At 41.7% G+C, this 140,191-nt stretch overlaps 22 protein-coding genes across 22 annotated transcripts; 11 read left to right on the top strand and 11 right to left on the bottom strand.

The window, feature by feature from the left end:
* Positions 1-59,249: 59,249 nt before the first annotated feature.
* Positions 59,250-59,668, top strand: K441DRAFT_660196 (uncharacterized protein; the record flags this gene model as incomplete). Its single annotated transcript, XM_067648666.1, has 1 exon — positions 59,250-59,668. A coding segment is annotated over exon 1 (158 nt), but the record flags the coding sequence as incomplete, so codon positions are not given.
* Positions 59,669-59,731: 63 nt separating this feature from the next.
* K441DRAFT_660194 (uncharacterized protein) lies at positions 59,732-59,970 on the bottom strand (the record flags this gene model as incomplete). The annotated part of the gene is made up of 2 exons (XM_067648665.1): positions 59,732-59,810; positions 59,840-59,970. Coding segments are annotated over 2 exons (210 nt in total), but the record flags the coding sequence as incomplete, so codon positions are not given.
* Positions 59,971-65,623: 5,653 nt separating this feature from the next.
* On the top strand, positions 65,624-68,331 carry K441DRAFT_696546 (uncharacterized protein). Its single transcript, XM_067652896.1, has 3 exons — positions 65,624-65,985; positions 66,036-67,648; positions 67,700-68,331. Exons 1-3 carry the CDS (start codon positions 65,703-65,705, stop codon positions 68,147-68,149), a joined length of 2,346 nt encoding a protein of 781 aa, XP_067503850.1. The 5' UTR covers positions 65,624-65,702; the 3' UTR covers positions 68,150-68,331.
* A 2,650-nt stretch (positions 68,332-70,981) lies between these two features.
* K441DRAFT_636716 (uncharacterized protein) lies at positions 70,982-73,581 on the top strand. Its single transcript, XM_067646486.1, has 2 exons — positions 70,982-71,518; positions 71,571-73,581. Exons 1-2 carry the CDS (start codon positions 71,255-71,257, stop codon positions 73,191-73,193), a joined length of 1,887 nt encoding a protein of 628 aa, XP_067503849.1. The 5' UTR covers positions 70,982-71,254; the 3' UTR covers positions 73,194-73,581.
* Positions 73,582-73,752: 171 nt separating this feature from the next.
* On the top strand, positions 73,753-75,388 carry K441DRAFT_660187 (translation factor). The gene has a single exon (XM_067648664.1). It carries the CDS (start codon positions 73,862-73,864, stop codon positions 75,269-75,271), a length of 1,410 nt encoding a protein of 469 aa, XP_067503848.1. The 5' UTR covers positions 73,753-73,861; the 3' UTR covers positions 75,272-75,388.
* Positions 75,389-75,474: 86 nt separating this feature from the next.
* Positions 75,475-77,030, bottom strand: K441DRAFT_636712 (uncharacterized protein). The gene is made up of 2 exons (XM_067646485.1): positions 76,965-77,030; positions 75,475-76,849 (listed from the first exon to the last, which is right to left on the bottom strand). Exon 2 carries the CDS (start codon positions 76,685-76,687, stop codon positions 75,713-75,715), a length of 975 nt encoding a protein of 324 aa, XP_067503847.1. The 5' UTR covers positions 76,688-76,849; positions 76,965-77,030; the 3' UTR covers positions 75,475-75,712.
* A 977-nt stretch (positions 77,031-78,007) lies between these two features.
* K441DRAFT_720867 (uncharacterized protein) lies at positions 78,008-79,552 on the top strand (the record flags this gene model as incomplete). Its single annotated transcript, XM_067654049.1, has 3 exons — positions 78,008-78,109; positions 78,155-78,596; positions 78,660-79,552. The coding sequence occupies 3 exons, from the start codon at positions 78,008-78,010 to the stop codon at positions 79,061-79,063; spliced, it is 948 nt and encodes a 315-aa protein (XP_067503846.1). The 3' UTR covers positions 79,064-79,552.
* Positions 79,046-80,896, bottom strand: K441DRAFT_611430 (uncharacterized protein). The gene is made up of 7 exons (XM_067645572.1): positions 80,678-80,896; positions 80,510-80,628; positions 80,388-80,459; positions 80,164-80,334; positions 79,997-80,115; positions 79,729-79,945; positions 79,046-79,673 (listed from the first exon to the last, which is right to left on the bottom strand). The coding sequence occupies exons 1-7, from the start codon at positions 80,859-80,861 to the stop codon at positions 79,413-79,415; spliced, it is 1,143 nt and encodes a 380-aa protein (XP_067503845.1). The 5' UTR covers positions 80,862-80,896; the 3' UTR covers positions 79,046-79,412.
* Positions 80,897-81,025: 129 nt separating this feature from the next.
* Positions 81,026-84,062, top strand: K441DRAFT_660182 (iron-sulfur clusters transporter-like protein atm1). Its single transcript, XM_067648663.1, has 9 exons — positions 81,026-81,573; positions 81,626-81,685; positions 81,745-81,859; positions 81,916-82,184; positions 82,235-82,411; positions 82,463-83,255; positions 83,306-83,379; positions 83,435-83,651; positions 83,727-84,062. Exons 1-9 carry the CDS (start codon positions 81,208-81,210, stop codon positions 83,789-83,791), a joined length of 2,136 nt encoding a protein of 711 aa, XP_067503844.1. The 5' UTR covers positions 81,026-81,207; the 3' UTR covers positions 83,792-84,062.
* Positions 84,063-89,290: 5,228 nt separating this feature from the next.
* On the bottom strand, positions 89,291-89,914 carry K441DRAFT_561102 (uncharacterized protein; the record flags this gene model as incomplete). Its single annotated transcript, XM_067643522.1, has 1 exon — positions 89,291-89,914. One exon carries the CDS (start codon positions 89,912-89,914, stop codon positions 89,291-89,293), a length of 624 nt encoding a protein of 207 aa, XP_067503843.1.
* A 341-nt stretch (positions 89,915-90,255) lies between these two features.
* On the top strand, positions 90,256-90,753 carry K441DRAFT_660180 (ubiquinol-cytochrome C reductase; the record flags this gene model as incomplete). Its single annotated transcript, XM_067648662.1, has 5 exons — positions 90,256-90,335; positions 90,395-90,414; positions 90,470-90,535; positions 90,597-90,645; positions 90,697-90,753. Exons 1-5 carry the CDS (start codon positions 90,327-90,329, stop codon positions 90,748-90,750), a joined length of 198 nt encoding a protein of 65 aa, XP_067503842.1. The 5' UTR covers positions 90,256-90,326.
* A 516-nt stretch (positions 90,754-91,269) lies between these two features.
* K441DRAFT_636696 (uncharacterized protein) lies at positions 91,270-98,281 on the top strand. The gene is made up of 2 exons (XM_067646484.1): positions 91,270-97,622; positions 97,692-98,281. Exons 1-2 carry the CDS (start codon positions 91,408-91,410, stop codon positions 97,957-97,959), a joined length of 6,483 nt encoding a protein of 2,160 aa, XP_067503841.1. The 5' UTR covers positions 91,270-91,407; the 3' UTR covers positions 97,960-98,281.
* On the bottom strand, positions 98,279-100,041 carry K441DRAFT_611417 (WD40 repeat-like protein). Its single transcript, XM_067645571.1, has 3 exons — positions 99,620-100,041; positions 99,403-99,566; positions 98,279-99,350 (listed from the first exon to the last, which is right to left on the bottom strand). Exons 1-3 carry the CDS (start codon positions 100,020-100,022, stop codon positions 98,685-98,687), a joined length of 1,233 nt encoding a protein of 410 aa, XP_067503840.1. The 5' UTR covers positions 100,023-100,041; the 3' UTR covers positions 98,279-98,684.
* A 162-nt stretch (positions 100,042-100,203) lies between these two features.
* Positions 100,204-104,019, top strand: K441DRAFT_687266 (uncharacterized protein; the record flags this gene model as incomplete). Its single annotated transcript, XM_067652079.1, has 4 exons — positions 100,204-100,635; positions 100,692-101,658; positions 102,031-103,643; positions 103,762-104,019. The coding sequence occupies 4 exons, from the start codon at positions 100,204-100,206 to the stop codon at positions 104,017-104,019; spliced, it is 3,270 nt and encodes a 1,089-aa protein (XP_067503839.1).
* A 304-nt stretch (positions 104,020-104,323) lies between these two features.
* On the bottom strand, positions 104,324-107,304 carry K441DRAFT_660175 (uncharacterized protein). The gene is made up of 8 exons (XM_067648661.1): positions 106,997-107,304; positions 106,755-106,937; positions 106,606-106,685; positions 106,519-106,553; positions 105,936-106,450; positions 105,631-105,875; positions 105,309-105,569; positions 104,324-105,255 (listed from the first exon to the last, which is right to left on the bottom strand). The coding sequence occupies exons 1-8, from the start codon at positions 107,103-107,105 to the stop codon at positions 104,362-104,364; spliced, it is 2,322 nt and encodes a 773-aa protein (XP_067503838.1). The 5' UTR covers positions 107,106-107,304; the 3' UTR covers positions 104,324-104,361.
* A 979-nt stretch (positions 107,305-108,283) lies between these two features.
* Positions 108,284-115,159, bottom strand: K441DRAFT_561414 (PP2C-domain-containing protein; the record flags this gene model as incomplete). The annotated part of the gene is made up of 4 exons (XM_067643533.1): positions 108,284-108,451; positions 108,508-113,805; positions 114,032-114,719; positions 115,005-115,159. 4 exons carry the CDS (start codon positions 115,157-115,159, stop codon positions 108,284-108,286), a joined length of 6,309 nt encoding a protein of 2,102 aa, XP_067503837.1.
* An 864-nt stretch (positions 115,160-116,023) lies between these two features.
* K441DRAFT_660172 (NAF1-domain-containing protein) lies at positions 116,024-118,714 on the bottom strand. Its single transcript, XM_067648660.1, has one exon. The coding sequence runs from the start codon at positions 118,657-118,659 to the stop codon at positions 116,392-116,394; it is 2,268 nt and encodes a 755-aa protein (XP_067503836.1). The 5' UTR covers positions 118,660-118,714; the 3' UTR covers positions 116,024-116,391.
* A 60-nt stretch (positions 118,715-118,774) lies between these two features.
* On the top strand, positions 118,775-122,989 carry K441DRAFT_696534 (glycosyltransferase family 22 protein; the record flags this gene model as incomplete). Its single annotated transcript, XM_067652895.1, has 7 exons — positions 118,775-118,947; positions 119,001-119,685; positions 119,736-120,530; positions 120,585-120,831; positions 121,409-121,549; positions 121,638-122,427; positions 122,481-122,989. 7 exons carry the CDS (start codon positions 118,775-118,777, stop codon positions 122,734-122,736), a joined length of 3,087 nt encoding a protein of 1,028 aa, XP_067503835.1. The 3' UTR covers positions 122,737-122,989.
* Positions 122,990-125,737: 2,748 nt separating this feature from the next.
* On the top strand, positions 125,738-131,065 carry K441DRAFT_561849 (ras GEF; the record flags this gene model as incomplete). Its single annotated transcript, XM_067643547.1, has 3 exons — positions 125,738-126,036; positions 126,147-130,756; positions 130,812-131,065. 3 exons carry the CDS (start codon positions 125,738-125,740, stop codon positions 131,063-131,065), a joined length of 5,163 nt encoding a protein of 1,720 aa, XP_067503834.1.
* A 3,367-nt stretch (positions 131,066-134,432) lies between these two features.
* On the bottom strand, positions 134,433-135,593 carry K441DRAFT_117195 (ras-domain-containing protein). Its single transcript, XM_067639991.1, has 2 exons — positions 135,278-135,593; positions 134,433-135,226 (listed from the first exon to the last, which is right to left on the bottom strand). Exons 1-2 carry the CDS (start codon positions 135,353-135,355, stop codon positions 134,552-134,554), a joined length of 753 nt encoding a protein of 250 aa, XP_067503833.1. The 5' UTR covers positions 135,356-135,593; the 3' UTR covers positions 134,433-134,551.
* A 3,046-nt stretch (positions 135,594-138,639) lies between these two features.
* On the bottom strand, positions 138,640-139,187 carry K441DRAFT_687254 (acetyl-CoA synthetase-like protein; the record flags this gene model as incomplete). The annotated part of the gene is made up of 2 exons (XM_067652077.1): positions 138,640-139,085; positions 139,136-139,187. The coding sequence occupies 2 exons, from the start codon at positions 139,185-139,187 to the stop codon at positions 138,640-138,642; spliced, it is 498 nt and encodes a 165-aa protein (XP_067503832.1).
* K441DRAFT_660165 (uncharacterized protein) lies at positions 138,697-139,856 on the bottom strand. Its single transcript, XM_067648659.1, has one exon. It carries the CDS (start codon positions 139,538-139,540, stop codon positions 139,175-139,177), a length of 366 nt encoding a protein of 121 aa, XP_067503831.1. The 5' UTR covers positions 139,541-139,856; the 3' UTR covers positions 138,697-139,174.
* Positions 139,857-140,191: the final 335 nt, after the last annotated feature.

Below are 140,191 nucleotides of genomic sequence, written 5' to 3'. Positions count from 1 at the left end.
TTTGTTAATATAGCTATGGCTATAGTATACTACTGGAATTCCTTACTAATAAAGTTCCTGCTAGCGTTATGGGTAATATACTTAGGGGGTCCAATATATATGTTAATCTAGCAGGTCCGTAAAATATCCTAAATGTGTTTTATGGATATATTTTACAACTAATAGGTGGCTTAATAGCGGGTTGCCTCGTCAATTATATATAATACTAGGCTGCCGTTAATATATATAATATCTACGTATACTAAGTGGTTGAAATTAAGGTCTTTATAAAGAGTAAACTTAAATCGGCCTAGGGAATGTCTGTATTTCTAGCAAAAGGAGTAGTATTTAGTTAGGTGGTTAATTGCCTTCCTATTAACGTCGTTATGTCTAGAACGTTTAAGGACTCTATACAGCTTTTCGGCTAATAGGTAGCCAAAACGGCAGTGTAGGCGGTGGATTTCCGTACTGGTGAGGTAGCACGGGTTATAGTTAAAAGATTCCTAAATATAGGTCTATAAAGTCTCTCCCTATATAAGGAACGGGTGTCTAAATCGTCGTATAATTGGTAGGGTAATATTTTTACTTCTTAGGGCAGTTGCGGGGCCAATTAGGGTATCCATAACATTATTATAGTAAACCTATAGTCTGTCTATATCCGTAAGGCAGAGTAAGAAAGGGGTGTCCGCTTTTACTATATGGAAGTTAACTAGGCTAATTAGAGTCTTAACTTTAACTAATTTAATTAATGCGGTTAAGCTAATACCGAATTGGATGTTTACGGCCCCAGTTTGTATAGTATTAATATCCGTATTGTTATTTACGGTGGTCTTATATATAAGGTATTGTCCATAACCTATAGTAAACTTCTTAAAGGCACCTGTATTAATTATAACGCCGTAGAATTCTTTAGGGGTATAGCGTTCTGTAGTAATATATACAAATAGGTCCTACTTATAATCTATAACGTCCGTAACAGGGGTGCTTACGGAATAGTTTTTAGGCGCAATTAAGTGTATAAAGGAACGGTCGGCTAATACGGTCGTAATATTAAAGGCTTAGCTATCCGTAAAAGGTCTAAAAGTAGTTAGGAATATCTCTAAGGTCTCTTATTCCTAAGTGTCTAAGTTAAAGTTAATTATAAGGACTTCTATTAACTTATTAGGGGGCTCTTCTACTTCCTCTCCTTCGTATTCTAAAATAAACTGGCTAATATGGCTATTAAGTCTCTTCCTAGACTTATTACGTTCTTCCTAGGTATACCTTATAGACTAATATCCTTTCTTACCGCATACGAAGCACTTCTGGCTAGTTTGTCTGCGGGGGTATATTTTCATACAGGAGTTATTATAGGAGTTGCGGGTAGGGCCTAGTCGATACAGGTACTGCCAGCGGTAATAGCAGTCCGTAAAGTAGACGTCTAAGTCTGTTTATAAATATTAAATATCCGTAATAAAGGCTTAAGTGCTGCCTAGTGGGTTTAAGACTTTATACATTATAATAGAGGAGCGTAGATTATTAATAAGGCCAGCTAAGGTATCTGCAGGCTTATAGTAGGCGTACTTATAGGGCTCTACTTCCTGGCAGGCCGTAATAAGTTTATTATATAGAAAGTCGTCTATTTAAAGCTTAGCGTTAAGGCCGTGCTATAGGTGCCGGAGGTCTTTAATAAGAATTTGCAGGCACTCTATAGTCGATTTTTCAGTATTCTTGTCGATTACGGTCCGTAGCTTGGTCGCATTCCATTAGGTAAGAATATTACGCTTATATTCCGGTCCTTTAAAGTAGTTATAGGTAGCTTTATATAGCTTATTAAAGGGAACACCAAGGGGGTTACTTTTAAGGTTAGTATAGTAGTGGTTAAGTGCTAGGCCGCGCAGCATAGTAGAGTAGGCTTGGCTAAATTCCTATTTAGGAATATTAGCCTTCTAGCAGAGGTCCGTAAAGATAGTCAGTTTAAAGTTAAAGTTGTCGTTTTTACCGCTATACTTAGATTCGTTAGTATAGAGCTTGGCTAGGTTAGCTAGTTCCTTACTATAGGTCTTTACTTAGGTGCGTTACAGATCTATAACTTACGGATCTATGGCTTGCGGATATATAGCTTATAGATATATGGTTTGCGGATATATAGCTTGCGGATCTATGACTTAGGCAGGTTATAAATCTGTAGCTTTATTAACGGAAGGGTTTTAGTCCGTATTTTAGTTTATGGGGGTATTACGGTCCGTAACTTAGGTACTAGATATACTTTAGCCCGTAAAATTAATTCCAAAATCGCTTAGATTTATAGGACGAATTTGGTTAAGTAGGTTAGGTATAAGGCTAGCAATGCTATTAAGTTTAGGAGAAGTAGAGAGATTATTTATAGCTTTAACCTAGTCTAGGATTTTCTCTTTAGTCCATTCCGTTTAGTCCTCCTCCTATATTGTGTTATATAAGGACCGTACAACAGTAACTTATTTATCCTTTTTAACTTATACACCTTAGTGATGTAAAAGGGTTCATAGGTTACGAATAGCAGTAGGGTTATAAGCCTTAAGAATAGCTTCCGTAAAGTCCACAAAGTCTTCCTTATATTGCTCCTATAGGTCATTATTTAGAAGCTTATAGTGTCCATATTTAAAGATTTTAAAATTAATATAGTCGTTGACGTCGTCTGTAGACGTAAGGTCGACTCCTTAGCTCCACTTCTTTTAACCTTCACTAATTTGCTTGCTTATATCTATATAAGCTATAGCGGGTCGTAGTAGCTTATAGCGGGTCCGTAATAGTTCGAGGGGTCTTATAGTGGTCCGTAAAGGCGATTAACGGGTCCGTAATAGGTTGTAAAAGGGTAGGGGGTTTCCGTAAGGTCTAAAGAGGTTTAAGGTTTAAGGGGGTTAAGGATAGGGGGTTCCGTAAAGGTCTGTATTCGCGTTTATAACTTCTAGTAAACTATATTAAGACTTAAATAAGTATACAGAGTTGGTAATAGTCCGTAATCCCCAACTTCCGACCTTCTAGTAGGTCGTACTAGAAGTCTAAACAGGTGGTCGCTATTGTATATATCGCTTAGGGGGAGGTATCAAGTAATTACTAATCTGTGCGCGCTCACTAATCAGTATTCGTACTAATTTAATAGCACGAGTGAGTTAGATCCAGGGGCACGAAATACGTATAGTATCGTATACTCTTTTGGATAATAGTAACTGTCGATTATATAAAGCAGACTACGTAGTCTATATACTAATGCGCCTCCCCCCTAATTAGTTAGTGCTTTAGAAGTGCACCAGACGCGTAAGCAGGTGGTTAATACACCGAACGCGTAAGCACGCGGTTAGTACGACAGGTGCTGTAATTATACATTTATAATTACTATTCTCCCTTAAAATTTTATAATAACTTAAATGGAAACTCCACGGATACCTTATAGAAAGCCGCTGCGTAAAGGCAAGAAGGTCCCTCTAATAGCGAGAGATTACGATAATATAACCCTCTAGGTAAGACGGCTAAATAAGCCCTAATACCTAGATGCTCTAGGAGCTTAAAGACTCTCGCATACCTATAATTACCGGCAACGCTAAGGAAAATATAGACACCCTCTATAACGGTTATAATACTACTAGAAAGTAGCTAAAACCCCTTTAGCCCTACCTAGGCTAATTAGAAGATTAAGCGCTAAAGGTAACTTTAAGATTTTCCCCTAAGCTAGAAATGCTAGAGGAATATACTAATGTGTTTAACTATAGAACTAACCAGAACCCTCCCGGAAGACCACCGGCCTATAATTAGCATAGTAGTAGTATATAGACTGCTTACGAGCTAAGTAGGCCTACCCCTTTAGGTAATTTAAGCTAATTACTAACTTAAGACCTGAGCCTTATTGGGAAGCCTATACTAGCTACTAGTACTAATACTACCTCTATAGTAGGAGCCTCCCTAGGCCTAAGTTTAGAAGGTTAAGAGCCCTATACTAATCTCCTTTAAGATAGATATTAGGAAGCTGTTATAAGGCTCTTAGAAGCTATATAGGAGGAAGCCACTAATAAATATATTAGAACCCTCTAAGGGCAAATCTAGATTTAGTAGGGTCTAATCTAAGCTAGGTAAATTCTTTTATAACCTAGTTAAGGCTAAGGGCTTTTTAGGAGCTACCTAGTATCTACCTAAGGAGGTATAGAAGATTTAGAGAGTTATTTATACTATAAATAGAAAAAGGATATAGACTAACTGGCTAAGGCCTTTAGTAGTTTAGAACTCCGCTATAGACCTAATGCCCAGTAATTAGACGATTAGGTTTATAAAGTAGACAACTTCTTTAAGATACTAATAATATAAGATAATACTAAAGAGCGTATATGCTGGATTATTAGTAAGATTAAAGACTAATTACTAAACTAGATTATATTTAATTAGCTTAATAAAGAGTAAATTACTATATAGCTATAGCTATAAACCTTTCTAAAGAAATAGACTTAAGATCTGTATATTATATAATATAATAATATAGAGCTATTCTAGAATAGGACATAGCTAGACCGCTATAACTTCCGCCAGTTTATAAACTTTATAAAAATTTATACTTAGTAGATAGATCTAGAGCCCTTTAAAAATAAAGACGGCAGCATTTATAAAAAGGAGAAGATTGGGTTTATCTAGGCTAGAATTAAGTTAGTAATTTGTAATAAAATAAAGCGCGTAAAAGCCCTATTACGGATTATTATATATACGGATTTTAAACGAGTAGTTCTAAACGCTAAAGATATAGTAAGGAACTAGACCTCTTTTAGTAGGAAGCTAAGGGGTTACTAAAAGCGTAGGCACTTTAGTAGTAATATAGGGCAGACCCAACCTTTAAAAAAGCCGTTCTTAAAGAGAACTTTAAAAGGGTTAAAGTTAGAAACCTTAAATAATAGGAAAGACTTCTAGGGCTAACCTAATACCTATCTAACACCTTTATAGGAACACTCTAAAAAGTTAAAAGAAAACTCTAAAGGTAGATTCTATTGGAAAAATAAATAGGGTAATAACTATACTAATAATCTAAATAAAAAAAAGCCTTAGTCGCGGACCTTTTTTAGCTGCAACTAGGGCAAAATATAGAAGGAAAGACTCTCCGTATTACTGTTAAGCTAAAAATAACACTCCCTATGGGTAAGGTATAACAGTTTTAAGCACTATATAATAGCGGCGCCGAAATTAATCTTATATAATATAATTTGGTAAAAGAGTATAAACTTATCCTATTATAAAGGTGGTAAAAACCTATTATAGGCTTCCTAGATAAGTATTAGATTAACCTATATAGTGCCTATAAGCTTATAGTGTTAGTGGCTAATATATATAACCGTACTAAGGAGGTTAGCCCGCAACCCTTTTAGGCAGCTAACTTTATAGGTTATAACCTTATCTTTAGATACCCTTAGCTTATAGAAGTAGATTTTAAAATACGCTTTAAGATAGGAGCCTTTAAATAGTAGAATAATAAAGATTTAGAAGGGTGTATATTACTAATAAGCCTAAAGGACATCCTAGAGAATATAGCCCTAGGCGAAATAGTGTACGCTTTATACCCAAAGGAGTATTAAATCTAACCCCTATTTAATAGTAAGATGGGTATAAAGCTTAGTATAGGTAATAACCCCTTTATAATAGAGACTTTATAGGGAACTGCTAGATAGGTCGCGGAGATATTATAGGAAGGCGGCGATCTTAAGGATCTTATAAGATACTTTAACCGTTATAGGTTACTCTAGCTTAAGTAATATATAGAGAGTATACTATAGCACCTTAAACGCTGCGTTAAGGAGTTCTCTACCCTCTACTAGCTACTATATAAAATAGTTTAACGTATAGTGGCAACTATATACAAGTAACCATTATAGCGTATAACGCTGCCCGTAAGCATTTTAAGGGAGCTCTAGGACCTACCTAATAATAATATAGAGAATAAACGCGACCCTAATTTATTAAATATTCTAGTAGGCTTAAGGGACTTACTAAGGATATTTTTAGGTAGGAGAGCTAAAGTCCTATCGCAAAACTCGGAGTATAATTATATAATTAATCTGGAAGAAGGCAAATAACTACTAAATCTTCCTATTTATAATCTTTCGCGTAAAGAGCTTAAGATTCTACAGGAGTACCTTAATGGCTTACTAGAAAAGGGATAGATCTAGCCTAATAAGTTGCCGTTAGGCGAATTAATCCTCTTTATTTTAAAACTAGATAGAACTATAAGGCTATATATAGACTATTACAGTCTTAATAAGATTATAATTAAAAACCGTTACCTACTATTACTAGTTAATAAAATACTGGATTAACTATTTAGGGTAAAGATCTTTATAAAGTTAGATTTATAAGACGCCTATTATAGGCTCCGTATTAAAGAAGGGGATAAGTAAAAGACCGCTTTTAAGACCTAATACGGCCACTTTAAGTATCTAGTAATGCCTTTTAGGCTAGCTAATGCGCCTATAATATTCTAATTATATATTTATAGAGCCTTAGGGGGACTAGTTAACCGTATATACGTTATCTATTTAAATAATATCTTAATTTACTTAAAAAATAAGGATTAACATGAGCAATATATCCGTAAGGTGCTGGAACGTTTAAATAATTAGGGCCTCTACGCTAAGGCGTTAAAGTATATCTTTAACACTAAGTAGGTCGAGTTTTTAGGTTATATTATAACGCCTATAGGTGTAGTTATGGACCTAGTACGGGTATAGATAATTTAGGAGTAGCCGGAGCTAGAGAGCTACTAGGATGTTTAAGTATTCCTAAGCTTTGCCAATTTCTATAAGCGCTTTATTTATAACTACTTAGACATTACTTAATACCTATTTAACTATATTACGGAAGCTTTTTAAGACCTAACCTAAGAAGCAAAAAGCTTAAAGGCGGCAAGAAAGAAAACTAAAAAGGGACTAACTAAATAGCATAAGCTATAGTTATAGCCTAGAAAGGTTTAAGAGGCCTTTTAGAAACTTTACGTAAAGTTTATAGAAGCTTTATTACTACGGTATTTTGACCTAGATTAGCTATTAATAATAATCACTAATATATTAAATTTTACCTTTACTAGTATCCTACTATAACCTAATAGGCATCTAGACGCTACCCAGCTCCATTAAAGACTGGTAGCATTTTATAATAAAAAATTCTAGGGACCTAAAGTTAGGTATTATACCCACGATAAGGAACTACTGGCTATAGTTAACTGCTTTAAATAGTGGCGACACTACCTTAAGTACGCGAGCTATACTACTTATATACTCTTAGATTACCATAATCTATGCTACTTTATAATTATAAAGGAGCTTATACCTTAATAAGCTAAATAGGTAGAGAAGCTTACGCGGTTTAATTTTAAGATTAAATATAAGCTAGGGGAAAATAACCCTATTAATAGACCGTTACGACGGCCAGACTATACTAAAGGCTTTAAAACGGGAGAAGGAAAATAGATAATAGATATTTTACTCCCTATATTATAGAATAAGCTTTAGGTATAGAATGCTTAAGCACCTATAGCTCTATACACCAAGTCTTAGGCGGTGTAAGCCTTATTAGTTTCTACTAACGTTTTAGCTAGTACCCGATCTATTGCTAATAAGGGTCCAAATATACCTAGATAGGACGTCCCTAATATATTCTCGGAACCTAGTAATATACTATCCCTAATTACTAAGCTATTTCCTTAAACTAATAGCGAAGCCATAGAGCAATTAGAACTTAGAGCTCTGTAATAACTAAAGGACTTTAACCTTATAGCGGCCTTCCTAACGTACGCGTATTAAAGAGTTATAAAATCCATAGTACTATTTAGTCTTATACTTAGAGTAGTATAGAATAAAATAGCTTTTACCTGGGAACCATCTAAAGGGTTAACAGATTTTATCCGTAAGGTGTAATGGAGGGACGCTTCCTATGCCATTTTTAATGCGGAAGTAGACCGGAAACGTAATGGAAAGGAAGCTACTAAGCGCTATTATTAGGAACTGGACCTAATAGGCCTACTGCGTAGAGGTAGTAAGGTTTGGGTGCTATAAGAAGCAAATCTACAACAGAAGATTCTTATAAAGAATTACAATAATCCCCTAGGCGGCCACTATGGTTAAGCAAAAATAGTAGAATTACTTTAACGCAAATACTATTGGCTAAGGCTTAATTAGAAAGCAAAGGAGTACATTAGCTATTATAAAAAGTGTTAAGTATATAAGATCCGCAGGCACAAGCCATAGGGTCTACTTAAATTAGTTCCCCCCGCTAGTAAGCTATAGTAATATTACGCCATAGACTTTATTACGGATCTCCCGCTATCTAAAGATAGCTAAGGACGAACATATAATTCGGTCCTTATACTTATTAATAGGTTTTTAAAGTACATTTAATACCTTTTTATTAATAAGACGATTAACGTATAAGAGCTCGCTAACCTAATTAAGGAGAAATGCTTTCTTAAAGTAGATTAGCCGCACTCTATTATTACTGATAGGGGCAGCGTCTTTATAAGTTAGTACTGGTCGGATCTATGCTTCCATTTAAAGATAGACCACTATTATAGTACTGCTTTCTACCCGTAGATGGATTGGTAAACGGAACGCCAGAACTAGGAACTGGAGTCTTACCTACAGATATATTTAAACTACTAGCAAGATAACTAGTGCGAGCTACTTCCGTACGCGGAGTACGCTTACAATTTAAAGTAATACGTATTGTATAAGTATGCACTAATCTAGATTGCCTATGGCGTCTAACTATTTAGGTTTAATAGTATACCCAATAATTACTGGCTAAGGCTATATAATTAGTTATGGGATCCTACCGGGAAGTTTAAGGATATCCACTAGAGAGTATAAGGATACCTTTAGGAATAGGAGGAGTAATAGAAGTATGCGAAGCAGAGTTTGCAAGATGCCTAAGAGTAGTAGAGACTTTAGTATAACCGTAAGCACTAGGATAAGCATTTCGGAGTAGGCGATAAGGTTCTATTACGTTTAACGAATATTAAGACCCGTTAACTATTAAAGAAGCTTAATATAAGATACCTAGGTCCCTTCTAAGTTAAGGAACGAATTAGTAAGCTAGCCTATCGTCTCCAGCTACCCCTATCTATGGCCTATATATATTTAGTGTTTTATATAAACCTACTAAAGCTATAGCATAGACTACTACTAGAAAAGAACTTCTGTCTAGGCCCAATTAAATACCCTAAGGTGGTAGGCAAGCGGTATAAGGTTAAAGCTATACTACGCCATAAGTCTGTTAAGAATAAGCTTTAATTTAAAGTTAAATGGCTAGGCTAGCTAGCTAAGAACTCTATATAGGAACCAGAGGATTACTTTAATTATTATAAAGATATTCTAAAAGAATATTGGGACTAAGGTCTATAATCTNNAAATNGCANAAAGCGCTNTAATACTATAGTNTTATNNCAACCTATAAAGAAAGCTTATAGTAGGCCGTAAAAGGCCCTAAAGAGTAAATAGGTTAAATTAGATATAATACGGATAAGCTCCGGAAACCATAGGGATAGGGCTACGGCCCAAGGCAGGACGGGTCCTTAGCCTTTTTACGTATATAGCATAGAGTTAATAGGGCATTTTGCTAGAATTGCATTCCTATTTATAAATCTATATTAGGAACATAGTTCCTAGGGCTTTTAAGCCCTTTTTAAAAGCTTTATAAGGCCTTTCTAAGCACCTAATTAAGGTCCTTAATTGCTACTATATATAAGAATAAATCCTAAAAGTCTAAACTATAAATGCTTAATCTAAAAAGCCACTACGCCTTATTATTATTAGGAGTAGGATTAGTATCCATTAGGCTACTAAGTGATGGCTAACAAGAATGGGATTTAAATGCCTTAGTAGGTATATAAGTAGGTATGAAAACAGGGGTAGGATAATGAGGTGTAGCTAAAGTAGAGACTCTTAAATGCTTAACACTAATATTAGGTCCAAACCAATACTAACAAAGCTCTTACGGCGTAAGCTTATAGTTAATAAAGATACGCTTAAGCCTAGAATAAACAGAGACGTTAGCTAGCTAATATAGTCTAGAACTACCAAGACCTTACTACGGTAACTATTAGTTACCTATCCGCTAAGTACCCAAAGGGTAACCTACCTAATACCGCATTATATTATGCTCTTTTAAAACTTAACGCGTATACACGAACTCCTTTTTATAGTAAACAGCGACCTTCTTCTTATCACCCCCATTTCTTACCCTATCCTTAGTATACTAACCTTACTCTCGTATTAAGCGTTACTAGCTAGCTTGCTAAGAATTATAGGCAGTATAGATGGCCGTAGCATAGTCTTAAATTCGACTAAGTTATTTCGTATTAGCGCTAGAGAGAGCCTGGGCGATGTAGTAGTTAAGGATATTAAAGGAACGTCGCTACTTAGGCCCAGGCTATTAAAGCTTAAAGTTAGCAATAGAAATCTATTAAGGATAGAAAAGCTTACCTTAACGCAACTACCGCTCTTAGTATATATGCATTAATTATAAGGACTAAAGGTATTAGATCTAATATAGTGCGTCTTATTATAAGCCTCTAGAATCCTATTATTAGATTTCTAGTCTTTTAAAGATATACAGGCAAAATTATTTAGGTAGGACCAGTACCAGTTGTAGGTTAGTGGGGGTTAGGGTTTTATATGCAAAGGTAAGGCTAAGATACACTGTGGAATTTGCTTAGAAAAGCAGTTAGTAAGAGAATAAAGAGGCATATTAAATTAATAATGAAAAAGAAGAAAATCTTAATAATATATTAAAGATACGTCTAAATTAGACGAAGGTTAATGATGGAAAGTAAGGTGTTAAGGAAAAGGATTAAGCTTAATAAGCAAAGTGTCTTTATACTTTACCGTCTAATACCCTTCTGGCGAATAGCCGCAACCTTGCCAATATAACTCCGTTATAATAGCGTTATTTAAAAGGAAGGAAACACGCGTATAAATTATTTAACTATTACTTCCTTATAAAAACTAACTACGCGGCTAGGGGAAGGCAATTAAGATATTAAATTAAAGATGTATATAGGTTAAATTAGACCTAAAATAATACTATAGTATTAAATAATAACGTTATAGACGTTCTTAACAATCGTATAATAGCTATAATTACTATCGCAAAATGTTCCTGTTTGCTAGGTAATAGAGCTACGCTAAATATATAGTATAGGACCACCAGATTTAAAAGTATATGCACTAAATCTTAAGAGATAAGTCTCTTTAACTAACTAATTAATACCTTAACCGCATCTAATAGCCTAAGGGCAAATGCGGGAGTAATGCATTAGTGACGTAGAGGATTATAAGAAAAGGATTATAAGAAAGAATTATAGACTATATTTTAGCAGTTAAAGATAATAGTAAGCCAAGGCTTTATACGTTAAATCCTATACTAAAAGGTTTTACGGAACTATACTAGAACACTAAATTGCCTATAATACTTATAATTAATTATAGACTGGTATAAAGGCTTAGAAGCAGAGTTGTATAAAAATCCCTATGTTAGCCTAGGTAGTTACCAGCATACTTTTAGTAGGCTTCCAATAGGTTTCCTAGCAATCCTTACATCTTTTCTCTAGTTATATTTTTTCCTTATTAAGGTTTTTTAGGAGTTTAAAGCAGGGGTTAGATAGATAGATAATATATAGCGGTATACTAACACCTCTTTAATATCTCTCCAAACCTCTTCTAGGACGAGCCCTTATAATCTCCCTACCGCAAGGTAATGGCGATTAGGGGCTAACCGTAAGAAGGGGGGGGGGTAATGTAAGGGATATTATTGCGGATACCTTAGGTTGCCCTTAGGATAACCCCTAGATACTCCTTAGATAGTTACCGGTTATGTGCTAGAGGCACGTGCCCGTAGTATATAGTCTCCACAATCCCAGAGGCCTTACCTCCTTAAGGATTCGTCTCTTTTACTAATCTATCCTGTTCCAATCGTGTCCTTATAGCCCCCTGTCTACAAGATCCCCTTATAATAACGTTAATAATAATATAGAAGTTAAAGTTATAGTTATCTTTAAGGGTAAACTTAAATCGGCTAGGGGACTTCTNGTTTATTTAGTAGTAATAGTAGTACTTTATAAGATNCTTAATTNCCTTAACCTTAACTTTATAGCCTGCTTACTAAAGAACCCTAAGCAATTAATAAACGGATAGGTAGCTAAAATAACGGTATAGTTAGCGTAATTCTAACTTAGTTAAGCGGCTTTAAGCAATACTCTTTTTTAGTTAATAAAGGAGCAACTAGGGGTAACCCTACTTGCGCATAATAGGCACCTAATTATCTCCCTAAATAAGTATATTCTTAAGGTTATTAAGCCTAATGCCTAATTTATTTATATCTTTAATGTAGAATAGAAATAAAGTGTTTGTAGGAATAATATAGAAGGTAATATACCCTAAGGGGGTTTAGACCCTAATTATACTAAGAGAGGGTATAGTACCCTTGCTAAAATAAATTGTATATTAGCCTACTATTAAATAGTTAATCTAAATAGAGCTATTAAGCTGTTAAAGGGCTTAAACTTAAGGTTCTCCTATTATAGATACTCTTGTAGCTCTAGTATCTGGCATAATACTATAAAAGATATTTACTAAGTATTTATTATTAAAGGAGAACGCAAAGCTCTCCTTTAGCTTATTAAAGATATCTAACTTTATAATAGAATAGAGCGTAGATTAGTTATTAAGAATAGCAACAGTTTATATACCATCTACCTTACTATACTTAGTAAAGTATTAGTTAGGAGAGTAGTTCTTAATTTCTATATTTATAAGGAGCTGTTTAGTCTTATTAACCTTACCCTTAAGATCTTTTACGCCTTTATATTAAACCAGAAAGCTTTAGAAGTAGGTCATAGTAACTTTATAATTTTTAATATTTCTTATACTTTAACGGAACTTATTATACGCCTCCTTTTATTTATTAAGGGAGTGTCTAGTTAACTAGCAATTTGGCTTCTTATAAATATAGCACTTCTTTTAGCAATTACTTTAAAATAAACCTCTATAAGGACCTCTATAATTACCTTATAGTTAATATTAATTATACCCTTTTCCGTATTCCCTACTACGGCCGCTATATATTTAATTAGTCTAGTTATAATTATATTAGTTAGGAACGCTTAGTTAGATAAGGCTTTTAGTATAGAACTATTAAGATTCTTATATTTGCATTATAGTACCTATAATAGAGCGTAGCTTAGTATATACTCCTTTAAACGTATCTATAGGTTTATATAGCGCTAAATTGCACTTAGGAACGCTATAGTAGGCTAAGATAACCTAGTCCCTTAGGCTATTCTTATTTTAGTAAGTTTTAGTAAGGCTATATTAGATTTTCTAAAGTTTATTAAAGAGTAGTTAAAGGCACTTTAAATAAGTCTTTATTAAGTTAAAAGCGATAACTCTTTAGAATATAGTCTTCCGCTATTTAGATATATAAAGCTAGCAATTTTTATTAGTCTTAAAGTGGGCTCTAGTAAGCTAAAGCATTATATTAAAGCTATAGTTTCTACCCGCAATATAGTTATAATAAAATGTCACCGCCTATCCCTTTAATATAACTAAGAAAGCATAATAAAACTAGTAGTATTAGATTCTAACCTTGCTATAGCAGTTATAAAAGACCTATAGTTTTATTCTAAACATATTATACAGTTCTCCTTTAAACTTCTTCTCCTTGTCTAAATATACCTTTATTAAATTCGTAACTTCTTATAGTAGAGGTTTACCGGTTAGCTAGGGTAGAGGAGCTAGAGGTAGTAGAGGTAGAGGAAAAGTACCTCTAGGTAGGAGAGCACCTTTAGGTAGGATAGTAGCGTTCTAGGGGTTTTGTTTTAAATTAAAGTTACCTTTTAAAGAATATAGGTTAGTTCTAGGTTTCCGTAGTTAACGTATAATCTTAGCTTTCGTCTATACTAGTTCTTCTATACTAATAATAACGGCCTAAATATTGCTAGTAATTAGGTTACCGTTCTTAGTAATATATACCCTATTCCTATAAAGGAAGTCGCGAAAATCCTAAACAATATTAACATTACTAAGTGCCTAGGTGTTAGCGGTCCATCCTATAAAATCTTCCCTAAAATATTCCCACAGCTATAAATTAGCGTAGTGTTTACTTTAGTAGAATATAATACAGTATAAGAGAAAGCTATTAACTTATTTTATAGTATAAGTTATTATATTAAAGGTAAATTTATCCTAATTTTTATTAATAAGTTTCGCGTATAAAGCTACCCCTAGTAGTAAGGAGTCTTCCTAGTTATTTAAGGTAGGTGTAGCCATGTTTTTAAAGGAAGAGAAGTATTATTAGTATAGGGATTATTGTTTAATACGCGTTTGTGATATATATTTATAATTATAGGGCTTAGAACTAGTTCTAGCCTTAAATTATAAAGACTTATAAAGTATATTGTTCTATATAATAGACGCAAGAATCTATAATCTTAGAAAGGCTTAGGACTAGTTCTAGCCTTTAAATTCTTAGATTTATAGAAGAGTTCTATTTAAAGTATAGGACTAGTTTTAACCTTAAAAGATAGCTTCCTTTAGCATAAGTAGCACTAGTATAGTAGCTTGTCTCTTCTTAGTAGAATACCTAGCTATTCTATAGTATAATAGTAAAGTTAACTACTAATTAGTATTGGTTTTATAAGGTAATATTACGTATCTACAAGTTGTAGATAGTATAATCATTGTTCGTTATATATATTTTCCCTACTTAAGGAAGGGCGAGGAGCTTAAGGCTCCTCGCCACACTAGTGCCGCGGCAATACGTGACGGCAACTTGCCTCGCGTAATAGTAACCTTGCCTATATTCCTAATATAACCTTAAGTACTTTATAACTATAAAGTAGCTAAACTAACGCTAAGTATATTAGAATGAGTTCCTCTCTAGTTTTAACTTTAAAATTATATATAGACTAGGAGTATAAGGTACTAAACCTAATAGCCTAATATACCGCTTATAAGACCTTCCTTAGTCTAAAAATAACCCTTATAATTAGTAGTAACTCTTTAATTAACGTCTAATACGGATCCTACTGGCCTACGCAGACTACTCCGTCATAGGGGGAAAACTTATAATTTATATAAAGAAAACCCTGCAGTTGGGGGAAGGAAAAACCCTATAAGCCACCTCAGTTGGATAAAAAAAACCCCGAATTGCTATATTTGCACATAGTGCGGCCCTATAGGCCTACAGCTACGTCCTCCTCCTTAGATATTTTAAACTCTTTAGGAACCACTACTTCCTTCTCTAGCTTATCCCAGCTAGGGTTTACTACGTCCCAGCTAGGCCTTGCCAATTAACTACTATACTTATTGTTTCCCATATCTTAGCTATCCCCTATATGCTATCTCTTGTCTAACTATTACTCTATACGCTATGCCTTCCCCCCCCTAGGGCCTATTAAAGGCGTAAGGGGGATTTATTTATAAACTACTATTATACCAAAAGGCGAGCGGGACGTGTGTATATATACTTGGGTATCTTTTATACCTAGGCCCTAGTTGCTAGGCCCTCGCCAAGGGTTACCACTCCTTAAGAGGAGACAGAAAAACCGTACGGTGTTGTCCAGGCTACTAGGTAATATTTAATAGTTAATGGTAAGTAACCGTATACTCTGCGGGCGATCGCCCTAGGGGTTAGGAGGGGCCGTATATTTGCTCATTTTTGTCTATTCGCGTTCGCTCGTACGTCAATATAAGAGGTCGTTAATGCTTTCTGTTAGGGGTTGGGGGATGCTATTAAATGCTGTATATCCATATTAGATTGTACAGGTGCCTTAATAGGAGGATAGTGTAGTAGCTGTTATCGTAAGGGGTACTAACGGTAGTGGTTTTCGAGATCTCACCATCCCATGTAAAAACTTTTCACTACCGCCCATAATACTCGCAACCACCTCTACCACGTCGTATCGCACGCTATGCGACGTCTCTGCGTTGGCTCTAAGTCTAAACTTTAAAGACTTAGGTTTGTAGCCGTCACCACATATAGGTGCAGAGTCCGTTTTCGACAACTAACCCCTATAATTAGTTCTAATAACAAATAATCCTAAAAGTATAAAATTTAGCCCTAGGTATACTACCTATAATAAAGCTAACTATACCTTAGCTTTATACTATAGAACTAAAGTTACCTCCTAAAATTAATAAGCTTATTACTATAGTATATAATACCTCTATTAACCTATTACTATATTAACTTATTACCGTAAAGACCACTAGTGCCTATATACTACCCACTAACCTCTAAAGCTTAGGCTAGATTAATATAGCAGCCTTAAAGTAAAAGAGAATAGTCTCTATTATAGAGGTCGCCTATTTATCCCTAACTTAGAAAATCTATAACGGCAACTAATTTAAATAGCCTATAACCTTCGATTAAGCGGCTACTTAGGCAGAAAAGGAACCTATAAGCTTCTTAGCTAATACTACTTCTAGCTAAAAAAAAAATAGTAGACTTAGTTAAATGCTTTATAGGCGCCTACTACAGTTATAAGCGCGCTAAAGCCTTTAATATAAAGTATTAAGGACTATTGCACCCTCTACTAGTACCTATATAATAATAGGCAGATATCGCTATAGATTTTATTATTAACCTACTACCCTATAAACAACACGGCCGTACCTATAAGACTACTAGGTAACTAGAAAACGCTAATACTAATATAAAAGCGTACCTATAATAGGTAGTCGCCTATAGTTACGATAACTAAGTAGATTACCTCTTATTAGGTAAATTTATAGCAAATAACTACGTCTTAACTACTATAGGACTTACCCCATTCGTAGCAAATAAGGGTTATTACCCCTAATCTAGTATAGAGCTACCAGAACCTATTAATAAGAAACTACTATATAAAAAACGCCTTAAGATGCTACTTGCTAACTAGTATATAAACTATATAAAAAATCTACTTAACTACTATAAGGGAGAAATGGCCTAGGCTTAAATAAAGTAGGCCTACTTTACTAACCGCTATAGAACACCACTACTAGAAATACGTATTGGTAACTAGGTATAGCTAAATATATATAATATCTCTATATAGAGGTATCACGAGGCGCGGAACAGTGGCTGCTAAACGTATATATTTAAGGAGTCTATACGCGATTAATCGTAAGGATTGAGGGCGTAAGAAGGTGATATACTACGCGTAGCTGACATAAGCTATACGCGAAGCGTACGCGAGGGCACGGGGTTCCGCTAGGGAGTCTCTTATAGAGGCTCCTGCGGCGGCGTTCTATAACACTACCCCCCCCCCTTTTATAGAGGCGGAGCTCTGGTGACGTTATAGTTACTATATATATATAGAAGGAACGCTTAAGGTATAGAGAAGGAAAAGAAATAACGCTAAAGGGGTTAGTAGTGTAGAGTTCTGCTAGCTCTAATCGTTAAATAGACTAATTAGGATTTTCTATCCCTGGAATAGAAAATTGCTATTAGCTTAGTAGAAGGCGGTAAGCTAAACTAATATCTTTATAGTCCGCAGCAATATTATATAATAAGGCTTGGCACCTAAGAATTCGACTAATTAGATAACTTTAACCAGCGGTTAAAGTTCCTAGATATCTTAACAATTTTTTAGTTATATAATGGCAATCTGCGGCAATCTGCGGCAATCTGACGGCAATTTGCCCTTATATAGTAGTATATAACGGTTAAACTCTATAAGGGCTCCTATAGAGGATTAGGCACGAAATCTCTACTTAGGCCCGGTTTTTACGGGTTTATATAGTAAAAGTTACTAATTAGGTCCTTTACATTTTTAAAGTCTTCTTATAGTTGCTATTCTGGCTAATTTATATCAAATCCTATATAGATAGCTCTGTAGTAGAGCCGCCGCCCTCTACCTTTACCAAAGTATTTAGAGTTAATAATTCGTTTAACGGTCTACTCCTTATGGTTTTCGTCCTTATTCTTATCTCGGATTAGTACTAGTAGGGGTTCAAGCTATATTTATCCCAGTAAGGGGTTAGGCTAGTAAAGGTGTAGTAGCTATAAGTAAAATATAGGCCATATCCTACGGGTGGCTAGGGTAGGCGGGAGCTCTAGCTTATATACGGCTCTCTTATTAATAACTCGTTTAATCTAATAGGGGCCGAGATTCTTATAATTAAGTGACTTTATAGGCCTCTGTGTAGAGATATTATATACATTTAGCTATACCTAGTTGCAAACACGTATCTCTGGTGGTGGCGTTCTATAATAGTTAGCAAAATAAACCTACTTTACTTAAGCCTAGGCCATTTCTCCCCTATAGTAGTTAAGTAGATTTTTTATACGGTCTACATACTAGTTGGTAAGTAGTATCTTAAGGCATTTTCTATATAGCAGTTTCTTATTCATAGATTCTAGTGGCTCTATGCCGGATTAAGGGTAATAACCCTTGTTCGCGAATAATGGAGTAAGTTCTGTAGTGGCTAAGACGTAGTTATTAGCTGTAAACTCGCCTAATGGGAGGTAATCTACCCAGTCGTTCTGGCCGTAGGCGATAACCTATCGTAAGTACGCCTTTATACTGGCGTTAGCGTTTTCTAGCTATCCTATAGTCTTATAGTAAAAGGATATAGATATCTTAACGGAGATACTAAGATATTAACAGATCCGTCTCTATAGGTTAGAGTTAAATTACATGCCCTAGTCGGACGTAATGGAGTTAGGTATCCTATATAGTCAGTAAACTTCGCAAAGGAAAGCGTCTGCGACGTTGTTTACAGCTATACCTTCAGTTAGGACGTAGTGATATTCCTTTATAAGTCGGTATATTATTATTAAGATATTCTTATAGGTATAACTATGCCGTTTATAGGGTAATAGGTTAGTAATAAAGTCTATAGCTATATCTGCCCACCACCGTATAGGGATTAGTAGCGGGTATAGTAGTCCTTAGTACTTAGTGCGAAAGGCCTTAGCGCGCTTATAGCCGTAGTAGGCGCTTATAAAGCGTTTAACTAAGTCTATTATCTTAGGCTAGAAGTAGTATTAGCTAAGAAGTTTATACGTTTTTTCTCTGCCTGGGTAACCGCTTAACTAGAGGTTATAGGCCATTTAAATTAGTTGCCGTTGTAGGTCTTCTAAATTAGGGACAAATAGATAGCCTCTATAGTAGAGTCTGTTCTCCTTTACTTCTAAGGCTGCTATATTAATTTAGCCTAAGTTTTGGAGGCTAGTAGGTAGCTTGCGGACACTAGCAGTTTTTATAGTAATAAGTTGGTATAATAACAGGTTAATAAAGATGTTATATGCAGCTGTAATAAGCTTATTAATTTTAGGGGGCGGCTTTAAGTCTATAGCGTAAAGCTAAGGTGCGGATAGTTCTATTATAGGTAGTATACTAGAGGCTAGGTTCCTTACTTTTAGAATTATCTACTATTAGAACTGATTATAGGGGTTATCCTCTAACTAAGGAAGATCTTACGAGCAGCATATTAGGCTATTAGGTTTTATGCCTTATACTCCTAGCCTATATATAATTTTAAAGTTAAAACTAAAGAGGAACTCGTTCTAACGTGCTTAGTGTTAGTTTATCTACTTTATGGTTATAAAGTACTTAAGGTTGCAATAATCTATAAGGACTTTAGTTAGCTAGTTAGGTTCTGCCAAGGAGAGTTCTAGTTAAAAAAATTTAAACGCTTATACAATTATAAGGAGTTCTTTATTATAGATCTTATAGTTATACTTTTATAGTATAAGCTTAGACGAGTANAATNCNACTAGGTANANNAAACCATNGTCACCTATTTAGGAGAGGATGCCTATATTAACGTGGTCTAAGGAGTTGGTTTTAAGATAGAGTTATCGTCCTAGTATAAAGTGAGCTAGGATAGGTGCTTTAGTAAAGGCATTTTTAAGGTCTTAAAACGCCTTCTTATAGTTAGGCGTTTAGGTAAAGCGTAAGTACGTTTTTCTTCCTTTTATAAAAAGGCCCTTTGTTTACATTATTGCTATAAGTAGTACTATTACGCTTAAGAAGTTGTATATAAATTTTTAATAAAAGTTAGCGAAATTAAGGAAGGCTTATACGTCCTTAATGCAGTTAGGGGCTTACTATTTGGTAATTATGCGTACCTTCTTGGGGTCTATATAGATACCCTTAGTAGTAACAATTAGTTTAAGGTATTTTACTTTTATAACTAAAAATTCGTACTTCTTTAAATTAATATAGAGTCCTGCTTCCCTAAGGCGCTATAGGACCTTTTAAACGTGCTTAGTATGCTTAAAAGGGTCGTTACTATAAATAAGTATATCGTCTAGGTACGCCGAGTAGAAGTCGTTAAGGTAGTCCTATAAGGCGTTATTAATATAGCTTTAGAAGGTGCCTGGGCCGTTATATACGCCAAAGGGCATAACGGTATATTTAAATTGGCTGAAGTATAATATAAATGCGGTTTTCTATTTATTACCTTCCTATATTTAGAGATAGTTAAAGGTGGCAATAATATTAAGCTTAGTATAGATTTTGGCTTAACTAAGCCGCTTAAGGGTCTTACGTATAAGCGGTACTAGGTATTAGTTTTTAATTGTAATAGCGTTAAGTCCTCTATAGTTAACGTAGAATTAGATACCTCCTCCTAGCTTTTTAGTAAGAAGGATAGGGGTGGCTATTAGTAATATACTAGGACGAATAAACCCTTTATTAAGGTGCTTGTTAATATACTTTTTTATAACTAGAAGTTTATCTTTTAATATTAGGTAGGGTCTTTTATAAGGTAGCATTTTTCCTTATTTAATATTAATAGTATAGTCGTTAAGTCGATATAGGGGGAGTATATTTACGCCCTTTTATAAGCATATATTGATAAAGTTATAGTACCTCTTAGGGAGGAGCTTATGGAGTTCCTTATTAATATGTCCCTTTTTAAGCTTTATAAACTTCTTAAAGTCTAAAATTAAGAGTTTATTAAGTTCTATGGGCGTATTGTCCTCTAGGAGGTCTACTAGATCTATCCTATTACTATAAAGGACGTAATCCTATTCTTTATTAAGTTTGTATAGCTATAAGCAAGAGGCCGCTATAACAACCTAGCTTTTCTTTCATGCTATATAATAGAAGGCTGCGGCACTAATGTAGTAACAGTTAATTATGGGTGGTGTAATTAGAGGTTCTTTGGGTTAATACCCTAGGAAGTAGGTAGAGGCGGCTAGGCTATGCCTTAGGTAGGTCTCTCTATAGTAGTTAGAGTTAAAGGTTACTTCTCTTTTCTTCTAGTTAATAATAGGGTTATACTATTTAAGTTAGTTTATTCTAAGGATAATAGGGTAATTAGTAAGTAGTATAATATAGGCCTAAAGCTCTTTTTAGTGTCCGTTTATATCTAGGTAAAGTTATACTATATAAGTAATTTTTTATGTAGTATAACTACTGTTAGCGAGTTATAGGGCGCGGGCTTTAGTAAGGGGTAAGGTTAGTAGGTTATGTTTATATACAAATTAGGTATTTATAAATTTATTAGTAGCTTTATAGTTAATTATAGAATAGTCTTTATATTATTTTTTAGCAGTTGTTCCTATTATAGGTAAAACTATCTATTTCCGTCCATTTATTCTTACTAAGTTATTTATTAAGCAGGCCAATATATAGATCCCTCTATTGTTAGGGTGTTCTAGCTCACGACTTAGGGCTAGGACTAAGTATTTCCCGCTACTTCTATTGCTGCTACTTCTTTATCTTATATAGTAATGGTACATAGCGAGGTATTTAGTGTTTAAGGTATAAAGTTAGGTGTTAGGCGGCGATTACCAAACCTGGCTATTAGGTAGTTTAGGTTCTCGCGATAATAGCCTTCTTAACGGCATTTATAGTAGCGCCCTAGTTTCTAAAGTAGCTTATACTCTCCATCTAGGAGTTTATATAGGAAGGTTAGTATAAAGAGGTTAATATTAGCTCTGGTAATAGTATTAGTAATAGGTGTTAGTAACCTAGTATATATAGGTATAATTAGCCCAGAGGGCTTTTATATAGGAGCCTTTAGGTAAGGGTTAGTAGTAGAGATCTAATTTAGCCGTTGTTTAATCTTCTATAGGGCTGCCACTATGCTATAAATGTTATTATAATTATAACTAGCGGTAGCGTAACTAAAACAATAGGTGACCTTTTTAAGGAGGTCTTCCTAGTCTTTAGCGTCGTTTTAGGAGAGGACTTTAGTATATTCCTAGAACTTAATATAGAACTTATTAAATAACTTAGTGAAACTTATTTTTAGGGCGCGTAGTTTAGCTTAACTAGTGGCCACTAGGTCATAGTTGCGATATATTAGGTTAAGATTATTAAGGACCTTATAGTAGGACTACTACTTCTAAGGGCTATTAGTCTCCTATTAGGCGAAGAGTCTATTAAATAGGGTACCCTTTATACGCCTAATAATATAACCAATCTTAGTATCCTCCCTAGGAAAAAGGCAGACGCTCTAGGTTAATTTCTTGCGGATTTATATCTTCTAGTGGCTGTATTCCTTACGGTCTCCCTAAAAGACTAGAGGGTTAGGGTATTGTATATTAAACCCCATAATTATAGCTTAAGTTCGGTCGCTATTATAGGGGTTATCCCTATTAGGTAAAGCTGCTTAACGCTAACTTTTGGCTAAGCGTTAGGTAGGTAAGGTTGCCAAAGGCGTAGAGATTTAGGTAGTGTAGTGTGTAGTAAGAAGATACTTAGCATTGTTACGGATATGCTCATTAAGCTAAGACTATAGGTATTTAATTATACCCTCCTTCTTAGTAACCTAGGCAATAAGTACAATCTTAGCTTTCTTTAATTATTAAATATCGCGCTTAGATATACGGAGGTTATCTTTAGTCTTTTAGCGTATATTATTAGTAAGTGCCTCATTAGCTTATAAGTCTTAGATAATATTATAATCTTAAGTAGTACGCAGTTTAGCTTATATAAGCTTTAGGTAGTAGTTTTATAAAAGGTAGTAGTATTTATTAGGTTCTTTTACTACTATTTATATAAATATCTTAGCGTTTTATATTTTAATCTTAATAGGTAGCTACCCTTTTAGTTACTTTTCCGTGGCTATATAATTAATAAAGGATAAGACGTCGCTAGTGTCTACCCTATTAAGGTTATTACTATAGCTAACTATACTAATAGGGGTATACCCATTCTGCTAGGCTAATTGACTCTTATTATCTTTAAGGTAGTGCTAGGTACTTAGAGGTATTTATAGTTATAACTCTTCTAAGCCGCTAGGCTTGCCTTTAGGGGTTAAGGCTAGGGTTAATAAATTAAATTCTCCTAGGATTAATTGGCGTTATAGGTTAGGTTAGGGTATTAGGTTGCTCTTTAGGCTTAATATAGTAGCTAGTAAGGAATCTCGTCTTACTATTATAGTGCGAAGGTTACTCGTAGACACGCTGCTTTTAGCAGCGCCTATAGTATTATAGAGACGTAGAATTGGTTATAGGCTAGGTGTTAATAGTAAAAAAGGTGTAATGTAATGTTATAAGGCGCGGAACAGTGGCTGCTAAACGTATATATTTAAGAAGTCTATAAGACGTTACGCGATCAATCGTAAGGATTAAGGGCGTAGGAAGGTGATAACGTAGTCGGTAAGTAAGTGGGCCATGTAAGCATCCGGGCCACCGCAAAACCCTACTAAAAAACCAAAAAATCGGTCTTTAATATCTTAACAACGGCTTAATAATAAATTTTATAATTTTATATTTATACTCTTATACTTACTTTAAGACCTCTATTAATGTTTTAAAGTAATTTAATAAGTGGTTTTTAAGATATAATAATTTAGCTTAGATTTAAGAGTTAAATCTTAATATATTAATAATGGCTTAAGTAATTACTCTAAAACTCTAATAGAGGTCTTAAAGTAAGTATAAGATTATAATTATATAATTATATAATTTATTATTAAGCCATTGTTAAGATATTAAAGACCGATTTTTTAGTTTTTTAGTGGGGTTTTGCGGTGGCCCGGATACTTACATGGCCTACTTGCTTACCGACTATCCGTGCCAAGGCTTTGGCTTATTTAGCCAAAGTAGACTCATCTACACTCGCCGCAGGCGAGTGCCTGCACTTAATACGATATTACTATTAATATGATATTTTTAATCAACTATCTAATTATTATCGCGTTATACAACAACAACAATGTCAGAATTGCAGATCTAGGTAGATGATTAGATTAATTAGGCTCTGGAGTCTATAAGAGACGTTAAAAAGCCTAATTATAAACAGCTGGCGTGTAAGAAAAATCTTCCTTATTAGCGGCTTCTTGCTTGCTTAAAAGGTCGTATAATATATTTTTAACGTCCTTCTGGCATATATAAGCTCTTAAAGGCTTAAGATAGCGCTCTTTACGATTATATAGCTCGTCTTAATAAGCTTGGAATTTGCGTACGGCTACTAATGATTATAGCGTGTGCAAATTACTTTCTTTAGCGCAGCCATGACGGTCTAGGACCTCCACCTTTAGCCAATCCATAATGGGCAAAGTAATGGCTTAAACGCAACCCCGAGCTTTATCTTCGCCGTTAGTAATCCCTTAATCTTAATCGCGCAATTGCACACGATAAAGAGGCTATCTTTAGGTAGTTTAATGGCTTAATTAAGATTATTGAGCTATATGGAATTACAACTACGGATATTTAGAACTTTAATGAAATAGGCTTCCGCATTGGGATTGGCAAAGATTAATAGGTGGTTACATTTAAACCTCGTTGACNCGTCTATCTACCTACACCAGATNACCGTACGACGCTAATAATGACTGAGTGTGTTAATGCAGAGGGTAGCGCGATTTCACCTATGGTTATCATTAAAGGTGCCGCATTGCTTAAGCTAAGAACCATGACTTTAATTGCGCAATTACGCCGATCTCGCCAGTAACGGTCTTGTACGATCTTAAAGTCATTAATGGGAGCTATCTATTTATATATAGCACGAAAGATGGTCTAAAATCGGCTTTAATCTGAAATAAAAGAGCTTTAACTAGAGTATAGTCGGATAAAAGGCATGCCAGTCGCTAAGAAGAAACGTTATTTTTAAGCTTATTAGCTAGTACATAATCAATTACAGCTTATTTAGGCGTCTATATACTCTATAGGTGCTCTATTATACAAAAATTAATATAATAACTGGCGTGGTTAAAGCGTCAATTAAGGTTAAATCTATGTCATGGGACGGGGCAGTGGCTATAAAACGTATATATTCGAGGAGTCTATAAGACGTTACGCGATTAATCGTAAGGGTCGAGGGCGTAAGGAGGTGATATACCTACGCGTAGCTGATATAAGCTGTACGCGAGGTATATGCGAAAGCACGGGGCTCTCCTATAGAGGCCCCTGCGGTGGGGTTCCGTAACACTACCCCCCCTCCTATAGAGGCGGAGCTTTAGTGACGCTATAGTTACTATATATATATAGAAGGGACACTTAGGGTATAGAAAAGAAGAAAGGGGGGTATTATTAAAGGCTTAAAATAATGTTATATAATAAGGCTTGGCATCTAAGAATCTAACCAATTAGATAACTTTAACCGCCAGTTAAAGTTCCTAGACATCTTAACGATATTCCGGTTATATAATTACACTTTACCGTAATCTAACGGCAATCTAACGGTAATTTGCCCCTATGTAGTAATATATAACGGTTTAACTCTATAAGGGCTCCTATAGAGGATTAGGTATAAAATCTCTACTTAGGCCCAGTTTCTATAGGTTCGCGTAGTAAAAGTCGCTAATTAGATCCTTTACATTTTTAAAGTCTTCCTATAGTTGCCATTCTGGCTAATCTATATCAAATCCTATGTATATAGCTCTGTAGTAGAGCCGTCATCCTCTACCTTTACTAAAGTATTTAGAGTCGATAATTCGTTTAACGGTCCACTCCTCGTAGTTCTTATCTTCGTTCTTATCTCAAATTAGTACTAGTAGAGGTTCAGGCTATATCTACCCCAGTAAGGGGTTAGGCTAGTAAAGGTATAGTAGCTATAGGTAAAATACAGGCCATATCCCGCAGGTGGCTAGGGTAGGTAGGAGCTCTAGCTTATATACGGCTCCCCTATTAATGACTTATTTAATTAGGTAGGGGCTAAGGTTCTTATAATCAAGTAACTTTATAGGCCTCTATATAGAGATATTACGTATATCTAGCTATACCCAGTCGCTAACACGCATCTTTAATAGTGGTGTTCTATAACGGTCGGCAAAGTAGGCCTACTTTACTTAAGCCCAGGCCATTTCTCCCTTACAGTAGTCAAGTAGATTTTTTATGCGGTTTATATACTAATCAGCAAGTAGCATCTTAAGGCGTTTTCTATATAGTAGTTTCTTATTAATAGGTTCTGGTGGTTTTATGCCAGATTAGGGATAATATCCCTTATTCGCGAAGAATGGGGTAAATCCTATAGTAGTTAAAACGTAGTTATTCGCTGCGAATTTACCTAGTAAAAGGTAATCCACCCAATTATCTTAATTATAGGCGACTACCTATCATAGGTACGCTTTTATACTAGCATTAGCGTTTTCCGGTTACCCAGTAGTTTCATAATAAAAGGATATAGATATCTTAACGGAAATACCAAGGCGTTAGCAGATTTATCTCTATATATTAGAGCCAAACTATATACCTTAGTCGGACGTAATTAAGTTAGGTAACCCATATAATTAGTAGATTTCGTGAAGAAAGGCGTTAGTAACGTCACTAACGGCTACGCCTTCGGTTGGGACGTAGTGGCGCTCTTTTATAAGTTAGCATATTATTATAAGGATGTTCTTATAGGTACGGCTATATCGCTTATAGAGTAGTAGGTTAACAACAAAATCTATAGCGATATCTGCCTATCGTCATATAGGTACTAGTAAAGGGTGCAGTAGTCCTTAGTACTTTATATTAAAGGCCTTAGCGCGCTTACAACTATAGTAGGCGCCTATAAAGCGTTTAACTAAGTCTATTATTTTAGGCTAGAAGTANTATCGGCTAANAAGCTTATANGTTCCTNNTNTNCCTANNTGGCNGCTTAATTNNAGGTCGTNGGCTATTTNGATTAGTTNCNGTTATANATTTTCTAAGTTAGGGATAAATAGACGGCCTCTATAATAGAGCCTATTCTCTTTTACTTCTAAGGCTACTATATTAATCTAGCCTAAGCTTTAGAGTTTAGTCAGTAGTATATAGGCGCTAGCAGTCTTTACGGCAATAAGTTAATGCAGTAATAGGTTAACAGAGGTATTATATACCATAGTAATAAGCTTATTAATTTCGGGAGGTAATTCTAGTTTTATGGTATAGAGCTAAGGTATAGTTAGCTCTATTATAGGTAGTATACCTAGGGCCAAATTCCGTACTTTTAGGATTGTCTATTATTGGAACTAGTTACGGGGGTCATCTTTAGACTAAGGAAGGTCTTATAAGCGGCGTGTTAGGCTATTAAGCTTAGTACCTTATACTCCTAGCCTATATGCGATTTTAAAGTTAAAACCAGAAAGGAACTTATTCTAACATGCTTAGCATTAGTTTAGCTATTTTATAGTTATAAAGTACTTAAGATTACAATAATCCGTAAGGACTTTAGTTAGCTAGTTAGGTTCTACTAAGGAGAGTTTTAATCGGAATTCCTTAAACACTTATATAATTACGAGAAGTTCCTTATTATAGATCTTATAGTTATATTCTTATAGTATAAGCTTAAATAAATAGAATGCGACTAAGTAGAGGAAACCGTCGTCGCCTATCTAAGAGAGGACGCCTGCGTTAACGTGGTCTAAGGAGTTAGTTTTAAGATAGAGTTGTCGTCCTAGTATAAAGTAAGCTAGGATAGGTGCTTTAGTAAAAGCATCTTTAAGGTCTTAGAACGCCTTTTTGTATTTAGGCATCTAAATAAAACGTAGATATATTTTTCTTCCTTTTATAGAAAGGCCCTTTATTCGCATTATTGCTATAAGTGGTGCTATAACACCCAAGAAGTTATATATAAATTTTTAATAGAAGTTAGCGAAACTAAGGAAAGCTTATACGTCTTTAATGCAGTTAGGGGTTTACTATTTAGTAATTATATATACCTTCTCGGGGTCTATACGGACACCCTTAGTAGTAACGATTAGTCTAAGGTATTTTACTTCTATAACTGAGAATTCACACTTCTTTAAATTAATATAAAGTCCTACGTCCCTAAGGCGCTGTAGGACCTTTTAAACGTACTCGGTATACTTAAAAGGGTCATCGCTATAAATAAGTATATCGTCTAGGTACGCAGAGCAGAAGTCGTTAAGGTAGTCCCGTAAGGCGTTATTAATATAGCTTTAAAAGCTGCCTAGGCCATTGCATATGCTAAAGGGTATAATGGTATATTTAAATTGGCCAAAGCATAATACGAATGCGGTTTTCCATTTATCACCTTCTCGTATTTAGAGGCGGTTAAAGGCGGCAATAATATTAAGCTTGGTATAGATTTTGGCTTAGCTAAGCCGCTTAAGAGTCTTACGTATAAGCAGTACGGGGTATCGGTTCTTAATTGTGATAGCGTTAAGTCCTTTATAGTTAACGTAGAATTAAATACCTCCTCCTAGCTTCTTAGTAAGGAGGATGGGGGCGGCTATTGGGGACATACTAGGGCGAATAAACCCTTTATTAAGGTATTTGTCGATATACTTTTTAACAACTAGAAGTTTGTTTTTTAATATTAAGTAGGGTCTCTTATAAAGTAGCGTTTTTCTTTATTTAATATTAATAGTATAGTTATTAGGTCGATATAGGGGGAGTATATCTACGCTCTTTTATAAGTATACGTTAATAAAGTTATAGTACCTCTTGGGGAGGAGCTTACGGAGTTTCTTGTTAGTAAGTCCTTTTTTAAGCTTTATAAACTTCTTAAAGTCTAAANGTNAAAGTCNNTANAGTTNTNNNGGGGNATNNTTTTCTANNAGGTNAACTATATNTATNCTATTACTATAGAGGACGTAGTCCTATTCTTTATTAAGCTTATATAGTTATAATTAGGAGGCTGCGGTAACGGTCTAGCCTTTCCTATGTGCTATATGGTAGAAGGCCACGGCACTTATATAATAGCAGTTAATCGTAGGTAGGGTAATAAGGGGTTTCTTAGGTTAGTATCCTAGGGAGTAAATAAAGGCGGCTAGGCCATATCCTAGGCAGGTCTCTCTACAGTATTTAGAATTAAAGGTTACTTCTCTCTTTTTCTAATTAATGGCGGGGTTATATTATTTAAGCCAGTTTATTCTAAGGATAATAGGGTAGTTAGTAAGTAGTATAACATAGGCCCAAAGTTCTTCCTGGTGCCTATTTATGTCTAGGTAGAGTTATGCTATATAGGTAATCTTCTATACGGTATAACTACCGTCGGCGAGTTATAGGGCGCGGGCTTTAGTAAGGGGTAAGGTAGGTAGGTTATAAGTACGCATAAATTAGGTATCTATAAATTTATTAGTAGCTCCGCAATTAATTATAAAACAGCTTTTATATTATTTTTTAGCAGTAGTTCCTATTACGGGTAAAACTATCTATTTCTATCTATTTATCTTTACTAAGTTATCTATTAAGTAGGCCAATATATAGATCCCCTTATTATTAGGGCGTCCTAACCTACGACTTAGGGCTAGGACTTAGCGTTTTCCGTTTCCGTATCTAACTCTACCGCTATTACTGCGTCTTTATCTTGTATGGTAGTGGTATATAGCGACATATTTAGTGTTCAAGGTACTAGGTTAAGTATTAGGCGGCAGCTGCTAAACCTAGCTATTAGGCAGTTTAGGTTATAGCTATAATAGCCTTCTTAACGACATTTATAGCAACGCTTTAGCTTCTAAAGTAGCTCACGTTCTTTGTCTAGTAGCTTCTGCGGGAAGGTTAGTATAAAAAGGTTAATATTAGAACCAGTAGTATTACTTAGGGTAGTAGGCGTTGGTAGTTTAGTAGGTCCGGAGGGCTTCTATAGGGAGGTTTTTGGGTAAGGGTTTGCAGTAGTAATCTAATTTAGTTATTGTTTAATCTTCCGTATAGCTACTACTATATTATAAACATTATTATAGTTATAGCTAGTGGCTGCGTAACTAAGGCAATAAGTGACTTTTTTAAGGAGATCTTTTTAGTCTTTAGTATTATCTTAGGTAAGGGCTCTAGTATATTTCTAGAATTTAACATAGAACTCATTAAATAATTTAGTAGGGCTTATCTTTAGGGCACGTAGTTTAGCTCAGTTAGTGGCTAGTAGGTTATAGTCGCGGTATATTAGGTTAAGATTGTTAAGGATTTTTTAGTGGGACTGCCACTTCTAGGGGCTATTAGTCTCCCATTAGGCGAAGAGTCTATTAAATAGTATACCCTTTATTCGCCCAATAATATAACCAATTTTAGTGTCTTCTATAGGAAAAAGGCAGGCGCTTTAAGTTAGTTTCTCGCGGATTTACATCTTCTAGTAGCTGTATTCTTTACGGTCTCCTTAGAAAACTAGGGGATTAGGGTAACATGTATTAGACCCTACAGTAACAGCTTAGGTTTGGTCGTTATAGCTTTTATTATCGCTTTAGTAGGGGTTTCTGTTAGGTAAGGCTACTCAGCGCTAACCCTCTATTAAGCGTTAAGTAGGTAAAGTTGCTAAAGGCGTAGAGACTTAAGTGGCGTTATATATAGTAGAGAGGTATCTAGCGTTATTATAAATATACTCATTAAGCTGAGATTATAGGTATTTAATTATACCTTCTCTTTTAGTAACTGTAGCAATAAGTATAATCTTAGCCTTCTTTAACTATTAGACGTCGCGTTTAGACATATAGAGGTCATCTTTAGTTTCTTAACACATATTATCGGCGAGCGCCTCGCGAGCTTATAGGTCTTAGATAATATCACAATCTTAAACAGTACGCATCTCGGCTTATATAAGCTTTAGGTAGTAGTTCTATAGAAGGCGGTAGTATTTATTAGGTTCTTATACTACCATTTTTATAAACATCTTAGCGTCTTATATTTCGATTTTAATAGGTAATAGCCCTTCCGCTTACTTATCCGTAGTTATATAGTTAATAAAAGATAAGACATTATTAGTATCCATCTCCTTAGGGGTTAAGGCTAGGGCTAATAAATCAAATTCTCCTGGGATTAATTGGCGTTATAGGTTAAGTATAGGTATTGGATTGTTCTTTAGGTTTAATATAGTAGCTAGTAAGGAATATTGTCTTACTATTATGGGTTCCTTAGAAGTATAAAGTAAGGTAACTTATAGGCACGCTGCTTTTGGCAGCGCCTATAGTATTATAGAGACGTAGAATTGGTTATAGGCTAGGTGTTAGTGGTAAAAAGGCGCAACGTAATGTTATGGGACAGGGCAGTGGCTACAAGACGTATGTATTCGAGGAGTCTATAAGACGTTACGCGATTGATCGTAAGGGTCAAGGGCGTAAGGAGGTGATACCTACGCGTAGCTGACATAAGCTGTACGCAAGGTGTATGTGAGAGCACGGGGCTCTCCTATGGAGGCCCCTGCGGTGGGGTTCCGTGATAATCTAGATAGTTGATCAAAAATATCGTATTGATGGTAATATCGTATTAAGTGTAGGCACTCGCCTGTGGTGAGTGTGGACAAGTCTACTTTGGCTGAATAAGCCAAAGCCTTGGCACGGATACGTTATACTACGCGTAGCTGACGTAAGCTGTACGCGAAGCGTACGCGAGGGCACGGGGTTCCGCTAGGGAGTCTCCTATGGAGGCTCCTGCGGCGGCGTCGTCAGGAAAAAATTTACCAGCATTTTCGCAGCATTTAGCAGCATTTAGCGGCCAAATGCGCAATCCGCGCACTGTAATGTGTAGCGTATAATATTAACTTAGGTGCGGTATACTACCGTATCTAATAGCGCGGTATAGTATACTGCCGTATCTAATAATATAATATAGTATACTGCCGTATCTAATAACGTAGTGTAGTATACTGCCGCATTTAGTAACGCGGTGTAAGTATACTGCTGTATTTAATAATGTGGTGTAGCATTCTGCCGCATCTAATAATACGGTATAGTATTCTGCCGCATTTAATAATATAGTATAGCATTCTGCTATATCTAATAACGCGGTATAGCATTTTGCTATATTTAATAATATAGTGTAGTATACTGCCGTATTTAGTAACGTAGTGTAAGTATACTGCCGTATTTAATAATATGGTATAATATACTACCGTATCTAATAACATAGTATAGCTAATTGCGCATTTATAGCTACCTAGGTAAGTAGTGCCTTTATTTTATTAAGCTCTCTCTATACTTAATATATAATTAACGTATAATACCCCCCTTACGTATTTTATATATCTTACTTACTTTAAGTAATAAATAAGCGTTACTCTTCCTACGCACTTAATAGTATTTACTTAGTCTACGCGGTTAGTAGTATTTACCTATTCTACGTAATTAGTATACTTTACTTAGTCTATACAGTTAGTACCCTTTACTTATTCTACGCAGTTAGTACCCTTTACTTATTTTACGCAGTTAGTATTTTCTACTTATTTTATACGCTTAGTATATACTATATAAAGAATATATTTTAACCTAATAGTAATATAGTATAACCTTAATACGCCTAATAACGCCCTTTAGTTAACCTACTATTTTAAGTTTAATATTTATATAAGTCCCGCCGCGATAGTAGCACTATACTATTAAACCCCTAATCGTCTTTATTCTCGCCGTTATTCTTACTATTATTTTCCCTATCTATCCTACTACCTTCTCTACTCTTATCCTCTTTATTACTATTATTTTCCCTATCTATTCCGCTACCTTCTTTACTCTTATTCTCTTTATTAATAAATTCTAGTATTACCAGTCTATCTCTACTCCGTAGGTAGGCCTTTATATCCTCTATTATAGTATTATCCGTAATATCTATAACCTTAGACTTGCTAGTAAAAGTATACTATAAGATATAGTAATTAATTCCTATTTCCTATTTATTATTACCTTAAATTTATTTAAGGCGCGCTTAAATAGCGTTAATGTTATAGTTATATAGTATTAAAATCGTCTTATTAGTATATTGCGAGAAGGAGACCTTATATATAGTTTTGGGGTTTATTCTTTATAATAAATACACTAAACTACCGTTGTCCTATTATATTATCTTTATTAACCCATATATAATAATTAAAATAGCGTAATATTATAATATAGGAAACGGCGGTAAAGTGCTATAGTATATAGTAAGTATCGCGATATAACGTTGCGATATAATTAATATAATATTATATGTTTATACTTATAGTATACGGTTATTAAGTAAACCCGTTATTATACTTAGGATCTAGTTCCTCTAAATCTTCTATAGTATCCTTAAATAGATTGCTAATTACCTACTAAGTTTATAGTATCTTATCTCTAATTATATTCCGTATTTTATTAACTTATTATAAAAGTAGCCTATATAGCCTTTTATTACGCTTAGGTTAGTAGCTCTTCTAAGTATTCTATAGTCGCTCCTAACTATCTATAATACGCTTTAGTAAGTATAGTAAGAGGCTTCCTATAGATTTACCTATAATTATAGCGTTGGCTTTAAACTTATAAATAACTTATATTCCGCTTCTATAGTTCTTAAAAGTATATTAAATTACTATATATATAAGCTATATTATATTAGCTATAATAGGTAAAAAGAAGTTAGTATTATTCTTATTAAGGGCGAGTGACCTTAGCCTAGTATTAAAGAACACGCGCTTAATATAACGTGTAATAATTAGCGCCCTAAATCTTATCTCCCTATCCTAGCCTTAGTTAGTTAGGTATAGTAAAAGGTAAAGTACTAACTAGGCCACTAAGCGTAAAGCGGTCATCCTTAAGTAGTTCTACTACTTCCTTTACTATGGCCTTAGTATCTAGTTTAAGGTAGTTATAGCTCCTGGTAATAGTATTGCGTACTATATTTATTATATAACACTAAAACACGCTAAGCTAGTTATATAGCTAGAAAATTAGTTAGTATAATACTATTAAATCTAAGGACCGCGAACCTTGCGTGCCGCCGGCCCCAATAGCATACTTAATACTCTATTTATTAGGTTTTTATAACGGTTTATAATAATAATCGCCTCTTTCCACGTCTACTTTATTAGTGTATTTAGACTACTTATATTTATTTCCGGCTAGAGAGAAAGATAAAACTCTTTAGGTATAGAGCCTATTATTACTTATATAATAAGACGTATCTAAGCAATACTATATATTATTATATTAACTAGGCTAAGTAGCTGCTTTATACGTTGTCTAAAGTCATCCTATAGCGGTTATTTATTTAAGTAATATATACGTTTCTTTTAAGTATAGGTTTTAGATATCTTATAGTCGCTTAGGGTTTATAGGCTTTCGTCTAATGAGAATAGGATTATCCGTTAGGATAACGTTATTAAAATTAATAATAATAGGTTATACTATAGCATATTAATAACAGCCTTACCTTTTAATAGAGATAGTTACGGTATAGAGCCTAATATTATCCCCTTTAAAATCTAGATTATCTTAAAAGCTACTACTTAACTTATAGCGTCTTTATTTACTTTTCTATGGGATAGGTAAAGGATAAGTATATTAGTTTAGTAGAATTATTTAGCTTTTATATATACCTTACTTCCTTAAGAGACGCTAGATAGTTTGGAATCTTATACCTAATATACTTTAAATAATAACTTATTTAACTTTTATAATATAAATTAGGCATTTCTCACTAAGTATATAAAAAGGAGTTTTAATAAACTTATAATAATAAGTTAGGAGGGCGGCCTAACTATTTATTAGGCTTTATAACGGGGTAATTAGATTGCCTTACTATAGCGTAAGGTTCTACTTTATATAATATTTTTTCTATACCGTATAGAAGCCTAGTTCCTCGCGATATTTATCTACTCTTAAGGTAGATAGTACGGTGTATAGGATATAAAGGGTAGCTAACGCGTAAAGGGTAATACGTAGTAGTGTTATATTCTAGTTTATTATAGTCGCGGTAATCTACCCCTTTATTACAATCTAGCGCCACTAATCGCAACTTACCGCTATTTCGGCTAAGTTATATTTATTTACCGCCTAGTATAAGCCTATTTCCTTATATATACATTAACCTATACCCTATTTATTCGCTCAAAATCTTTATTATATATAGTATTATATATATCCTAATTACTATAGTTATTTATAAAGAAATAGTCTATAACGTTAATGTCCGTTAGTATAAATAAGATAGGCCTTATAATATAGTTAATGTTATATATCTAAAGGGCATTTAGCGTACGTTTCGTCCTACTATTAGATAGCTTTATACTCTATACTCTAAGTATTTCGGTTCTTATGTTAATCTTACTACTATTATAAACTTAGAGGGTCTCTACTAACGTACTAGCGTATTTTAGGTATTTACCCTTACTATCTAATTGCCTAGTATCCTAAATTGTAAGTAGTAGATAAAGCCTCCCTACTTTATTACTATAGAGGCTGTTATTTACCTATTTATATTCTTATACCATTATAGTATTATAGTAGGGGGCTCTAGTATTAGTCTATAATAGGGTATATTGAGTAAATACCTTATTAAGCTTATTGGTATTAGTAGTATTTTTCCTAAAGTAAATATAGTATATAACGCTGTAATAGATACTTAAGGGCATCTTTAATACCTAATCGTTATCGGCCTCTAGTTAGTTAACGTCCTAGTCTATTTACCGGATTCCGTTAATTTGCTTATAGCATTCCCTTATAAAGGGGGCTAGTTTAGATATAAGGTCGGTAATCTCTATTTAGCGCTATACCTCCTTAACTATATACTAGATAGATATATTAATTCTTTAGTCTTAAAGTATCTAAGTTATATAGTTATTAAAGTTCTATATATATAAGCGATATGCGTATATATTAACTATAGGGCCTAGTTATATTATCTATATTACGCTTATTAGGTCTACTATATTAATTATATTAGTTAACGCTTATAGCTTAAGTTCGTTTTAAAGTATAGTATTAAAATATATAGTGTTATATTATAATATCTACTCTTTATAGTTGTTCCGTTTATTAGTCCTATAGTAGAATACCTTCTATAGCTTATATACTTACTCTAAATACTTTATATTTATACCTCCGATTACTCCTAGTCGCTAAATACTCTCTAAATAGTAGGTAATAGTATATAGCTTAGGAATATTAAAGTGTGGTAGTCCTACCTTACTTAATTAAAACGGAAGGAATATATCCTTTATCTTATCCATTCTATAAATAGCTACTACTAGGTACTAGATAGTTAATTCGTCGTATAATATATATTAAGATAGTATAGTAAAGTCTATAAACGCCCAGATAAATAGTATAGCGCCTTTATTCTATTTTAGTAAGGGTGCTATAGTGGGGACTAATTGTTATAATAGAGATTTATATATCTTTTCTGTTTATTAGCTAACATTTGCCTAGCTATCCTATACTATTATATTAGTAAATTATTCCACCTATATAAAGCGGGTAGTAATAAGTGTATTAATATTTAATATCTCCTAGCCATAACTATCTGTGTGCGGGATGTTGAGGCCCTAATATTTTCTAGCCTGTATTTCGCTTTATATAAGCCCCTTAATCTAGTGTATAAGATATTTATTAATGAGGCCTTTAAGCACCTAGTATAGGAAATTAGGCGCTATTATCTTGTAGATATTAGATAGATTATAGCCCTATATAAAGTTATGGAATGGCTAAATATAATCTAAGTCATCCTTCTTATTAGTATTATAACCTTCCTACTACATTTATATTTGGTTTTTTGTTAATTAGTATATACGGAACGGCTATAGTCGCTAGATAGCAGTCGTTAGATTATGCCGTTTATTCGTATATATATAATAAGTCGAATATTTATAGCTACTTTTAATACCTATAAGCGTGACCTGTTCTTTATAATCAGCTATAAATATAGCTAGAAGTGGAAAGTAGTATTAATCCTAGCCATCCGCGTATAGGAGACGTACTCCTTCTTTATTAGCTTTCTTTAACGCTATAGGTATTATTAGCATAACTATATTAGTAGTAGGGTTGTCGCTAAAGCATACGTTTAAGGATGGCCGTAAGGGTCTTATATTATACCGCTAGTTATATTATTTAGTTACTAGGTATATAAACTAGGAGGTATATAAGTAGTAATAGGGCTAGTTAATTTACGGATTATTAAATACGTAGTTTAATATTTCCAATTAAAATATAGAGCGGCTATGCTTTCTTGCCGCCGGCGTATTATATTAGTTAGGTCTTATTACTAGCTAATATAATCGGCACTATAGTTACGCTAAGCGGTAGCTGCTCTTACGTCTCCTACTATTAGTTTACCGTATTAAGCTTATTATATATTCTTATTCCTACTAATAAGTACTACCTTACTAGTGAGAAAGTTATATCTCCTTAAAAAGGGCCGTAACTAATAAGGAAGGATATAATCTTTAGAGCATTTTAGTAATATACCAGCAGCTATTAGTCCCCTACGGTTATAATTATTTTAATCCACTACGGTTAATTACTCTTAGATTATATCTGTTTCGAAAGTAGTTTTGCTTTAATATTATTAGCACTCTAGTAAGAAAAATAGTTAGTAAATACTCCCTAAAGCCTAATATTGTTAAACCACTTGTTAATAGCGCGGTTAGAAGTCCTATAGCTTACCCACTATAAGACCTATATATATTCTACCTTACTACTAAATAGATAAAACGGGGGAGGTGTCTTATTTAGTATACTACTAGTACGCTTAATACGCGGTATAATATCGCATACTGCCGTAGTATTATCCGCAGTTTACGGATTTCCTTAGTTTCGTCCTAAAGGCTTTCCTATAGCGCAGCTAGTAGCCTCTTTAAATGTTTTAGTCTAAAAGACGTCTATAAATGTTCTAGTTAAAGTTTACCGATTAGTCTTAACTATTGCCAGGTTATACACCCTATTAAATATTACGGAATTATTATTATAGTACACATTTACAGCCCTATTATTTAGCTTATTAATAATATTATTGCCTAGAGCTTATATAGGTAGCCACTTATTACCTTGCTCCGATTTAGCCTTATAATTAGTTATATAATACCCTTCTAAGGTTTAATAGCATAATAGTATATCGTCGTCTATATATTATATAAGTGGCCACTTATTATATTGCTCTAGCTTAGCCCTATAATAGGCTGTCTAATACTCCTTTAAGCTTTAATAGCGTAAGGGTATATTATCGTTTATCTCTTTAATATTAACGCCCTTATATCTACCCTTCTTCCGTTTCTGTTATTTTAGATAATATTATTTATAATAGGTTAGACCGCCTGTGCTTTTTACTTTAGTCCCGCACTTTCTATATTACCGCTAAATAGAGCTTGTTTATAAATTGCCGCATTAAGCTATAATTTGCTATAGTTTAATTAAAAGGAAGCTAAAAATAACATCTATATAGAACCGTATATTGAAAGTAGTGTTTATAGCTTATGCTATATTATAAGCTAGTTAAAATAAGAGGAGTATAGTAAGAGCACGGCGATGTCCGTGGACACTAACGCGCTAAATAGCGCAACCCGTTGCGTTTTACGCTAATTTACGCTAGATTGCGTTACGTTAGGCTAGGAAACTCTACTTATTACTAATATTGCGCCGCCTCTCTGTTATACTAAGCATAGGATTCTAAATACCACTATTCCCTACTTAGGATACTAGACTGTTTTTTATAATAGGACGCGATATATAATAGCGGTATGCCGTAAATGCGGCGTAGTATAACTCTGTAAGCGCTATGGACCTATAAAAAAACATACAGCTTATTACTGGCTTAGGTATTACTGCGGAGAGACTTAATACTATTAAGCGGACTTTTAAGTAGGTTATTATTAAGGACAGTATCCTATACGTTTTATTTTGCGGATAACTAAATAATTTGCTACGCGAGCAGGCGATCTAGAAAGTTATCCGTTAGGTAGTAGAATATAAGAAGGCACTAGCGCTATAGGTATATAAGGCTATATAGAATATACTAGCCCGTATATAGTTAAATATACATAAGAAGATAAAGGTACTAGGGCGGCCTGGTATTAACTATATAGTAGATGCGGAAAGGGGGCATATAGCTACCGTAAACTTATAGAGTTTATCCTAGCTTAACTATACGCAGAACTATAGCTATAATCTTAAACGACTTGTTATACTACTTTATAAGCGGAAACTAGATAGTATAAACTTAGTCCTAAGTATAGATATAGCCTTAAATCTAGTATTGCTGTCTAATGCGCCTTAAGACCTACGCACAGTTAAATATTAGCTACTAGTTAAGATATTTTTAGAGGCCGGGGTGGATTATAATAAAGAGTGGATATAGGCCGCCTATATAAAGACTATACCTATCTAAAACAATAGGGCCTTAAGAGCTGCTCTGTTAAGGGCAGTTTATTATAGGGTGGGCTAGGTTATATTTACGGCTATCCGCAAAGATAGTATACTGGTGTCCGTTATAATTATAATATATTACTAATATTTATCTAGCCCTATCTCTAGCGTAATATATTTCGCTAGGCGGGCTAGAAGGTATTAATTAATTATAGCCAACCTAACCTACGTAAAGATAGTGACTTTAGTTAAGTTTGCCTTATAGTAAGACCTCTTATTACACTAGGAAGCCCTAAGATTATTACCTATATATATTCTCTTAGGTTATCTAGACATAGTATAGCGAATTGCCTTTACTATAGGCTCTTCTATTAGGGGCAACTATATAGATATTATATTTATCCTGTGTTTTGCTAGCTAGTAGCTAGTATAGTGGGATAGGTATTATTCTAAGGGCCTATAGCATTAGCGACAAGTTTCTTAAAATATAGTAATGGTGTGCTAATATTAGGAATAGCATACCTAATATAAGCAAGAGAGGGCGTTAGGTTACGTTACCTTAGCGGCAGCTATAGTAAGAAAAGGATTAGATCCTATTTAAGGTTATTATAGTTTAGCGAAAATAAAGGCGGCCTATACTATACGGAGAGTAATTAATAATAGTTGCGGTTACTAGTGAGATATCTAGACTATAATCTAACTGGTTAAGTACTTAGGGAACGTTTAATTATAAGTTTAAATTAAAATGAGGGCTTTAGAATGGAGTTAATCTAGAGCTTTAATCTAATTTTAAGGCGACCGTTTAGTTAAATTCTAGTTTAACTTAACTTTAGCTATAAATTTTTAATGTTCTAAAAAACACGCTAAAAGTTACTAAAAAGTTGGCAACTTTACTATATACAGAATCTAAACTAAGGTCTTAGCGTTAGTTTAAATTAGGAGCTTAAAGCTCCTTATTTAAACTCTAGATTAAATCTAAAGGCTTTAAATTATACACGTCTATATAACCTATAGAGCTACAAACATATATTAAATTAGGAAGGAACGCGTTCTTTCTACTAGACTTTTAGTTTAGATTTAAAAGTAATAGATTATAACTAAACGACCCCTTAAAATCTGGATTATAAATTAGCATTAATTAACCGCTAGCCTAAAAGGGATAGAAACTAGGATTACTAGGCTTTATAAATTAGGCTGTCTTTACTATAATACGCTTGTCTATTTTAGAGATCTTATTTAGCTATAATATATAATATTGTAATATGCCGTATTTTACCCAGTACTATAGCAAAATTATAAATATTAAAGGCCTATAGCTACTACCGCTCTTAACTTCTATCTAGTGTCCCTATTTAAGGGTCTCGCTACTAGTAAAGTCTATAATATCTATTCTTACCACCCTCCTTATATTCCGACGCCACTAATATCCTCTCTATTATTATTATCCTCGTTATTATTACCGGCACCGCCCTAGCCGTTATTATTAGCGCCCTTTTTATTAGCCTCGTTCTACGCTTTAGTATAATTACTAGTACCGCTAATATTTACTATACCTACGAAGTTAGGGATAGTAATATTAAAGTTAACGTCTATACTATATAAAATGGGTATATAATTAGCTATACGCTAGCGGTAGATACGCTATATAGTTTCATTAACGTTAAACGGGGCGATAAGTTGCTAGAAGTGCTCTTTTTACTTAGGATTCTTAAGGTTAATAAATACCTTATTATCCTTATACTACTTCTTAATTTTATAATACGCGGTATTTATAAAGGTTTTATTACTAGTATAATAATTATAGACTACCTAAGGACTATTAACAATAATAAGGCCCGCTTATAGTCTAGTAATTATAAAAAGGTTCCTCGCTATATCCTAGACAAATTTTAGTAGACCGGCGACTATTATATTATATACTAATAACTCTACCTAGCCGCCTTAGATGCCGTTAATAGTAAAGACCTTAATCTTACTAACTACTGGCGCAAATTCCCGCCACTTACTGCTATCTTGCTAGGCGTAGCACTATTCTTTAAGCATATGCAGCGCTATAGAGTAGACGGTAAGTTAGGCTATATATAGAACGGTAAGGCTAACCTCTAATAGCTTAAATCTAAAGTCTATTAGCGCTATGGCTACCTAGAATATGCGTTAAGCGTAGACTAGGTTATACGTTAATTGGCTAAGCTTATTTACCTATATAGTACTATTAACGGCAAGGAAGGCAATAGGGTGGTTATAGCGCAGCATATCCTTAAAAAAGCTCGCCGCTAGCTTTAACTACTCTTAGTCCTTAACTATTAGACTTATCTAAAGCTAGCTATATAGCAGGACGGTATTTATAAGATATGTAATATCTTTAACAAATTAATGTTGTAGTAAGAACTATATTATATCCGCACTAGCCGCGAGGAGATATATATAGAGGGAGATAGATTTCTAATAGTAGAATAGATTATTGAAATCGGGACTAATGATTGGTTTTAGTTAGTATATATTACTAAGAAGAACCTAAGGCATAGAGCCACTAGCCTAGATTTATAGACCTCCCTAAATTAAATATGGTCTACTCTAGGCGAACCTAGCAAGACTACCCAGCTTAAACGCCTTCCCGGCCTTATTATAGAAAACTATATATATAGCGCTAATAGAATATATATAAGTCTATAAGACTATATCGGGTATTATAAGAATAATATTAGCCTTCTTAGCCAGGTTTATAATAACTATATTAGCCGCAAGTGTTAATCCCATCTTATTATCTTACGTTATGTTATTACTAAGCGCAAATTAGTATAAGTATTAGCGGAATTTGGCGTATTTAGTTATATTAGGGTCTGCGATAGGATATAGGTTTCTGTTACTATCCGGGACACCTATAAGGCGTAATAACTACTAACCTTTAGACAAATTTATAACCTATAACCGCTTATTAAAGCTAGTGGCATTACTAGCCTTAAACGTATGGTAGAGTAGGAATGCTACATTTAGTATAGACGCGTCCTCGTTAATTATAGCATAGTTATTTTATTCCTCAAAATACTTAGGATAAGTGTTAATGCCTACTACTGTTCGCTATATAATGGCATCCTATTTATAGACCTTAGTTTCCGTTAAGCGTATATAGCGGCAAAGGACGATAGGAAATTTGGCGGGATAGCCTTACGTAATTAGTACCTTATAGTTCTCTATAAGCGTATTATTAATTATTTTAGCTAATATATCTAGTTGGCGATTAAGCGGCGATAGGACCTAGATTCTAGTAGGATCCTACTAGGGCGACCTAAGTTAATACTAGTATTATACTAAGATAGTTAGGAAGGTTAATTTCCTAACACCACCAGGGCCTTATATTAGTAAAATACCGCCTATTATATATTTAAGCGTAGTATAGGCACCCATTTACTCTTCGTTAAGTAGTAGTAAGACGGCCTTAAGGGTATTATTAACTAAGTTCTTCCTATACTTAGCAATATTGTAGTTAAAGTAATTAATACGCGGGAGATCTGTAAAGTTATTATATAGCGCAATTTAGCGCTTAATATAGAAACTGTCGCCTCCTTACTATAGGTGGCGTAGAGTATTAATCTCTTAGGAGATTCCAACCTTAGGGATACGCTCGGTTACAAGACATTTAATACCCTATACTATAATTAGGGCCTTACTTAGGTTACTAACTATTATAAAGTTGTCGCTACTTAGGATATACTCCAGAGTAAATACAGGGTTTGGTATAAACTTATAACCCACCTATAGTTAAAAGATAAAAGTATAGTAGTTATAGCCGAAGCTAAAGGAAGTAGTATTAATAATAATTCCTTTCTAGCTGGCCTAGCTATTTACGTCTTTACTTAGGAATAAAATATTAATAATAAAGTCGGTATAAAGGGTAAAACTATTAACTATCTAGATAGTATCGTAGTAGACTTAGTCCGTGCTACCTAGAAAGGTAATAAGATAAATAATAGTAGGTACCTAGGGGTTCTGATTAACGGCCTTAAGGCTTATAACTACGGCATAGAACTAGACCGTAAAATACTTAAGAATGCTATTAAACTAATACCTCGCGGGGATTTTATATAATGGTTAGTCCTTTACTAAGAGCTATATACTAAGTTAGACATTTATATTATAGTTCTTCCACTACCGACCTAAAGGATTGTTAACGCTCTGCTGTTATAGGCTCGCGTTTAGGCTCGTAATATAACTATTAAGCTATTTAGTGCCTAGTATAAAGAAGTAGATAATGACCGTAGGACTATTTAACAGCGTATCCTAAGCTTTATAGATTTGCGGCGTAAATAGGCCAAAGTCCCTATTAATAAAGAAGTACTTACTAAGTAATGTGCGTGTACCTAGTATAAGTTTATTAGAGGCAATAACGAACCTAATATAGTAAAGTTGTAGGGTTATAGCATCTTGCGGGAGAATGCGAGTAAGATGCTTAAGTGTAGTTGGATATAATAGTTGTTAAGTAACTAGAAAAGTAGTATTAGCAGTATTAACCTTAACGTTACTAGTGATATTAGTATCTGTAAATTGGATAGACGCCGTCTTATATAAATAATAAGTAAGTATTTTACTAGTTTTGTAAGATACTTGGAATGTAATGCTATATACTATAATATACTCTTTAATAATTTGTATAATAAACTAAACTATAAGGTAGTTATTATTTGGAAGCTAGAGTATATCTAAAGGTTCGGCTATTATAGAATCGCTATCCTCTATATAGGTGTTTAGATTATCTATTAGGCTATCCGCCACCGGATAAAAGCTAGCTATATTAAGAGGTAGTAGCTATACTTAAAGCGGCAGTACCTAGTGTATCTACCTTGCCTAAAGCAGTTACGGCGTCTATTACCTAAATCGAAGTAGGTCTACTTATGCAATTATTAATATTATGCCCTATAACTCTATAGTTTTTATATACCTAACTATAAAAGATAGTTTAATAGTTTAGGGAGCTATAGTTTAGGTAAGTTCGCTTTTTCTTACCTAATAGCTAGGGATAGTCTTGCTTTTTATAGCCTATAGTACTATATTAGTTATCTAATATATACTAGAATTGGGTTAAATCTAAGACTTTAATTAGTTTAATTTGGTGCTAGTTACCTAATAAAGGGACGTGCTTTCTTACGTGCTACCCTATCAAACTTGCGACCTTGACCTTACGACCTTAACCTTATGACCTCGACCTTACGACCTTAAATCTTAAATCTACCCCTTACTACCCTCTACCTTCTACCCCAGTTACTACTCCCTACTACTACCTAAATGCCTCCTAATTATATATTTTGCACCACCTATAGGCAGTATCGTTCTTCTACTAACTTTATAATAAACCGTCTTAGAGCTCCGTATAAGACCTATAACTCTTATAGAGTTAATACTTTTTATTCTCTCTTTACTTACTACCCTTCTAATTTTATATATAGGAGAAAAGAAAGGGACGGTTTTAATAATGACCTTTAGCGGACCTTCCGCAGCCTATAAACCAAACTACAGCCGCTACTGCCTTCGCTGCTTTTGCCGCTACCTCCACTACCGCTTCTCCCTCTACTTCCCGCCTCCTTATACCACCCGTATTAATTTAGCTGCAACCGCCTATATTAATTTAGCTATAACCTACTACCGTCCGCCTTATCGCGGAGTAGCTAAATTATAGTCCTATTACTACCGTCCGCCCTATTACAGAGCAGCTAGATCTCGGCCCTATAAACGTTACCTATAACTTCTACGCCGCCCTACATTAGATTAATAAACGCGTTAGTATATTATAGCCTAGCAATCCACGCTTTAAAGCCTACTATAAGCACGGCGATATAAACCTCCCTCTATTTTAACCTCCGCTAAAATATCTACGTAATCTTTTAGAGTCCTATAGTTCTTCTACTAGGTAGTTTAGGGAGCGGCTCCGCGTATATAATATAGCATTGGCTTTTACATCCGTAAACTGTACCGTTACTAACTATAGTATAGCCCGTAGCGACCTAAATTGCTTTTAGATATATGGCGAGCTTTACTACCTATAGGGCCCACTAGAGCCTCCTACTAATGTTACTCCACAGTATACCCAGCTATACTTTTACAACCCTAGTTATACTACAGATACCTAGCTATAGGCCCGTCCTAATACCTAGCTAGATATAACTATTCTGTAGTGCTTTACTGCTATACTATCTAAGATACGGAACCCTTTTATCGCCCTCTATTAAACCACAAGGGAACGGCTTTAGGCTTAGCCCGTAACAACCCCATTACGGATTATCTTAAACCCGCAAATATAGCTTATCTTAGAGGCTAGTGCTAATTAGTGTTATAAGAACCTCCTAATAAGCAACAAGGTAGCCGTCATTATACCAGACAAGTATAGTAATGCCAGCTTCCACGACATTATGCTTACGGAGCGTTATACGCCTAATAAGCAGCCGCGATACTGCTATATTAACTTAACGCATACCATATATATACCGCTCTACTACGTACTACTCTTCCCCCGCAGTAATACTGGCTGGCACTAGGGTCTTTAGCTACGCGACTTTAATTAAGCCCGCTAGCGAGACCGTTTAACCTAGCGGGCCTACTTTCGGTTCTACCTATACGTCTATAGGCACTTTAAGTTGGTCCCTTTTACCTACTGCCGGCTATTTTAGTAGTATATTATAGATGCATAGGCACTATACGATTAGAATAAGCTTAACTAGATCCGCTCCCACTAACCTACCCTCTATATAGAGCTATATAACGGCGTTACGGACGCTCTTACCCGCGCCAATCTAGACCCTAAATTATTAGGCCGCCGCGTAGTCCTTCTATTAAGCTTCCTTAGCGGAGCTCGCTTTATTAGCCAGTGCTATTAGAATTTAATAGCTATTATCCGCAAATATGGCCGTCCTAGTATATTTATTATATTTACTACTAACCCTAGGTGGGATAAAATTACTTACGAGCTACTACCTAGCTAGACCGCTATAGATAGGCCCGATCTAGTTATACGCGTCTTCCATATAAAAGTTATCCACCTCCTATACAACCTAAAACGGAAGTAGATCTTTGGCCAGTACCGCGGCTCCGTTTAGACTATTAAGTACCAGAAACGGGGCCTGCCCCATCTATACCTACTACTCTTCCTATATCTATATAACCACAATAGGCTGCTAAACCTAGCTGTTATTAACTATTTTATATCCGCCAAGCTTTTGTAGCTAGAGGATAATCCTACTAGCCGTCTTACTAAGATTATAAAGTTAATAATAGTTTATGGCCCTTACGGCTCCTAGAATCCGCGAGCTCCCTATATAGTTACGCTAGGGCCAGGCCTTCCGCTAACCTACTTAAAGCAATACCCTAAGCCTTTTAACCCTACTACTGTTATATATAAGGACGGCTATCTAAAATACCGCCGTTGTAATAATCTGCGGTTATAGTCTGTCCGCTTACCGGGGGGGGCTATATTTAAAATAAATAACCGCTAGATTATTCCGTACTCCCTATATCTAACCATAAAGTATTATACGCATATAAATATTAAGATCTACACCTCTATATGGTCCGTTAAGTATATCTATAAGTATATATATAAGGGGAGCGACCGCACTACTTTACGGCTTATAAACGGTGATAAGGTAAGCTAGTATTTACAGGGCTATTATATTGGCCCCTCTAAGGCTATTTAGCAGCTATTTAAGTTTCCCGTTTATAAGGAGTTCCCCCCTATAATCTAGCTTATAGTACACCTTCTAGGCGAGCAGCCCGTATACTTTTAGCTAGACTAGTCTATATAGGAGATTTAGTAGCGCCTTAAGCTCTCCTGCTCTACCTTAATAGCCTTCTTTAAGTATAACGCGGAGCATAAGGATAGCCGTAACTGCCTATATTAAGACTTCCCTAAGCGGTACGTTTTTTATATAAAGTAGTGGGAATGGCGTCCTCGCCAGCAAAGTACCGTGATAGGCCGTATATATTACTACAGCCCTATTATAGGGGAGAGGTTCTACTTACGGCTGCTACTAACGTCCGTTCCTGGCCCTACCTCCTTTAAGGACCTCCGTACTATTACTAATATAGTATATCTAACCTTCTAGACTGCCTACGTAGCCCTAGGGCTACTAGAGGATAATTATAAGTAGATTAATTACTTTACAGAGGCCACCGTTTTTGCTATTAGCGCCTAGCTACGCTCCTTATTTATAACCGCTTTACTTTACGGCCCTATTGCGGAGCCAGTTGCCTTATAGGGCCGCTTTAAATAGTTAATCTATAATGACCTACCTTGCTTTCTAGCCCGCTAACCTAATGTTCCTCCTATAGTCGGCAAGGACAATAACGCCTATCTTAATTACGGCCTATACCTTATCTAATAGATACTTACGGATTACTAAAAGACGCTTATAAACTATGGCCTGCCCTAGTTCTAGCACTAGTAGGGTATTATTACGGAGAGAAGTAACCCGCTTCTTATAGCTAAGCTACTATAATACGACTTTATAGAGGAAGAACGCTAGTTTACTAAGCTACGCTAGTAGCTAAATATGGACCAAGTAGCGTGCTTTAATACTATTGTTGCCGCTATAGATACTAATCCGCAGACGGCCCACTTCTTCCTCTAGGGCCCTACAGGCACTAGTAAAATGTTTTTCTATTACTGCCTTTACTACTACTACCGCTTACGTAGTAAGATTGTTCTTTACGTAGCTTCTTCTAGTATTGCGGCCCTTCTACTGCCCAGTAGCTGTACTTCCCACTCCCGTTTTTAGATACCTATTAATCTATACAAAGAGTCTACTTATAATGTCTCTAAAAACTTAAATTTAGCTAAGCTTTTACGCCGTACCTCTTTACTTATCTAGGATAAGGTACTAATGTAGTACTACTACTGCTTTAAAGCCGTACACTATATGCTTATAGATGTCCGTTCTAATAACTCTACCTTTAGCAAACTCCCTACTATCTTAGGCGGCGACTTTGCTTAGATACTACCTATTATCCTATAGGGGAACCGCGCAGCTATTATAGGTGCTTGCCTACAGCGGTTATTCCTCTAGCCTACCTTCTATATCCTCTCCCTATAGTTAAATATACGTGTCCACTAGGGCGAGATAAACCAGTAGTTTGCCGCTTGGGTGTAAAGCTTATCCTATAATATATCCCTAGCTAGTAGGGTTAGTATTCTACCTAGTATAGCCCAGTTCTAGTCCTAGAAATCCTTCTACGGGTATATATACCCTCTATATCTACTTACGCGGGCACACTATAACCTAGATACCTTCCGCGATCGCGCTATCCTAACTATTCGTGTAACGGAACCTTGTAGCAGGAACTACGATAGGTTCTGTCAATGGGCTAGGTGTGTAGGAAATGCAAAGACAGTAGTCAACAACGTAATAACAACTGGTGGAGTGGTTGCCCAACAGATTAACTCCAATTGTATTCTGAGAATCACTACGAGGAAGGAACTATCTAGGTAGGGACTGAGGGTCCTTAAATACATAACCGTACTCCTAAGAAAGTCGTTGCTCTGTCTGCTCTGTCTGCTCTGTTCGCTCTGTCACATGATGATGATGATGATGATGAAGTTTATTCCGCCCGGAGGCACTAAGCCTAGAGGGCACTAGTACTATATTACATAACTTCGCTTCTTTTAGTCTTGCCATATTCTCGTACAAGCCCATACATATGCCTTATTTAGTACTCCCTAGTACTATTTATGCCTTATTCTATGAGATCTCGTGGGTAGTTAGTAGCAGGTACTCCTGGGGGGCCGTTCCTCCAAGTGTTTAGTGTCCTATCTTCGGCGACTAAAGCGAGATCTGCTGGTAGCACGCGCTCTGTCACAGATCTCTCAGATCACACAGATTATACAGATCACATCACGTGACTCTGCTTACCATTCCTCGTCACATGGTTCCACGGGTTCCATCCTGGACCGTGCCTGTATTAACCAACTAGCTTCTTCCAACTCTTCTCCAAGTAGTCGTAACATCGTACTTAAAGCGTCCGTAACAATTCGTAATAATACTATAGCTAAGATTAATAAGGCTATCCTTACGCGGCTCTATGGCTCTCTAAGCACCTTTTATTCTATAGACTCTATAGAGCAAAATAGAGAAGAAGATTATATAGAACTGCCGCCAGCAGAGCTCCTATAGACATTTAACCCTAATAGCCTACCTTTGTTAAAGCTTTCCCTAAAGGTAGGGGCGCCTATAATCCTTTTACGGAACCTCTACTCTAAGGAAGGGCTGTATAACGGCACCTATATAGTTATTACGCGCCTAGGCTAGCGCTGTATTAAAGCCCGGATACTTAGCGGTAGCTTTTATAGGTAGCTACGGCTAATCCCTTATATTAAGCTTACCTCTATAGAGGGAGAACTGCCGTTTATTATTAGTAGAAGGCAGTTTCTAATTCGGCTATACTTTGCTATGACCGTAAATAAGTCGCAAGGGCAGTCTTTTAACTTTATTAGGGTTAATTTACGTATACCAGTCTTTACGTATAAGCAGCTATATATTGCATTATTAAGAGTAACGGATATACGCAGGCTTTTACTATTACTGCCGTAGAACGGGGATGGTATAACTACTAATATTATATATCTAGAGGTATTACTAGCCGTTACGGGCTAAGACGTAGGGGGATAGTATGGCAGTAGTGGTGGCAGTAGGGCAGTAGCAGGGTAGTAGGGCAGTAGTAGGGCAGTAGGGCAGTAGTAGGGCAGTAGGGCAGTAGCAGGGCAGTAGGGCAGTAGTAGGGCAGTAGGGCAGTAGCAGGGCAGTAGGGCAGTAGTAGGGCAGTAGGGCAGTAGCAGGGCAGTAGGGCAGTAGTAGGGCAGTAGGGCAGTAGCAGGGCAGTAGGGCAGTAGTAGGGCAGTAGGGTAGTAGTAAGGCAGTAGGGCAGTAATAGGGTAGTAGGGTAGTAGTAGGGCAGTAGTAGGGTAGCAGTAGGGCAGACTAAGTTTAGAAAGCTAAAAGCCCGCCGCAGTATCTATCTAAAGGTTTTGCTTTCGTAATAAGGTATATTATTTTATTATATAATTACTTTTATAACTACCCTATAGGGCTAGTAAAACTTTTATAAATGCCCCGTAGGGCCTAGTAAACTCCCTACCTCCCCCTTTTACCCCCCCTCCCCTATTCCTTATCCTTATCCTCTAACAACTCCTCCTTAAGCACAGCCACTAAATGGTAGAGCAGCCCCGCAATTTACTTGCGCCGCCTAAGACGGGGGCAGACGCGGGTAGGTAGGCCCTCTTCCTCCTCCTTATTATTATTATTATTGTTATTATTATTATTATTAGCGGCGGCGGCGGCGGTAGTGGGAGGTGCGTAGGCATAGGAGTAGGAGTAGAAGTGGGAGCGGGCTGCGGCGGGGGAGGTGGAGGCGGTAGTAGACGCTATTATCTCTATTAGTTATACTTTTTATAGCTTATATTACTAACTTACGGACTTAGAAGGAGCAGCGCGCCCCTTTACTACTATAATAGCAGTTAGCACAGCTGCTGCGCAGCTGGCCGGCGACTAGCACATACTCCGTAAATAGGCCACTACTTTATACGTACGACGCACAAGCCTACGGGGCTACTGTACCCCAGCTTTACGCTAGGGCGACCTCCGTATTTGGGGCCCTAACCTTTAAGCGGACCCCCTAATAGACCCTAGGAGCTTCACCTAGGCCAGGAGCCCACCGCAGAGACACGCCCTAGACGCGCGGCAGGGGATATAGCGCCCGCATTATGGCCGTGTTGGCGGCGGCGGCTTTAGTAGCAGTAGCAAGCGCGGCAGGTAAGGGATTTTAAGGGGGGAGGGTAGCGGCGGGCTAATTAATGGCCGTAAACCCGGCCGGGGCAGGAGCAGCGGCGGCAGCGGGGAGGGGCCTAGCGGTAGTAGTAGCCGCAGCAGCTATTTACATGTCAGTATCTTCTTAAATTCTTAAATTCTTTTATAGTACTAATACTCACTAGCACGCTTATCTACTAGGACCGAAGTCCCGCGCGTAGGCACCCCAGCCTAAGATAGCGGCGGTAAGGACGAGAAGCGGCGGCCAGGCGTGGACATGGCGGTAGCAGCGGCGGTAGTAGTAACGGTAGTAGTGGTTGCGGCGGTAGCGGTGGCAGTAGCAGTAGGAGCAGGAGTAGAAGACGCAGTAGTAGCAGCAGCAGCAGTAGTGATGGTGGTGGTGGTGCTGTTGCTTAAGGAAGAAGACGACGACAACAATAACGACGTAAATAGCTATTGTTAATATACGTCACGTAATTAATTATGTAAACCTATATTACGCGATTATTATATAAAGGTAGTTTTACGTTACTATAAGGTAGCTATATAAATTCTATAGTAGTAAGGTAGTAGTGCGGTAGTAGTAAGGTAGTAGTAGGGTAGTAGCAGGGTAGTAGTAGGGCAGTAGTAGGCAGTAGAGGGCAGTAATAGGCAGTAGAGGGCAGTAATAGGCAGTAAAGGGCAGTTAAAGCTTTAATACTCTAATTTTTATTTTTTTTCCTACTTCTACTTTATATAAATATATATAAAAATATTAATAGTCTTTATAATAGTCCTTATAGTAGGGTCTTTAGTATATATAATTATCTTATATAATATTTTTAAAGGAAGAATTTAATTTTAAATATAAAGTACTCTTTATAATAATAAAAGTAGTACTATATAAAATTAGAATAAAAGTAAAAATAAAAGTTATAACTATGTTTAAAGTAGTAAAGTTAATAAATTAAAAGGGAATTAATATAGTAATAGTACTATACATATAAATAAAAATTAAAATTAAAATTAAAATAGTTATAATATAGTATTAATATTAATAAACTATTATAATAATTATAGTAATGTAAAAATAGTAGTAATAAATATAGCTATAAATTAGGAAATAAAGATATATTAGTAGTAATAAAAAAGAAGTTATTTTAGTATTTAAAAGGGGAGTAGTAAAGGTAGTAAGGGTAATAATAAAAATAGTAAAATAGAAAAAATAGCATAACGGTAGTAGTGGGTAGTAGTAGGCAGTATTAGGGCAGTAGTGGTGCAGTAAAGGGCAGTAGGGGGTAGTAAAGGGCAGTAATAGGCAGTAAAGGGCAGTAGCAGGGTAGCAGTAAGGCAGACTGAGTTTAGAAGGACAAAAGCCCGCCGCAGGCGCGAGAATTCCGTTAAATTTCCCCAAGGAACCAAATTGCTGGCTGTAAGTCAGCAATTTGGAAATTTTCCTTGGAAAATTTAACGGATTTCTCGTCTAACATATACTGGAATTGGGTTGAATCTGAGACTTTGATTGGTTCAATTTGGTGCTGGTTACCTGATTTTTCACGTGCTACCCCATTAAATCGCGACCTCGTGACCGACCCTTCTGCACCTGCGATGCACCCCCTAATATTGCCTAAATAAAATTTCTATTTAGGTAGATTTATAGAGCTTATAAAGCGCTTTAAAATGGTACCACTTTTATTTAAATATCCTAAGGTTAAGTAATATTATACTAATGTAAAGGTTTGGAGCTCTGGGGCGCACGGAGCTCTGCACGGAGCTCTGCAAAAGCTCTGCACGAAGCTCCGTAAAAACTCTGCACGATACTCCGTAAAAGCTCTGCACGAAGCTCTACGTAAAGCCTATGGAGCTTGAAAGCTCTACTAACATGCAGCACTAATACTAAGAAGTCTTATAACCGTCTCTACGAACGGCTCTACGACGGCTCTACGACGGCTCTACGATTTCCTATACAGTCACCCGTACAATCGTCCGTACGAACGGCTCTGCATTGTCTATCCGAACGGCTCTGCATCGTCTACGATCGGCTCTACGACGGCTCTATGACGGCTCTAGCAGCAGACCGAGCAGCAGACGAGCAGCAGATGGAGCAGTAGGCGAGCAGTAGACGAGCAGCAGACCGAGCAGCAGGCGAGCAGTAGACGAGTAGCAGACCAAGCAGTAGACCGAGCAGCAGACCGAGCAGCAGACCGAGCACTAGACCGAGCAGTAAACCGAGCAGTAGTCTAAGTAGTAGTACGAGTAGTAGACCGAGTAGCAGACGAGCAGCAGTAAGAGCAGTAGACGAGCAGCAGACGGAGCAGTAGTAGGAGTAGTAGTAGGTAGTAGATAGGCCAGTAAATAGTGGATAAAGTAGTATTAACCTATAAATTGGATTTTCTTACTACTATTATACTATCTATTAATCTAAATTATATTTATATACTTTATCTTAATTACCTCTTAACTTATAACTAATTACCCTCTTTCTTACTATTAAATATCTTATTACCAATTTTTATTACTTATTATTAACTAAATAATATCCTTATTATTAGCCTTTTTACTACCTATTTAATATATATAATAAGACTCTAGAGCCTTTTATAATAAGATAAAATAATAACTAAAATAGTATTAAAAGTAGTAGTAAAGGCTATATTAATATTAAAAATAAAGGTTAAAATAAAAGTAATAAAAGTAAAGCTATAGTAATAAAAATATTTATTAAACTATATATAAAAATAGTATTAAAGTATTAATAAGGGGTAAGCTATAATAGTAATCTAAATAAAAGTAAAAATAATATTTAAAAGAAAATTTCTATTTATTTAAATTGTTTTTAAAGGTTTTTTATATAGATAAAATAAATACAAAGTAGTAAATAATAAAGTAATAAAGAAATTTTAATTATAAAATAGATCGGTTTAATATAAAGGTTTATTATTTAAAAAGTATAAAAGTATATATATTAAATTCTACTCTTTTTAATATATAGTAATATAAAGTAAGATATATTTATAGTTATAAAAGTAATAAATAAAGGAATAATAAAGGAGTAACTAAATTAGAAATAATAAAGGTAAATTAAAAATTAAAAAACTATTAAAAGGGTAATATAATTAGTAGTATAAGTAGTATAATAATAGTAGTAATAGAAGTAGTAGTTTAAATAAAAGTAAAAGTAGTATTTAAAGTAATAATTATAGTAATAGCTAAAGTAGTAATAAAAGTAGAAATAGTAATAATATAGATAAAAAATAGGAATAAAGATAGAAATAGTAGTAAAAATAAAAAGAGTAATAGATGTTACAGCGACTTAGTTAATTAAGGCATGAGCGCCGTAAAGAACGTATTTAAGCCTATATAGTAGTTTATAGACTTAGATATTAAGATAAGGAGTAGAAGGTAGAAAAGGATATATCTATATACATATACTAAGGCTTATGTAAGCCCCCTAACTAGATCTGTTACGGAGCCGTAATAATAAAAGTAGTAATAATATAGTATTATAATTAATATAAAAGATAAAAATATTATAAAAATAGCAATAATAAATATAGAAATAGTAATAATAATAAAGATAAAAAATAGGAATAAAAGTAATAATAATAAATTAGTAGATAAAGTAATAGTAAAATAATAGTATATAAGTAGTAATAAAGATAGCTATAAATTAGAAAATAAAGATATATTAAAAGTAATAAAAAAGAAGATAAAATAGTAGTTAAAAGGGGAGTAGTAAAAGTAGTAAGAGTAGTAATAAAAATAGTAAAATAGTAAAATAGTAAAATAGTATTAGGGTAGTAATAGGTAGTAGTAGGCAGTAATAGGCAGTAGTAGGGCAGTAGCAGGGCAGTAGCAGGGCAGTAGTAGGGCAGACTGAGTTTAGAAGGCCAAAAGCCCGCCGCAGGCGCGAGAAATCCGTTAAATTTACCCAAGGAACCAAATTGCTGGCTGTAAGTCAGCAATTTGGAAATTTTCCTTGGAAAATTTAACGGATTTCTCGTATATTATACTAGGATAATTGCTCTTAAGATAATTAGCTTCCCTATAATTATTATATATAGGGTTAGAGTAGTTAGCTTTAAGATAACTAGCCTTACTATAGCCGTAATAAAGTTAAGAGGCTTTCTTAAGAGGATAATTGGCGCGTATATAGCTGGTAGATAAACAGAGATGGCATTTTAGAGCGTCGTTAGCTGAGAGGTATAGACTACTAAGCTTTAGAAGAAGAGGCTTATTAAGTATAGGGCCCTTACTATTACCTTATAAGATACTAGAGCCTATAGTTACTATAGTTAAGGCAATCTTAAAAACTATAACACCCTTAGTAAACTTTTTATAGTTATAGACGTAGTTAACATTACAAGTTATAAAATAATTAGTAGGTAGGTCCATTTTAGTAGCAGGCTATATTAAGCGGTAGTTTATATAAACGTATTAGTAAATANAGANNNTNNNTTATATAGCTAAGGCTAAANATAAGGCAGCTAACTTACTATATTATAAGGCTCTATAGCTTAAATAGATCTGCGGAGGTACTAGTTATAAAGGTAGATACTAATAAGGTAGGAGTAAGGGTAGGTAGTTAGTAAAGTTAGGTTAACTAATAAAGGTAAGAAAATAAGGCGCGCCCTAATAAAATTGTATAAGTAAGGCCTTAGCGGTAAAGTATATAGTTATATACTCTACAGGTTAAATATATATAAGGGTAAATCTATAGTAACGAGACTAACCTATAGAGGAAGATGTGGTATAGTGTAAGTTACGGGGACTATTCTACCTAGCCTATCTCTTAATATAGGCTAGGTAATGGTCTAGTACTATTAAGCTCTTATAGTTTATAATGCGAGTATATAGATATATAGAAGGGTAAGGGAAAAGAGAAGTAAGTAGTAAAGTAAAAGTACTTTACTATAGGTAGGCTAATTACGTTATAGGTAAACGGAAACTTAAACACTATAATCTATTAAAAATATTACTAATAAGCACAGTTTACTACTGCTAGAAAGTATAAGTCTTTTCCTCCCTTACTTAGTAAGAGAAAAGGTATTATTAACTAAATAATCTTTTATTAGAGTACTGGGTAGGAAGTGGGATATTATAAAACTATATATAGTTCTAAATAGATCTAAAATAAAGATATTAAATTTAAGAGACTCTAACGTAATAAATATTATAGTAAAATACTAACCTCTTATATAATACTAAATAGATAAATAGCGAGATAAGTTAATGTTGCTAAGCGGCTGGATACTAGTATATATAACATATCTACTATCCTAAAATGCCCTAAAATGCCCTAAAATGCTATAAAATGCTATTAATTATATAAACTTATAATATAAGATATAAAACCTCCTACTACCTTTTATGGTAGATATGCGTTTAAATAAGCACTAGATGTTTATATATAGACATAAATCCTACGCACTAGATAATTATTATTCCGGATAAACTTATCTAGTAGGCCCTTAAGTACTATATAGTGTAATAATAATACTAGTAATTATAAAGTGAGTATAATACGTTACTATTTACTAGAAGTACTACCTATTATATACTAAGCACTTTATAGTAATAGAGTCCGCATGTATAAATATAGGCTAGCCCTCTAACTTTAGTAGCGCGTATATCTACTAACTTTATATAATAATAAGAAATATAGTAATGCCTATAATAAGTATAATACGTCGCCGTCTATTAGAAATACTACCTATTATATAGCAAATACTTTACAGTAATAGAGCCCGCATATATAGATATAGGCCAGCCCTTTAACTTTAGCGGCGCGTATATATACTAACTCTATATAATAATAAGAAATATAGTAACGCCCACAACCTTCTATAGTCTACTATGCCGTAATAACTAGTTACCCCTTTATAGGCACTTAATAAATCGCTTATATTAAAAACTATAAAAGTTTAGTAGTACTAAACCGCTACCTAGCCTTAAATAGGCTAGGTAGGGTAGTCCCTATAAGTTATATAATTATACCCTTATTTAACTGCATAGTACTAAGTCTAGCCGTATTTACCCTAACTAGTAGTAGCAAACTATAGCTAATTTTACCTCTATGCGGGCACGTGCGGGCAATTATAAGATCTACCTCTTTACCTCTTTTTAATTAATTTTACTTACCCTACCTTTTATCTCTCCTATAACTAACCTCTAACTACGTCTAATACTAGAGCTATATTAGTATAGCGCTAGCTAGCTACTATATAAAGCCCTTCTATTTTAATAGTTACCTTCTACTTAATATATGCCGTAATATTATACGTACCTAACTAAATAAGCGACTTAATAATGACGTAACTATAAGTAAAGCTAGACGCGTGGTATAAGGCGAACCTAAAGCTAATTAAAGATATAAATATTGCCTAAGGCTTTAGAATAAGTATTAAAAACTATAATAGACTAAAAGAGAAGGTTAAAGATATTATAATTAAAGTTAAGCCTAAGTACGTAATATATTGCGGCAACTCTATAATAATAAAAAAAGGGTAGGTTAAGGAGTTTTATAAGTAACTTTTATAATTTACTAATACTTTACTGGATTAAAAACTATAGGTAATCCTAAAAATTATAGGAAGTGCTTATTTTAATTACGCGAAGAGGGTACTAAGTACCTTTAAGAGTGGGTATACTCTATATAAATATATATTACCTCTAAAGACTAAAGCATAAGATAAGATAACGCTACCTTAGCTACTGTATGTAATATAGCCTATAGACGTTACTATAACCCTACTATATAGTATCCCTTCGCCTTAGCTAGTAACCCTAGTGGTAAGTAATGTAATTAATATAGGAGATATTAAGATTAAAATCTAATCTATAGGCTTAACGGGTAGGTTAATAGTTAGGGTAGTTTAAATCTTATATTTAATAAGCGGAAACCTATATATAGCTCTAGGTAAGCTATAAGAGGAACTATAAGCCTATATAGAGCTTAATATTAACGGTCCGCCCAAAAAGAATATCTATATATTACCGTAGAGATATAAAAACCTTATAATACGGTTAGAGGGCATACTTATTATAGCTCTTAGTAAAATAGCGCGAAATGGCATAAAGGAGGCCATACTTATAGCATTACTCTTACCTCCTAGCTTAAACTCCTAAGTCGCTGCTACTAATAATATACCGCTAGCTATTAAATCTAAGGCGCCTAGATATAACGGATATAGTATAAAAGATAGCTAGTAAGTCCTAATGCCGTATAAGGCTAGCGGTAAGAGTAAACTAGGAGAAGGTAAGAAGTAGAGTTATTTAAAATTAGCAGTATATAGCTCTAATAAAGATAGTAAGGGCGAGCCTATTAGATATAAGAAATTAGATAATAGTAAGACTAAATTAGGTAGATATAATAAGTAGCCTTAACTAAGATTAGTAATAAGTNCCCTAGNNNAGNATAATNAAAGNAAGCTAGCCGTNCNTAGGAAGTTAAATAGTTATAAGGCTAACCTAAATAGAAGTAGAATTAGCAGTAGGCACCTTTACGGAAAATAGTAATAATAAGCCGGTTATACGCAGAAGGTAATTAGTAAAGGGAAGACGTAACCCATCTACCTATAAGCCTATATTAGCGAGTAATAGCAGTATTAGAGAAATTGCTATAGATAACGGTAAATCACTGTAATTTATTACCGAACCTAAAGGTATATACTAGCCTAATAATATAATAGACGACCCTACTACTGTATTACTAACTATTAATATCCCTTAAGATATTACCGTAGAGGATAGTAAATTGCCGCAACGTGCCGGTGGACATGATAATTAGTTCCTATATTATACTAACTTTAAGAACACGGAGAGTAGAGATAAAGACGAGGATTTAGTTAATAATAGTAACTAAGATAAGGATTTAGTTAATAATAACGACTAAGACGTAGACGTAGAGGAAGAACTTAACTAGTAAACTTTTTTAGCCTAGCTCTATAAGGCCGGGAAGGATAACCTAAATAGTATACTAGCGTACGTAACGGAGGCGGATCTTCTACTTACTCTAGAGTATTTCCTACTCGTCTTATTAAAAGCACTCTCTAAGACCGCCCTAATTAAACTCCCTAATTAGGGCCTCGCATTAGGCTTTAAATTTAGTAGTAGTAGTAGTTCTTTAATTAACGTCTGATACGGATCCTATCTTGGCCCACGCAGACTACTCCGTCACAGGGGGGAAAACTTATAATTTACATGAAGAAAACCCTATAGTTGGGGGAGGAAAAACCCTATAAGCAGCCTTAGTAGGATGAAAAACCCCGATTTGCCATGTTTGCACGTAGCAGCGGCCCTACGGGCCTACTGCACGTCCTCCTCCTTAGATGTTTTGAACTCCTTAGGAACCACTGCTTCCTTCTCTAGCTTATTAAAGCTAGGGTTTACTACGTCCCAGCTAGGCCTTGCTAATCGATTACTATGTTTTATTATCTCTTTGTGTCCCATATCTTGCCCATCCCCTATACGCTATCTCTTATATAGACCACTACTATATACGCCTTGCCTCCCCCCCCCTAGAGCCATCGAAGGCGTAAGGGGGATTCATCCGTTCTAACTACCGTAATACTGATAAGCGAGCGGGATATTGTGTTATTTAGGTATCTTTTGTGCCTAGGCCCCAGCTAGGCCCTCTTTAAGGGTTACCACTCCGTTGAAAGGAGACAGGGAAAACCGTGGGTCGTAATCTAAGCTGCTAGGTAGTATTTAGTAGTTAAAAACGGCGAGTGACCGTATGCTCCGCGGGCGACTGCCTTGGGGGTTAGGAGGGGCCGTATATTTGCTCGTTTGTTCGTTCGCTCGCACGCTCGTTCGTCCGTTAATGTGAGGTCGTTAATGCTTTCTATTGGGGGCTAGGGGATGCTTTTAAAAGCTGTTTATCTACGTTGGATTATATAGGTGCTTAGTAGGAGAACTAGTGGCTATATTATAAAGGGGTACCGTTAGTAGTGGTTTTCGAGATCTTACCATCCTATGTGAAAACCTTTCACTACGCCCCACGACGCACACAACCACCAGGTCCTACTTGCACGCGCTATGCAACGTCTCTGCGTTGGCTCTAGGTCTGAACTTCGAAGACCTAGGTTCGTAGCCGTCACCACGTATAGGTGCAGAATCCGTTTTCGACGGCCGGCTTTAAATTTAGCCTATACTAAGTAGTATATATAGCTTAGGTATTTAAGCAAGAGAGGATAATTAAAGGAGGTGGTATTTATGTAGACAAACCTAGCGCGGGCAAGACTATATAAATAATTACTTAATAGCTAATAAACTACTTTTATTATTAGAATGTAATAGAGGTTTAAGAGGCCTAAGCTACTAGGGATGTAACCTATTACCTACCTAAGATATATCCGCTGGATTTAAAATGCCTATAGGTAGTAAAGCAGCCAATTATATACTACTGTAAAGATAACTCTAAGAAGCTATACCCTATAGATCTATAGCGAGGCTACTTAGTTATCCTTACGCCAACCCTAGGCCTGCTAGGATTCCTAAAGGACGTGAGTATAATATTATAAGACGGCGCGATTATAAAGCGCCCTAACCCGCCCTAGATTATAATTCTCGCCCCTAGCTATAATAAAGTTAAGATATTTAGTAAACTAAAAAAGGATAAATAGCCGTAAATCTATAAGGCTCTTAAGTGGACTAATAAGGAATAATAGGAGAACGATAATGACATATATTTGGTTAGTAAGGCTCTCCTATTACACCTATAGAGTAAAGCTAGGTTTAAGAATAATTATAGCCCTACCCCTAATGTAACGGAACTATTAGTGCTAAGATACTTAACCCAATTCCTTCTAATTACTACGCAAAATTGTATTACTATATGACTAATACGCGGGTTTATTACTATATAAACCAATATATAGAAATACCTAAATAGCTGATCCCTTAGAACGTATTAGAAATTAAAGAGTGTAATATAGGTTAGGCGTATCCTTTAGGATAAATGCTACCTAAACGCGACTAGTAGAGTCTTAATATTGTTTATTAAGGATATAGTTAAGAAGTACTATATTATGTATAATCGTAGCCCTGCTATATAGGGTATATCTAGTATACCTAATAATAGAAACCTAATGTAACTAATGCGGTTTATTATAGTAGGATTAAAGAGGCTAGAGTAAAAAGAAGCTAATAAGCTAAAGGGAATAGAGTTTAAAGTACTGCTTAAGCTTAAAGAAGAAAACATCTAGCTAAAGAAGAAGGAATTTAACCGTTTTTATAAGGATGTAAAGACTAACCTAGCCAGAGCAATAGTAGATAGGAAATTCGGTAAACTAGCTATATTTTTCTATATAGTTATTCTAACGTTTTAAATATATAGAGGGGAGTTAATACTCTAGTTTAACTAGTAAAAGCTTATCCTAAAGAATAGCTGTCTTAAATTAGTTATATTATAGGCCAACCCTAATAATACCGAGGCGGCTATAATTATAGCTATAGAGGACTAAGTAAGAATAGAGTAGAGGCGCTAATATAAGGAACTTCTAGCTATATAGGAGGAAGATAGTAGCGATCTAAATACTAAACCTAAGATACTAAAACTTACCTAAGCTAAGTTATATACTAACGTGAAAACGGCAGTAAGTATAGCCCAGGTTGTCTAATACTAGGACTAGTATGCCCCTATTATAATTAAGTTTAATAAGTCTAATAAGTCTAATAATAAACGCCTAAAAACTTAGAGTTGTATACTTAAGGACCTAATTATTACTAAATAGACTACTAACCCGCTTAGTAAGGAGTTCACCAATATACTTAACTGCTATTTTTAACAGAATATAAAGTTCTTTTAAGCTAAAAAAATCTATAATTACGTTTATATCGAAAAACAAACAGATAGTTTAGCGTATAAGATTATTATTACTACTCGCTTACCTCTTATACTAGCTTATTAGTTTAATAGGCTATATAAAGAATACGGTAAAGATAAGGTACTCTACTATGCAGCTAGTATATCTAATATTAAGAAGGCTAAGGCTAGGTTAACCTTTAATACTAATAACTTTAAATAGATCCTACTTTATACCTTTGTATTAATTAGGCTGTCTATTAACCTACAGCGCGTAAATTATACTATTATAGTTAAGCCAAGCTATAAGCTCTCGGAGGTAAAGTAACTATTTACTTAAATAGATTAATAAGGACAGACTAAGCCTGTCTACTATAGTACTATTATAGCTAATTAGAAGTCGAGTATTAAGCAGAGGATATTAAAGTTAACTAAATTTATATTATTACTGTATAAGTCGGTATATAAGGAGAAGGCTAATTTGAGCTTAAAAGTAGGCTAAGGTAAAAAGGAAGATACTAAGACTATCTAATACTAGTAACGATTGTAAGAGTATAATATAACTATAGATAGTTCTAAATACTATATATAGCCGCTATATAGCGAAACCTATTATAATTATATAGTAGTGTATATATGGGCTAAGGGACATATCTTCTAGTAACTTATAGGTAGTAGCGTAGCGTATATAGTAAACTTAGTTAACTAAAATATTTCTAGTATTATTATTTCTAAGAGAGTATTAAGCTGTAACTTGCAGCACTTTTATTATTAAGGCGGCGTTTAGCCGCAAATTGCAGCATTATTATTAGCGGTATAGTATATAGCCGCAAAATGTAACTAAATACAGCTAAATGCCGAAATTACTTAATTAGCATAAACCTAATTTAAGATACTAGTAAATTTTTTATAATACCGCCCCGCCCTCTATGCTTACTAATATTAATAAAATATATATAAAATATTAAATATTAAATTTTTATTAATAATATTAAATTTATAAAAATTATACATTTTTATATGCTTAGTAATATTAATAAAGCGTATATAAAATATTAAATTTATAAAAATTATATATTTATATATGCTTAGTAATATTAATAAAGTGTATATAAAATATAAAAATTATAAAAATTATACTTTTATATATGCTTAGTAATCTTATAGTTAGCACTTAGTAGCTAAATGCTAACACTTAATTCTAAATGCGGCATTTGGCAGCTAAATACTAACACTTAATTTTAAATGCTAACACTTGATTCTGAATGCGGCATTTGGCAGCTAAATGCTAGGAAATGCTAGAAATGCTAGAAAATGCTAAAATGGCAGAAAAGTAAAATTAAATGCTGGTAAATTTTTTCCTAACGGTTCCGTAATAAGAGGCCTATAAAGTCACTTAATTATAAGAGCTTTAGCCCCTATTTAATTAAATAAGTTATTAATAGGGGAGCCGCATATAAGCTAAAACTCCTACTTACCCTAGCCACCCGTAGGATATAGCCTATATTTTACCTATAGCTACTATACCTTTATTAGCCTAAACCCCTATTAGTACTAATTTAAGACAAAAACAAAGATAAAAACTATAAGAAGTGGACCGTTAAACGAATTATTAACTTTAAATACTTTAGTAAAGGTAGAGGACGACGGCTTTACTACAGAGCTATATATATAGGATTCGCTATAAACTAGCTAGAATAGCAACTATAGAAAGACTTTAAAAATGTAAAGGATCTAATTAGTGACTTTTACTACGCAAACCTATAGAAACTAGGCCTAAGTAGAGATTTTATACCTAATCCTCTATAGGAGCCCTTATAGAGTTAAACCGTTATATATTACTACGTAAGGGTAAATTGCCATTAGATTATAGTAAAGTGCAATTATATAACTAGAATATTATTAAGATATCTAGGAACTTTAACTAGTAGTTAAAATTATTTAATTAGTTGGATTTTTAGATGCTAAGCCTTATTATATAATATTATTTTAAACCTTTATTAATACCCCCCTTTCTCTTTTTCTATATCTTAAGTGTCCCTTTTATATATATATAGTAACTATAGCGTCGCCAGAGCTCCGCCTCTATAAAAGGGGGGGTAATATTACGGAACCCTATAGTAAGGGCCTCTATAGGAGAGCCCTATACTTTTATATATACCTTATATATAGCTTATATTAGCTACGCGTAGGTATATTACCTCCTTACGCCCTTAACCCTTATAATCAATCGCGTAACGTTTTATAGACTCCTTAAATATATACGCTCTATAGCCACTACCCCTTATTCTATAACACTAATTAAGTTAAAATAAGGCTTATTATACTTTAAGTGTTAAAAGAATAGATATAAGTCTAGACTATCTATTTAAAGGAACTAGTTTAGGTAAATTCCCTATATAATAAGGTATTAGAGGTCTAGGTTAAGTATAAGTCCCTAAGATCTACTATATTGTTTAAATATTACCCTCCCCTTCTATAGTAGCCCCTACTTTTTAGACGCGTTTTTAAGGCCTATATTAGTAGTAGGTTAGTATAAAGGCCCTTATTACGCGCCTTCGACCTTATTATTACCTTAATAGTCTTATTTTCTAACCCTCCTATTCTTATACCCGCGCCAGCTCGTATAGGGCTTTTTATTATATATATTATAGCCTATTATAATTATAATTATATAATATAAAGCGCTCTTCTTTATCTTCTTTAATATTTACGTATTTAGTAGCTTTATTTACCTATACCGCGCTTACGCGTCTTACCCCTACCTCTTATAGATATAGGGTTATTTAAAATCTTCTAACTCTACAGTCTACTTTATAGTCGAAAAAAGCCCCCTTATTTTCCTTTTATAGTCTCTAGAGCAAATTTAAGGCCCAAATAGCGCGGCTATAGGATATTTATAAGGCCTAGCGCCTAAAAATACTATAAAGGTATATAAGCCGAAGTAGAAAGGGTGGAAAGACTAGTACGCGAAACTAGAAGGTAATATAGACGGCGTCTAAGTAATAGAGGATAAGCTTTATCTATTTTTAGAGCAGTAAGTTATTAATCGAGAATTACAAGTTATTAGCTATTAAAAACATAAGTTAAAACGGAAAGAGATATAGAAAGATAGTAAGCGGGTAAAGAAGAGGCAAAAGATAGAAGGGTAGCTAGAGGGGAAGGTAGTAGTAGCAGCAGCGGCAGCCATAGGGGAGGAAGGGGAGATATGGGATGAGGAGGCCTTAGACGCCCTGTTTAACGAGATAGTCCGATACTTAGTTATAAATAGCTACATCTCCGCTATTACCGAGCTTTACTGTCACGGAACGAGGGCAATGGCTGCTGAACGTATATATTAAGGAGTCTACAAGACGTAGGGAGGTAATATACTACGTGTAGCTGAGGTAGAAATCGGGTAATTGGACGAAATGGGCGGCAGATCACGCTCCCCTTATGGTTTCAGGATTAGATAAATGCATATCCGTTTTTGCATGACTTTGTTTACTTTGTATCCGAAATTTAAAGATTGTCCATCATCTCAATAGGCTGATATTAAGTGTTTTGTTCGGTGGGTTGGTGTGCAGGAGACCGTGCATCCGGTAGTGGTAATCGCTTACGTTATGACGTCAGACGTGTGTATCGTGGCTAATCACATGCTTGCATGAATTGGGCCTAGCATCTCTAAGCGTAGGCAGTGACTTCCTTTCACCGAATATACTAACACTATTACCTACCTAGGTAGGACCGCCCCATAAGTGAAGCTCAAATTTTCCCACAAGAAATTTATAATCTTTAAATATGTTCTCAAAGTTCGGCTTCAGCTGGCTTTCCTCTCCTCCACCCCACCCATCTTCGTCATTGCCTGAGCCCGAACCTCCACCTGAGTCCTCTCCGCTCAATTCTTCTCTGCCCAGGCAAGAACTTATTATAATGGCACTAACGGGTCCTTGCAAATTCATGAACAAAGTCACCGGGCGGCAATGCGACTGTCCGATGGGCCGTTGCGCTTCATCGCCTACGAATCTCCCCACAGCGCGTTGCGATACGTGTGAACACCTTGTCTCGGTTCATGGCACCTACGGTAAGAGAGTATACCTGTTGACTTATGGTGCTGCTAACAGTCATTTATAGATGGTACCTCCACACAAGCATTCATGCCGCAAGCGCCGCCACCGCCGTTACTACAGTCATCCTCGTCAAAAGTAAATGTAAGAGATGCTTTTAAGGAAGGAATCCTGTACAAGGCCCCACCTCCTCTTCTGAGAACGAGCGGCAGGAACTGGGTATTTCAGCCACACCCAGACCTGTACAAGGCACTTGCAACGAACGTTTTCAAACACTACTCCTACTATAAGAAGGACGAGATTGACAAGGCATACATTCCCTCCTATTTCTATCTAGGGGGTGCCGGAACTGGAAAGTCAAGACATGGATCAGAATTCGCCTCTTCGATCCGAGAAGCAATCAACCTCCGTATTCAAGATCCCCTCTACCCTGAGCTTGCGCAGAGACTTAAAAACGCTTATGTGTTTCATGTTTCGTTCGAGAATGGGACATCATTAATGAATGAAGAAAAGAGTGATCCATGGAATGCGGTTGGAGTTAGAATGCTAAAGCAGCTACTTAACGAGCCTATCGAAGATATTAGCAAGCGATACCTTGCAGACCCTCGTACCGTTTTCCGACTCGTCGCTAAGGCAGAAAACGTCGACCTATACAATGATTTCACTGGAATTTTGGTTGTTGACGGAACGCAAGCAGCCCTTACGGGGAACAATGACGGGCAGGACAAAACCAGTCCATTTTATGGATTACTAACCGAAATTGCTACTTTAAGTCTAATGTCACGAGATCCTTCCGGAACCAAGGGGAAACCAGGAAGGACAGCACCCTTTATAATGACTTGTGTCACTGCAACCTGCGTTGGCCCTATAGATAGATTTTTGGCCGACACCTACCGCATGCGCGTATACCTACCTCTCAATCGGTTACATGCCCCGACCTGGAAGGCAAGCAACGAGCTAGTCTTTAAGGACTCTCCCTTCACCCGTCTTCTGATGAAAGATGTCGGCGGCCACGCACGTGCGATAGAGCTAATCGCCGACGAGCTAGATGTGTCCCCAGAAGGCCGCGAGCCGGATATAACGGAATTCGCCAATACTCTCTACAAAGAACTAAACGTCCGCTATTCAAAAGCCATGTCCGTGCTACGGAAGCATGTCTTGTCTATCGTACACTGTATCCTCTCTAGGCAACCAATTTCTCTCGGAGAGAAGATACCTGGATCGGACGTACTATGGGAGAATGTCACGTCGCCTGGGCTCATTTGGTTTGAGAGGGATCCGAAGAATGGCGATTACGATGCGCCGGGGTACCTTATAGCCCCTTACATCTGGCTTTGGATGCTTGCTAGGCAGCCGGTGCTAGAAAATGCCAACGCCGACCGCTTGTGCAAATTCCTAGATCGATGGCAGTTCAACGACTATGCACATCTTTATTTCCTTCAAACAGGCGAAGGCGAAGGGCTCCCCGGAACTACTTGCTGGGAAGGCTTCGAGAAATTCTGCTGCTCATTTCGCATTTTGCGGTCGCTGGGATTTAGAGACGGGGAGGAGGTGCCGCTGAAGGTCTTGCACTCAGGGTGCAAATTGCGAGACGACGAGGAGACAACGGTGGTGAACCGACACCTTGACTTTGCAAACGCTCGCCACCGATGCCGAACCAATTCAACTGCAAGAAAACATGTTGCAAACGCTCGCCACCGATGCCGAACCAATTCAACTGCAAGAAAACATGCTGCTACCAGCGAGGCATGGTCAGCCGACGAAGTGGACACCGTTGAAAAGGGAATTTTGGACGCACACGACCAGCTATTCCGTGTCATCCTCAACGCAGCGGGCGCGCCGGCCGGCGACTTCTTCCTCCGCATCGAGATACCTACACAGCGATCTCTGAATAAGAAGGGTGGTCGGGACGAAGATGTTAACGAAGTTGGGCAGTGTAAATGGACCGAGAAGAAGTTGACTAAAGCCACGTATACTCATGAGAGGAAGAAGGCTGCTGCGGACGTCGATATCTTCATTTTGTACACGCAAGCGGAGACTTCGGGTGACTGGGACTTGCCAGACCGGTCTGGGATCGTTGATGCGTCTCGCTGGGAGTCCTATTTTGGTCCTTTTGCTGGTCGTGCCTACATGGCATGGGAGAAGAGCTATCCCAAAGATGAAAAAGGCAATCAAACTTGAAACAGCATTGGGCCATAGGAGAATTCTGTGGAGAGAAAACTTGATGACTGAATAAGCGTCTGGGAGCTAGGTTTCTTAAGGATTGCATTAACTAGACATGATTATCAACACATGGCAGACGGGTAATTTTATTTATTGTACCTATATCGGAATACACACTCTTCCCTTTACATGGTTCCTCCCTAGTACTCTTAGCAGTATGTCTGCTAAGCGGATCGTACATCTATTAACTGCAGATTAGCACTACTTGAGACAGTATGTCTTGTGTGGACTATGTAAAAGATTTACTTCATGGTCGACTAAATCCACTAATTGTTTTAACCGATCACGCGGCAGACTAGCTAAACATGGGGCTGACAAGGGCGTCGCCGTCTCTACGTTGCATCCGCATCACATCCGCATCACACCTAAGCCGACACAATTTGCCGCTCCAGCTGAGTTGCATTACATTAAAACGCTGTCTCTTGTTCCGAACCTTGTATGTCTAATTTCGTTGGAGCTCGTTCATTACACCGAGGATTCAATCGGCCCGAAGAGGGGAGCTAAACCCAGAGTCAGGCTTGTCATCCGTAAGTAGTAACGGTACTATACAGTATGTACTCGTAGTATCGGATTATTAATATTTAACTCTGTATTTATTCATTTATCCAACTTTACATACAAAATATGTCCATATCGCCTTAGTTAACCTTAATATCGTCTGGCTAAGCATTGTTAATAACTATTGTAAGCGCGCGACACTCCTCAATGTACGCCTTATCCCGTTTAATTCGAATTCGGGTAAAAGATTTTAGACACTCAGTTTACTCAATTACCTTTGATCCCAACTGCATTCGGTCCCATAATATTGTCCTCCTAGCCCCAGAAAAGACTCTTTCTACCTCAGCAGACATAGAAGGAATTGATGAGATATCAACAGCCATGCGAGGAAGGTTTGGAAATGTTTTTACCTGCTCTAGCTGTAACCACCATTTAAAAGCTGGCCCAGTGATTACATTACTATCTAACTTTATAAAGGAGTCAAACTCATCCTTTATATAAAGAGCAGAGGCTTAACTACGGTGCTAAGCTAAGAATGCACTTCCTTTATCCATATCGCCTCTTCTTGCTCTACTGGGACTTAATCCTTATAGTTATTTTCCTAATATTGCTTTACATTTGGTAATAGATCTTTTATCCACTTTAGCTTCCAGTTCCGTTTTAAATACGACAATCAGTGAAAAGGGTGAAGGAGGAGGGCGGCCATATAAGCTGGGACTTCTTCGTAAAGGAGCCAGTACTTATCAAGAGCATACCAGGCAGTGTGTGTGCTACCAGATAGGGAAGGGTTATTTCAATACTTCTCCTACCAATTGTTAGCACATTAAATATCTTATAATATTAAATCTAGCATTAAGGATAGAATTACTTATCATTGATTTATTTAAATAATTCCGTAGAAAGTTAATAGTATATAATGTCTTATCTAGAGTAGCAAGATTATTCTCACACCACTTTATAGCCTCCTTAAAGGGCTTAAGGAAGCTATAAGTGCCCTCCAATAACTTTTAATCAGCTGATAAGAGATAATTATCCTTCAGCTCATCGTAGTGCTGCTTAATTGTTTTATTAATACTGTCTTTAACTATAAGAGCTACCCTAAGTATATAGAACCAGCTGTTCCATCTAGTGTTATTATCTATTAGCATCATTTAACTAGTAAGTAAGAGAAAGGCCTTACCTGGTATTATTATCTATTGGTATCATTCGACTAGGCAAGTAAAAGAAAGCCTTTAATATAAAATAGAGAATGTAGCCACTTAATAAAGTTATAAAGCTTTTTAAGTAACTCAATATCGCGCTACTTTAATCTAGTTAATAAAAAGGAAAATTTTTTTTAAAGTTAATATTTTAGCTTTATAATCTTGTAATAAACTTTGGGCAGCGGTAAATGGACACCCCCTAATTAATACACGGACACCCCCTAATTGATACATGGACACCCCCCTAATTAATACGTGGACACCCCCTAATTAATACGTGGACACCCCCCAATTGATACACAGACACCCCCTAATTGATACGCGGACACCCCCCAATTGATATATGAACACCCCCCACTGATTAAGTTTAGTTCCTTCCTAATAAAGTTAGAATATCACGTGAATTTAAGTTGTTTGCATCTACATCGCGAAAATCAAATTATTAAAACATAACTTTTATAACAGTAACGCCTTAATTGCGTAGTACCCTACAAGGCGTCGCGTAAACCTATTTGGGTGCTGCTACCTCTGCTTAATGTCTACGAACTGCCTCTGCGAGCACGCCTATAATCGCGCCTGCGCCTGCGCCCCGTCCCCACGCCTGTCGCGCGCCCATACCCAAATCATTACCCCACCCCAGCCTCTAACTGTTGAGCGCCGCCGCGGCCGCATAGCTGGCTCTATTCGCATTAATACATCGACTTATTACGAGCCATTAGTATTTGAACAGAATAACGGGTATATACGCGTGGGCGCAGGCGCGGGCGCGGTCGCGGTCGCGGTCGCGCAGTAATGCAGATGCAAACAACTTAAATTCACGTGATATTCTAACTTGATCAGGAAGAAACTAAACTCAATCAGTGGGGGGTGTCCATGTATCAATTGGGGGGTGTCCACGTATCAATTAGGGGGTGTCCATTTACCGCTGCCCTAAACTTTTATGCTTTTAAAATTAAAATTAAAATTAAAAGGGTGTTAATAAAAGTAAATGCGCTCGGCACTTTTGACGAGGGACTGCATATCAAGGTGTAATGACTCAGCGACATCGAACGCGCCCTTACCACAACACCAGCCACCCATTTCATCCACCTGCCCCCCATCTTCTCTTCCCTTCGCACTGCTCCCTTCGTATTGCTGCGCTTCCCCTCTCGTTTTGGTTGCTATTATTGACAGAGCAGGTCTGCGCTTGCAGCTTTGCGCCTCAATCTCTTGCGAACTCCTTGTTCCATTGCTCTTGCCTCGTCGCCTTGTGCAGTCGCGTCATATGAGGTAGCATCATAACAACGCGCCAGCGCAAAACATCTCATCTCGCGCTTCCATCTCCCACGCATACGCCCAACTCTAAAACACTTCTTACCACATCATGTTTTATTCCGAAACCCTTCTTTCCAAGACTGGCCCGCTGGCCCGTGTCTGGCTGGCGGCCAATCTCGAGCGCAAACTATCGAAAAGCAATATCTTGCAATCGAACATCGAGAGTAGTGTCAGCGCAATCGTTGACCAAGGTCAGGCACCTATGGCGCTCCGCCTTAGCGGCCAACTTCTCCTCGGCGTTGTCAGAATTTATAGTAGAAAGGCGCGTTATCTGCTCGATGATTGCAACGAAGCTTTGATGAAAATTAAGATGGTACGTATATATAGCCATTCTCTATCGTTTATATGCTAACATAACCACAAAGGCTTTCCGGCCTGGAAACGTCGATCTACCTGCCAACCAGTCTCATGCGGTCAACCCAGCTACCCTAACCCTACCGGATGTCCTCACTGAACTCGATTTACTGGCGCCTATGCCAGACCCATCTCTACTCCTATCCCAACCTCTGGAACCAAACATTAGCTTACAGGATAATACCCTCCTTGACTGGAACGATAGTCAACTCCTATCGGGCAGCATTGAACAGCCTCGCGGCGACCTTATTGAGACTTTGCAATTGGACGAAGCGGATGATTTGAACCTTGATCTCGGTGAAGATTTGGATACAATTAATGAAGGTACAAGTATTGAAAGACCAAGAGATGCTCCTCTAGCAAGGCGAGCTTCTGAAGAGTTTGGTTCAAGCCCTAAGGCCCTCGAAGATGATGGCATCATGCTAGACATTGGCGAGGAGCCTGATACCTCAGTATTTCCTGCTGCCAGGGACGACTTTAATATTGGTGATGATATGGATATTGATGCGCCAGATGCGGGCGAATTGGGTGGTCCGATAGAGGAAGACAGAAGGGAAGTTGGTGCAACCCCTGCTTTGGAGCGTCATCAAAGAGATACTCTCTCGCCTCTCTCATCCATTCGATCTAGTGTCGAACGGGATTTAGAACAGACGTTTCAACAAGATCAAAGCACTACAGCGTTCGAGCCTGAAGTGGAACTGGAAGAGTCTATTCATCAGGCGCATAAAGCCAAGCGGCGCAAAGTCCTCCATGCGGATGCAGATACCGAGATCCATTCAAGTCAGATCAGGGCTCAGCAAAATGATCGCTCTCGGATTCTAAAGCCGGTTTCGTTCCTCCCCAGAGACCCCATGCTTCTCGCTCTCATGAATATGCAAAAAAACGGAGGTTTTGTATCCAGCATTTTAGGGGAGGGTCGTAGCCAAGGATGGGCTCCTGAGCTTCGGGGAATCCTATCTCTAGAAGTCGTAAGGAGATCTGGTGAACTCAAGAGGAAGCGCGATAGTGGAGTGGCGGATCTCGGTATGGAGGGGGAGAGTGAAGCCAGCGTTCGCGTGGAGAAGACTCCACAGTTGGAGTTTGAACAGGATGAGCTTGATCTTGGAGGTGGCCCTTTGGATGTTGGCGCAGATACCACTCTTGGTGGAGAAGGCGAAGTGATTGAGCTTGCTGACGATGCAGGGTTAGCTCCTCTAGAAGAAGAGGGCTACGGAGAGGGAGAAACATTATCTCCTGTACCGGACAATTTTGACGATACGACAGCTCCTCTTCTTCACCCTGCCGACAGTGGTCCTGTCTCACTAGGAACGAAGCATGCTGTGCATCTGCTTCGTGAACGATTTGGATCTGCCGCAGCAGAAAGCGATGCAGACCGCCAAAAGACAAGCGTCTTATTTCAAGATATGTTGCCAGAGGCCACTACTACCAGGGCGGACGCTACCAAAATGTTCTTTGAAGTTTTGGTCCTCGCCACGAAGGATGCTATCAAAGTAGAGCAGCCGGTAGATCAGCTCGGCGGACCCTTACGGATCAGGGGCAAAAGAGGTCTCTGGGGTTCTTGGGCTGAGACACAGGCTGGCGGAGAAATGGCCTCTCAACGTGCCCCTACTCCAGGTGGTACTGCAGTAATATAGCCGTAGCTCTTTTTTTTTCTCGGGATAGATCGCTGGGAATTGGTGATGAGAGGCCGTTGTGGTGTGACATTACTTTTATGATCCTAATGGCGTCTGGTCGGATACCCCTGATTGTGCGTGAATTGGGGAAGAAAGAAAGGATGCTTCCGGCGTTTTGGAGGCTTTATTGGGTATTCTTTGTACTGTAGCCACTGTTAACCATCTCTACCAGGTCAAAGCATTGTCTGATTTTTCTAGTTTCGAATCGTAACTGTCAACTACACAACGGTAGCTTTACTATTTCGAGGCACCCTGGTAGCTTTCCTAGAGCTAGGAAATGAACTTCGTCTTGCAGGAATCTGTGGAGTAGCTTCTCCAAAGTCTAACTTATCTGAGAGCATGTTAGCCGTGAGGTTCTAAGGGAACCGAGAGGCAGGCCGTCATATATCAAAAGTCAAAATTTGATGTTGCACCGCCACGACCCTAAACTGCGCCTTGAGTAACGCGGACGGGATTATATTTATTCCTTGTATCAAAATTTATCGGACTCATAAAAATACTTATTATACATGCCGAAATACGCTATCTTCACCAATGCCCGCTTTATTAGAACCCTCGCATCTCCCAGTCGCGCTCTCTCCCGCCCGGTGCTGCCATCTGGAGTCACACCTTATCCCTTACTCGCAGTAATGACTATGAATGAAATCCGGCAACCGGGGGCAGAAATGCATACTGACATTTTACCCATAGATCCCATGAAAATTGGGCAAATAGTCCTACATGGCAGCCCTGAATCACTCTTGGACGAGTGGGATCTCAAATGGGAGGTCAATACCTCCGATCTCGCTCATATGAAGCGTGCGGCTGCTCAGCTGAGATCTACGGATATACCTGTTGCATTTCCTACTGAGACGGTTTATGGCCTAGGCGCGGATGCGACCAGAAGCACGGCGGTCCAAGGCATCTTTCAGGTCAAACAGCGGCCATCTGACAATCCTTTGATTGTACACATTTGTTCAATACAACAGCTGAAGGAAATCCTCCGCTCAAATGGAAGTCGCGAGTCCATTCCAGCCATCTACCAACCATTAATCCAGAAATTCTGGCCCGGTCCGTTGACAATCATATTGCCGAACCCAAAGGAATCACCTCTTGCTCCCGAAGTCACTGCTGGTCTCAGCACATTCGGTGCACGTATGCCTCGAAGCTTGCTTGCATTGGTTCTCATCAAACTAGCTGGCGTCCCGCTGGCCGCACCCTCAGCAAATGCATCCACAAGGCCGTCCCCTACAGCAGCTGAGCATGTCAAAGATGACCTTGATGGACGGATTGAGATGATCCTTGATGGCGGCCCTTGTGATGTCGGGGTGGAGAGCACAGTAGTTGATGGACTCACACACCCCCCTTCAATCTTGCGTCCTGGCGGGATAAGCATTGAAAAGCTCCGAAAATGCCCCGGGTGGGAGGACGTCGTTGTAGGGTACAAGGATGCACCAGAAAAAGGTATTAAGCCGAGGGCACCGGGCATGAAATACCGGCATTACTCTCCCAAAGCTCCTGTTATACTATACGAAGCAGGAGCAGAACGGCCGACCGCTGAGACGATAAGGGAATATATTCGGCAGCGAAGGAGGTTGGGGATTATCAGGACAAAATCTTGGCCACCTGCATGTGGCCTTCCCATTGACTCCACGAATGATCAAGAAGAGAAGGTTCGGACTGTGGCCAAGCTTGAAGAGCACGTCAATAATATCTCCGAATCACCTTTTATAAGTTCTAATGGAAATCCATTGCCACTCCAAGAAGATGTGTTGGCGGAACCTGGATTTGTCAATTTACTACAGTCTTACACCCAGCATCGCGTACCGGTTGCGAGTTTTATGTCTCTTTATTTAGACATATCTGACCCTATAGACTTATGGGAGATCAGCCTAGGAAGAGAGATGAAGGACATTGCTAGAGGACTTTTTTCCGCCTTGCGGGAACTTGATAAGTACGGTGTAGATGCTATTCTGGTAGAGGGCATCAACGATGACGAAGGAGATATTGCGACAGCAGTAATGAATCGACTACGCAAGGCAGCAGAAGTTAGGGTTTAGATATCGCAGTCGATGTAATATTTTAGTGCATTCAAAATGATTCCTGTAGCGAAGGCCGTATGACATGAACATCAAATTTTACAAGCCCTACCATGATAAAGATACAGCATATTNCATGGGTTTTCTAACTTGAACTCTTCCTATCCTCTTTGTCCAAAGGCAAAAAAATAATAATAAAGGAAGATAGAGAACTTGGTTGGGTCAAAATTGGGTCACGCGTCTCGTATAATGAGAAATGGAAACACGAAAGTTACCATCAATCAGTTAAACTTAATTGGAGGCTTGCAGAAGAGACCGTCGCCACATCAATGTTCGAAATAAATGTATGAACCCATTCCTTACAGCAGAAGCCCTTGGTAGGCACTCGCCGCTTCATTAATGGTGTCATTTTTTCTTGCACTACATACAACCTCGCAAACTGAAAGGGTAGGACATTGTGACCTACATCGTTGCCCTGACAGCATCACGCATCTCTGGAACTACCATTCCCAAGCCAATTGCCCAGTCATCTCGGCCTGTCTCTTTGATCAACTGTTTGGCAAGAATAAGTCTCCTCTCGTATTTGACTGGCTCCCCAACAACACAGATGACTCTGTCGTGCATTGTTTGTGTAGTTAGAAGAATATTACTGGCCCCTAATAAAACGGCGGACGAGAGCAAAAGCAGCAGGATTACCAGGCTCCCAATTGACGAGCAGTTTCCAGAAACAACCGTAGCAATGTAGACGAGCATAGTAGCAGTGTTTATGGCAAGGTTTTCCAGACCAGTGGGATCTCGCAACCATTCCCCCGAGGTGACGGCTTTCAAGTCATCGACTAGCCCACGCATGCGGATCCAACGGTCGCGGCTGAGAAGAATAAGAAGGTCACCACGAACACCGGGCTCTGATGCGCCTGCCCAAAACGTGCTGCTACGCCTACGTATCACGGCAATATTGAGCAGGCGGCACAATATCAACATAGCGATAACCGTGCACGCCCACCAGTCATGCAAATTCACTAACACAGCGATAGCAATGGGAGTGGGCATCAGCACAGAGAGGTGGAGCAGAAATGAGAGTGGCTCAGAGAGCAGGCGACTAGGAACCAGTAAGCCCTTCCTTCCTTTAATGGAAGGAGTGTCAGAATCAGGGGCGTGGACGTTGAGCATCGTTAAGTGGCCTGTCCGCCCCACTCGTTGAAGGTAATGGACGGTAGCAGAGTTCTCCACTCGAAAGACGTAGCCGGTGGTGAGAGCAGCAGTTGCAGGAAACTCAGCCTTGTTCAGATTGGTGGCTGACTGTTGTTTGTGCAAGCCGGGGCAAAGGACCAAGCACTCCAGGAAATCCGAGGATCCAGTTAGGGCAGTGCGCTCAGCAATGGTAGTGAGCTCTGCCAATGCCACAATAGCCGCGGCGTTAAGTCGAACGATGTCCATTAGGCCTGCGGTTTGTGGGGGTAGAGCGGCGGGGGCGTTGCGGCGACAGTGCTTGACAAAGGATCCGGGCAGAATGGTGACGCAGTAGATGGAAGATGGTTACGGCACGATCTGATGATGGGAAAGCAGTGCAGTGATTCGATGGCAAGGATATCCGCAATGCTGAGGTGTTCTCATATTAGCACGATCTGTCGCTCGCAGCCGCAGCTCAGCCTTGCAAGGGTGGAAGGGGGGCGACAAGGATCAGGTCATATGTTGCACATTATATGTTACATACTTATTGGGTATTAGGTAGAAAGAGCTTACTCGGGGTCGAGCTGCAGTAATAACGCTTAGAGCGTGGCCAAAGCGCAATGAGGAGATCTCGAAAGATGATGCGGCAGCGCCGCTCTACGGCCCCGATAATGCTGGGAGCGATCTGTGCGTGCTGCAGCGCTGATGCAGTTCCTGCGAGCCAATTACCGCCACCGCAAACGGTCCCTACGTTAGGGAGCGGAAGGGAGACAGCAAATACAATATCGTCGCCGTCAACCTGCCGTATTCATCGTATACACTGACCACAAAATGCGACGACCTCGGAAGTGGATTCGCTGTCTCATGACGCTGTCCCCAGCTCAGCATTGGATACCTACAGCTGGAGACAATACTGCCTACCTTGTCTGCATTATCTAGCCCCATGTATTAATCTGCCTGCCTTGTGGCGGGCGACCAGGGTGAGTCCTGCGCCATCCAAACCGTTGCATGCGCGGGCAAAAGCTTGGGTGTTTTGGCTTCGAGACTAAAGCGCTGGGGATCCGTGCAGCAACCACCCCTGTCGCGCCTTTTTGTGTCAGTGTGTGAAGCCATTCGAGCTTCTCGCATTGTGGGCCACTATCTCAGCTGGAAATTGCTCGTCTACGCCCCTGAACCGTGGGTATTGATCGTATTTATCCTTTCCCCTTCGCCTCTTTACGCCTCCTTACGCCGTTTCCTCCTTACAGCAGTGCCATACTTTTCCGATTTCGTTTCACTACGTGTCTAGTTTCTCTTAATTCCATCATTCCTTCGCCCCAGGCTGTGACGCCTTCAACCTGTCCTATTCTCTTATCCCCGTACCAACACCGGACACATCCATTCTCTTCGATTGTTGTGTGGCTTCTTGCAAGCAACTCCAATGCTGCAACATTAGCCGATTTACGTCTGTTTATAATGGGGGTTGCCGTCTTGTAGAAATTGACCCAACCTATCCAGCCAACACACTTACCAACACCATCAACATTTGAGGAGGGCTTCGATTGATTTGCGTCATCTCCGAGCGGCAATACCGCCCCGGCAATCGCAATGAACACCGACATTGACAAGCCCCACCCCCCTCACCTTGCCTCTCTCCGCAATGGCCTTGTATCTAAGCTCGCACAATTCTCTGGCCTCATTCTCACCATTGTAAGCTTATTCTGGCATCGGATGAGAGTGAGCTAACATGCCAAGGTCATGGTAGTATTCTTTTTCGCTCGCTATTACCTGCTCGAAGGGTTCATTCTGCCACGAATATACGGGCATATATATAAGAATCTCAACGAGACTAATCGACGTGGCTTTGTCAATCACCATCTTGCCGGGGCAGCCAAGATATTCCTCTGTTTTTTCACCGCGTACCCGTTCATGAGCGTTGCCTTTGGTAATGCAAATTTTAATACTCCACTGAGTGCGCACAGCGAGGTGACTATGGGTGATGCCATGATTGTGTCATCGCAAATATTTGTGGGAATGTATGTGACAGAGCTGCTATTCCGTGCGAAACTCTCACCTGTCGCCGTCGGCCATCACGTTGGCGCAATTGTCATAACTCAGGCCGCCATTGCTATTAGCTTGAACGCAGTCCACGAACGGGATGCGACTATTGAGTTTATCTTGTGTTTCTTCTGGGTGAGTCAGCCGAGTTGAGTTGACGGGGACTACACTGGGATTGCATGACTAACAGCAGCCAAAGGAGCCTTCGATATTCTTGCCGAATTCTGGCCTCATGTGGCTATAATCCTGTATCGAGTGCATATCACCAGGCACGCTTTTCTTATTAAAATCTTCCGCGCTGCCTTCCTCTCAACCCTAGTCGGCACTATTGTCGAAACAATAGTCGTCATGTGGCTCTTTGGCAGCTTGTGGTCTAAATGGACCATTGGATTCAAAGTAGCAACTCCAATACTGCACATCATCTTCACAGCCGCGCAGGTTTGGGGCAGTGTTGTCTTCTACAGGATGTGGCAGAATCAGAAGCGCTTACTCGCTGAGGAACGGGGAGATTCGGGGGACAAGGAGGCTAATTCCGGTCCATCCAGTAGTCCAGGCATTCTGGAAGTGCCTGTTGAACTAGAACCTCCTATACATACGTCCACATAATGCATTTTAAAAAAAGGGACGCTGTTAAAACAAGGCACGCGCTCCGTAGAACTGTACAAACCTTAATAAAATTAAAAATTAAAAATGGTAGAAATGGAAGATAGAAAGACAATTTACCCACCGGAGCTCCCCTATATCAACGGGTTACAAGTCTGAAAGGTAAGGCTGAATTGAAAATTTTTGAAATTTAAAATGCTGAGTCATTGATGTGATTGGTGAGAGCTAATCATCGAAGAGTAAATTACCACTAGGTCCTACATCTAAAATTCGCCCTGGCATGGCGACGGCCAGCGTATGTTACAGTAATATCTTATACACTCCGATATCTGACAGCCACCGGTATCTCAGCTCAAGAATCCTTAATCTCGACTTTTCCACTCTGTCCTATGTTGGCATATCGAACTCGGGGCTCGGGTTCACCTGGAGGTCCTAAAGACGCGGAAATTTCGTGGCTAATCTGTTCGCGGTGTCCCATGCTGAGAGCTGATTGAACAGCTCCAGGAGGGCTATCAGCAATCTCATTAACATCCTGCGTTGTGAGGATATCACTGATTCGCGATCCCCGCGATTGAAGAAGAATAGTTGATGGGCCATGAAACTGTAGAAAAAGCTAATGGATAACGCGTTAGCACTGAAAGATGCCTCGGAGAGTCCGGCAATCCTACTCTATCGCCCCATATCGACTTCCTTGCCCACGTTCTGAACCAGAAGAGTACTCTACTGGTAGTTCTCCATATGTTTGTCTCGCTCATGACCCTAAAAAATTTGGTATTTGGTATTAGTGCTCCTAGGCTAGTACTCGGTATTTGCAGCCGAAGGGCGGTAGACTTGAATCTATATGGTAATGGTGGGTTTTGCGTCATTACATACGCCACTACGTTGCTGCATGGAAACTATGAGTATAGATCAAGAGGAGGATTCCTTTACACATACCCTGGGTGTACAACATATGTTTCTCCAGCCTTAAGCTTTATTTGATAGATCTGTCCCTTGCCCACCAATGCTAGAAGACCTCGGCCTGTAATGTGAGAACTTCCCCAGTGTGCCAAACTCTTCATAAGTCAGCAAACTACGCAGATGAACATCCTGTCTAAACCCACCAGCTTCGTATTGATCTTCGGCCTGACAGATAAAGCATGCCCTGTCCACGACAATAACGCTTGACGCTGCGCAATTATCCAATCTTGACGGCCATCTAGGTGAACGACGGCAAACGAAGATATCGAGGACTTGGTAGATACGAGAGCAGCCAATGGGCTCGTAGAAGATATCTGAATATTTTAGGGTCCGCTGAATTGTGAGAATCTTCGGGTAGAGAGCGTACTCGTTGGTAAAGAAAGGGTATCCCTAGAACAGCCCGTCGGAAGGGTTCCAAGAGAGAGAGTGTAGAGACTGTCTTAGAGAGATATTAGATATGATGGTGCACCTGTGCGAATTATTTCAAACATTTTCAACTTTCCCGCTAATGCCTACTACTGTGCCCCGTCGAGTATAGAGATTCTGCGATGCAGCTAACGAAACGGATAGAAGGGAGAATGGAGACCCTATGACTTCGAATCGCGCGTCTATCACCCCGTTAGCCCCATAATGCAGTAAAAAACGAGATCAATGTACCAGGAGCCGGGCTAAGAGGAGCGCCTGAACCATTGGGAACTCCATGGTCAAAAGTCGGAGAAGAGGAAGAGGGAGCAGGGCTAATCTGAATGAGTCTGCGACCAATTGGTGCGGGGCGATGAACGCTGTTCAATATGGGTCGGCTCCTGGCGCATCTCAATAATGAGGGAGCCAAGGTGGGCATAGTTGCCGAGGTGGTCGAATGTGATGCCTTCTCATGAGAGCTTGACTTGGTGTTTCACACCAGCCTTGAAAGTCCGGCAAATAGGGCTGAGTTGCAAATGACGCAAACAGAAAGCTTGTTTCGTCATTGCGTGCTTCAAGGTCCACCTGCATGTAACCTTAGGTGCTAAACAGGCTTCACAGTTCTTTATCTCTACCTTCTTCTGCCGTCCAAGAGCTCAAAGCTGAGAAAACTGTTGGCCTGGGGCTACTCCTCCTCAGTTTCTGCGAAGCAATTGGAATATTTCCTCACTCTGCCTGGGAAAATGAGCCTGCTAATAACACACGCCTCCTAGCTGTCAGCCGCCATGTTGGCCCATTATTTCATGCGCGCGACATTTGCGCCTCCTCCTCTAAGCTTTACTAGCAGACCTGTCAACCTCTATCGTGTAGCCCTTAGATCCGCTCTTCCGTCGCCAGCTACCCGAGTCTTCGCGACCGTTTCCTCTCATAGAAAACAGGACCTTAGGCATCGGTCACCCGCGGAACAAGCAGCGCCAGAACGAGCGTATGGCGGGGGTAAGGGTGTTAAGCTTGAATCTCTCCAGGAAAAAGCGCCGGCAAAAGGAGCCAAAAATGACCCCCTCTTGGCGGAGCAAACTGTCTCAAATAAGGAGCAGCGAAAGGCGGATTGGGCAATCATGAAAGAAATGTCCAGGTATCTGTGGCCAAAGGTAGCTTCTCTTGCTACCATGTAACTGGAGCTATTGTCTGACCCTTTTGAAGGACAACATGGGGACACGATTCCGCGTAGGGCTATCTGTTAGTCTCCTTGTCGGAGCCAAGGTAAACAAGAAACGCTATTCAAAGCGTAACTGTAAAATTACTGAGTAAATTCAAACCAGATCTTAAATGTTCAAGTCCCATTTTACTTCAAGAGCATTGTCGACTCAATGAACATTGACTTTCTCGCCATTGGAGGCACCGCCTGGACTGTGGCTGGCTCCATGATCGTAGCATGTAAGGTTTTCACCCCGCGCTCTAGAGCTTAACAATGGCTAAGATTATGATATAAGATGGCTTAACTAGGGTAGGAGCCACACTCTTCCAAGAACTTCGAAATGCAGTCTTTGCTAGCGTTGCACAGAAGGCGATCCGCAGGGTTGCTTGCAGTGTCTACGAGCATCTGCTAAAACTTGACCTTAATTTCCATCTATCCCGCCAAACGGGTGGCTTAACGAGAGCCATCGATCGAGGCACAAAAGGCATCAGCTTCCTACTTACTTCTATGGTTTTCCATATTCTCCCAACAGCCTTAGAGATCTCTCTGGTCTGTGGTATATTGGTAAGTCTCAGGTCTTTCCACATTTTCTAGCAAGGTTCTCATATTTTTAGACCTACCAGTATGGTGCTAAATTTGCCCTGATAACTGGTATCACAATGACGGCGTACACCGCTTTCACCATATTGACCACATCATGGCGGACGAGATTTAGAAAGCAAGCCAACGCCGCAGATAATCGAGCAGCCACTGTGGCTGTGGATTCGTTAATCAACTATGAAGCAGTAAAGGTTCGTCATAATCTTTTGTTGGTAGTAGTTAGGTATACTCATGACTATTAGCATTTCAACAACGAGAAATACGAAGTCGGGCGATATGACCAAGCCCTGCATTCGTATGAACAGGCTTCTATCAAAGTGGCCACCTCTCTGGCCTTTCTCAACTCTGGGCAGAACCTTATATTCTCCAGTGCGCTAACTGCCATGATGTTTCTGGCTGCGGATGGTGTCGCAACAGGTAACTTAACGGTGGGAGATCTAGTCATGGTGAACCAACTCGTTTTCCAACTCTCTGTACCACTCAATTTCCTGGGTTCTGTCTACCGTGAGCTTCGTCAGAGTTTGTTGGATATGGAGACCCTGTTCAACCTTCAGAAGGTTAACGTCGCAATTAAAGAACCGAAGAACGCCAAACCTTTACTCTTAACCGGGGGCGAGATTAGATTTGAAAATGTGACATTCGGCTACCGACCTGATAGGCCAATTCTCAAGAATCTAAGTCTTGTGATTCCTGCTGGCAAGAAGGTCGCCATTGTAGGCCCCAGTGGTTGCGGCAAGTCCACAATCCTGCGCCTATTGTTTCGCTTCTATGATATTCAGGAAGGTCGCATTTTAATTGACGGTCAGGACATCCGCGATGTCAGTCTAGACAGCCTGAGGAAGGCAATCGGCGTGGTACCACAAGACACCCCGCTCTTCAATGACACAATTGAGCATAACATTCGGTATGGCAATATGGATGCCTCGACCGAGGATGTCAGGGCCGCAGCGGAAAGAGCACATATACATGACAGTATCCAGCATTTCCCAGATGGTTACAATACAATGGTTGGTGAGAGGGGAATGATGATATCTGGTAACTTCCAATGATTAATTTCTCTGAATAGCTGAACTAAACGTTGTTAGGAGGAGAAAAGCAACGCCTTGCAATTTCACGGCTTATTCTCAAAGACCCCCCACTTCTCTTCTTTGATGAGGCTGTAAGTCCTGATAATGCCCATTGGCTCCCTAGCCGTATCCTGAACTGTTCTGCAGACTTCTGCTCTAGATACGCATACAGAACAAGCACTTCTTGCGCATATCAACAGCATCTTAAAAGAAAAGAAACGCACTTCTGTATTTGTGGCTCATCGTCTGCGCACCATTTATGACAGCGATGTTATCATCGTTCTGCAAGCCGGGCAGGTCGCCGAACGCGGCACCCACGAACAGTTGGTCGATCAGGCTGGGCTATATTCGGAGCTTTGGAGTGGTAGGTCCCGTTGATATTCATGATTCAACATATACCCTCCCCCATCTTCTCAAATTTCGCTAACGCCCTGAACAGCACAAGAAACTATGTTTGACAGCAACGATACTGAGATTGATTATCCTAGTAGAAGTCTGCAGTAGTAGAGGGTTATCCTATAACGAAGACCATGAATTATAAATACACACATAAAAATGAGATATAGTTAGCAGTTCTGGACTCCACAACGGGTTAGATCGGGTCGAATCAAATTATAGGCAGCGGCAGATTGACAACCCCTAATTAATATGCGGACACCCCTTCCTAATTTGGTTTGGATTATTCTTAATTAAATTAGAACATCACGTGTGTTTAACTTGTATCTAAGCCATGCAAATTAAATTAAAATGTAATTTTTATACCTATAGTCAGTGCTCTTATCAATATTCAATATTAGGATTTGGCCGTATTGATATTGATATTGAATATTAGTTCAGTATTAAAAGATATTGAAAAGATATTGAATATTAAATGTGTTTTATTTAAAAGTAGGCTCTATACGCCCCTAGGCTCTAGTAGAGCTTCAAAATAGCTACTTTCTCGCGACTGCTCTCTCACCACTATCGTCACCTTCGTGATCCTTGGCGTGGTGTAGTAGATGTCGGCTACTCTCTAGATTCTGCTAACGCCTCCAAAGCCTCTTGTACTACATTCGTCGCCATAAGCCTCCCTCCGGCGGTGATATTACTTTATAGCCAGCTCTTCAAACACTCCGTACGTTTAATATTAGTACTCCCTAGTGATATGCGGTCCCATAAGATTATTCGCCATACACCTAAAAAGACTCGCTCGGCCTCTGCTGATATTAACGGTATAGATAATATATCAATTGCCATTTAAGAGAGTCATGGGTAGTCAGCTCTACGAGTTAGATTAAGCTACTACTATAGCGCCGTGCCTTAAATTAAAATAGGCTTCGAGTTAATAAAGTCTTTATACTCGTCTTCTACGCTGCCAGTGACGTTAAGTATACGCATATAGAGTTCGGTTTCGAAAGGCTCAGTAGAGCTGGTAGAAGTGCCTTTTAGTTCAACTTCGCGATGCATATATTACTCCTCCTAAAGCTTCTTTACTGCCGCAAACAATTTCTTATACCACTTCTTATTTCAGTGCCTTTCAATATAGGTTTTCCGACGTAAGGGGTGAAGGAGAATTAAGGCTGCGTATGCAGAAGTATCGTTAGTAAGCTTATAGTATTTATCAAAGGTATACCAGCTTATAATAATGGCAGAGAGGAGGCGTTAATTTAGGTAATATTAATCCTATAAAACTAATTAGCAGAGCCTTAATTACAACCAAAAAAGCTTACTTTTAACCGCTTGTAGTGTTTGATAAGTATATCCATAGTGTATAGCGTCTAGTTAATTAATAAAAAGTCGCCTTAGTTTATTATTATAACCTTATAAAACGGCTTTAAGAAGGCATATATCTCGTTAATAATATTCCAATCCTCCAGTAAGAGGCAGTCGTCTTTTACTTCCTTATACCAATTCCGATAGTATATATTAATTACCATTTAAACCTTCTTACTCTTAATAGCTTTAAGTATAGTATACCACGAGTTCCACCAAGTATTATTATCTAAAGGGATTAATCGTCTGGCTAAGGTTTTAAACTTATTCTAGCGAGCCTCTAACGCGCGAATATATATAATAAGGTTATAAACTCTGCCAAGTGTACCAATCTCTCTCCAGCCTGCAGCCTTTGCTTCCTTTATCTTTTATACAAGCTTCTTATCAATCGCCGAGTTCTTATTAAGCTAAACTTACCGAAGGGCTTTATTAATTGCGTCTCTGTCTTTAATATAGAGGAAGGCCTAGAGGGCAAGGTTAATAATATAGCCATTATATTAAATTTAGTGGTAAACTGGGTCCTAATAAGGGAGCCCTTTTTCCTTAAGGGCTGTAGAAATAAAGCAACACATCTTATTATTTAAGCCGTGATTATCGCCATAGATATAGCCAATGTTACCTAAAATCCCGTAGCTCTTAGCAATATAAAGAAAGGCAACGGCCTGGTTTTTACTACCGTGTAAGGGGAGCTCTAGTAGAGTAAGTAGAGCCTTCCGCAACTGCCTTGTTTCCGCTTTAATAAAATAGGCAATAATCGCTTAAAAGGAACGGTAATTCGGTAACGTCTATATATCGATTAAGAAGTAAATTTTCAAGAGAGAGCTTTAAAGCTTTACTTTTAGAATCTTGTGATGTACTATATATAATTACTTAATTAACTTCGGTATAGTTGCCGTCGCATTAATTACAACTTCCTTAGCAGTGTAATTAACTATTATAAGTAACGCGTATAGCTCTGGCCAGGTAGCTGCATTATATAGTAGATTTTATAGAGTAATAAGCTATATAAGAGCTTCATTAAAGGCGTCACGATTAATGGCAGCTCGAAGAGTTCGTTCTTCTTAAGCTTTACAGTTAACCTATCTAGAGGCTTGTAAGCTGTTTAGTATATTTAAGAGGCGCTCCTCTTATAGTCGCTTTGCTTAAATCTCTCTACCTTAAATCTCTATACCATGCTTTTTATCTAGGTGGGCGTAAATAGATGTTAACAAGGCAGAGTTCCATTCGCACATTAAACAGTACTATATTCAATTCTTGCCGTCGCGAATAGCTTTATAAGGGAGAGGATCGCGAGTAAGCCGCTATATAGAAGTAGCTAACTGGCGCCTTTTACGAGGTAACTTTGGGGTAGGTATATTTGGTATAAAGTTACTTAACGCATCATCATCGCCACTAGAGTAGGTAAATCGATCAAAATCAAGCTCAGAAATAGCAGAGGAGGATGTATTATCATCTTCAATTACATTAGTAGATAAGGGAGGTATGGCGTTAATTAAGGGCAGAGTATACCGGGGGTATACAAAAATCGTTAAAATTGATAATATTGTGCGCGATGACTTACAAGATCTAATTTAATGTTTGGTAATTTTTACTTTCTATAGGTTTATCTAACAAATTTTAAATGTGCACGTATTGTACGAAAGCCTAAGAGTCATTTACTAATACATCTTACCTTATTTTTACCACCTCAACTCTAAAAATATTTAATATTCAATATCTTTCAGTATTGAATATATCGTATTGATATTGACTTTGACATTCAATATTCAATATTAAAAATTCAGTAATCAATATTTGATATTGATAAGAGCACTGCCTATAGTATAACTTACAAGCTTTAAAATGGGCAGTGGTAAATTAATACCCCCTAGGAGACACCTCTTAATCAATACGCGGACACCCTCTATAATGTTTATGATTTAATACTACGATTAAGTCCTAATTTTAGTTATAATTAAGTAGTAGAGCTTAAATTAGATCTGGAATATACTAAACGAGTCCTTAGCAAAGTCTATCTAAAATGGCGAAGCGATGCAATCGCCCAAGGCTTGTTAAATATTACCGCCGAGAACCGGGGGAACACTTGGAGTAGTAACCTGGTGGCATTGACCTTAGCTTAATTGAGCGCCCCTTCACGGGTTTTTCGTGGTAGAAATGCGGGGTATCTTAAAATTTCTTACATTGGTGTCATAGAGCGACTTCATCGAATTCGCTATGAACTTGCTGAATCACCTTTCCTTTGAGGGCCCGACGTTCCCGGGAGAGCTCTTCCATAGTCATTGTCGAGACAATCGGCCGTGTCTCACTTCAAATAACGCCCTTCAACATATCTTACACGTGATTGCGACCGACAGCAGCTGCTGTAACAACCCCTATAAGGCTGTGGTGGTTGATCTCTCGTCGGATTCCCCGGTAGGGAACACGGCATACTTGGTCAAAGAATCAATATTGTTGGCAGGGCCGATTTTGAAAACTGGAGGCAAAGAAGGATTTCAACTTTTCAACCATCATAGCTAGAAGAGACATAGAAGTTGAATGGTTCCATGGAGATTTTCAAACCCTTCTGGCAGGTATAGACAACAGACTTGCAAAAATAAAGTAAATAAAAATAAAAATAAAAATATTAGTGTAACTCTCGCCAGCTTATGTGCATAATTAAAATCGGGGGGTATTTCACTTTCTTCCTAATGATAACTTTCTCAATACTAATTCAGGTGAAGTTAGTGGCTATGTGCCCATATAGTCTCGTTTTAATAACGTGTAACGTACTTGATAAGCGAGTCGGCCATGCAAGCGAGTCGGCCACCTCAAATCTCACCAAAATCGCACTTTAATATCTCGACAACCACTAAATAATAATTAATGCAAATTTAATAGCGGCCTATTAATATAATAACTAACTTATATAGGAAGTATTGGAAACCTTATATAAGCGGAAGTAGGTTAAATACAAAAGTGGGGGNNANNTNNCCCCCACTTTTGTATTTAACCTACTTCCGCTTATATAAGGTTTCCAATACTTCCTATATAAGTTAGTTATTATATTAATAGGCCGCTATTAAATTTGCATTAATTATTATTTAGTGGTTGTCGAGATATAAAATGCGATTTTTCTAATTTTTGGTGAGTTTTGAAGTGGCCGACTCGCTTGCATGGCCGACTCGCTTGTCAAGTACGTTAACTGGGGTTTGACTTCGAAAACAATAAGATTGGAAACTTTGAACTAGCCAGCTTCTCATTAGGCGAAGATTTGTAGCGGGTCTAACTGGAAGGGGGCATGAAACGGATCGAGTTTTGGAAATAACAAGGAATTGCGAGAGACTTGGAGTGTGTGTTATAGGAGAAGCCTAGTATGTCGCCATAACTCCAAGCGTCAAGCCCTCAACTGGAAGTACTCGAGACTGCCTCCGAAGCATTTGAAGAGGCCTTTTTTTAGCCGTATAAGTAATCCCCCAAATTTACAAATTCATAAATCCCTGGCAAGCCGGGTATCGTGCTAGAAGAAAACAAAGTGCAGGTGCAGGTGAATTTTGAGGGGATGTGTCTGCGGACAATGTCATGATTAGGGCCAAAGCTCGATGCTGACATTTGTGGAATTAGCCTGGACTCTCCGGCTTGATAGACTGCATGTATGACTAGCACCTAAAGTTGTATGTGTCCGAATTGCAGTGTATCCACATAACAGTGGCCCCATAAGCGATTACCCCTGCCTTCAACGATTAGATCATCTGCTGGTCAAGGTATCGCAAGAGAACTCGGAGACTTTCGTTGGTAGTAGCGTTGAATCTTGTCCCGGTAACTTGGCAGGCTAAAAGAAGCCCCCTAGCACGATTCTGGGAAGGGTACTCTCATGTTCGTACATAAGGATATAATGTATTTGACTGGCGTCTACCTGAACTCCTGATTGTTGTGTTTAAATCTTCGGTAAGGAAAATACATGGCCCGTAATCCCAGCAGTTCGTTGCAACCGCCAATGACATTGGTGGAGATTTTAGTCGTGAAGTCTTGCGTCATACTTCTATCTTAGATAGATTTTCTTCAGTATTTGCGTACCACTACCTGAGCGAGCAGCCTTCCGCTAAATATGCTGCGGTTCTCTTAAGATATATCTTGAGTGCTTTCATGCCTATGCTTGTATCACCGTCCCTCAGCTGGTTTGAACTTAGAGAGCAGGAAGAGTCGAGTGAACAGTTGAGTCTAGCCCACGTTTAGGCTAATAAATATCGCCATCATGTTGGAGTCTTCATAGGTTTAGGTTGCCGCTTTCTTTTCGCCATTTCCATCAAAACCCAAACCATCTAATTGCCGAATGAGCTCATTGATCTTGATGACTTTTTCGAACTGTTCTGGCAATAGCGTATCTCCTTTCTCCTTCTTATCCTTTAGCTCTCGTGCTTGGCGTAACTTTTTCGCAAGCTTTTTCGCTTCCTTCTCTTTCTCTGTTTGCGAATCAACTAGCTTCGACGACTGTCCGTTCTCTAGAAGCGTTGTATTCTCACTTTCTTCACATTGTTCCACGTCCCCCCCACTCTCAGCGGCTCCCCTAGCTTTGTTTTCAGAACCAATAGCTGCTGTCTTTTTCCTTGCTTCTCTCCTCTTCGCATTTTTGTTGGCCGCAGCACTATTCTGCGAGGGTGGGGGTTGGGACTTTAGCGACTCTGCGCCAGGCACTCCCCCGCTGCCACGATTTTTCCATGCTTCAGCTGTGCGGTTTTTGTAGACCTCTACATCCTCTGGAGGCCGGTAGCCTGGGCGTACGCGGATTTCTTTGCGTACAGAGCCATCGGCGCGAGTTGATGCGGGAATATGACGCTCGCCAGTTTCCGAGGTCGTGATGCCGGACTTGGATGATTGCGCAGTAGGGACGGTGGGCATCTTGTGATATCAAGGAAGTTCTATTAGAGATATCTAGGTTATATTCACGTGGTCCTTCGAAAAGTGTAGCTAATGGGAGTTGGAAGGTTTTTGTGGAGTCGAATTGCAATTCCCGGGACTTTTAATCATGTATCGCAGAGGAAAGAAGAAAACGATTCTCAGAGGTTGAAATTCAATAACTGAAAAGTCTGTGTTAGCTATCTCCAACCACAAGAAGAAAACTTGCAGGTCTGAAAAAGTGACAGTATAGTGGAAGTGTTAAGTCATAAGGCTGAAGAACTTCGCGAAGACAGAAGCGAGGCCCATTTTACAAAGCGGCCCATTTCTTTCCTCCATTCCTCCGCGGCAACCTCGTCTGAGCGACAACAAGCAATTTCCCTACGCACCTCTCCTGGAGCCTAGATCTCTCACAATGGCAGGTGTAAGTGGATTGGTATGTAGGATTTTACATTGGCAGTGTGCTAACAGCTTCATCCCCAGTTATCTTCTAATCTCTACAAGCACGTCTTCTGCATCCTGTTTACTCCGACCAAGTTGAACTAATCCTTATCACAGCCTCTTCTTCCGCAAAAATACAGTAATGCTGGGAACGGTCTTTGTTTCGGCTTTTGCGATCCAAATGTATGTTGTTACCCGATTGCGTTTCGGGTTAACGGAATAGTATACTGAATCTTAAAAACAGGGCCTTTGATTCTGGATCGGAGAAGATATGGGATGGCATAAACAAGGGCGTATGTCTAACGTTATATCTCGAGGGTTGCGAGTACTGATTGGTTCTCCAGCGGCAATGGAAGGACATTAAGCACAGATATGTGCAGGCTGCTGAAGAGGAGTAAGGGTATTGCAGGAGAAAGGAGAAAGCATGGAATAGAGTGACGCTGTCGAAGGTTTCTCGGATCATGGTACTGTATACTGGTGTACAATATGGCTAAAAGCCGTCGAATACCTCAATTAAACCTGGTGGATATGATGATGGGGCATGTCACGAGTTAAATCTAGCACATAATAGATGTGACCACTCTGATACTGCAGTACGAGCTTTGGCCAAGTCTGCTGTCTTTACAGCTGTGTCGTTGATACGGCCCTCGGTGTGATTATCATACTAATGGGTCTTCATCAGATGGACCGGCGCCCTAGGTGAATAAGAGTTCGTCATTATAAAGTGTAGGGGAACATTGCAGTAACCGAGTTTAAGTCATGCAGAAAGGTTCCAAGGAACTAGTATGAGTTTTTCTTTATTTCAAAGCGTTTTGGGAGACAGACGCTGATGACGCTTCGCTTGTCTCCTCAACAACCATCAACAGGGCGACTTCCTTAACGTCATCACTATACAACACAGTGCGCCATATCAATAACAAGTGGCCGGTCCACTGAACTTGCGTGGATAGAGCGCGGCGATTTCTTAAGGTTCTAACCTTGTAAACCTTATAAACCCCCTCCGAACTCCACATTCTAACCCCGCCTCCTAATAGAGTCGCATCCTTACGACCAACATGCTAGTCTCCTTACAGGAGCAAGAACTTTGCATATGCCTGCGAGACCTTCCAAAGCAGTTCAAATACCGTTATACCGAGGACGCCAGCCGTGCCCTTCTTGAGACACTCTTTCGATCGCTAGCCGCTCACCGTGGCGATTACCTCCACTTCCTTTTCCCTCAGGGACCACCCTCCAAGCTGACCGAGTCATGGAGCCTTCGAAACGCGCAAGGCGCAATAGAAGGAGCAGAGTACACGGCGGCAGCACGAGGACACCCGTGTGGTCACATATTCAAGAGTGGCGAGGCTACATACAGATGCAAGACCTGCACTGTGGATGATACATGCGTATTATGCGCTCGGTGTTTTGATGCCTCGGACCATGAAGGCCATACGGTTTATGTTAGCATATCTCCAGGAAACTCGGGTTGCTGTGATTGCGGCGATGCAGAAGCCTGGGTTAGACCAGTACATTGCAACATCCATTCTGCTTCATTGGAGACCAGGTCCAAGGCTGCTGGCAAAGCCAAAGAAGGCTCAAGGCTACCGGAAGAGCTTCTAGGAAGCATTCGTATGACAATCGCAAGGGCGCTTGACTATCTAATCGATGTCTTCTCTTGTTCCCCAGAACAGCTGCGCCTACCCAAAACCGAGCAGTCAATCCTAGAAGACGAGAAATCATCTCGGCTCGCCTCGAAGTGGTATGGTGGTGGCGATCAACATGAGGTCGATCAAGAATTTACATTGGTGTTGTGGAACGACGAGAAGCATACAGTCAACGATGTCCGGGACCAAGTATCTCGAGCTTGTAAACAGCGGAAACAATTCGGACTTGCTAAGGCATACGAGGTAGATGATGTTGGCCGGAGCGTCATCGTCTACTCTACTGATATAAGAGATCTACTTCGGATGGCGAAAACCATTGAGGAAATCAAACTTACGGTGACGATCAGATCAGCCAGGGATACCTTCCGGGAACAAATGTGCGGCACGATCATAGAATGGATTTCCGATATTGCGGGATGCAGTGTTGGAAGTAACCATCAGGTCCTCCGGAATACAATCTGCGAAGAGATGTTGAAACCCTGGCGCGTAGGGAGCGAGGCACACCATCAACAGATTGGACGTGACGGCATCGATGATCACGAAGTGGAAGACGAGGAAGAAACTGGTTTTATCAATCGCCATTTTGCCGTTCAAAGACGGGTTGCTGCTCGTGAACGACAACGCCTGGGAGAAGACGAGGAACCAAATGACTGGAATGACGATGATGAGGATGACGGCGAAAGTACGGAAGCAGCGGAAGATGAGATGGATCTCGACAACCTTCTCGCCGATGATGGCGACGGCGACATAGACATGGACGCGTCGGACGGCCCTGACGATGAGCTTGAGGTTTCGGAAGCCACAATCGCTGGTTACCCGCCTCCTCCTCCGCCTCCACCTCCGGCTCCTAGACGACGTGAGCAGGATCACACACCCGCAGACTCAGACGGAGAGCCTACTCCACATTCGCATGGTAGTCTTGCTGAACCATTGATAGAGGTTCCTAAAACCCCTCGAGTCAAGCCAAGGTCTCTCCGGCCCCCAAGACCACCTAAATACTGGCTTGAAAAACCTGAAGGCTACGGCAAACGAGTTGGAACACCTACACATGAAGATCTATGGCAGCGATTACGTCTGGACTTTATGATTCTCTACGATCTGAGGATGTGGAAGAAGGTTCGGATCGATATGCGCGACGTCTTCATCAGCACGGTGGTTACCATACCTTATTTTAAACGCCTTCTTGGTCTCAGATTTGCGGGCCTGTACACCATGTTAGCCCAACTCTACTTAATAGCAGACCGTGAACCTGATCACTCAATTATCAACCTATCATTACAGATGCTTACGACACCGTCCATCACGGCCGAGATTGTTGAGCGAGGAAACTTTCTAACCAACCTTATGGCGATCCTATATACATTCTTGACCACTCGACAAGTAGGTTATCCGTTGGATATCAATCCCAAAGTCACTTTGGCATTCGAAGCTGGTGCAGTCACCAACCGACGGATGTACCACTTCTTTCTGGACATGAAATACCTCCTAGGCTCAGAGCATGTTAAAGAAAGGCTGTGTGAGGAGGACCGTTACCTCGTGCAATTTCTCGACCTCGTGAAACTACACCAAGGGATTTGCCCAAATGTTCGCGCAGTTGGAGAACATCTCGAGTATGAAACAGACGCCTGGATTAGTGCTTCTCTTATTACTAGAGAGATTAACAAGCTCTGCCGGCAATTCTCAGAAGCATTCGCTTGGACAAGAAATGAGGACGCCACAAATATATGCCGAGCTATTCGACGAACAGCGAGGATTACTATCATCAATTCATTAGGAGCGGAACGCAAGAGGTTCGACCAAGCTGAGATAAAGTCAGAGACGAGATTTAAGGCACTCGATGCCTTCGAGTTTGACTCTGACCGATCCAAATACCTTGGGATCGGTTACAAAATCGTTGACTTTGTTGTGGCGAAAGAGCCCATGAGTTTTCATCATGCTCTTCACTACACTTTATCGTGGTTAATAGACCGGGGAAAGAGTATGTCTCGAGATCATCTATTAAGCTTGTTGCTATTCTCGGTGTCGGAGCTGAAGGAACCATCTATACCACAAGGTGCCTCTATACCTGAACATCAACCTGATGAATATTTGCTTGCCTTGTTTGATTTTCCCCTAAGAGTCTGTGCGTGGCTGGCCCAAATGAGAGCTGGAATGTGGGTTAGGAACGGTATTACGCTCCGGCATCAAATGTCTACTTATCGAGGGGTCGGACAGCGAGATGTCTCATACCAGAGAGATATTTTCCTTCTGCAGGTGGCACTGGTGACATGTTCTCCAGCTACATTTCTTGCCTCTATGATTGACCGATTCGGCTTGATGAACTGGGCAACGGGTGCCTACGATAACCGACCCGGCTTCGAAGATACTCAGATTGTTGATGTTGTTGAAGATTTCGTTCATCTTCTTATCGTTCTCCTCAGTGACCGTACATCCCTTCTCCCTGTAGAAGATGAGATGAATCCTCAGACATCTGCTATACGTCGTGATATTGCTCATATCCTCTGTTTCAAGCCGCTGTCATTCTCAGAGCTCACAACTCGCTTGGCGGAGAAAGTACAGGACACGGACGAATTCACCGAAGTGCTCACTGAGATGACGAGGTTTAGGCCTCCCGAAGGACTTTCAGACACAGGAACTTTTGAACTGAAAGATCAATATCTTGATTTGGTCGATCCGTATGTTACTCAGTATAATCGAAACCAACGAGAGGAAGCGGAGAGCATCTACAAGAACTATGTTGCCAAGAAAACTGGCAAGCAAGCTGCAGACATCGTGTTCGAGCCAAAGCTTCGCTCAATCCAGTCGGGCGTGTTCAAGGACTTGTCAGCTTTTACCAGAATCCCATTGTTCGCCCAGATTATATATTACTTTCTTGGCTATGCATTGGTAGCTCAAGATGCAACGCCTGGTATTCCCATGACAAGGGTTGAGGGATACGTTCAATTCATCCTACAACTGGTCCTAATAGCAGTCCTCGAAGATAAATCCATCGAAAATGAAGAGTCTGAGGACCATCCTGGTTCATTTGTGGCGGCTGTCTTAGCCAAGCGTGCCGCCGTAGGGATTCCTAACTACCCTACAATTCTTTCTATCCTGGATGCTTTGACAGGGATGGACGCGTTCAAGTCCTGCGAGCCAAAGATCAAGCTTATCATACACCGTCTTAAACAACGGCAACAGAAAAAGTTCATTGCCGCATCTTCAGCACTAAATATCTCCCCGGATAGGATGGACACGGCTTCCCCAGCTTCTTTCTCCCTACAAGAAAAAGAGCTGAAGAAGAAGCAGGCCATTGAAAGGCAAGCTAGGGTCATGGCATCGTTCAAAGAGCAGCAAGGGAAATTCATGGCCAACCAAGACATTGATTGGGGTGAAGAGGATTTTAGTGATTTAGACGACGAAGTTTCAACACCTGCAGTCGAGCAGGAAAAGATTCTCAAGTATCCTGCGGGCACTTGCATTCTTTGTCAAGAAGAGACAGACGACCAGCGCCTCTATGGTACTTTCGCATATATATCGGAGAGTAGTATCCTTCGGCAGACAGATGCCAAGGATGAAGACTGGGTGGCCGAAGTGTGTAATACACCTACGAATCTTGATCGTTCAGCGGAAGGGATTCGACCGTTCGGTGTTGCAAGCCAAAATAGACGAAAGGTGGAAAAGGTGACATTCGACGGTAGCACTATAATGACAGAGCGACAGGATCTCGGAAAAGGATTTCCATATTCTCACACGAAGCGTGGACCAGTCACGACCGGTTGCGGGCATATCATGCACTATTCGTGTTTTGAGGTCTACATTCAAGCTACACAACGAAGACATGTTAACCAGATCGCACGCAATCATCCCGAAAGACCTGATGTGAAAGAGTTTTTATGTCCCTTATGCAAAGCTCTTGGCAACGCATTTTTGCCTATTATTTGGAAAGGCAAGACAGTTTCATATCCTGGTGTACTTGAACCAGAAATATCCTTCGACGAGTGGCTTGGTTCGCAGGTTGCTATCAACATATCGAAGCTGGATAAAAGTCCTGAAAGGTCAGGAGACCTTCCAGTATCTCTTACTCGACAGCAGAAAGTGTTCTATGACTATGGAAGTCAGGAGATTATAGCTCCTTTGGCTTCACGATTGTCGGACCTTGTCAAGGCAAGTTTTATTACCATGCCACCTGTTCCTCAGCCCTCTCAACACCACCGATTTCAGATACCTGCGTTTCTGCCATTGCCACATGAGGACCCTAGAGACCCGGTAATACTGCCCTCTGAGAACAATGCCGCCCTGCTGCAGAACGTACCAATGTTGGAACTTGTGAGGATCTATCAGCGATTGAGAGATTCAATGCGTATCAATTCACTTCAGTCGCGCTTTACGTACCCTCACACACCCTCTGCAATCGTCGAGGACTTAACACATACGGATACGCTCGCAAGCGCACTGGGCTTCTCGATTTCAGCCGTTGAGATCGCGCAACGAGGCGTGGAGTCTGATTCTCCAAGAGCAACCCTGCTTGATAAAATTTCTCCCCAATCACTAACCCACTTACGGGTATTCTCTGAAACAGCCTCATCATATATTGCTGTAGGAGGCCTGCGCAATCAGGGCGCAACTAAAACGAGTCAGGAATATCTGGATAGTCAGACTAGACAGCTCCATCAAATTTTCATCGGACACGATCGGATATTCGACCAAAATAGCCTGCCTTATGATCTCAAAGCCATGCCGGCACTCTTGACCCAGGATCCGTTCATCTTCCTGGCTGAATGCTCAGTTTGTGTTGTGCCAGCGCTCCATCTGGACATATTCCACGTATTGCGACTTTGTTACCTTGCTGAGGTCGTTAGGGTGGTAACAGCTTTCGCTGCTGATGACTCGAACACCCCTCTAGACAATTCCGATGATGTTGGGCCTCTTAGTAGCGGCAATTTACTGTCCCATTTACGATCCCCCCAGAATTTCATCAACCCAGCCAAAAGCAACCTCACAAATGAGCAGATGCACGCATTCTCTTTCTTCGTCAGTCGCGTTGTTAGCACTGCTCGCTTGCATGACCATGCGACTTCAGCCCTTGTTGACAACGATGCCGAGATCCTTGAGGCTACTGGTCTCGGTGACGCAAGTTCGCTCCATCTCCTGCACGCACTCGTAACCTCCTACGCGCTCCCCTTCGTTCGCAAAGCGGCGATACTTCTACACGTCCGCTATGGCGTTGAGTTCCCTCATACTTCCCATAGCAACATAGACGAACCTGAACTCGATCGCCTCTCAGCTCTTTTGAAGCTCCCGTCTTTATATGAGATGTTTACCTCGTTCAATAGCGACACGGATGGTGGGTATGCAACTCGCGCGGTAGTATGCGGATGGCTTCGTCATTGGGTTTGGACGCGAGAAGGTAAACGGCCTGCACGCCCAACCATCTCACTATCCCATCCCGCCATCTTTGAGCTCGTCGGCCTACCGAAAAATTACGACACCTTGACCGATGAGGCGATTAGGCGCAAGTGTCCAACTATTGGCAAAGAGTTGACAGATCCGTGCGTGTGCTTGTTCTGTGGGGAGATTTTCTGTAGTCAGGGCGTCTGTTGCATGAAAGACAAAAATAAGGGGGGGTGCTTTCAACATCAGGGAAAGTATGTATCTCCGTCTACTTAACACTGACCTCAGTACTTAAAATCACAATACTAACTCTCGTACTTTAGGTGTGGCGGCAACATAGGTCTCTTCATCAACATCCGAAAATGCATGATTCTTTTCATGAACATGACTAACGGTACCTGGGCCGTAGCGCCATACCTCGATAAGCATGGCGAGGTTGACCCGACGCTGCGAAGGCACCATCAATTGTTTTTGAATCAGAAGAGATACGACGTGCTACTCCGCCAAGTATGGTTGAACCACGGGATTCCAAGTATGATTGCAAGAAGGTTGGAAGGCGATGTCAATAATGGTGGATGGGAGACTTTGTAGCAGGAGGAGAGCGTGGAGTTGGGCGATGAAGATGGCTTACTAATAATCTGCATTGTAGTGGAGTAGGTCTTACAAGGACGGATAGCTTCACTAGACCGGGACAGTTCTCAAGAATTCTCTTGCATGGCTAAGTAGCATGTGCGTAGGTAAATTTTCTTAGATCAGGGTCTGGAATACCTCTTCTTAGTGAGACATGAATTTCACGAACCCTACCGTAGCTTTAATTCCGATTTGGATGTCATTTGGTGCCAAAAAACAATTGCAATGACGTGAGCAGAGTATGGAGGAAAGATTCGGAGTACTAATGAAGATTTCATGAGGCAAGTATAACAGACATTTATTGAATATTTCTAAGGGTATCTAATGCTATTAATTGTCCTAACTGAATAATGCGAAAATGTGATGAAGAAAGCACTCATAGGTTAGCTCGACGACTTAAGACAAGCCCTAGGTTCAGAATATCGATACCGAAAGGTAAAACATTAGGTAAAAGAAACGCCACACGGATGTCTTCGAGTTTTGACAAATGGTGTGGTAATGTGATGTGATGCATGTAGAAGCGCTGGATTTTAAATGTCAGTAACCTCAATCGCTTTGGTCTTGGGGGCTTGAGGGTAGTGCACGGCATCCAATATAAGCATATCAAAGTTGAAAAGGGGCAAAGAGGAGCTCAAGAATCAATTACAGGCGGCTCGGTTTCAATGGGTTGTTGATGCTGTGGTATCCTAATCAGACCTCCAGATCCGCACAGTGCAGTCCGCTCCACCACTCACGATGACAGGCTCAATAGGGTGGGTATCTACTCCTAAAACCACTCCTACGTGCCCTTCCAACCGCTGCATGACATTCTTGGAGCCGACGTCCCATAGCACAATGGTTTTGTCTTCGCTCCCTGAAGCCACAAAGGCGTACTGGTAAGGCGGGTAACCGTAGACGCCAAATGCGCCACTGATGCTATATTTCTTATTCGTATGTCCTTGGTAAGTCTTGACGCAGCGTCCTTTGCCTTCTACATAATTCCAAAGCCGGATGCACGAATCCAGCGTCCATGCCAGTACATATTTGCCGTTGGGAGAGAAGTAAACAGACGTGACTGGAGCATTATCTTCGTGGACGAGAGTCCGGAGGCACTGCCCTGTCGCAGTGTCCCAGACACGGATGAGTCCATCGCTCGCGCAGCTGACAATGAGCGTGCCGTCTCGTACAAAGTCTACCCCTCCAACGGGATCTGAATGAGCAGGGAGAGAGCGCATAACTTTGGCTGCACGGACATCCCAAAGAAAGACGGCTTCATCGTACGAGCCACTGACTAGCATATTGCCTTTCGGAGAGAAGGCGAGAGAATAGATGTAGTTGTGGTGGCCGAGTAACGGAACAGGGTGCGCTTGACCCTGGAGAAGTTTTAACCTCGATGATACAGGAGGCAATTTAAATGCGGCTTACAGTAGCTACATCCCACAACCTAATGGACTTATCATCAGAGCCAGATGCTAGAATTTTGGAATCTGGGCTCCAAGAAATGGCTGAGATTCCGGCCAGATGTCCCTCGAGAGTATGTTCGAGCTTGCCAGTCTTGGAGTCCCAGATCTTAATTGTCGCGTCCGCGGCTGTGGCTCTTAATCAGTATTCTTGCTCTTCTGCAACTTTACGGCACACCCACAGCAGCTCGCAATCCATCGGCCATCTGGCGAGAACTTCACCGCTGAGATTCCCTTCTTGTGCCCTTTCAGAACTAACTTCTGTCTGTAGCGGAGCTGGGTTGGTTTCTCGGGTAGCGGGGGGGTCAATGAACGTCGTGCATGGAGTTCAGATGGTGATGGCGATTCAGTTGATCTCCTATCGCGGTAGAATCTATGGTCGAGCGCATCCTCACTGTCGTCGGCACCATCTGCTCGACTGTAGCTACGGCGCGCAGGTCTTTCGGCCAGCCGATATTGAGGGGATGCATTGGGTGGGGAGCGTAAGATTTGGCGCCTACGCGGTGGTGACTCTTCGTAGCCGTCTTCGGACCGACGCCTTTTTGGGGAGGGTTCTTCCATGATGTTTATCGTAACGTATTGCATAGAATTAGTGTTGGCGCAAGGGCATGGGAGGGAACGAAGGTGTTGGATAGGAAATTAATTCTGCCAAGACTGGGCTGAAGGCGGTCTGGGGAAGTTTCATTACAGCTTCCTAGTTTCAATATTCGCACTGTTTACATTCTTCGCTCCTATTGTAGACGCGCAAACGCCTTTACTATAGAAGATGACTAATTCTCAATCCTCACGGTCGTCCACCTTACGCATCGTCTCCCTTAACTGCTGGGGATTGAAGTATCTCGCCAAATATCGCAGCGAGCGCCTGACGGAAATAGGAACGCAATTGGCCTCCGCAGTCCCTCAGCCAGATATAGTTGGTCTTCAGGAGTGCTGGACGCAGCAAGATTATAATTCTATCCGTGAGAAAACACGACATTTCCTTCCGTATGGCAAGTTCTATCATAGCGGGATCTTCGGTGGTGGATTGGTGATACTTTCGAGATGGCCGATCGAAGAGAGTAATATGGTGCAATATCCACTAAATGGCCGGCCTGCAGCGTTTTATCGCGGAGATTGGTTTGTCGGAAAAGGTGTCGCATGTGCGCGGATACGGACAGGCCCGGAACGTAGAGATTTGGTAGAAGTCTTCTGCACTCATGTGAGCATTCCCATTGTCTGATGATTAATTATAGCCACATACTAATTTCAGCCCAGCTCCATGCGCCCTACGAAACCGAGCCTTTTGACTCGTACCTTTGCCACCGGACAGCGCAAGCATGGGAGATAGCAAAGCTTATGCGCGGAGCTGCAGAACGCGGCCACCTAGTCATTGGCATGGGAGACTTCAATATGATTCCTCTCTCCCTTGCCCACCGTATAATAGAAACACACTCTCCAGTACGAGATGTTTGGCGTATGATGCACCCTGACTCTTCAGTTGGTGCAGCAAAGGATCCTGTGGAGAAGAAGAGGGATCTTCCCACTCCAACAGCCGAATTCAATCTCGCAACTAATGGCACTACCTGCGAGAGTGCTCTGAATACCTGGAGGTGGAATAAAGCGCGCCAAAAGCGTCTCGCCAAAGGTGAGAATGTTGTCATTGAAAACAGCGTCCTCGATCCGGATGCAAAACGTCTTGACTACATATTTTTCAGTAGTGGATTGCGTCGTAGTGCTGCCACAGGAGAAGTATCTTCAGAATGGACACTCGAATGTGCGAACGTAGGCATGACAACCCGACATCCGCATCTTCACTGCTCTCTAAGCGACCACTTTTCCATTGAAGCAACCCTAACCCGCCATGTCCCCGATCCAGCTAAGGCATACAGCGACAACGGGCCATGGACCTTACCGGAAACATATCTTCCAATAGCTACCTACGATGAGATTCTCCACTTAATCTCCACTTACGCGCGACGCGAGAAATGGCAACGCCGTTTACGGATGGCTCACTTGCTCTTCCAGCTCATTGTCTCCGTCGGCTGTCTCATTGCAGTTTGGTGGTCGCCAAATAACTATGTCTCGTTTATCCTAATGTTCATTAGCACAATTGGTCTCAGCACTGGCGTTATAGATGGCCTTATGGGCGGGCTGTTTGTTGGCAGTGAGTTAAGGGCACTGAAGGAATTTGAATGGGAGGTAAGTAATGCGAAGGCTAGAGCAATTGATGCAACGGCTAGCGGTATGGGAACGGGGAGAGACATGAAAAGAGAAGGCTTGGACAGCGAGGGAGCATGAGAAGATGCTTAGGAGTGGTAGAGGACTTGGGGCTTGTACTAGTATAGCTCAGAATGGAGTCTGTAGTGCCGTAAATCTTCTAGTGTACGGTATAGGCAGATATATAGATATTTTCGTGACTACTTGCAGTGATGGATGTTTGGTGTAGCGTGGCCCCTCTAACTCTCGTCCCACAATTGCCAAGAGGCTGGCCCGGACTAGTTTCACGCCTCGACATCTACCTAAACTTCACTTCACCTCACTTCGCCCTCGCTGCAATATCCTTATTACCATTTTGCTCTGATTTTTGCTCCGATATTCTACTTCCCCTCAAAAGAGCTTTGTTATTCGATAATGAGTAATGCAGGCCCAGCTCAGGGCTCTCAAGGCTCTGGGCCGCAGCTTCTTAGGGCCGAGGACGTTCTGAAGCTCACATGCATTAATGACGACCAGAAGACTAAATACAAACCCCTCGTCTCAAGCCTGTGGAGCATCATGGAGAACAAAGCGCAGGACAGTCAAGAACACCGGCAAGCCCGTACTAGGCTGGCTGAGTGGTCCCAGAAGCTGATCGCCCAGGAGCGCATTGCCCGCCAGAAAGCTCAGCAAGCGCAGGCAGGTAATCGGCCGCAAAGCCAGCAAGGCCAGCAGGCTCAACAAGGACAAGGCGGCCAAGGACAACAACGCCAATCCCTTCAGAATGCTCCTTCCCAGACCCACACCAATCCGCAAGGCACGCAGCCTCCGCAAATCAACCCAGAGATAATACGGCATGTCCAGAACTTTCCGTACCATTTACCTCCCGGTGCCCCATCTCATGGGACCGCTGAATATGATAAGCAGCTGAAGGAGATGAGAAACAGCTACCTCATGGCGCTAAACAAGCAAGAAAAGGCAACGCATCGAGTCAAGAGTCTTAACCAGCTTATGGAGCAGCGCAAAGCGCAAGGCCAAGACGTTCCTCAAGAGTTGATAAACCAAAAGGCTGCGGCTGAACAAGAATATAATGCCGGTAAGCAATATGTGGAAGAGTTTAGGAAAAAGCAGGCTTTGTGGAAAGAGCAACAACAAAGACAACAGCCACAGCAGCAATCACAACAACAACACTCACAACAAAGCGCTCCGCAGATAAAAACTGAGGCTGGTGCCTCTGGAGGACAACCATTTAACATGCAGTTGTCTAGCGGGCAGCAGGCACAACAGCCTTCACACGCCCAAGGGCCGTCAATTGCTGCGATAGAACGTAGTCAAGCCGCTGCACGCAACACGCAGAATATTAATAGTTCACAGCAGTCCGGCCAAACCGCATCTTCATTCACTCAATCCTCGCAGCCACCAGGAGCGCCTTCAGCACAACTTAATCAACAACCAAGTAGCGCGAATACACCTCGCTCCCAGATCAACCCGCAGCAGCAACAAAATTCACATCAAATGAACGCCATGCAACAGCAGCAGCAGCAGCAGCCGCCACAACAGCAACATAATTCTCCACACCCACAATCCGCAACTTCGAACAACCCTTCCGGCCCACCAGTTCCGCTTTCGCACCAGGCCGCTGTAACAGCAGCAGCCCGGTCTTACTCAAATCCCGATCCCCAGCGCACCGTGACACCGCAGCAAATCCCCACAAATCAAGGTGGGGGATACCATACTATGGGTAATCGCGAGCAGCTGAACAACCCGAAGATGCCAATTCCCAAAACATTAAACTTGTCACAGCCACAGCCACAGCCCGTTTCGATGGGCCCTGCGCGGCCTACAATGGGTGGACCAAGCAACGGCGCGCCTGGCATGATGGGCCAACCTGTTATTAATAAATTTCCACCTTTCCAGTTAGAAGGAGAGGGCGATCGTATACTGAGCAAGCGAAAGCTAGATGAGCTTGTTAGACAAGTCACTGGTGGAGGCGAGGGGCCCGGCGGCGAAAGTCTCACCCCTGAAGTTGAAGAGGTATGATCCACTTGTCTTGAGAACTGGGCAAAGCCCAATCATTCTTCTTCCATTGCAAAGCTTTACTTGGCCCTTAAAACGTATCCATGGACTACCCGCTAACCCGAAACGCTCGCAGGCGATGCTCCAGCTCGCTGATGACTTCGTTGACACAGTCATCAGCTCCGCCTGCAAACTTTCCAAACTTCGCGAGTCCCCTCAACTCGACATCCGTGATATTCAGCTTGTACTCGAGCGTAACTATAACATTCGAATTCCTGGCTACGCATCCGATGAGATACGTACCGTGCGCAAACTTCATCCCAGTCCCGGTTGGACACAGAAAATGAATGCTGTGCAGGCAGCTAAGGTTATGGGTGGGAAAACCGACATTTAAGCATTTTTGGGTTGTCAGGTTTGTATGACTTCGGCAAGGTTTACTGGTTCAGATATCTGCAATTTGGGCTTGCCGGGAGGAATTGAGCTCGGAGGCGTTCTGGAGGCGGATTCCACGGATAAGGAAAGTTGGCGCAAAAGGGTTTGTACCTACTAAGTCCTCCTCATTGGTTTGAATGGGAACATTGGCGTCGTATTGATATCATACGGTAAACTGTATGAAAACGTGGTATCGTGGAAAGGAAAGGAAAGATCATAGATGCATCGATAAATCTTATTTTAGGAGAGCATATCCATTAGTCATTCCATGCTACCGAATATGCAGGCAAGGCTGTCCCTAGCCCTACAGGCCTCCAGCTACGATTCCGGCCCCTCCAGGATATAGGGGCACTGTCAACCTTTGGATCGTGTCAACCCTACCATCCTCACTTCCAGAATGTTCATCTTCACTAGGTCCCTTCTCCTCAACCATAATCCCACTTCCACCTCCACTCGTCTGCCTACTACTTGGTCTTCCATCATCAGATCTCGTTGGGCTTAGACTGCGCAACCGACCTACTGGCACATTCGCCCCTATTCTCGATGCAGCGGTGGGCTCGCCATCCGCCATTGCAATAGGTGTGGCAAGTGAGAGCAGCTCGCCTATCGCACCTAATTCCGTGTTTAACCCCCTACCTGCGGACTCGAGGTCTAGGGCACTAGCTGCGGCGGTTGTAATTGGCATCACTGTTATCTGACCCAACCAGCGGCGCACTAAGGCACGCTTGACGCGGCTCCACGCGCCCAATTCCTCGTCTCCGGGGTCATATCCCCTCGCTAGAATAGTGCGGTCGGGAGCAAACCATGTTGTTACTAGACGCCACTTCATTGCTGAGAAGAAACCGATCGGGACGACGCTATCACGGGGTCCGCGGCGAGACCAGAGCGCTGGGTGGGTGAGGGAGAGCTCATGGAAGAGCGATTCGTAAACACCGCGACGTAGAGGGTCCTGTCTTTGCGAGGCAAGCGCGTGTTTGATGGCATACCAGAGGATTAAAACAGTGAGCATGAGTGGGACGGCGGAGATGAAGAACCATCTGATGCTTGGATTGCCCGAAAAAGTGTCGACGTTCATACCGAAGAAGCCTACGGTGAACGTGAGCGGGAGGAATATGAAGGTGATCCAGGAAAGTCTCCACATGCTTGTGCCGAGTTGGAGAGAGTGGCGTGCGTCGCGAATGCCAACTGATTTGTACATCTAAGAGTGTTTAAGAATGGCTGTGTTCGAGATAAGCATGAGGTATAACTTACTAAATCGCTGAGGTTGGCAGTCGGCTTGACAACTCCCTCCTGAATCAAATTCGTGAGCTTATCAAATTCATCTGGGGTTGCTCCTAACCAGGCTTCCTGTTGTGGATCCTCATCCGCGAGTTCCTTCAAATGGTTCTTCATTTCTTTGATGATGTCGACATGTATCAACATCAGCCTTTCAACCTTGAGCCAGAGACTTGAGTTGGTCCAAAGTTCAGGTGCTCTAGATTCATCTGCGGGGTTCTCGTAGATTTTGTCTTCCTGTCGTAATTTAAAAACAGTGGTCTCGCATAACGGTGTAAGGGTATCAAAGAATGCTTACTAGGATGCTCACATGCGTTTCACAAATGTTGAGATACTTCTCCCATGCGAATGCGAGTGCTTTGAATATGTCTCGAAGGATGAAATCCATGCATTCCAAGGCTAAGCGGTCGTCATTTGAGATCTCCTCCCTGGGCAAATAGAAGGTTAAACGCCTCCATCGAGATTCGATCTCCTGCCTTGCACCTATCAGAGTATCTTCAACCGACCCTGATTGCGAATGCTCAAATATTATAATCGTGCTGCCTATGATTTAATTAGGCAAATTGGAAGATATACAATTACAAAACACAACTTAACACCTACCGTTGTCCAACGTCTGCAGCTTCGGAATATACGCCTCGTGACTATTCTCATCAACTGAGGATCCGTACTGCCTCTTCAATCTTTGATACTCCCTATACTCTGCTTCGTTATAAGGATTTCTGATATCCGGGTCTGTAGGCAGATAAGGAACTCCCTCACTCCTTTGAATATACACCGAAAGCCTTTGTACAAAAACATCGTAGCCATAAGTTGGGTTTTCCAGGGCATCATAATGGTTTAACTCCATCATCTTCATGCTAGTCTCAGTGTTAGGGAAACGCCGTGCATCGTAGTGGCGCAGATAGTCAAGGCCAAAAGCTGCTCTACTAATGCCGCGCCATGGATCGCGCTGCGTTCGAAATGTTTTACCATTGAGGACAGGCTTGCCGCCTCGATGTTGGGGTTTTTCGTACTTCGCCCAGCGGCCGAACGTGGTACCTACTAAGTCATCATGATGGTCTATATTAAATTTACGAAGGAAAAAGCGGGTCGCCCAGGAAGCATTTTGGACATGGCTTCGAGTGATATTAGCTCTGGCGTAGAAAGAAAAGCGAGGAAGATTAGTGGAGCTGTGAGGACCTACATTACTCGAAGCGCAGCTTGCTGAGAGAGGCCTTGCTATAACTACTGGTCAATATAAACCCATAAATCCGAGTGTATCATCCCGTACGTTAGCGTAAAATCTCCTCAAACCATCCACATCATGAAACTCCTGCGCAACAATCTTCCTTCTACCATTCTGGGTATGCTCTGAAGCACTCGGTGAGCCTCGCTTCTCACATGGCGCATCCTGCTCTCACCAGGGTCATTCTGTCATACCTCGAGCTACGTAGTCAATTAACAACACCCTACCCTGCTTCCAACTGTCGGCAGTCCACTTCTCTCTCCATTCTACGCCTGGACTATGTTTCCGACGGTGCCAGGTGCTCTGCCGACGGTCTCGGAGGTTCGACTGATCCTGACGTGTTTCATAGCGCTCATAACCACTATAGGGACGTGACTCTAAACGGGAATTAGATCTCTGTATACTTCCTTCCGCCGTAGAGGTAAGAGATTCTTACCGTTATTGGGTATAGGAGAAGGGCGTGGCTCTGCGGAGCTTGTGTCTTCAACAGTGATAGGCGGAGGAGAAGAATCTGATTTCGACTGTTTCCACTGTGGCATTGCCATGTTGTGTTAGGCGACGATGGACTTAGGAGTAGTCACAGCGGTCAAGCAATGTATTTGAGGGGAAAGAGTGGATCTCAGAGCAGGTCCATGTCGGGGAATGTATTTAATATACAAGTACACGAAAGTGGGGAGGCTCAATTGCGCCTGCCATGTAGGGCACACAGCATGCCGTGCCCCGTGCCCCAAGGTGTGAAGTTTGGGGGCCATGCTTAGGAGGTGGAGGGTATCCTGGTATTCGCGAGGTGCGTTGGGGCGATCGTCGGCTCCCACGCAAGTCATATGCCAACCCCGAGAAACCCTTGCTAGGAGGACGCAGCCGACCTTTTAGCGTGATCTGGAACGCACCCCTTACTAGCACCTGCAGCCACCGATATCACAGCACAGGCAGCGTAAGCAGACGCAACCAAAGGCTTACGTTAGCCACCACGAACGCAACCCGAGTAGAATAATATCTTCAAAGATTGCTCTGGCAGTTGGTTGCGCAAGGATCTACCCATCACAAGAATGGCAGACGAATGGCAGACGAGACTGCCCACTCGAAAAGCTAGGAACAGTAACAAGAAGAAACCGCATCGACAACTAAAAGACACCATAACCAACCAGATTACCTGTCCATTCACCCTATTCCACACGCACCGCTCTCCTCCACCACGCCAAAGTCGCAAGAGTCTCTTCATACAGTAAAAGGAATGAAAAAAGTGGGTCAACCGACCCTAGACAAGAACCCGCTACCCCCCCAAGAAACAGCTCAAATGTATACGCCCGATTTCAGGTTCATTCACAGCGTTAGTCGTCCAGATAAAGGTAATCCTCCTATTCCAGGAAAAAAAATGGTAGACGATAAGTATAACAATGAGATGTCGTATATCTCAGAATCTTCCCAGGCCGCGCCGTTGGGCTTGTCCATAGAGCAGGTCAAGAGGCCACCAGGGCAATGATGGTACTCTCTTCGCACAACGCCGAGCGGGAACATCAAGATGGGGGGGATGCGTGGGTATCTAAGCAGCATCGCGACGAGGTGGCTCTCGTCCTGTGCTTATTGCAATATTAGAGTAATTTGTGAGTAGTTGGGTCACGGCCTACATTTCAAGGCGCTAGAACGCCGTGAGGAAGAAGCCGGTAAAGATTATTAAAGCGTATAACATGAAGTAATTGCCCCAAACCATGATATTTTTCGATCAAGCCGGTGCGATGGGGAACGCTGCATCGGCCTTGAAAGCCTGTAGCTCCTTAAGTTGGGAGGTGAGCTCAGCGAAAATGTCGGCCATAGGGCAGGCTTGCTGCAGCATAGGTCCGGATCCGAAGGGATGCACGAGATGGCGAAGGGCTAGGGTTGTCGTGCAAGTCTATCAAAGTGAGTTAAGTATTCAGTCAAGAAGTCAGGGTCAAAATTTACACGTACCTCAATCCGTGAGATCTGATGCTCGACAAAATTTATCAAGAACCTGTCCGTAATCTCCCCACCTCGATTCTTCATTCTTTCCAATAACGCTGTTTCAGGAGGCTTAAGCTGTGTAGAACCGGGACTTTCTAGAGTACTGCAAAGCATTTCCAGGCGCAGACTCACGTTCCACAAGTCCCAGACATTCTCGGTGTCAATAGTAAGCTGGCTGTCCCGCATTTTTGTACCTGCTGCACCAGCACCACTTGAAGCTTTTTCGGCAGCTTCGGCGCGTTGCTGCTGGACGACAAGGCGGCTCGATAGGGCATGTGGGTACATCAAATAGATATATTCCGGATTTTCGAGCCCTTTCAACCGCCGCTCCCCCAGATCCTTAACTTCGAAGCCCTGGCTACTGAGCGACCGCAATTCTCGGCGAATAGCATGGCTCATTAAATCCTCGCTAATGGTCTCGTCAGAACCTATTGAGGCTGAACGATCAGTTTCTATGTGCGTCTCCAAAAGCCTTTGAATCTCAGCAATGAAATCTGAGGACACAGTAATTTGTCCGCCGTCTGCGACAGAAGAAATGCGAGATGCTCTATTAACCATCGGGCCAAAGTAATCCATACGCTTCGTGACGGGATCGACTTCACACACTGGCGAACCCCAGTGGACGCCCATTCGCACAGAAAGACCACGGAAAATGACGTTGCCATCGGCGTCGAGGACTTCTTGACCGTTTACGCTGCTTAAAATCTCCTGTGGCCACTGGACGTCCAGGAGTTGACTCTGGATTGTGAAACACCAAAGTAGAGCGGATGTAACTGTTGGGAAAGCGACCATGAAAGCATCTCCTTCGGTCTTAACTTCGTAGCCACCAATGATTCGGAGATGCCGCCGCATTACTTCATTATGCATTTTTATAGCAGACCTCATTGCAATCGGATACGTCTCCCAGAGTAGAGTTGAGTTCTTAATATCAGTGAAGACCAGGCTGACTTCCCCGGTAGGCGCATCCACCTCTTGGTCAAGTCTTGCCAATTTAGAGTCAGCAACAGCATCACGCCCACGTTTGCCTCTCCGAGCGGCGAAAAATTCATCTGGTGATCCTGAGGGGCCCATCGACATGCTGTGAGTCCGAAAGCGAGCGCGTTGCCTGCTTCTTAAATCACTGACTCCAATCAGCATGACCATGATTTTGTTTGTTGCGCCAAAAGCAATCGCAAGGTCTCGAAGTTTTTGAGCCGCGCGCATCAAGTCGCTGCGCTCTGATCGCGCTACGTCAACTGCAAAATCGGGTGTGAGATACTCCCAAAGCTCCCGAGAAGCCATGAGGATCATTTCATCGGTTTCGCTAAGCGTGATGTGGGTGATGTGGGGAGCGGCAATGACAGAGGGCGACATTTGGACGTAACCAAAGGCACGAGATACCTCGAGAAAATCGTTCAATTTGCCTTGTCGAGAAACGAACCCGCCGGCTTCCCTAATCCTAGCTCGCTCACTCGGTTCTGCAGGGTCATGCTTTCGAGTAATAATTCTGTGACCTCCTTCTGATCGAATAAGGAGAGCTTGGGCATCACCGACATTAGAGACATAGAGCTCCATCTCCTTCAGAAATAATACTGTAGCTACACTGCCAGAGTGTAAATCATCGTCGCTAAGTTCTGGCATCGATATCGAACCGCGATGGGCTACGGGTGCAGTAGTTGAATTCTTGCTTTCCAACGAATGAGTAGCTGCAGTTGCCAAATCCTTGTTTAGACCTAGATATGTTCTTCGCAGCGCATCTACCGCACTCTCTTGGGGTCGTAGACGCTCCAATTCTTCCGAAAATCGGTGTTTAAAGTTGTCGTAAAGGAACTTAGCTATCCTTGACCCTCCGCTGGATAAAGGCTGGCCATCGAACATGCCCAATATAGTTTCATCGTCGTGACTTTGAAATCTTGGGATGACCATATCCATAGTCGAAATGTGCTCATTTCGACCAAGGCTATCTGCCATGCCGTAGGCCATGGTGCCAACGGTTGAGCCAGAAGTTCGAACCCTCCGATCCTCAGTTTGTTCGGGCACGGAAGGAGCCATCATAGTCACGTCCATTAAACCTAGGACCCGCAGGTTGATCAGAGACGTAAAGTCCGTAAGATCCCGGCCTTCCCGCATAGCCGATCCACCACTATTGAAAGGACCATTGGGCTTGATCTCCAATCGTTTATTCCCTGACAGATTGAGATATTTTAGATTATGGTTCCAGTTCCAGTTCCAATCATACGGCCAATTCGAAACATTGTACTTGAGCAAGTTACTTCCCACATCCAGAATAGCAAGTTTGGAGACTTTCCCGAGCTCCGCGGGAAGAACCTGGAATTTATTACCGTTGATGTGAAGGACTTTTAGCGAGCTGACTTCCTCTAAATCTTCGGCTGGTAGAGACGTCAAATCATTACCAGAGAGGTATAGCTCAGCGAGGTGTTGCCATCTTCGAATCGTCCTTGGAGGGATATCGTATATTAGATTATAGGAGACATTTACGATTCTCAACTCAGGTAACAAAGCAAGCTCATCAAAAACGTCGTCCGAAAGTCTATTGTCGGCAAGGAATAAATGACGTAGCGAACCGGCAAAGGTTGTAATAATCCTATTCGAAAGGCTGGAATCTTTGCGGGAAATAGGAGTAAGTGTGCCTTCGGTGGGTGTTCGTGAGGCCACGGACGTCTTTCTTGCACTGGTCCCTCCATAGCCAGATGCCATGGAACCCTTCCTCTGGGAGTTAGCCGGTGACGTTCCGGTGCTCAAATAGCCCGAGGCCTGACTAGGACGACGAGCAGCAAATCCTTCCAATTTCCCGAGCTCCTCGTAGCTTGGGCTTGTAGAAAGTTCAGGAGTAGACCCAGGGGTTGACCCGTCCATGTTTGGAATGTCCCCGTTGTGGGCTGGAAGGGGTGCCCCGGGCTTTGGGAAAGCATCCAACACGTTAGAAGACACGTTCAGCGTTTCTAGTCGGCGAGCATGCCAAATCTCCTGCGGAAGGCGTCCTAGATTATTCTCACGTACATCAAGATACCGAAGTTCTGCAAGTCGGCCAATCTCTGAAGGAAGTTCGTCAAGCGCATTACGTGCAACGCTTAGGTGTTCCAATCTATATAGCTTTCCAATTTGCAACGAAAGAGAAGTGAAATGATTCTTGTCGAGGATGAGCTTTGTAAGCCCGGATATTTTCTGAAAGAGATCGTCAGGCAACTGAGCCAATTTTGCAGACGCAAGATTCAGGATTGATAAGGTAGGGACCGGTGCATTCATGCCAAAGCGCGTTACTGGGTTATGGTTCATGTGCAATACTCTAATTTTTGGAAACGATCCTTCGAAAGCCGATATAGAGTTGTGTCCGACCATGAGACACTCTAAACGTGGTAGCTGCGACATAACGTCAATACTATCCAGAGCATTGAATCTGACATCTATCTCTCGGAGGTTGACCAAATTGCTGAGTGACTGAGAGAAACTCCCAGAAAGTTTGTTGTTCGTAGCCCAAAGCCTCTCCAAACACGTCAACTGGCCAATCTTCGGAAGGCTAGAAATTGAGTTGAAACTGATGTCTAGATCCACAAGAGTTCTAACATCGCAAAGGAAATCTGGAAATTCACTGAGCGAATTAGAAGACAGATTTAGACTTCTGAGAGCTCGGTATTGACCGAAATAACTCGGTAGCTGGGTCAACTTATTATTCGAGAGTCGAAGACCTTGCAAACTCGCGAGCTTGTATAGCTCTGCATTCTCTAGCTGTTCAAGTCGGTTGTTTGAGATGTCCAGCATAGTCAATCTGCTTGCTAAGCTTAAACTTGGTGGCAACCTCCAGGCTTCGTTACTAGTGTACTTGATCTCTCGCAAATTAGTGCAAGCTTGGATAAAATCTTTCGGGACGTCAAGCGAGAGGTTTCGGGACAGGTTTAGAGAGATTATCTCAGTAGCCTTCTGATAGAGTGTAATCGGGATGGTGATAAGGTTTCGGCCTTGGAGATCGATGTGACTGAACTTTTGCATCTTACTAAAACCAGGATCCTTTTCCAAACTAGAATATCCGCTCATCTTCGCGGGAAGGAAGGTGAACCTGCAAAGGTAACTGTTATCCTCCCTTCCAACATCTTCAAGCCGGTCTGACTCAGTGTATCCCGCTTGTTCTAGGAGCCGCTTTTGTATGAAGAGCGGTCTCTCCTGAGGGTCAAGCTGTCGGGAAGTGTCATGTTTACGCATGACAATGTGGTAATTGTCAAGTTCATCCTGGAGAAACGTCTTTTTACCGAGGATCTGGATGATCTCCGACACAGTGGTATTGAGGTTGACGGAAAGAACGGCAAACGTGGAGTCGACGCGAAATATGCGTACACAATATGGTGGCCCATTATTTTCATCTTTGGGAAGATTTCCGTTCTCATCAAGTTCGCGGAGTCTCCCAATGTACTCATCGCCAATACGTTTCACAGCCCAAGAATCCGGGGCGTCCCATGCGCCAGCGAAGCTATCTGACTCTCTGGGCTCTTGGGAAGGGTCATCTCCGGGCCAGCCGGCATGGATTTCTCCGGTGGGTGGGGTCATTGGCGGTTGTTGATGACTTATGATACCTTCCATATGCTCGAGATCCGTGTCCAAGTTCCACAGCGCCTCATTCATCACGGCGTCTGCTCTAGCATCATTTGGGTCTTTGCCGCGTGGCTGGTCGGCATTGGTTGGTGCGCGTTTCGAGCTCTTGAAGGGTATTCGGCCTCCATGCTCTTTCTTGGATGTGCTATCTTTGCCGCTCCCGGTTCCACCCCCAACCTTCTTAATATTCCCAGGGGAAGGCTCTACCCTTGGAATCTTGGCAGATTTAATAGATGGTTGAAGCGACGTAGTAGATGCTGGAAGGTCTCTGAGAGCTTCCGGAACAGCCCGTTCTGTTTTATCTTTACGTCTCAGTTTGTCTAGGATGGAACGAGGCTTTGTTGCTCCGGGGGACCTCGGTGTAATCGTATCTCGACTCATTTCGCTATGTGCGCTAGGTGTAGGGCTTGATGAACGGGGGACAAGTGTGGTTCTAGAGGTGAAAGCGGAGCTCAGCGCCGAAGGAATCTGATGTTCACTCCGTCTTACACTGCTCGACGAATCCTCCCGGCTGGTGACTGGTCGTAAAGGGTAAGGCTGGCTTATATCAGGAGTCTTGATGTCATCTTTACTCCTATTATGTCGGTGGCCAGGTAAGCGTAATTTGTGAGAACTTTTGCCAGGTTTATTTGGTTGCTGTTCCGAGGAGTAACGACCGTTATCTCCTTGCGCAGACATATCCTGCAACATTCTTGTCAGTTAAGGTGCCCTTGAACAAAGTTTGAAAGAAGTAACTGCAGGTAAGATTATTAGAAAGGGCGAAAGGGCATTAGACAAAGACTAAAACACAACGGTCTCATTCATCCTAAACAGCACTCTTGACAACATGCCCCATGTCGCCGTCTCGCCGAATGGCCGCTCGCAGCACCTTTACGTGCAAAATGACACTTGGCATGATCCTACTGACCTTGTAATCTTGAAATTCCCAAGGGGTTACTTCAGACGATGGTAGTGGGGTTCTTGGTCGAGAGCTGGCAGGCGACCCGGGCCTGCTGTTTATACTACTACCAATTGTGTTGTTGACAGAGTTCGTCCGATTCCGTAAGCTTCGCGACGATTGATTTTCACCTCCATGCGGATTATTTGTCGTCAAGCTTGTATCAGAACTTTGGCGCGAGTCGCCTGGAAACTCCTCACCAAAAAATCCCTGTAACTTCTTATGGAACCCACGACCAATGCTTGACTTTGAGCCTGAACTACTGACTGTGGTTGCGCTTGCAACCGATGGGCGTCTGTCATCTCCGGGGAAGCTCATACTATCTTCCTTTCCACTTCCGGGCCGGAAACCCGGCGAGAGCTGTCCTATATCCTCTGTGGAGTCATTGAAAAAGGTACTGAACACGCTTGATGGCATTGTCACGGAGCCGTTTACGCCAGGCGAAGGCCACCGCGGCGCAGGGGACGTCGCTGTAGGAGGGTTTTGAGAGATAGATGGTATCCTGACTCCAGATGTCTCAAGTACGGCGAGGTCTTTTCGATAATTACTGAGGTCTGCTACTCGTGGGTTATCCCATGGAGCAATTATCGATTTCGTATTTTGCGCAGACGATTTGGGAGGAATGGTCCCAGGGGATATCTCCGACTCTTTTTCAGCTCTAATTTAGTCCGTTAGCTGCCTCTGTTGTCAAAGAACGACTAAGTTTAACACTGAGACGATGCCAGAAACGTGATGGGCGCATATTTCGTAAAAGTTCCATGCTGTATCAACGCTCAGGGTAGAGGCAGAACGACAAGCTCATGTGGTTTGTTCTGAAAGCTCTTTCTCAAGTATTCGCGACAGCTTAATAGTCAAAGGCTGAAACCTAGGTAACAAATCTCGCTGCAGCAGCGAGATAATACGGCCTAGCTAGAAAGAGTCAAGACAGCGTGAAATCACGTACTGTTGAGCTTTGGAGTCTTTATCCGTCTTCACCTTAACGTGTGTTCCTCGAGTCCGTCCGCCGAAGCCTCCCTTCACCGTGTCCGTCGAACGCCAACTCTCCGCCCCCGAGCTTTCGGTGGATCCATGTCTGCCGGCATTCTCCTTTCTCGTCATTGTCACTTAAGGAAACGGTTTTGCAGGGCGCGATATGACCCGAAACCTTATATTGGTCTGGGCCAGCTGCTGGGTTTGAGGTCTGCTGCGACGAGGACCGGGGACGTCTAGAGGGCCTAGGCAGGCTTCATTGAAGCTTTCGTTGAGTTAGAGGAGAGTACATGGGGGTGTTGGCAGAAACAGAACGTCGAAAGCGAGGGGTAGTCTGGTAGATACGAGGTGGTCGCGGTCCGTAGGGGTGGTGTTGATGATGAACTGAGGAGCACCCAGCCGGGCTCTAGGTTCACCAAAGAGGCTTGGGTAACTCTCAGCCGAGTCCTTCAGCGCCAGCTCCACACACCAAAGACGCTCACAAGGACCACAGAACAAGAAGAAGGAAGTTACCGGCAATCCATTGTAAACAAAGTGATGACGACTCTTGATATCCTGCATGCCTCGGATACATCTGAGGGGTTTCTTTCATACCATGTCGCGGCTATCGCAAATTATTCGAAATGAATGTTGCACGGCATCTTCGGGCCGCATGCGCAAAGCCCCCCCACCTTACTTCTTGCAAGCCACATTAGGTGGCGCTCCACTCCCGCTCTAGGCCTAAACCACTCGCCAAGAGGTACTATCGACAGCTAGCTATGAGAAACTCTCTCCAAAAGGCTTAGCCTGACAAGAGATCACAGTCAGATCGCTCAAAACATGCTTGAGACATAGCTTCCGTAAATCTTTAGGCATCAGGAATATATTTATAGCTTTACGCAAAGGAAAGCGCTCAGAGCACGAATGCCAAGTTTCTTGATATTGTACCTACACGATTTAGCGTAGGGAACTTGTATTTGGAATGCAACACATAGAAGCAAGGCGAGATCATTCACCTCATGTCATTTCTGATTTCTATTAAATGGTGGCTATTGCCGAGTAGCACGTTGGCATCCAACCTCTTGCCTTTCAATTTAAAATCTTAGATTTAACATGTTGTAAAAGGCCAGAACGCCTAAAGGTGTTTCTGTCCATGCCTCTCAAATGGTCTACTACTAATTCTACAATGCTTTTAGTACTAGGGCTATCAAATCATCTTTTCCGCTATCCCTTACGGTCTGTGAGGAGATCCATAGTACTCAAAAACCACACCGTCGACGAGATTCACAAAGCCTCACAGCTCCATGTATTTGGCCTCTGCTAGAGAGGGAATTATGAAATGCTAAATATATGATACACGATATAAGAGTTCGGTCCAAGGACTATGGCGGCGAACCAGAGCTCCTATTCAACGCACGAAGAAGGTCAAGTTGTTGCTGGGCTGCCCTGAAAGCCATTTGAGGATCTAGCGGCTGATCATTTACGGCACTAGTTGTTGTGGTCGGCTGGTTTGGAGTTTGGAGAAACTGCGCTATTGCAGCCCAGTTCAGGTTTGAAGACTGTTGCTGAAACGCCTGCCATTGAGGCTGCATAGCAAATGTGGAAAGCTGGGCAGACTGTCGGCCTACTTGCTGTGGGAAGAACGATGGATTGACAAAGGCGCCTGCTGGTATGTTTCTATCAGAGCTTGCAGGGCCCTGAGAGAATTGAGGATACTGCGGACTTGATACGTCCAAAGTAGACTGGTTGGCCGTGCCCCACCCGTGTGCCTGTGGGTTGCTAAACGGCAATGATCGCGTTTGATCGCTCGGTGGCGCAGAATAAGTTGGAGCTAGAGTAGGAGCGGGAGTGGAAGATAGGTGATAGGGTGTAGAAGAGTAACGGTGATGGTTAGGCGATCGAGGCGATTGAGGCGATCTAGATCTCTTCTCTAGCCGCGCGCTATTAACATGGCGAGTATGTTCATGATGAAGTCCATGTTTCTCCGGACCTCGAGAACTGCGGTTTCCACGATCGCCTCTCCCTCCACCGCCTCTTCCTGCTCCTCTTCCGCGATTCCCACGTCCTCGATCACCACGTCCTCGACCGACCCTTCCACGGTCACCCCTGCGAACATGACTGCGATCTTCGATTGGGGCACCAGCACCCACAATGTCCTCAAAATGCTCAGGTCTTGCCAAGGGCTTGTACATACCCATATCCTCATCATCGCTGTAATTGAGGCCTTCGTTTCGGTAATGGCTCTCATTCGAAATCACTTGAACTTTAGTCCCACCGTCATGGTAATCTCCATGCTGAAGTTCACCCCGGTGGGCATTAATCTTAGCTCTCTTCGATTGCTTCAAATTGCGTTTGTATTCCGCCTCGGCCTCATCATCAGAAAATTCCAACTCATTTCTTCCGACCTCTTCGTCATGTATGTTTGAAGCATCAGAGCCTTTAATGGCCTTTAGTGGCTGAGTAAACACGTAAGTCGAATATTGATCCACATAAAATATTGTAGTACCCTTCGAGATTCCTAAACAGATGATGTCGGAAGAGTCTGGAAACCCAACAGCGTATAGTGGCTCGTGGACCCTCCCAAGAGTTTCAGAAACAGTACCAACTGCCGTCCTATCCCCCAAACATAGCACTGACCCTGACTCGAGAACTTGGTATTCACCGGACACGTTTGCCTTGACGAGTATTAGATTATCGACGACAGTTTCGACGTTACCGAGTTCAGTAATCTTCATGTCAGGAGTAATAGTGACAGTTGGCTTCTCGTATTTCTCGTCCGATTCGTTCTTAGTTTTCAGCATGAATCCTTCACCACTGCTCGGTTCGTCATCAACGTCCTCTTTCATTAAAATTCGAGCTTGCTCTTCCGGGCCTAATAAGGGATATTCTTCATCAGAACTGCTTTGAGAGGAATCATCACTAGATGTGTCCGATGAAGAGTCAGCATCGGAAGAGTCGAGCTGCCATTCCGCATTTTCATCATCTCTGTTGGCCTTGGCTACCTCAATGAAATCCTCAACACTCTTATTAATCCCCAATAACGAGGCCTCCTTTGAGGCTCCTTCATATAACATACCCATATAATCGTTCGTATCTCGGGTTGACTCAAGCTCCTTTTTATTTAACGGGGCTTCGGCTACTGGAGTACCATCTTGATTTTGCAACAAAAAAATGTTTTGGGCACTCAGCGTTGTTCCGTGTGACTCTTTGTTGCCCAATATCCCCTCTGACACCATAGCCTCAGCATTTCCATGTGTTTCGTCGTAATAGCTAATAGGATTTTCGCCATGAACAACAATGTTATCTTTTTGCTTCAGCCTCGTATTTGTATCATACGGATCTCCATTTGTTTGGGGAGGTGAGTGATGCTGGCCAGCACCATTCAGAAGACCAAGCCCTGGTATACCAATCACTGGAAGGCCATTGAGTTCGGATAAAGGCAAGTTCATTGCAGAAGTAGGCTCTTCCTCACTTTTCACACCTGGCGTAGAAACTTTGACTGGTGTAGTCCCATACAGATCGTCATCTGTATCATCAATGGGTGTACCAGGCATGTCGAAAGATCCACTGTTCGGGCCTTCAAGACGGGCCCTCTTCGCAGGCGGTTGGGTCAGCACGGTTGTATCTTGCGTATAGAAATTATCCGCCATGCATAAGATGCAGAATCAGCGATGTAAAAGTTCAAAGAATGCTGTGATATTCGTGGGTTGGCTTAAATCGATCAGAGAGAGAAGCGAGGCATCCGAGGGAGAAAATTAATTAGCTATGCTCGAAAGGGCTAGCGCTGTCATTCTTTCAGCCCTACAACGAAAAGCGTCTCTGCGCTCACCCATGAACAACCAATCCCCCGAAAAGGATACGATGGCATCCAAAGCCAAAATCAATCGGAAGATTCCCCCTCTACAGACACCAACTTCGCTGTCTTCGCCAAAACTCGCGTAAATATACTGTGCCGTGAGACTATCAAATACTTCTAACAATTCCCTCCCAGGCCAAGACAAGCGCAGTCTGCAACCCCTCAAGTCGAACCCATTATCGCCTTCTATATATTCCTCGCTGCCCATGTTATTGCGGCAGTCTTCTCCCCAATACAGGACTGCGATGAGGTATTCAACTACTGGGAACCGACGCACTACCTCAACCATGACTATGGTCTCCAAACATGGGAATATTCTCCTGAATATGCGATCCGAAGCTGGACCTACGTTGGTATACATGCGAGCATAATAGGGTTCAGACAGCTCTTCCCATCCAGCACCAAGACGACCGAATTCTATTTCCTCCGCATGACCCTGGCACTTCTTTGCGCGATATGTGAGACTCGACTATATTCTACTATTTCGAGAACTCTAAATCCTCGAATCGCCCTATTCTTCCTCATGGCGATGGTGTTCAGTCCTGGGATGTTTCACGCATCAGTTGCATACCTACCCTCCAGCTTCGCAATGTACACTACAATGCTCGGATTTTCAGCATTCATGGATTGGCGCGGCGGCCTAAGAACTGCTCAGGGAATATTCTGGTTCGCTTTCGGTGGCCTTGTTGGTTGGCCGTTTGCCATTGCTTTAATGCTACCATTCCTCCTCGAGGAGTTACTTTTGGCGTCGCTGACGACCCAAGCTTGGGAAGCTTTTAGAAGAGTCTTAGATGGAACTGCCCGATCTTTTATTGTCCTCGTATGATCTCTCGCCCAGTAGTAGCAGCCATAAGTATTAACCTTTCTCAGGCTCTCCAATTATGCATAGACACGTTCTTCTATCGGAAGTTGGCGTGTGTTCCACTAAATATTATACTATATAACGTTTTCAGCGGCTCTGGCAAAGGACCCAACATATACGGCATTGAACCATGGCACTTCTATGTCCGCAACCTAATCCTAAACTTCAACGTTTGGTTCTTACTTGCGCTCATTACCCTCCCCCTGCTTATATTCCAACACTTTCTTCGGAAACAAAGCGCCTCTAAGCAGACCCTCCTCCGAGGGCTTGTTTTCGCGACTCCTTTATACCTTTGGTTGGGTATATTTACGTTACAACCTCACAAAGAGGAGCGTTTCATGTACCCTGCCTATCCTGCGCTTGCACTGAATGCTGCAGTCTCGATACACATCTTACTATCATATTTCGGATCCACCGACCCAAGAGACTTTGTAAGCAGAATCCCGGCGCAGCTCAAGCTCGCAATTGTAAGCATATTCATCCTCGGGGCCTTGGATTTCGGTGTTTTGCGGGCCACCGGTATGGCTACAGCATATTCGGCACCCCTCAAGATTTACGCCCCCTTACAGCGACCAGGAGTTGCTCATCCTGGTGACAACGTATGTCTTGGAAAAGAATGGTACCGATTTCCGTCTTCGTACTTTCTGCCTGACAGAGTCAAAGCCAAGTTTATCAAAAGCGACTTCTCTGGACTGCTACCAGGAGAGTTCAGCGAGGCGAAAGTTGGTTTTGGTTTCTATCCTGGTGCTTGGCTGATCCCATCTGGAATGAACGATGAGAATAAAGAAGACCTCAGCAAATATGTAAGTTCCGAGGGGCTTTGTGCTAGAACAGGTTGGTTATTAACCTTTAAACAGACTGATATTGAGCATTGTACATTCCTTGTGGATTCTTACTTTCCTGGGACAAGGCCTTCAGAGCACGAGCCAAGCTATATGCTCGATACGGACACATGGGACAGGTTATCGTGTGAGCATTTTCTTGATACCCCTCAGACAGGCAGTGTAGGTCGCTTGTTGTGGCTACCAGACTGGCCGATTATTCCAGAGCGACATCGCAGGAAGTGGGGCCAGTACTGCCTATTGCGTCGCAGGAATCAAAGCGGTAAATTTGTACAGTAAAAACGGGCCAGCGCCGGACCCAAATTGAAGATAAATGTACAGACACCAGATGGATTTCATGGATTTCACGGATTGCACGGTTGCGTGGTTACACCCCTCGCCGAGCATTCATGAATTAGGCACTAAACCTAAATGGGAAAACGTATCCCATATCCGCACGATAACACGCTGCAGCCATGATTGACGCTGCGCTGCGGCACCAAGAACCCCACAGTTCACCACTTATCATGACTTCGAAAACTTCCCATTGTCTAAGCCCATGCTTTTGCCACAACTGACATATAATGTCTCTCCATTCCCAACCGTTTTCCGACTTACTTCCTACTTGAGCCCTTCCCGATTGTCTCTATCTTATTCGCCAATTACTCGTCACTTGCTCTTAGCCTGTCTTTTTTGACGGCATATTCTCAGCCCGAGGCCCAGGACCCATCTCCACGTTATGGACAATATCAAGCTTTGGGCACGGCATAGCTGCCGTCCGGAAATGTTGAAAGCAGCCGTACAGCGATTCCATCAATTACATCTATCATACCTAGAGTCTGCTTTTTATAGCTCTCTAGTGCTTCTCGCTATTGTCTGGGCTTCTTTAGCGGCAGCTCGTCGCTTTCAAGCCCACAAAGCTCTCAGTCGTCCAAGCACACCAGATCTTGAGAAACCATTATATAGCAGCAAATTCAAAGCACCGTCGCGAGGACCTGGAGGTATGAACTCTCCTTCCCCAACAAACACTTGGGCTATTATATGTACAATTGCGATTCATGCGTTACTCTACTTAATATTTCTCAACAGTGTGGATACCCCAAACCTTCAAGCGCCCTGCCGCACCACCTTACCCAGATTGGTCTCTTGAGAGCACCAAGCCGCTCCCTTACCGCCCGTTCCGTTACGGCCCAAAGTACAACGTCACCATGGGCCTACGAACGATGCACTGGGACGACTGGATTGAGCTTGACAACCATTTCCTCAAATTTCATGACATGAAATCCCGGCGAATCCTAGAGCGCGGCGCCAAGTGTTGTAAGACTGCTCCGGAAGCCTTTGATGGCGCCTGCGAGCTTCTAGAGGAGCTATGCGATTACCTACCTCAGCGGTACCCGAGCTTATACCGGAAGACAGAGGTGGGCATGGATAATATAACGACGGGAGAGAGCTTTAATATTGTAGAAAGGCCGCTAATTGAGGATCCAATGCAAATGGCGGCGAGATTTGTACAGGATGACCTAGCTATTATGTTTGAGAAGTCAAATGGACAGTATTATCTTCTAGCTGGAGCGATCCTCCTTGCTGGCTTCTGGCGCCTAGAGGATAAGTTTGGCATGCCGCTCTCCGAGATACATACGAGTGGAGATGTACCACAATTCAAAGAAAAGTTGGAAAAAGGGATGATGAACTTTTTCAAGAGGGTTCAGCCTGATAAGGCGGTGTTACGAAACAATTACTTTATCCAAGTAGATGACGAGTTAGCCTGGAGTCCAAGCATTGGTGGGGAGGACGATGATGGCATTGGTTGGTTCACAGCAGAGAAGAATAAGGCGATTCAGCATCATTGGTTTAGAAGTGAAAGGCAGAGTTTAAGAAGGTAAGCATAAAGCTAAGTGATATGACAGTTTTATATAGACTAACAAACTCCAGACTCCCCCGCTCCGGCGGCGTCGTCTTCACAATTCGTACCTATTTCCACCCGATCATTGAGATCTGTGAGGAGCCCTATATTCCCGGTCGCCTTGCATCCGCCATCCGTAGTTGGGGGAATGACGTCTCGAAGTACAAAGGAAAAGAACGATACCAGGATGTCTTACTCGAATATCTGGACTGCAAACATGAAGAACAGGTTTTGAATGGGCTAGATTTAGAGCAAGAAGACGCTGTCCGAGCGTATCCTTATTAGGGAGATTTCAATGGCAAGACATAGGCATATGCTAACGTAGAGCGGATGGGAGGAAAGACTCACCCTTTTCAAGAAATAGCCATTTACTACATGGGAATGGTTCCTTCCAAATATGTATGAGATGACTTCCTAGTTCCCCGTCGCGATAAACCGTTTACTCAGAACGAAAAGAATATCCACTAGCTTAAAATTCATTCTATCCTCCGTCAATTACAGGGTTCAACCCAAGTAGACCTGTCCCTTTCGAATACTCACAATATTCTCCAAGCTTATCCTCTCCATGATAACAGTGGGTGCATGGGCTCGTTTATGAGCCTCCACAGTTGCTATTTCTTGATACAAGCAGCGCAGTGTTAACGAGTAGAAACTCCATCTTCCATTCCCATCCTTGCTCCAGGCACATCCCCCCTTCCCCCAGGATAAAACGCATAAAAAACGGGGTAAAACAACCTCCTTTCTTCCACCCACAGCCAGGTTCTCCGCCAAGTCTCCTACTTCACTGTTCCTTGTATCTCCCGCATGGTTCAAGGCTTTAATAGTACTCCAAACCGTGACGCCACAGTGCCTTTTAATCACCAAGTCTTTGTTAGCTTCCAATCCAACCTCACCTTCGAGCACCATTCATACAGAGCGTTTCCCGTCGGCCGGGCAGCTGGACGTCAGTAAAAATGGATATCACTGTAGCAAGTTACCTTGAGCCAGCAAAGCTAGCTGGGTCCGAGAAAATTTAAGAATATCTCTTAGAGTTGAGGGAGCCAAAGTGAAAATAGAGTTACTAGGGGAGGCCGGGGATGGAGAAGTGGAGATGTAACGAAGTTCTGAGACAATGACGAGTCTGTGGGGGAGGGTGATAGGAAAAGAGACATCAGCCGGAAATTTAAATTCCGCTGACACCTTGTAAGCAATATGTGTGATTCCTTCTTTATTATACGTCAGCTTTGCTCCCTAAAAAAAGGTATTAGGGTAATTCACATACTCGTTACCGGGAAAGAATCATTTTAGATAGGTTTTTGAGTCAGTAAAATACCAACACGCTATCGACGTATTAGGTTATCTCCAATGATCCGGAATGAGGAGTTGGTTCGAAAGCTTCTCCAATTTCGCTCTCTAATCGATAATGTGTCAGAACGTCACTAAGCATAAACCGCACCGGCAAACGAAAGTGGGATTCCTCCAGTCGATAGTGCTGAAGTATCCTAGGAACCTAAAAATTGATAAGTGGACTATCTCCCCAGAAATGCGCCACAAAAATAATTCCACGTCCCACTGCCACAGACCAATCTTTAAATTTTCTGGTTTATTCGTCGAATACACAACCACAGAGGTTCGCAAATTGCGTCCGTCCATCGGGTGAAGGGCTTCTTCTATGCGGAAAAGAGCAAATTCGAGAGGTTATGCCACGCGTGTCCAGGTAAGATTCCTTTGCGCCCTTATCCCTTATCCCGTCAACTTGGGCACGTAGATTATCGATAAGAGCCTACCAATTAGATCAATAGGATTCGATAGCCGTGCTCAGGAATACTTGGTGTTCGCGCACAGGCCTTCCCCTCTGCTCGCCCTGACGGGTCAAGGGATAAGTCATTTTATCAAACATATTATCTCCAAGGGCTACCGAATGAATGTACAAGACACCAAGCGCTTATAAATACTATGCGGTAGGAGTAAGTAGCATAACATTCCCGGGAAGCTACGGCATTGATGTGGAGAAATTCAATAAGATTGACGGAATGGTTGATGTCATGCAGACCTGTTATGCAGGGGAAATTGCGGCAGCAAAGGGGGGAATGGAAACTGCACAAAGGAATAACCAGGCGAAACTCTAGCAGAAATCACGTCAAAGGCCGCAGGAAGATCGATTGTAACGCAAAAGACTCTAATGGAAAAGATTTGGTGGAATTCAGCGATAGTGAACATAGTCAGAAAGTACTGTTCAATACCTAGTTATCTGTCAACATGATCGGTAGATTCGATTCCATGCCATGAGTACTGAGTAGGTAAGTAGGTCCTTAGGATGACGGCTTCCACGGAAGAATGAAGCGAATATTCTCTCCGTCAAAGTCCGGCGATCATAACGTTGTTGGGTATCAGTACGGATGGTCAAGCCACGACCACGTTGATCAGCAGTGGATTGCCCGTTGAGCTGAGGCGTGTTCTGTGGTTGCAACGCCCTGCATGATACCGCGCGGTAAAACTAAGTCGTGATCCAGATGATCTTGAAGAAGCATCGCGATGTTGAGGATGCTGCGTCATGATTTGCTGGGTAAGCCTCGTGGCAGTTCGACGATCAAACTTTGTCGGTCCCCAAAAGTAGGGCGTGTGAGGCTTCGGGGCAACGCGGCCTGAAAAAGAAGTTCTGGAAGCCTTCTCCGCATTTTAGCTTGGATCTAAGAAGGCGTGGCTGCTCCCGACTGAGACTGAGTGGCCGAGAACAGCGATTACGACCTTCAGATTGCGGGTTAGAGAGCAAGAGAGATGCAACTGAAAAAAAGTAATACGCGTGTGCTCGCGTCCCATGCAATGGAGAGGGGAATTGACAGGACTCATGTCCTCCTCAGAGCTCGCTGTGGCTTTGAAATCTAGCACGTTCAACCTCTTCCCCAAACATGTGCCCGTGCCAGCGGGAAGCCTGCGGCCAATAGAGAGACGAGACCAACCGACTGCAGTTGTGACCGCCAAATATCCGCTCGTCTGGCCACTGACAGCCTACGGAAATTGCCGCCGTACTCGGCTGCGACCCAGCCCGGCGGGACTGACGCCTCGTGTTGCCTTGACTGGGGCTGCTGTTTATCAGCTTAGCTGTAAATGGAGTGGTGTCAAGGCTGCTCAGGCGCGGTCTGAGTCGCTGCAACTGCTCACCCAGCAACTTCATCCGTCTGCTTCTCTTCCATCTATCGCATATTAACGATGCTGCTGCACCTCTTCCCTCCCGCTGTGGCCTCCATCTTTTCTGCCGTCCTCATGTCACAGTAGCAGACCCTCTGCGCGCGAATGATGGGGCACAATGGCCTTGCCCTTATTGCCGCAGAACAGATACCCAGGCTCCCCGGCCGCTGCACCAGACACAGGCCAGCGAGAACTCCTAGCAGCAGCCAAGAGGGTTCACAGTGTGAAACGTAGAGCTGGCGAAGATGGCCGACAAGCTGCTCGCCGCAATTCGCTGCGACGTGCAAAGAATAGCACCGAGGAGTTGAGACGCACCAGGGCGAGAGGAGGGAGCAGCGGAACCGCCGTCGACACAAGTCCCGCAGCCGGGAGGTCATTCACCGTTGGGAACATCAACAACGGCATCATCTATCTCCGGTACTATCTTCACCTTTCGCAACTGCACCAGCTCGTGTCTCGCTTATATCTGTCTTCTTCGGGCACAATGTGGAAAGGATTGCTTAGCTAACTACACCCTCATCATTCAGGCCCGTCATACGCCCAGGCAACCAGCGCACTCGCCCATCGCCAGATACCTTCGTTTTTCCGCCTGCGACTCCTCCAGACAGTGCGATAGTCGACGAAAACGCTCTTCGACCAGCAAACAATGGTTGGAGGGAGAGTTTTTCTGATTCGCGCACACCGGAGCCGCCTTCACCGCCCACTCGAAATGTAATCACAGATGACGAGACTCAGCAACAACATACACGTACACCATCGAAGCCAATTGCCCACATCCGATCACGATCCTTCTCTACTGCGGATGAGCACACTTCCCTAAGCACCGAGCCTGGTACATTCAAGGTTGTTATAGAAAGACCGTCACTGCGACGCCCCAAAACTGCAGATACTGACTCTTTGCCAATTTTACAAGTGCCAATTCCTCACTATCGGCTGGGAACGCCTCGTTTCAGTGCCAGGGGAACGGCTATTCTTCATAGCTCTGTCTATACTCGCGCATCTGGCACTGAAGATCTTCGCTCTTCCATTTTTTCACGCGTAGGAGCTGAGTATGACAAATTGTTCCCATCACCATCGCAAAGGACACATCAATCATATCTCTCACAGCGACACTCCAACGCTTACTCGCCGACGCCTATTCCGTACCGTACAACGATGGATAGAACCCCACTCCAGCCATCTACTGCTCCATCCTCGGCAAGAGTTTCAAATGTTCCAATTGGACCGCAATTGTATGATGCTCTGACTCTCAATCCGGATGATCAAGCGGTTGTTCGATTCTCGCCATCCGGAGATATTGTTGCTGCGACTCCATCGAGGCTTATAGCTCAGATTACGTCCCCAAGTTTTCTTGACTACGAGCTACTATCAGATTTCTTTCTCACATTTCGCTCTTTTCTATCACCTAACGATCTCGTTGCTTATTTGATAGCACGATTGCGCTGGGCTGTCCATCGACAAGACGACTTTGGCCGCATTGTGCGCGTGCGTACATTTGTTGCGCTGCGACACTGGATCCTGAATTATTTTGTGGATGACTTTGTTCCAAGCTTCCAGTTGAGGGTGTATTTCTGCAACTTGGTCAATAGCCTGTACGAAGACCTACGAATACGAGAAGATGGTGGCGGGGGTGATATTAAGATTATCGGCGAGCTTAAAAAGTGTTGGAGGCGCACCTGTGCTTTGTATTGGGATGACGCTGCAAGTGCAGGAAAGGACTTGCCAGATGATGACCTTCTGCCCGGTGGCCGACTTGGGTCGCGAGATTCTCGAAACGAAACCGGGCTAGCAGCGCAGTCTGTTACTCCCAAGCAGATGGGCACGAACAATCCCAAACCAGAAATACTAGGGCGGAACCCCAGCGACCAATTCGCAAGTAGGCATATGGATTGGGTCAAAAGCCCTCGCCACGTGCCTCATCATTCACTCACTTCACCTCACGTATCTTCGCAAGATTACGAGGGCATTCCATTGTCCCCAGCTAGCGAACAAAGTATGCAAGTACTCTCTTGCTCTATTCCAGTGCGGGCCTTACATCGCGTAGAACCAGGGTCTGATCTCCCGCTCTATCCCCATCCAGTGCCAGCACATCTAGCCACCAGTCCGCAATACCCAGTATCCATTAGTAGACCAAATCGGCCCTCTCATGGACACAAGCGAAGCGGTAGCTTCTCCGATGCGCTCAGAGATCATCGGGCTCCCCTTCCACTCCCGAAAAATGCCAGTCAGGATACACGTATTTCTTCAGTACTGAAAATTCCTGGCAGCTTGGTACGAGGAGCCATATATCAGCCCGGTCCACCATATATTGACATCAAGACCATTGGCACGTTGCATGCAACTAGGTCACATCTGGAGCTTGAGCCAGTCGACATAAGTGGTATTTATGCACCTCTGAAACCTGGTTATACAGCTAGTCCTGGCGTAAAGAAGCTATTAGGAAGCGTTCGCCGCGCTCTAAGCAGTAAACAAGGCTCCATACCACAAACACATACGACCGGTCTAGTCGAACAATCCCCGCTTACCTCATCCGCGCGAGATTCTAATCCAACTACAGCAAACAGTACAGCAACGCCAGGAGGTGTGCACAAACGAGGATATTCCCGGGCCCGACCTCATGTTCGGGTTGACATACTGGCTGCTAAAGCCAGTGAAAGCTTTAAGGAGGCTGTTAAAGCGGAGCTAGAACAGGAGAAAAATGGTCCAAGCAGCGCCGCCGGCGCAGACGGATGGGATTTCGAATTGGATAAACCTAACCCACAATCATCGGAGGACCGGCTGAAAGCACCAAATATCGCTAGACTCAACAGCAATGTCACCATGGGTAGTCGATCGATTGTAATTTTCGATGATACTGGTGCTCCCTCTCTACCTTTAATGTCTGGCGCTTTACCGGTTCAAGATCAAGATGGAACGTCAGCACACGATATATCTAGCGATATGATTGACCAAGAATTACCCGAATACTATGAAGCAGATCAACAGTATGTTACGACAACACGACATTCCGAACTTTACGAAGATCCTAATAGAACCGACGCTCTGGGATTGCAATATCACAAATCTCATGGTTCACCACACCAACCCTCTACAGTTATAGCACAACCGAAAAGGTCTAACTCCATCGCTCGTTCAATAACTCGTCGAAACTCGTCTACATTTCGGCGTCATGTCTCAACGAAATCTACACACTGTGGTTCGGCTTCTTTAAGGAGACACGTTTCATACAGTGGATTAACTAAACGTCAGACGGGCTTAAGCGTCAGTGCAACAGCCGCCTCAGATGCACGAACCATATCTTCAGATAATGACCCGTTTTTCTTAGATCGCCATCCAACACGTCAGCTACGGAGACGACCTGGTGGTGACCTTCGAGCAGTTGATAATGTACATGATCTTGAGCAATCACAGCGTCCTCACTCCACAGGCACTCTCTCCAACCGAACTCATTCCATCGCTAACTCCGTTATCCATACCTCTGGAAATGTTATCGCGCCCACCGCCGACTTTGACGATGCTGTTGAAGCTGCTACTGCAATAACACCTGACACTGAAACCGGCTCTAAGAAACCGTTATCGCTTGTTGAGACGCATTCATCTCAACCAAATTTAAGACCGTCTTTTGAAGCTGAAGTTGCAAAACTTGCTGCACTGCCTGATGACACCGATGACGATGGCGGAATAGAGTCCGCCCTTATGAAGCTTGAGGGAAGATATGAGAAGAAAAGTTCAGAGTCATCCCCTCGCTCAACTATAGCGCCGCAAACGTACCAACCGACTGGTGCGCCAGGTGCCACAAAGTCTTCACATTCATTACCGCCTTCCTCGGAGCATGGGCAATCGAAGAACACTCAGGGTATATCCGGTAACGACCCGATACGATACCGCCCTCTAACAGAATCGCAAAATACAAACATCTACCAGGTATTGAAAGAAGACATGGCGGCTCGAACTGCCGCTCCCATATCTCTAAAAGCTGATTCTGAAGACTCTTTTTCCTCAGTACCACTCTTAGAGCGGGGCCTGAGTGACATGACGCCAACTCGGCGAAGTAAATCCGAGCGCAGACAAATGAAGGCACCAGCCAAACCTGCGCCTTTAAAGCCACTTTCTCCCAAACGATTGCGCGAACAAGTTGCACGCCAAGCCGCTTCCCCGGATTCATCGATTGAGTATATTGTAGAGACTGAAAGTATGAAAAGGATACCCAAGGGGGCCACAATGCCGCGATCGCCAGGCCCTAGAGAGTCGTTTCTCCTCGATGAAGATCAAAATCTCAGTGACATGTCTGACGATGACTCAGCCATGGTTACTAAGTCGGATGACACAAGCCAAGGTGTGAGGAGTTTCTTCGATGATGAACCAGCAACCATGGAAAATGACGATATCCTTCCACATCCTATGCGACACCCGCCTACTCCACCATTAACCGCAGATCGATTCAACAAACCAATGTCACAAGTCGACCCAGCCCAGTTTCAAAAAGGTCTTCCAACCCCTGGGCTCACTCCCACCTCTAAGTTAACAGGGCAGCCATTCAATCACCCTATTCAGCCCATGGAAGCCCCAATAGAATTAAGAGATTTAAAAAGGGACACATCTACTCAGCCTCCCTCACATTTTCCTTTTATTCTGGCGTACGACTCGGAGACACTTGCCCAGCAGTTCACTATCATTGAAAAAGATGCTCTTGACGAAATCGATTGGAAGGAGCTAATAGAACTACGATGGAAACAATCATCACCTCAGATTCTAGACTGGGTCGAGTATCTACGAACTCAAGAACCATACGGGGTTGATGTCGTAATCGCACGCTTCAATCTCGTAGTTAAATGGGCGCTATCCGAGTGTGTACTGACCGAGAATATCGAGGAAAGAGCCAGGTGCATAGTGAAGTACATACACATTGCATCTCACGCAAGACGGCTTCGCAACTATGCCACCATGTATCAGATCACAATTGCGCTATTGTCAACCGATTGTGCTAGGTTGAAAAACACCTGGGAGCTTGTTCCTGCTGCCGAGCAACAGACAATGAGAGATCTAGAGGCACTCGTACAACCATTGCGTAATTTTCACAACCTTCGGGTAGAGATGGAAACAGCTACTCTGGAGGAAGGTTGCATCCCATTCATTGGTGAGCAAGGTCTCAGAAGACCCATGTACCTGGACCGGACACTAATAGTCCCTAGGCATTTACACGCGCGACTTGATCTACAACGCACAGAAGCCTGCCTTCATTGGGAAGGCGCCAATTGACGGTGAGAACCTTGTGAATTTTGAACGGCATCACACTGCGGCGACCATCGTCAAAAGCCTCTTGCGCCTTCTCGAGGCCAGTTCGAAATATAACTTTACGCCCGAGCCAAGTATCATCAGCAGGTGTTTGTGGATGGCCGCTTTGAGCGACGAAGATATCTCCACCCTCAGCCGGAAGCACGAATGAGTTCATTCCACTATTAATCGTTCGTCATTCTAGAGGCTTTACGTCTTCGTTATTGCATCACGTAGTGACGCATCTCTTGCCTCAGATGCCCATGTCCGGCATACCCCTCCATTTTGGTTATACCTACTATCCACTCGTACATCCATCGTAAAGCGCTTCAGCGTCGGCGTTATATTCGTAGGATTCAACCTATTGTTAGCCTCCAGAATTTCGCACTGCACAGCATTGCAATAATGATTGATGAACCATCCATTTCATTCCATATACCATATTTTTCCATTATCCTACTCTCGGCTTCAACTTAATCATCATGCGGGCATCTCATTTCATCCTCCCCAGTACCCGAGCGTAATCATTTAACTTAGACTACAAGTCGCTCAGGCGTGAGATTCTAGAAGTTTCGTGTACCTACTGCGGTGTTTAAATTTGTTTTTGTATTTAGACACTGCGGCTGGCTCAGCCGGAAGGCTTTAGAGCCTGCGTGTTGTAACAACCTCAGGCTACGGCCGGCTAATATTAAGAGATTTGTTGCGCTCGATTGTTGTTGGGAATAACTGGCAATGCTTTCATATGCGAATAAAGCCATCTGCCATGAGCCCGTACCAGCAACCCGTGCTCGAAGTCATAGATGTTGGCCGAATGTTCTAAGTTTACTCTACGTCGTCTCATTGCACACCCGGCCACCACCAATCCCGAGCTCGCCTTGGTCAGCCTACAACCATCACCTCTTGTCCATTCCAACTACCAGGTGGAATTAGTCAAATATCTGGTTTGGTTTCCGTAGCATTGCGAAATGACTCCATTATATCTAAATTGTGGCGCGGATCTCGTTCTGGTGGATAAAATTAAAGGGTTAAGATTGGCTCTAAGACCCTTTTTTAGTCTATGCGGAGATTCACCCCTCTTTTTTTACTAAAACTAGTGACCTTCCCTGTGCCGTGGTATATAAAAGCCATATATACATCCTCTACCTCCTTGCCTTTGTACCTTCCTCTTCCTTTCTTCCTCCCTCTCTTCCTTCCTTTTTTCCCTCCCTTTCTCCCTCTCTTCCTCCCTCCCTTCCCCCTTCCCTCCCTTCTCCCTTCCTCTCTCTCCCTACTTACCTATTTTTTAGGAATCTATAGCTAATATAGTAATAGATAGAATCGTGTTACAAATTGATATACAACAAAAAGGTAGAGAGAGAGGTAGAGGCAGAAACAGAGGTGGAGGTAGAGAGAGAGGGGCAGAGGTAGAGAGGTAGAGGTAGAGGGATAGAGATGTATGGGGCAAAGGTGTCGACCTAAATCGGACTTGCTTACTATTTTTCAGCTGCTTACTCTCGTATATCTTACCACTCAGCTACTTACCCTTGTATGTCTTACCACCTGCACCATGTATATATATACTACCTAATTAGTGCTTCTGGAGCTCTAAAGAGGGATATTAGAGCCCTAAGAAAGGGTTAATCGACGGTTGATAATTGCACTCCCATATAACCCTAAAATCAAGCTGTACGAGATTTAAAAAGGGCTCAAGCAGTCCCTAAAACCGATGCTTATATCACCAGTGTGCCCGTAGGATTACACTAGGTGGTGATACATCCTCATTGGCTATAATTACTAAATGTAAAGATGCTAAAGATCTCTACGGGCCGTGACCGAATCACCAATCTCTCAAGCGCAGCCCGCAAAACCCCGAGGAAAGGATTCGCATAACACGCTGCGCTCATCCATATCGCTAGTCCAACCCCAGGCGTATACTCCGAACACCGTACCGCCGTATTTGGAGATACCAGTTGTCGTTATGGTCGGCTATACATCGTTCTTTGAAACACTGAGGTCGATAGCGTCAAGTTCCCCCCGCAGCAGAAATCAAGCTAACCAGGCTCGAAGGGCGCTATCTAGATAAGACCGGGCCCCGAATGCAATACTAGGGAAGATAGAACGGGGTGGAGATTTGGAAAAGGCCAAGCTAAAGAGGATATTTCAGAGCATGAGAGTAGTCCGCTAGGTCCTTCAGCTTAATCCGTAAGCTCTAAAAAGGGTAGTAGGCGTGGGCTGCTATCGAATCCTTATAAATCGTATCCGATGGTTAAGCACGGCCAACCTGACATCAGCAAGATAGTTTGGTTTCTTGTTTTAGGTTGGGAATGTATGGTTGAACGAGGGGGATAAACGGCAGGAGACAGTAAGTGTGATCTACAACAACTTGGGCCATATGCACGTTGCCCCGGCGATTGTGCAGCGTCGCCTGTGAAGGCTTTAGGTTCTCAATCTCTGAGGCCCTAATAGTGATGCACGTGACGGATAAATTCTCAGTACTTTTTATTCTCCGCACACGTTCGTGGCTCCGCCTTCGCATTGTCCTCCTGGCGTCCCTGAGAAACTGTAAATGGTAATAGACGTGGGGTGGCATGGAGAAGTGGAGACATGTACATTAGAACTTGCAGGGGAAAGTAATGATTTGATAGTTCCAAGTGACACAGAATGGAGTTGCTAGCCACGTCCCGGCTACTCTATAACCACACTATTCGTGAGTGGAAAAGCAGCCGCACCCACACAGCGCTAGAAACACAAGCATGGAGAAGAAAATCTATCTCCCAAGGAAACGCATTGGCTAGTGCTGTAGGGTTGATGAATCTCGAATATGTGCCAAGAAAACAAATCGCAAGAGTCTTTTCCAATGCCCGCCCGGGTATCGCCTTGATCAAAGAATCCCCTTTCCCACTCCTAGCAAAGTTAGGAAACGAAGCTAAAATTGACACCGTACCCCTGCTGTTGGGTACACTGTCGAAATCTCGAGAAGAAACTACCCCTAGCCGGCCATGAGACTTTTTTTGAGTATACTGTGCGAGATAGACAGCAGAGCTAAAGAAAGCATCTCGCTGAGACCAGGAACCCAGGAGACCCGAAAACCCCCATCATGCACCGAATCACGCCCCGTCCTAGCACCAAAGCTGTACAAGTCGAAAGTGCCACTTGTGGGCCCGTGATTCCCGTAATATGGAGCTTCAACATCCAAAACGCCATCTGTTCATGCAAGAGGGCTAGAGCTGCTGCTCTGCTTAAATCGTCTAACGCCATCATGCGTACGACCCATAGTCTATCGATTCCTTGTGAAGTACCCATGAGAGAAGAAGATGATTGGGGTGTGGTTTGTGGAATGTGACATCCTGCCTTGCCGTCTGGCTCTTTCATAGAAAGGAATAGTATTGTCCGGAAAGATAGCTTCCTGAAAATCAAAGGAATGTGGACCTCAAAGAGCATTAGGCAAACATGCTTAGGCCAGCAAAAAAAGTGGGTAAAGACAGTGGTTCCCGTGGATAACTCAAGCCATTATACGGGCGAGGTAGACTATCACATGCTGTACTGTGATGTGAGCGCTGCGAATTCTAGATGGTTGTCTTGAGTCAAGGCCAGGATCGTCCCGCGGTATAATCCTTTTGCAGGTGGGCTCGAAGATCCATGGTGTTGCCAAATCGCCACGACCTGATAGGTTGTGTGCTCAAAGTATTACACAGTTAGGCTTGTTGTGTCTTGACCTAGAGCCTCCACCACTCGGATACTTCGTTCTAGGCCTGTCGCCTCGAGGGTTGTAATTGTTGCGCGGGCCGTTTGGCCTGCTGTGGGGTTTGTCCCGACCTTTGTGGCTATCAGTCCTGTAAGATTGCTGCCTTTGTTTTCTCAGCTGTCGAACAACATCATAGAAGGCCTTCTCAACATTGACGCAATTTTTCGCGGAGGCTTCGACAAAATCACACCCCAATTCACGAGCAAGGGCGCTGCCTTCCTGTGTTGAGACTTCTCGCTCGGTTACCCGGTCACATTTATTGCCAACCAGCATGACTGGTGCTGGGCCGAACGACCCGGAGGCTGTCGATGATGCACTCAATGGTGACCCTGGATATGTTGGTGATCCGGACAGTGATGATTCCTTGACTCTTTGAATTTGGTGATGAAATTTTTGTATACGTGCAAAGGACGAGCGTGAGGAGATACTGTAGACTAAGATGAACCCCTCTCCATCTCTTATCCATTGATCTCTTAACGCTATGTATTCTTCCTGGCCTGCAGTATCAAGCACTTCTAGCATGCATGATTGATTGTCGATTTGAACTTGCTTGCGATAGGAGTCCTCAATAGTGGGATCATAGGTTTCGACGAAATGATTGAGACATAGCTGTAGCTAAGGTCAGATAGTACATTAAAAAAGTAGAAGGTGATGGCGCACTTGAATGGTCAAAGCTGTTTTTCCAACACCGCCATCTCCCAGCACAACAAGCTTGTAGAGAGTCATCTTCCCTGCCATGCTGTCGTTTTGTTTCGCTTACGGACTGCTGGGCGATCTCGTTTACAGGATCGAGGGCGGCGCGAACCGTAGGATTGGAATTTCTCAGTAATCGATGGGCCAGCACCAAGGATATGGGAGGTCTTGTCGAGGTAAATAGTTAGGGTAACGCAAGCTGGGAGGGCGCAGAACCCACAGCCACGTAGTTATAAGCGACCTCGTAACACCAAAGAACAGCTGATCAGGGCTCCTCAGCTTATCACCTATGGAGATACCAGGGAGGAGATTTTGCAAAAACAAGCCGAGGAGTACGTAGCTTGCCGCCCAAAACGTGTCGATGACGCAATTATAGGCTGCGCGTGCGACGGCGATGGCTCACGGGGAGGCGCAGAGGATACAGAGTTGATCAGAGTCCGAGGGTGGAGAGATGGGAGAAATGGCAAGGTCGCTCAGGGAGAGGAGATGGAGCAGTGTAGCACAGAAGAAATGTGCACGAAGCTATGCGACAACGGCCAGCCCAGTGTGACGAAAACGAAGCCGGCAAGAAAGATTAGCGAGAGAAGGATTGGAGCAAGATTGCGTGTCAAAGAACGGTAGTGGTGGTGATAATAGTGGTGGTGGTCTTGGTGTGCAGGAGACAGTGAGGAGGGCTGGGATGTACTGTGGGTGGTTGTGTTGATCCTTGCACGTGTTCCCGCGTGAGAGCGTATATGCTGAGTTAGTATCTTGATGTACCGTATCGCTGCAGTCGTCGCATGAGCGCGGGTAGCGTCTGGCTAGGACGTGGGGGCGATGGGGGAAGGGACGAGGAGAAAGAAGCAAGTTGGTAAAGATAGCAATAGACGGGCGGTGGATTGAAATGGAAGAGGGCTCCCTCTCTCGCCCGCCTGGATTGGACCGACCCATGACAGCCTGCGTTAGGTTCCTCAACGGTAAGGTTTTTGACTTCCGGCGTCGATTGGTGTCCCAGCTGCACGCTCGTCTTGCTCCCCTAATGCGCACTCTAAAACCCCGATCTTGACTGCATCCAAGGCGTGGCTTGCGGTGTCAAAGAGCCCGCAGCCGAGCAGCCTGCCCTTCATTCCCAGTGTCCACCGTGAATCACCATCCCAACTCCAAGCCCTCCGTGCAACCCTCCATGCTATGGCTATTACAAACAGACGTCTGCCCCGTGCTCAGTTTGAAACCCTACGGATGGCCAAGCGAGAGCCCATGTTTACCTGAGACCTGCCTGCCCCATGAAGCTAGGAGATAGGGCTCCACCGCCTGCCTACCCACGCAAACCGCGCGTGAAAAGGCCTATTAGAGAGAGTGAGAGCCGCTGCTGTGAAGCATTACCAGCACCAAATATTCATCCCTTACTGCTCTTACCTCCCTCTCTTATGCCTGATTCAAGCATCCAAGCGCATGCCCCTCCCCGCTCACGGCCGGCTGTGCCTATAGGGAGATAGTTATGCAACTGGCCATGAGCTCCAGAGGGGAATAGAAAGCCAGAGACCGTCGCTGTCAAATGTCTAGGGCACCGTAGTCCATGGACACACCAACTCTTCCAAGAGGAGTTATGGAAGAGCTCTCCTCTAAATCCTTCTAGTTGTTGCTGGGGTACACGACGCAGCCGTATCCCCACGACCTGCGGAGGCCAATCCAGGGGCACGGTTTGACTTGAATTCTGCCGAATCTCGTTTGAAAGACCCAGTGGAATTCGTGCCTTGCTGCCGAAACAGTAATCTCTAGGTAAATAGCGAGCCGTGCCTATCAAGTCAGTTGATTTCTTTGGTTTTTTTTTTCTTTTCAGAAAATAGCGCTGCACGGTTCTCGAGACGGAACGGATCGCATCTTTTGACACAGTGCGGCACTTCCAAAATACTTGCAGCTTGTCACCATGCAGACGCTGCCTTCCATTGTAGCCTGGTTGGTCCTCGGGTTCATACCGTAGGCCTGTCGGAAGCCTCCCAGCATTACCAGTGATGTCAGAGGCTGATGACTACCAATATAAGAGACTTTTATACTTTATTCACAGTCATTGACCGTCATCCCGCCGTTGACTCGTGCCAAAGCGAGATACCCCGGAATCCACAGAGGCAGACGTGATGCTGACTCCAGACCACCGAGGCCGTGCAAATCAGCGCACAGCCAGCCCTCGGCGAAGCTTAAAGGGACAAGTTGAAAGCGTACTCACCCGACACTTCCCCACAATGCTTGGGACCGCGTAGTATATCCCTCGACGCCCAACAACGGGCCGCCATCCCCAGTAACCTCTGATTCGTGTTTTACTGGGCCTGTCAAAGAAGCGTCTCACTACGAAACTAGTCTGTGCACTCTGCGGGAGTGCGGCGAGGTTCCGAAGTGCAAGAAAATTCAAAACTATCAATTGCGATTTTCCCATGGCGCGCGCCGGCGGCACAAGGCGCCGCAATGGCTACGGCTCCGGCGAAGCCATGTACGCCGAATTCATCCACGTAGAGCCGAAAGGCCAAGCGCAAGGACACTAGTTTGATTTATTGCTGAAGTACCTGCTCTAAGTAACTGCGAAGCATCACCAGAGAATGCTACTGTGCCATGGGAGCAAGATCAGTCCCAGTGCGGAGAAATGCAGAGCAACCGCGGCTAACCAGATCCGCGCCCTGCGACGGAGTAAAGAAAGGTAAGAGGTCTTCGGGGAGCTTGCAAGGGTGGGTACAGCGCTATCCACCCGGAGGGAGGTACCTCTAAGATCCTACCTAAGCGTAAAGTATTATGTACGTCCAAGCCCTGCCAACGAATCATACATATTCGCGCATATAAACAGCAAGCTGCTGCACGAACTAATTGCCGCAATGCGCAGCAAATTTCAATCACGTGATGGTGGCAGTTGGTAGAAGTGGGAGTTGAGTATACGAGAACGAAAGGATTCAACGTCGCGGTGGCATGGCTGCGGTTGTGGTAGATTGCAGTATTTGTGCTTATTGTGGCACGCAAGAAATTTGGGAACTCTGTCTGCGGGGGAAGGAATCGAGCCGGTTGCACACAACATTAACCATCGCAGACGAGACGAGTCGGTTGCATGAGGAGTGAGTGCCTCTTTCTACCTTCCTTGCGGCGTATTTCTGTCCCGCCTATCATGCGTGAGCTGGCAGTAATACCCGTTTGGGGTGGGGTATATCTGCCACAAATGCGACCAGGTCTCTATCGAGGACGAGGGATTAGTGATAATGACAGGCACGAGGCGTGGCATGAATCAACACAGGGCATAATTCCAACCTAACGACGACCAATGATAATATACAGAAAGCGAACTTGTGCAGCCAAAATTGCTCATAATCTGCTCATAGCTTCGCCCTCGTCTCAGGAGCTTTGTGCAAATCCTTTCTTTTGTAACTAAAGTACTCTTTGATTTTGACCCTTGCCACATCAATAACATCAGCATCTTCAATTGTTGTCGGAACTTGAACCTCTTTCTCAAATTCATTGTGTGTGGCATTCTCAATCAATTCCCTTAGGACCCGACGAAGTGTTTTCCCGTTCCTGGTCTTTGGGATCATGTCCTTGCCCTGTATCATGCCACCTAGACTAGCAATTGGTCCAATCTGCTCACGGACGTTTCTCTGAACTTCTCTGAAAAACACTTCATCTAGAACAGCTGAGAGGGAATGATGTTGAGTGGAAAGAGTGACGAAAGCAAAAGGAAGATGTCCTTTGAGTGAATCCGGGATGCCGACTACTGCGCATTTCGCAATATCTGGATGAGAGGCAACTGCCTGCTCAATAGCGCCTTGTAAAGTTAATGCGATTGTCAAAAACGGGTTGTCTCCGACAACTTACCTGTGCTAAATCGATGAGCAGCGATGTTGATGATGTCGTCTAATCTCGACATGATTGATATGTAACCGTCTTTGTCGATCGTACCTGCATCACCGGTATCGCGTTAAACCTCCTGAGGTAGCTCCCATAAAATCTGTTCTCGTCGTTCCAAAGAGTCGTGAACGCAGTTGGAGCTAGTGGTGTTGCCATTATAATATTTCCCATTGAGCCCGGTTGTAGCTCGTCCCCATCGTCATCAACAATTCTCACATCAAAGCCCGGCATCGCTTTCCCAGCGGAACCTAGCTTGATCGGGAGGGGAGTATATCGAAGTTTTGTGTTGAAGTCTTTGCCAGCCGCAGCGCTTAATGCGATTCCAGAGATAGGACTGCCAGACTCGAAAGACCACCAATTATCGATAACCATGGCACCTCCAGCGCAATACTCAGGGTAATCGTTGATACATCTCGACTATGCTAGGCTCACTCCGTTCTCCTCCAAGGAACAGAGCTCGTAGTGTCCTAAGACCTCCTCGGCTGCCTATCATTTCAAAAAAAAAAATTTCACCATCATCTCGCCGATGGCACGCAGAGCGGTGGGTGCAGTAAACATGATGGTAACCCGGTACTCTTCGATGATACGCCAGAAAGCACTAGCATCTGGGGTGCTAATTGGCCTACCCCCGAACAACATGGCAGCGGCACCCAGTGCTCTTATCAATATTCAATATTCGAAAAAGGCCATATTGATATTAATATTGAAAATTTATTCAATACTGAAAGATATTAAAAAGATATTAAATATTAAATATAGTATAGTCTTAATATAGTGTTTTATTTAAAAGCAAGCTCCATACGCCCCTGGGCTCTAGTAGAGCTTCAAAATAGCTACTCTTCTGCGACTGCTCTCTCACCACTATCATCACCTTCGTGATCCTTGGCGTGGTGTAGTAGATATCAACTGCTCTCTAGATTCTGCCAAGGCCTCCAAAGCCTCTTATACCACATTCGTCGCCATAAGCCTTCCTCCAGTAGTGATATTACTTAGTAGCCAGCTCTTTAAGCACTCTATACGTTT

Source organism: Cenococcum geophilum, assembly GCF_001692895.1.
Source record: "Cenococcum geophilum 1.58 unplaced genomic scaffold K441scaffold_22, whole genome shotgun sequence".
Classification (NCBI taxonomy): Eukaryota; Fungi; Ascomycota; class Dothideomycetes; order Gloniales; family Gloniaceae; genus Cenococcum; species Cenococcum geophilum.
The sequence above is the reverse complement of the archived record's forward strand: the minus strand, read 5'-3'. Positions and strand labels throughout refer to the sequence as shown.

Excerpts from the sequence above, each read along its gene's own strand:
- K441DRAFT_696546 (XM_067652896.1), top strand. The coding sequence starts at position 65,703 with ATGTTCTCAAAGTTCGGCTTCAGCTGGCTTTCCTCTCCTCCACCCCAC. Across the intron at positions 65,986-66,035 it reads CTCGGTTCATGGCACCTACG|ATGGTACCTCCACACAAGCA; the intron begins GTAAGAGAGTAT and ends AGTCATTTATAG. Across the intron at positions 67,649-67,699 it reads ATTCAACTGCAAGAAAACAT|GCTGCTACCAGCGAGGCATG; the intron begins GTTGCAAACGCT and ends GCAAGAAAACAT.
- K441DRAFT_636716 (XM_067646486.1), top strand. The coding sequence starts at position 71,255 with ATGTTTTATTCCGAAACCCTTCTTTCCAAGACTGGCCCGCTGGCCCGT. Across the intron at positions 71,519-71,570 it reads CTTTGATGAAAATTAAGATG|GCTTTCCGGCCTGGAAACGT; the intron begins GTACGTATATAT and ends ATAACCACAAAG.
- K441DRAFT_660187 (XM_067648664.1), top strand. The coding sequence starts at position 73,862 with ATGACTATGAATGAAATCCGGCAACCGGGGGCAGAAATGCATACTGAC.
- K441DRAFT_636712 (XM_067646485.1), bottom strand. The coding sequence starts at position 76,687 with ATGGACATCGTTCGACTTAACGCCGCGGCTATTGTGGCATTGGCAGAG.
- K441DRAFT_611430 (XM_067645572.1), bottom strand. The coding sequence starts at position 80,861 with ATGCCCACCTTGGCTCCCTCATTATTGAGATGCGCCAGGAGCCGACCC. Across the intron at positions 80,460-80,509 it reads TTAGCGGGAAAGTTGAAAAT|ACAGTCTCTACACTCTCTCT; the intron begins GTTTGAAATAAT and ends TATCTCTCTAAG. Across the intron at positions 80,335-80,387 it reads TACCCTTTCTTTACCAACGA|ATATCTTCTACGAGCCCATT; the intron begins GTACGCTCTCTA and ends TAAAATATTCAG.
- K441DRAFT_660182 (XM_067648663.1), top strand. The coding sequence starts at position 81,208 with ATGTTGGCCCATTATTTCATGCGCGCGACATTTGCGCCTCCTCCTCTA. Across the intron at positions 82,185-82,234 it reads CTCTGGTCTGTGGTATATTG|ACCTACCAGTATGGTGCTAA; the intron begins GTAAGTCTCAGG and ends TCATATTTTTAG. Across the intron at positions 83,652-83,726 it reads ATATTCGGAGCTTTGGAGTG|CACAAGAAACTATGTTTGAC; the intron begins GTAGGTCCCGTT and ends CGCCCTGAACAG.
- K441DRAFT_636696 (XM_067646484.1), top strand. The coding sequence starts at position 91,408 with ATGCTAGTCTCCTTACAGGAGCAAGAACTTTGCATATGCCTGCGAGAC. Across the intron at positions 97,623-97,691 it reads TGCTTTCAACATCAGGGAAA|GTGTGGCGGCAACATAGGTC; the intron begins GTATGTATCTCC and ends CTCGTACTTTAG.
- K441DRAFT_611417 (XM_067645571.1), bottom strand. The coding sequence starts at position 100,022 with ATGCAATACGTTACGATAAACATCATGGAAGAACCCTCCCCAAAAAGG. Across the intron at positions 99,567-99,619 it reads CCGATGGATTGCGAGCTGCT|CCGCGGACGCGACAATTAAG; the intron begins GTGGGTGTGCCG and ends TAAGAGCCACAG. Across the intron at positions 99,351-99,402 it reads GGTTGTGGGATGTAGCTACT|GGTCAAGCGCACCCTGTTCC; the intron begins GTAAGCCGCATT and ends AAACTTCTCCAG.
- K441DRAFT_660175 (XM_067648661.1), bottom strand. The coding sequence starts at position 107,105 with ATGGCAATGCCACAGTGGAAACAGTCGAAATCAGATTCTTCTCCTCCG. Across the intron at positions 106,451-106,518 it reads CAAGCTGCGCTTCGAGTAAT|CCATGTCCAAAATGCTTCCT; the intron begins GTAGGTCCTCAC and ends TATCACTCGAAG. Across the intron at positions 105,570-105,630 it reads AAACGCATGTGAGCATCCTA|GAAGACAAAATCTACGAGAA; the intron begins GTAAGCATTCTT and ends AAATTACGACAG.
- K441DRAFT_660172 (XM_067648660.1), bottom strand. The coding sequence starts at position 118,659 with ATGGCGGATAATTTCTATACGCAAGATACAACCGTGCTGACCCAACCG.
- K441DRAFT_117195 (XM_067639991.1), bottom strand. The coding sequence starts at position 135,355 with ATGGCAGGGAAGATGACTCTCTACAAGCTTGTTGTGCTGGGAGATGGC. Across the intron at positions 135,227-135,277 it reads AAACAGCTTTGACCATTCAA|CTATGTCTCAATCATTTCGT; the intron begins GTGCGCCATCAC and ends CCTTAGCTACAG.
- K441DRAFT_660165 (XM_067648659.1), bottom strand. The coding sequence starts at position 139,540 with ATGGTTATCGATAATTGGTGGTCTTTCGAGTCTGGCAGTCCTATCTCT.